The 142,939-nt window shown below is 53.6% G+C and overlaps 1 protein-coding gene across 1 annotated transcript; it reads right to left on the bottom strand.

Moving 5' to 3' along the window:
* Nucleotides 1-23,782: 23,782 nt before the first annotated feature.
* LOC139266706 (heme-binding protein 2-like) lies at nt 23,783-110,959 on the bottom strand. The gene is made up of 4 exons (XM_070884293.1): nt 110,828-110,959; nt 109,744-109,873; nt 108,598-108,772; nt 23,783-23,948 (listed from the first exon to the last, which is right to left on the bottom strand). Exons 1-4 carry the CDS (start codon nt 110,957-110,959, stop codon nt 23,783-23,785), a joined length of 603 nt encoding a protein of 200 aa, XP_070740394.1.
* Between the last annotated feature and the right edge of the window lie 31,980 nt (nt 110,960-142,939).

Genomic DNA, 142,939 nt, shown 5'->3' on the forward strand with positions numbered 1-142,939 from the left:
TAACACCTTCTAATGGTTCTGATCGTATGGTGAGATTTGGTGGGTTTGTTTACCCCGAAAGTCAGGCTATCTTTTGTTCCTTAAGTCACAGGAGCAGTGAACTTGATGTCTTTTCTCTGTTCAGAGCCATTTTGTATCCATTTTGTGTTTGTAAGGTCATAGATACACACCATATTCATCTCGATTACATCAATAGTCTCGAGTCCATCACACATCATAATTCTATCACTAACATACACTTTTATTCTGACACATTGGAACAGCTCCTTGCTGGCCTATGTATAACAGACTCGTGTACCTGACGACCTTGGTATGTCAATGCCTTTCTGAATGCTGGTCCCTCAATGGTGGTCCCAGAATAAAATGATTATATCAGTGGAACCCAAAGGAAGACAGGAAGGTGCCTCACCAGCTTTCTGCAGTGTAAGTAAATACAGCTATCTGATGGGGTTTTCAGGCTGCCTGGGAAAACTAACGTCAGGTTGGGAGGCGGAGGAGGAAGAAGCACCCGAGCCCCACTGGAATTTGCTGTTCCTGCTTCCATGGGGCGGAAACAGATTTTGCCCCAACTTCTGGAACCTCTTTATTGATCTTTTTGTCTAATGTCATGTCCACCAGAGCCTGGTCATGTGACCCTGTAATACCTAGAGTGGGAGGGGCTTGGGCTGCTTTGTGACATGGGTCCTGGATCCTTTGTGATGTCACCTGGAGACAGGTTTCCGCCCCTGGTTACACAGCATCAGTGGGAGTCACTGTGGGAGGAGCTGCACTTGGCAGCTGACACTGCGAGTGAGTTTAGTCCATATAAATAGGGGAAAGGAAAGAACAATTTAATATTAAGGTAAGGTCAACCAAATATCATTAATTACCAATATATTCACGTTAAATATAATCATTGTCACAAAAATAGTCCGACTGTATTCCAATTACAGATTCTAGCATGAATATTAATTTTTATATTAAAATGTTCATGGAGTGAACAGTATCTCAAGAAGGTGGAGAGAGAGAATTTGAATCATCATCACACTAACTGGGACTGGAGAAATGTTGCTGGATTCACAGAGCAGATCTGGTGGGACCAAGACCCTCAATGTCAAAGATGGGATGAAATAAGAAGCCTCAACAATGATTGTAAAGGTGAGGAACTTTATTGAGGATCCCATCAGTCCAGGATATTGCCAAGGTGAGAGTCTAACCATCTAGTGGGAACTTCTTCGATCGATGCCATAAGAGTCCGCCTTTGATGCAGCAAGTCCAACAGAGCTTAACTCATATGTAAAGCTGGCCCATACCTGGGACTGCATGACATTTATATGTTGATGGATTTTTATTCTCTATTCATCCCATGCTGTACCTGAGCTGGTGTGCTTCATTGGATAGCGTCAGAGGAGCTGTACGCTGAATTAACACATGCTGTGTATCTCAGTTGGCTGTGTTTGATGAAACAATTTAAGGAGAGCTTTACACTCCATCTAACTCGTGCTGTACCTACCCTCGGAGTGTTTGATAGGACAGTGCAGAAGGAACTTTACTCTATACCTAATCCTTGCTCTACCGGGCCTGGGAGTGTTTGATGAGACAGTTTAGAGGGAGTTTTTCTCTGCATTTAACTGAGACTGGCTGATACCTTCATTGACTATTTCATTCATATACCCAGTACTGGCCTGATACATTCCGTATACTCACAGAGATCAGCACGAGAGCAGAAAAGATCCCAGTCACAGGAGCTGACCCTGGGATGGTGTGACACTACCTCTGCAGATAAATCAGCAACCTCTAGAGAGGAACCCCTGTCCGTGCCCAGCCTAATTTATCATTTTCTTGTGGTTGGCTGGACAAATGACAAGAGAGTGTCACTGAAGAGGTAGGACATGTACAGTCACACTCAGCAACATCCACCTTGCCCAGACCTGGTGCTGTGCTGTGGCAGATCGAGAAATGCTGGAGATCCCCTGTGGAGAAAGGCATCGGCAGCTCTGCTGCAAAAGACATTCAGTCACTCGACACAAGAGATGGTGACAGAAAGAATCAGGAAATATAAAGCTTTGAGGAACGGGATTCTGAACAAAATGAGGTTCGCCAGATCATGGCGGAATATTCATTCCAGATACATGTGTCAAAAATGTTTGTTGTCCACAATTCCTCCTGAATGCTGCAGCTCAAGAGGAGTAACAGTCAATATGAGGCCTGTTACACAGGGATCGGAAACCAAACAGGACAAAGATAAATAGCACTGAAGTATTGATCAATGGGACGATCTGAATTAGAGACAGATTAAATGTGACCCTGCAGGAAGGCAGGGGAACAGAATGAAGGAAGGTGTTAATCTGTAATAACCGGGACATTGAAGCACTGACGTGCTGTGCCATGGACTGAATAGGAGGACCAACATTTCCCCTTTCATACACTTTCCCACTGCTGATTGTGGACTGGGTCGGCCCCATTAGATGGGCTTACAGTCAATCTCAACATTTGTTTCTAACATCCAATTTGTTTCAATTCAGTTTATTATTATGCTTCCTGTCCAGAGGCTGATGGTACAGAGCTGACCAATGTACAGACTCTGGCCAACGCTGAATCACAGGGGAAATTATAGAGATCATTTTCTCATCTTTTATCTCACCCATAACTCTTTGGGTGGGAACTTCTGGCTCCCTTAGTCACCATTCCTGTTCATGCTGGGCCAGATTGGGGACACAAGGCCCTGTCCCTCTGAAGAACTTATGACATCCCCATAGCCATGGAAAGCTTCATCTGACTGATGTAGAATCCAGTCTGTGCCCTTCATGAGTGGGAGGAGGATCCCCTCGAATGGCACCAACACTGTCCCTGGGTCTTTTTCTCCCATCAGCAGCACAACCTGCCTTTACCATCTCCTGCATCAAACACTCGGGTTGACCTTACTGGTCTTCCTCTGATTCCTTTCCTTATTTTACAGACTTTCCTGCCGTCTATTTTCTGTAATTGTGAACCCAGGTGTCAGTCCAGACCCAGTAGAAGCAGAGTGTGATTTGTTGGAAGAAATCTCTGGGACCTGGACATGGAATGACTGTGGAGGCTAAAAAATAAACAGGAAATGAGGACAAGAGAGCAGGAAAAAGTTGAAGCAAAATTAAATTATAATTAAGAAAAACAAGGAGCGCAACATATAAAAAAATACGTTTTTATTTTTCACTTATTCATTCTCGAGATGTGGGCATCACTCGCAAGGCCAGCATTTATTGCCCATCCCTAGTTGCCCTTGGGAAGGTGGTGAGCCACCTTCTTGAACCGCTGCAATCCTTGTCATGAAGGTACTCCCAACATGCTGTTAGGTGGGGAGTTCCAGAATTCTGTGAGACTTGGAGGGGAACTTGGTGGTGGCGGTGTTCCTATGCACCTGCTGCCCTTGTCCGTTTAGGTGGTAGAGGTCGCGGGTTTGGGAGGTGATGTCGAGGAAGCCTTGGCGAGTTGCTGCAGTGCATCTTGTAGATTGAACAAACTGCAGCCACAGTGCGCCGATGGTGGAGGGAGTGAATGTTTAAGGTGGTGTATGGGGTGGCAATCAGGTGGCCTGCTTTATTCTGGATGGTGTCGAGCTTCTTGAGTGGGGGTTGAGATGATTGCCCTCCAACAACCACAGCAATCTTCCTTTGTGCTCGATATAACACCATCCACTGGAGAGTTTCCCCCTGAGCCCCCATTCGCTTCAGTTTTAATAGGGCTCCTGGGTGCCACACTTGTTCAAAGGCTGCCTTTAATTTGAGCGCAGTCACTCTCACCTCACCTCTGGAATTCAGCTCTTTATCCATGTTTGGATCAAGGCTGTCATGAAGCTGTAATGAGGTCACTCACATGCTGTTCTCCACCATCATTGAGGATGGGATATTCAAGGAGCCACCCCCTCTCATTTGTTGTTTTATTGTCCATCACCATTCATGGGTTAGAGTGAGAGACTGGGTAAGAATGGGTTAGAGTGAGAGACTGGATAAGAATGGGTTAGAGTGAGAGACTGGGTAAGAATGGGTTAGAGTGAGAGACTGGGTAAGAATGGGTAAGATGTGGCAGACTGCAGAGCTTTGAACTGATCCATTGGGTGTGGGATCACTTAGCTCTGTCTGCAGCATGCTGCCTCTGCTGGTTAACATGCCTAGAGTCCTGTATTGTAGCTTCACCAAGTTGGTATCTGATTTTCAGGTACACATGGTGTGGTTCCTGGCATGCTCTTCAACACTCCTCAGTGAACCAGGTTTGCTTTGATGGAAACGGAAGAGTGAGGGATATGCCAGGTTACAGATTGTGCTGGAATACAATTCTGCTGCTGCTGATAGCGAACAGCACCTCATGGATGCCCAGTTTTGTGCTACTAGATGTGTTCTAATCTATCCCATTTAGCACGGTGCTAGTGTACATAACACGTTGAGGCATGTTCTCAGTCGCTCGGGAGTAGCACCATTGACTGATCTGGCCGAGTCCTGAAGGACAGATCTGCCAGACTGGGTTCATGTCAGATGGTGAGAAAACAAACACAAACCATTACTGAGCCACTTTTGATGATGGACATTGAAGTCCCCCACCCAGAGTACATCCTGTGCCTTAGCAGCCACAGTGTGCTGGTGGTGGAGGGAGAAAATGTTTAAGATGGAGGATGGGGAGCTGATCATGCGGACTGCATTCATCTGGATTGTGTCAAGCTTCTTGAGTATTGTTCGAGCTACAACCATACAGGCAAGGGAGAATATTCCATCACACTCCTATCTAGTGCCTTGTAGATGGTGCCAAGATTTTAGGGAGTCAGGAGATGAGTCACTTGCTGCAGAATACTCAGTGTCTGACTAGCCCTGATAGCCATAGTATTTATTTGCCCAGTCTTGTTAGATTTCTAGTCAATGGTGACCCTCAGGATGTTGACAGTGGGGATGGGGAGGGGGTGTTCAATGATGGTAATGTCATTGAATGTCAGGGGAGGTGGTTAGACTCTTGTTGGAGATTGTGATTGGCTGGCACATGTGTGGTACAAATGTTTCGTATCATCCCCCAACCTGAATGTTGTCCAGGTCTTAGAAACATAGAAACATAGAAAATAGATGCAGGAGTAGGCCATTCAGCCCTTCGAGCCTGCACCACCATTCAATAAGATCATGGCTGATCATTCACCTCAGTACCCCTTTCCTGCTTTCTCTCCATACCCCGCTCGATCCCTTTAGCCGTAAGGGCCATATCTAACTCCCTCTTGAATATATCCAATGAACTGGCATCAACAACTCTCTGCGGCAGGGAATTCCACAGGTTAACAACTCTCTGAGTGAAGAAGTTTCTCCTCAACTCAGTCATAAATGGCCTACCCCTTATTCGTAAGATTGTGTCCCCTGGTTCTGGACTTCCCCAACATCGGGAACATTCTTCTCGTATCTAACCTGTCCCATCCCGTCAGAATCTTACATGTTTCTATGAGATCCCCTCTCATCCTTCTAAACTCCAGTGTATATAGGCCCAGTTGATCCAGTCTCTCCTCATACGTCAGTCCAGCCATCCCTGGAATCAGTCTGGTGAACCTTCGCTGCACTCCCTCAATAGCAAGAATGTCCTTCCTCAGATTAGGAGACCAAAACTGAACACAATATTCCAGATGAGGCCTCACCAAGGCTCTGTACAATTGCAGTAAGACCTCCCTGCTCCTATATTCAAATCCCCTAGCTATGAAGGCCAACATGCCATTTGCCTTCTTCACCACTTGCTGTATCTGTATGCCAACTTTTAATGACTGATGAACCATGATACCCAGGTCTCGTTGCACCTCCCCTTTTCCTAATCTGCCGCCATTCAGAAAATATTCTGCGTTCGTGTTATTGCCTCCAAAGTGGATAACCTCACATTTATCCACATTATACTGCACGTGCCATGCATTTGCCCACTCACCTAACCATTCCAAATCACCCTTCAGCCTCTTAGCATCCTCCTCACAGCTCAAAACCACCACCCAGTTTAGTGTCATCTGCAAACTTGGAGATATTACATTCAATTCCTTCATCCAAATCATTAATGTATATTGTAAAGAGCTGGGGTCCCAGCACTGAGCCCTGCGGCACTCCACTTGTCACTGCCTCCCATTCCGAAAAGGACCCGTTTAGCCCAACTCTCTGCTTCCTGTCTGCCAACCAATTCTCTATCCACGCCAGTACATGACCCCCAATACAATGTGCTTAGATTTTGCACACCAGTCTCTTATGTGCGACCTGGTCAAAGGCCGTTAGAAAGTCCAAATACACTACATCCACTGGTTCTCCCTTGTCCACTCTACTAGTTACATCCTCAAAAAGTTCCAGAAGATTTGTCAAGCATGATTTCCCCTTCATAAATCCATGCTGACTTGGACCGATCCTGTCACTGCTTTCCAAATGTGCTGCTATTTCATCCTTAATAATTGATTCCAACATTTTCCCCACTACTGATGTCAGGCTAACCAGTCTATAATTACCCGTTTTTTCTCTCCCTCCTTTTTTAAAAAGTGGTGTTACATTAGTTACCCTCCAGTCCATAGAAACTGATCCCGAGTTGATAGACTGTTGGAAAATGATCACCAATGCATCCACTATTTCTAGGGCCACTTCCTTAAATACTCTGGGATGCAGACAATCAGGCTCCAGGGATTTATCGGCCTTCAATCCGATCAATTTCCCCAACAGAATTTCCCGCCGAATAAGGATATTCTTCAGTTCCTCCTTCTCACTTGACCCTCGGTCCCCTAGTGCATCCGGAAGGTTATTTGTATCTTCCTTCGTGAAGACAGAACCAAAGTATTTGTTCAATTGGTCTGCCATTTCTTTGTTCCCCATTATAAATTCACCTGAGTCCGACTGCAAGGGACCTACATTTGTCTTCACTAATCTTTTTGTCTTCACGTATCTATCGAAGCTTTTGCAGGCAGTGTTTATGTTCCCGGCAAGCTTCCTCTCGTACTCAACTTTCCACCTCCTAATCAAACCCTTTGTCCTCCTCTGCTGAATTCTAAATTTCTTCCAGTCCTCAGGTTTGCTGCTTTTTTTAGCCAATTTATCTGCCTCTTCCTTGGATCTAACACTATCCTTAATTTCCCTTGTTAGCCACGATTGAGCCACCTTCCCCATTTTATTTTTACTTCAGACAGGGATGTACAATTGCTGAAGTTCATCCATGTGATCAATAAATGTGTTGCTGTATGCCATCACAGACTACCTCATTATCTGAAGAAATGTGAATGTAACTTAACACTGTGCAATCAGCAGCAAACTTGCACAATTCTGAAGGTCTTTAATGAAACAATTGAAAGTGTTGTCCCGAGGACACTGTCCTGACTAACTGCTGCAGCAATGACCTAGGGCTGAAATAATTGGCCTCCAAAAACCACAACTGTCTTCTTTGTCCTATATATGACACCATTCAATAGAGAGTTTTCCCCTGATCCCCACTGAGTTCAGTTTTACTAGCGCTCCTTGGTGCCACACTCGGTTAAATGCTGCCTTGACTTTGAGGACAGTCACTCTTTCCTCACCGCTGGAATTCAGCTCCTTTGTCCAAGGTTTGGACCAAGACTGTAATGAGGTCAGGAGTTGAATGGTCCTGACGGAAACCAAACTGGGCATCGATGAGCATGTTGTGCTGCTTGAGAGCATTGTCGATGAAATATTCCATCCTATTGCTGATGTTTGAGAGATGGCTGATCAGGCGGTAATTTGTTTTTGGATTAGTCCAGCTTTTTGTAGGCAAGGCATACCTGGGCAACTTTCCATTTTTTCGGGTAGATGCCGGTATTGTAGCTACAAGAGAATAGCTTGGATAAAGGTACAGCTTGATATGTTGCACAAGTCTTCAGGGAACATAAAAACTGACTGCAAAAGCGTCTATAGATATGTGAAGCGAAAAAGATTGATGAAGACTAATGTAGATCCCTTGCAGTCAGCATCAGGTGAATTCATAATGGGGAACAAGGAAATGGCAGACCAATTGAACAAATACATTGGTTCTGCCTTCACTAAGGCAGACAGAAATAACCATCCGAAAATACTAGGGGACCGAGGATCTATTGAGAAGGAGGAACTGAGGGAACTGAGGGAAATACTTATGAGTCAGGAATGGTGTTCGAAAAATTGATGAAATTGAAGGCCGATAAATCCCGAAGGCCTGATAGTCTGCATCCCAGAGTAATCAAGGGAGTGGCCTGAGCAATAGTAGATGCATTGGTGGTCATTTTCTAACATTCCATGGACTCTGGATCATTACCTATGGATTGGAGGGTAGCTAAAGTAAAACCACTTTTTAAAAAAGGAGGGAGAGAGAAAACAGGGAATTATAGACTGGTTAGCCTGATATCGGTCGTGGGGAAAATGATGGAATCAATTAATGAAGATGTAATAGCAGCGCATATGGAAAGCAGTGACAGGATCGGTCCAAGTCAGCATGGATTTATGAAAGGGAAATCATGCTTGACAAATCTTCTTACATTTTTTGAGGATGTGACTAGTAGAGTAGATAAGGGAGCACCAGTGGATGTGGTGTATTGGATTTCTAAAGGCTTTTGACAAGGTCCCACACAAGAGGTTAGTGTGCAAAATTAATGCACATGGGATTGGGGGTAATGTATTGATGTGGACAGAGAACTGCTTGGCAGACAGGAAGCCAAGAGTGGGAATAAACAGGTCCTTTTCAGAATGGCAGGCAGTGACTAGTGGGGTACCGCAAGGTTCAGTGCTGGGATACCAGCTATTTACAATATATATTAATGATTTAGACGAAGGAATTGAATGCAATATCTCCAAGTTTACAGATGACACTAAGCTGGGTGGCGGTGTGAGCTGTGAGGAGGAAGCTAAGAGGCTGAAGGGTGACTTGGGCAGGTTAGGTGAGTGGGCAAATGCATGGCAGATGCAGTATAATGTGGATAAGTGTGAGCTTATCCACTGTGGTGGCAAAAACAGGAAGGCAGATAATTATCTGAAAGGTGACAGATTAGTAAAAGGGGAGGTGCAACGAGACCTGGGTCTCATGGTACATCAGTCATTGAAAGTAGGCATGCAGGTGCAGCAGGCCGTTAAGAAAGCAAATGGCATGTTGGCCTTCAAGGCGAGAGGATTTGAGTATAGGAGCAGGGAGGTCTTGCTGCAATTATACAGGGCCTTGGTGAGACCACACCTTGAGTATTGTGTGCAGTTTTGGTCTCCTAATCTGAGGAAGGACATTCTTGCTATTGAGTGAGTGCAGCGAAGGTTCACCAGACTGATTCCCGGGATGGCAGGACTGACGTATGAAGAAAGACTGGATCAATTAGGCTTATATTCACTGGAATTTAGAAAAATGAGAGTGGATCTCATAGAAGCATGTAAAATACTGACGGGATTGGACAGGTTAGATGCAGGAAAAATGTTCCTGATGTTGGGGAAGTCCAGAACCAGGGGTCCCAGTCTAAGGATAAGGGGTAAGCCATATAGGACCGAGATGAGGAGAAACTTTTTCACCCAGAGAGTTGGGAACCAATGGTATTCTCTGCCACAGAAAGTTGTTGAGTCCGGTTCGTTGGATATATTCAAAAGGGAGTTAGATGTGGCCCTTACAGCTAAAGGAATCAGGGGGTATGGAGAGAAGGCAGGAGTGGGGTACTGAGGGAATGATCAGCCATGATCATATTGAATGGTGGTGCAGGCTCGAAGGGCCGAATGGCCTACTCCTGCACCTATTTTCTATGTTTCTATGTTTCTATGATCCATTGGGTTGGGATCACTTAGCTCTGTCTGCAGCATGCTGCTTTCACTGTTTTACATGTCTAGAGTTCTGTGTTGTCACCAAGTTGGTATCTGATCTTCATGATGCAGCTCCTGGCATGCTCTTCAAACCTGCTCTTTGAACCAGGTTTGGTTTGATGGATCAGAAGAGTGAGGGATATACCAGCCCATGAGGTTACAGATTGTGGTGGAATACAATTCTGTTTCTGCTGATGGCCCAAGCGCCTCATGGATGCTCAGTTTTGAGCTTCTAGATGAGTTATTAATCTATCCCATTTAGCACGGTGGTAGTGCTATACAACACGATGAAGGGGTGTTCTCAGTGTGAAGACAGGGCTTTGTCTCCATAAGTTCTGTGTGGTGATCACTGCTACCAGTACTGTCATGGACAGATGCATCTGCATCGGGTAGATTGGTGAGGACGAGATCAAGAAGGTTTTTCCCTTGTGTTTGTTCTCTCACCAGCTGCCGTGAGCCCAGTCTGGCAGCTATGTCCTTCAGGAATCGTTGGTCAGTTAATGTTGGTACTACCGAGATACTCTTGGTGATGGAAATTGAACACCCCAACCAGAGTAGATTGTGTGTCCTAGCAGCCACGGTGTGCCGGTGGTGGAGGGAATCAATGTTTAAGATGGTGGATCGTGTGCCAATCAGGTGGGCTGCTTTGTCGTGGATGGTGTCGAGCTTCTTGAGTGGGGGCTGAGATGAATGCCCTCCAACAACCACAACAATCTTCCTTTGTGCTAGATATGACACCATCCAGTGGAGAGTTTTCACCCTGATCCCCAATGACTTCAGTTTTACTGGCGCTCCTTGATGCCACATTCGGTCAAATGCTGCCTTGATGTCAAGGGCAGTCACTCTCACCTCACCTCTGGAATTCAGCTCTTTTATCCATGTTTGGACCACAGCTGTAATGAGGTCAGGAATCAAGTGGTCCTGTCAGAAACCAAACTGAGCATCGGTGAGCAGGTTATTTGTGTGTAATTGTCGCTTGATAGCACTGCCGCTGACAACTAACATCACTTTACTAACGATTGAGAGAAGGCTGATTGGATGATAGTTGGCTGTTGGATCAGTTTGGCATTTTGTGGATAGGAAATGCCTGGCAAATTTTCCATTTGTGGGGTAACTGCCAGTAGAGGAACAGGTTGGCTAGAGATGTGGCTAGTTCTGGAACTCAGGTCTTGAGGTCTACAGCTGGCATGTTGTCGGGGTCCATTGCCTTTGCTGTATCCAGTTCACTCTACCATTCTTTATATCACATGGAGTGAACTGATTTGACTGAAGACTGCCAACTTCGATGGTGTGGACCTCAGGAGGAGGCAGAGATCGGTCATCCACTCGGTACTTCTGGCTGAAGACAGTAGCGAAGGCTTCAGCCTTGTCTTTTACACTCACGTGCTGTTCTCCGTAATCGTTGAGGATGGGAATATTCTTGGAGCCTCTTCCTCCTGTTATTGTTTCAGTGTCCATCACTATTCATGACTGGATGTGGCAGGACTGCAGAGCTTTGATCTGATCCATTGGGTATGGGATCACTTAGCTCTGTCTGTAGCATGCTGCCTCCACTGGTTAACATGCCTCGAGTCCTGTGTTGTAGCTTCTCCGAGTTGGTATCTTGATTTTCAGGTACACATGGTGCAGCTTCTGGCATGCTCTTCAACACTCCTCATTGAACAAGGGTCGGTTTAATCGAAACAAAAGGTGAGGGATATGCCAGCCCAGGAGGTTACAGATTATGGTGGAATACAATTCTGTTTCTGCTGATTGCCAACAGTGCCTCATGGTGCCCAGTTGTGAGCTTCTAGTTATGTTCTTAATCTATCCCATTTAGCACGGTGGTAATGCACACAACACGTTGAAGGGGTGTCCTCAGTGACTCGGTAGTATCACCATTTGGCACGGTGTTAGTGCCACACAACACAATGATGGGGTGTCGTCAGTGTGAAGATAGGGCTTCTTCTGCACAAGGTCTGTGCAGTGATCACTGCTACCAACACTGTCATGGACAGATTTTTTTTTAAATTTCAAAATATATACTTTATTCATATAAAAATTTGCACGATACACTGGAAGGCAGTTCAATATATTTGGATACGCTCAGAAATTCCATACAATACATTTGGATGCTGACGGCAGTTCCGTTCAATACATTTGCTTGCTTTACATTTCAAAGTACAATTCAGTACAATCCAGGATACATTGTAATATAGTCATCAAATTACGTTACATGTGGCACTATATGGTACACGGAATGGGTGAGGGTACAGTTACAATTCTTTGCAACATACATTACTAAACAGAACTTGCATTATACTTGGCACTACATAGGTGTTTTCAGATCATGTGCTCTATGTATACAAAGGTTTACAAGTACAGCCCGAGGGGAGTTTTATACTGATTCCAGCCCCTGGGTTTACCGTGGCAGAAGGGCTTTAAACTGTGGCTCTTCACCACCGTGCCTTTGCGGCGAATGCACCAATTTTTAGTGCATCCCTCAGCACATACTCCTGGATCTTGGATTGCACCAGTCTACAACACGCAGACGTGGACATGTCCTTGCTCTGGAAGACCAGCAAGTTTCGGCAAGACCAAAGTGCGTCTTTCACCGAGTTGATGGCCCTCCAGCAGCAGATGATGTCTGTCTCGGTGTGTGTCCCTGGGAACAGCCCATAGAACACAGAGTCCTGTGTTACGGAGCTGCTTGGGATGAACCTCGACAGCAACCACTGCATCTCCTTCCAGACCTGCCTTGCAAAGGGGCAGTCCCAAAGGAGATGGATGACAGTCTTATCATGGACAGATACATCTGCAACAGGTAGATTGGTGAGGACGAGATCAAGTAAGTTTTCCCTCGTGTTTGTTCTCTCACCACCTGCTGTGAGCCCAGTCTGGCAGCTATGTCCTTCAGGAATCGGCTGCTCATTCAATGTGGTACTACCGAGTCACTCTTGTTGATGGACATTGAACACCCCAACCAGAGTAGATTGTGTGCCCTAGCAGCCACAGTGCACCGGTGGTGGAGGGAGTGAATACTTAAGATGATGAATGGTGTGCCAAACAAGTGGGCTGCATTGTCCTGGATGGTGTCGAGCTTCTTGAGTGGGGGCTGAGATGATTTCTCCAACAACCACAACAATCTTCCTTTGTGCCAGATATGACACCATCCAGTGGAGAATTTCTCCCCTTAGCCTCATTAACATCAGTTTTGCTCGGGCTCCTTGGTGCCACACTCGGTCAAATGCTGCCTTGATGTCAAGGGCAGTCACTTTCACCTCACCTCTGGAATTCAGCTCCTTTGGCCATGTTTGGACCACGGCTGTAATCAGGTCAGGAGCAATGTGGTCCTGGCAGAAACCAAATTGAGCATCGGTACGCATGTTATTTGTGCATAAGTACGTGGGTGGTCATTGGCTGTTAGATTAGTCCGGCTTTTTTCCAGCAGGAAATACCTGTCAAATTTTCCATTTGTCGGGTAAATTCCAGTACAGGAACAACTTGGCTAGAGATACGGATAGTTCTGGAACCGGCATGTTGTTGGGGCTTTGCTGTATCCAGTTTGCTCCACCGTTCTTTATATCACGTGGAGTGAAGTGAATTTATTGGACACTGGCATCTTCGATGGTGGGTGGAAGAATACAGCTTTTTTTTGTGTTATTTTCAGCTAATATCTGTGCTTGAAAACTGCTCCAAGATGGCTGAACCTGGCTTTGCCATGTTTTAGTGACCCACAAGACTTTGCGAATTCAAAGACTTTCTCATGAGTTTTAAACACCTCACAGCTGCAAAACACTTATCTGAGAACTGTGGAAAAACACTGTCCAGGATAAAAGAGAATGAAAGACCTATTCATTGTGAGAGAGTGTCCCTTTGTTTTGAACCTAGACAATTGCGTACACAGTAGACAGACATCCAGGAAAACAACATAAAATTGCTGTAACACATGAGGTCAGGGGTGGCAGTCAAGAGAATTGGTAACCTGGTCAGTTACAAAGGGAATCAGGGAGTTAATTTCTGATCGTTGACCACGTCTGGAATGAACCCTGTGTGAGTGACTTTGCTTTCTATTCATCACTTAGTGGACAGTCAATTTTAACCATTATGGGATAGATTGGTGCGGGCTAATGATTATAAATTCTTGTGCATTTGATTCTGTCGTAAATTGATTGTACTTCTTTTGATTATTCTAAGTAAAGATAACCCCTGGATAGGGGTGAGAAAAGAAACATCCTGAATCTGTGTGTGTTGGTTTTTTTATCTCACAAATCTGAACTCTGTAAAGTGTAGATAAATCTTACAGGCTAAAATAAGTCTTAATTAAAATAAGTCTTACAGTTTTGGTACCTGATCAGGGACTTGTGATAGACAAACAAAAAATGTCAAGGACCATAGAAGAGTCAGTTACAAAGAATGTGATGAAGAAGTTGCCCCACCAGAGAGGGGTGGGTGTTGATCATTATAGATGGTGATCGGTGGTGGAGGCTGATTTATGGACCCAAGGGTCCACTTGTCGGCTGAGGTTGAAGATAGCCATCTGGTTGTTGGCCAATCGAAGCCAGGTTAAGTTCATGGAATGTGCAAACATTAAGTTACGAAAGAAGATAGAAGATAGAGAAACGGAAGTAAACCAACTTCTAAAGGAGTTGGAGGGAGAAATTTGCATTTGCCCACTCACCTAACCTGTCCAAATCACCCTGCAGCCTTTTAGCATCCTCCTCACAGCTCACACCGCCACCCAGCTTAGTGTCGTCTGCAAACTTGGAGATATTACACTCAATTCTTTCATCTAAATCATGAATGTATATTGTAAAGAGCTGGGGTCCCAGCACTGAGCCTTGCGGTACTACACTAATCACTGCCTGCCATTCTGAAAAGGACCCATTTATCCCGACTCTCTGCTTCCTGTCTGCCAACCAGTTCTCTATCCACGTCAGCACATTACCCCCAATACCATGTGCTTTAATTTTGCACACCAATCTCTTGTGTGGGACATTGTCAAAAGCCTTTTGAAAGTCGAAATACACCACATCCACTGGTTTGCCCTTGTCATACTCTGCGAGTTTCATCCTCAAAAAATTCTATAAGATCTGTCAAGCATGATTTCCCTTGCATAAATCCATGCTGACTTGGACCGATCCTGTCACTGCTTTCCAAATACGCTGCTATTTCATCGTTAATGATTGATTCCAACATTTTCCACACTACTGATGTCAGGCTAACCGGTCTATAATTACCCGTTTTCTCTCTCCCTCCTTTTTTAAACAGTGGTGTTACATTAGCTGCCCTCCAGTGCACAGACTGTTGGAAAATGATCACCAATGCATCCACTATTTCTATGGCCACTTCCTTACGTACTCTGGGATGCAGCCTATCAGGCCCCAGCGATTTATCGGCCTTCAATCTCATCAATTTCCCGAACACAATTTCCCACTTTATAAGGATATCCTTCAGTTCCTCCTTCTCACTACAGCCTCGGTTCCCTAATATTTCCAGAAGGTTATTTGTGTCTTCCTTCGTGAAAACAGCACAAAAGTATTTGTTTAACTGGTCCGCCATTTCTTTGTTTCCCATTATAAATTCACCTGAATCTGCCTGCAAGGAACCTATGTTTGTTTTCCCTAATCTTTTTCTCTTCTTATAAATATAGAAGCTTTTGCAGTCAGTTTTTATGTTCTCAGCAAGCTTCCTCTCATACTCTATATTCCCCCTCCTAATTAAACCCTTTGTCCTCCTCTGCTATATTACAAATTTCTCCCAGTCCTCAGGTTTGCTGCTTTTTCTCAATTTATATGCCTCTTCCTTGGATTTAACACTATTCCCGTTTTAGCCATGGTTGAGCCACCTTCCCCGTTTTATTTTTACTCCAGACAGTGATGTACAATTGTTGAAGTTCATCCATGTGATCTTTAAATGTTTGCCACTGCCTATCCACCATCAACCCTTTAAGTATCACTCGCCAGTCTATTCTAGCCAATTCACGTCTCATACCATCGAAGTTACCTTTCCACAAGTTCAGGACTCGAGTCTCTGAATTAACTGTGTCACTCTCCATCTTAATAAAGAATTCTACCATATTATGGTCACTCTTCCCCAAGGGGCCTCGCACAACAAGATTGCTAATTAGTCCTTTCTTATTACACATCACCCAGTCGAGGATGGCCAGCCCTCTAGTTGGTTCCTTGACATATTGGTCTCGAAAACCATTCCTAATACACTCCAGGAAATCCTCCTCCACTGCATTGCTACCAGTTTGGTTAGCCCAGTCAATATGTAGATTAAAGTCACCCATGATAACAGCTGTACCTTTATTACACGCATCCCTAATTTCTTGTTTGATGCTGTCCCCAACCTCATTACTACTGTTTGGTGGTCTGTACACAACTCCCACTAGCGTTTTCTGCCCTTTGGTATTCCGTAGCTCCATCCATACAGATTCCACATCATCTAAGATAATGTCCTTCCTTACTATTGCATTAATTTCCTCTTTAACCAGCAACGCCACCCCACCTCCTTTTTCTTTCTGTCTCTCCTTCCTAAATGTTGAATACCCCTGGATGTTGAGTTCCCAGCCTTGGTCACCCTGGAGCCATGTCTCCGTGATGTCAATTACATCATATCCGTTAGAAACATAGAAACATGGAAAATAGGTGCAGGAGTAGGCCATTCGGCCCTTCTAGCCTGCACCACCATTCAATAAGATCATGATGGTCATTCCCTCAGTACCCATTTCCTGCTTTCTCTCCATACCCCTTGATCCCTTTAGCCATAAGGGCCATATCTAACTCCCTCTTGAATATATCCAATGAACTGGCATCAACAACTCTCTGTGGCAGGAAATTCCACAGGTTAACAACTCTCCGAGTGAAGAAGTTTCTCCTCATTTCAGTCCTAAATGGCCTACCCCTTATCCTAAGACTGTGTCCCCTGATTCTGGACTTTCCCAACATCAGGAACATTCTTTCCGCATCTAACCTGTCCAGTCCCGTCAGAATATTATATGTTTCTATGAGATCCCCTCTCATCCTTCTAAACTCCAGTGTATAAAGGCTCAGTTGATCCAGGCTCTCCTCATATGTCAGTCCAACCTTCCCTGGAATCAGTCTGGTGAACCTTCGCTGCACTCCCTCAATAGCAAGAAGGTCTTGCCTCAGATTAGGAGACCAAAACTGAACACAATAATCCAGGTGAGGTATCACCAAGGCCCTGTACAACTGCAATAAGACCTCCCTGCTCCTATACTCAAATCCCCTAGCTAGGAATGCCAACATACCATTTTCCTTCTTCAATGCCTGCTGTACCTGCATGCCAACTTTCACCTCCCCTTTTCCTAATCTGCCGCCATTCAGATAATATTCTGCCTTTGTGTTTTTGCCCACAAAGTAGATAACTTCACACATTTATCCACATTATACTGCATCTGCCATGCATTTGCCCTCTCACCTACCCTGTCCAAGTCACCCTGCAGCCTCTTCGCATCCTCCACATGGCTCACACCGTTTAGTGTCATCTGCAAACTTCGAGATGTTACACTCAATTCCTTCATCTAAATCATTAATGTATATTGTAAAGAGCTGGAGTCCTAGCACTGAGGCCTGCGGCACCCCACTAGTCACTGCCTGCCATTCTGAAAAGGACCCGTTTGTCCTGACTCTCTGCTTCCTGTCTGCCAACCAGTTCTCTATCCACGTCAATACATTACCCCCAATACCATGTGCTTTGATTTTGCACACTAACCTCTTATGTGGGACCTTGTCAAAAGCCTTTTGAAAGTCCAAATACACCACATCCACTGGTTCTCCCTTGTCTACTCTGCTAGTTACATCCTGAAAAAATTTCAGCAGATTTGTCAAGCATGAATTCCCTTTCATAAATCCACGCTGAATTGGACCGATCCTGTCACTGCTTTCAAAATGCGCTGCTATTTCATCCTTAATGATTGAGTCCAACATTTTCCCTACTACTGATGTCAGGCTAACCGGTCTATAATTACCCGTTTTCTCTCTCCCTCCTTTTTTAAACAGTGGTGTTACATTAGCTACCCTCCAGTCCATGGGAACTGATCCAGATTCGATAGACTGTTGGGAAATGATCACCAATGTATCCACTATTTCTAGGGCTACTTCCTTAAGTACTTTGCGATGCAGACTATTAGGCCCCGGGGATTTATTGGCCTTCAATCCCATCAATTTCCCGAACACAACTTCACGTCTAATAAGGACATCCTTCAGTTCCTCCTTCTCACTAGACCCTCGGTCCCCTAATACATCCGGAAGGGTATTTGTGTCTTCCTTCGTGAAGACAGAATCAAAGTATTTGTTCAATTGGTCTGCCATTTCATTGTTCCCCATTAAAAATTCACCTGAATCCAACTGCAAGGGATCTACGTTTGTCTTCACTAATCTTTTTCTCTTCACATATCTATAGAAGCTTTTGCAGTCAGTTTTTATGTTCCCTGCAAGCTTCCTCTCATGCTCTATTTTCCCTCTCTTAATTAAACCCTTTGTCCCCCTCTGCTGAATTCTAAATTTCTCCCAGTCCTCAGGTTTGCTGCTTTTTCTAACCAATTTATATGCCTCTTCCTTGGATTTAACACAATCCTTAATTTCCCTTGTTAGCCACGGTTGAGCCACCTTCTCAGTTTTATTTTTACTCCAGACAGGGATGTACAATTGTTGAAGTTCATCCATGTGATCCTTAAATGTTTGCCTATCCACCTATCTGCGCAGTTAATTCGTCCACCTTATTCCGAATACTCCTCGCATTGAGGCACAGAGCCTTCAGGCTTGTCTTTTTAACAGTCTTTGACCCTTTAAGATATTTGCTGCAATGTGGCCCTTTTTGCTTTTTGCCTTGGGTTTCTCTGCCCTCCACTTTTACTTTTCATCTTTCTATCTTTTGCTTCTGCCCCCATTCTACTTCTCTCTGTCTCCCTGCATAGGTTCCCATCCCCCTGCCATTTTAGTTTAACCCTTCCCCAACAGCAAGAGCAAACACTCCCCCTCGGACATTGGTTCCAGTCCTGCACAGGTGCAGACCATCTGGTTAGTACTGGTCCCTCCTCCCCCAGAACCGGTTCCAATGTCCCAGGAATTTGAGTCCCTCCCTTCTGCACAACTCCTCAAGCCACATAGTCATCTGAGCTATCCTGCGATTCCTAGTCTGACTAGCACATGGCACTGGTAGCAATCCTGAGATTACTACTTTTGAGGTCCTACTTTTTAATTTAGCTCCTAGCTCCCTAAATTCGTCTTGTAGGACCTGATCCCATTTTTTACCTATGTCGTTGGTACCTATATGCACCATGACAACTGGCTGTTTACCCACCCCCTTCAAAATGTCCTGCACCCGCTCCGAAACATCCTTGACCCTTGCACCAGGGAGGCAACATACCATCCTGGAGTCTCGGTTGCGGCCGCAGAAACGTCTATATTCCCCTTACAATAGAATCCACTATCACTATTGCTCTCCCACACTTTTTCCTGCCCTACTGTGCAGCAGAGCCACCCATGGTGCCATGGATTAGGCTTCTGCTGCTCTCCCCTGATGAGTCATCCCCCTCAACAGTACCCAAAGCGGTATATCTGTTTTGCAGGGGGATGACCCCCCTATCTGGCCGTGTACCCTTTACCTGCGGTTATTGTTATTGGTTGGGTGAAACGCACCACCAAACTTCTCAGGCATGTTCTCTTAGCTGATTCATGGTTAACACACGAATAGACTTGCTGTGTATCGGGGTTTCTAGTTTCTGAGTATGATTAATACATGCTGTGGTCAATGGCTGGTTGTTGGATTGATTTTTATATTCAACAGTCCAACACTAGAGGGAGCCGTTGCCTTGGAAACTGTTGGAGTGCAGGTTAAATCTTGGGAATGAACTGCAGCTCCTCAATCCCTGTAAAATGGGAGACTCCCTGAACTTATCTTAGACGTGAAGCAATGACACCATCCTATCCGATGTCTTCACCACTGATGTGTTGATGATATTGCTGGGACGGTATATAGTGGGGGTGGACCATATGTGGGAGGGTATCGTGGGGGTGGGGGTGGTGTGGGAGGGTATAGTGGCGGTGGGGGGTGTGTGGGAGGGTATAGTGGGGGTGGGAGGTGTGTGGGAGGATATTGTTGGGGTGGGGGGTGTGTGGGAGGGTATAGTGGGGGTGCGGGGTGTGTGGGAGGGTATAGCGGGGGTGGGGGGTGTGTGGGTGGGTATAGTGGGGGTGGGGGGTGTGTGGGAGGGTATAGTGGGGGTGGGGGGTGTGTGGGAGGGTATAGTGAGGGTGGGGGGTGTGTGGAGTGTATAGTGAGGGTGAGGGGTGTGTGGGAGGGGATAGTGGGGGTGGGGTGTGTGTGGGAGGGTATAGTGAGGGTGGGGGGTGTGTGGAGTGTATAGTGAGGGTGAGGGGTGTGTGGGAGGGGATAGTGGGGGTGGGGGGTGTGTGGGAGGGTATAGTGGGGGTGGGGGGTGTGTGGGAGGGTATAGTGGGGGTGGGGGGGTGTGTGAGACGGTTTGAGGTCTGTAAACTTATTGCCCTTCCTTTCACAGGTGCCTCCATTTAAAAAATGAGTCCTACACGGCCCAATCTCCAGTCCTCCGGCCCTCATCCACCCTCAATGGAGCCCTGAAATATATTATCTGGGGCCTGGGCAATTTCCTCCCGTTTCCCGCTGACCTCTGGCTCGGCCCACCCATGGGGCCACTGGATTTTTGGCCCTCCCAGTTCGGTGAGCGACCCGTTAGCACACATTGAGCACAGGGCAGCTTGCTGACTGTATGTTAATGAGGCCCGAACCCAACACTGGTTTGGGGCCTCTCACTCAATCTATTGAGGGGACACACCGCCGACTTCACTCCCGTTTGAGTGAAAACCGTGCCCCTAGTTTTATCCCACACTCCGGCTATTTCCCCACACTTTAATATTCCTCTTTATTCCAGAGAGTAACTCTGTAATAAAAGCATTCATGGACTTTGCTTCAACACCGTGTTGTGGCAGAGAATTCCACATTCTGACCACACTCTGTATTGGAGGAGAAATTCAACTCACAGCCTTCTGTTTTGACCAGGAGGGAGGGGGTGGCCTGGAGAGGGGTAGGAACCGGTTGGGAGGGGGAACGACCAGGTGAGGGGGAAATGACCGTGAGGGAGGAGACCGAGTGGAAAGGAGGAGGGAGATGATTGGACGGGAGGGAGGGAGCTTATCGGAGACTGGTAACGGTCTTCGACACTGCAGTGGGGCTGGGAGGGGATCTCCTGCACCTTGTGGTTCCACATTCAGGTAAGTGTTTTTTAAATGAACCTTTTTGTTGGCAGCCTCCAGTGGTCCCTTTAAGGACCGCCAGCTAGGCCGCAGGTTCCAGAGAATTTAGCCGGCCCGACACCAGAGGCGTCCGGTACAATTTACTACAGGCATGAGGCCTCCTATTGGCATATGGAACATCCACTGATGGGACTGCAGCAAGGGTTTATTGTGTGAAAATTCTGCTGTTCCTCCTCCTCCATAGGACAGCACAGAGAGGTGTGTCCAAGGTGAACCCCATACCTTCTCCAGTTGTTCTGAGTATGAGGGGAGTCCGGGAGGACTAATATGAAACTAGTGATGTGATCAGTAACCAGTTCTGTTTCTGAGTAAGAATCTAACATGAGACCAAGTGTTTGATGCATCACCCTCTTTATTTCACAGTGAGAATACATTCCCAGCAGTTTGAAAAACAAAAGACAATCAAAGGCTAGAAGACAACGGCTTATTTTCTGAACAAGAGAAGCCTGTGAATGGGCCGCCTGTTAACAGGAGCAATATCTGAATAGATCATTTTCTCAATCACAGATTCAGTCCGTGTATATTCCAAGTGTGAGTGCCCAGTATAGGTGTGAGGAGATCAGAATCTGAACTTTAGTCCATCTTCAGTCCCTGGATCCTAATTTTGGATTGGGATTCATTCTCTATTTTAAGGAGCAGTTTTAACCTTGGCTGTGAGGAAAGATTGGAGATCTTTGGAACAGAGGAGGCTGAGGGGAGACATGATTGAGGTGCATAAAGTTATGAGGGGCCTGGATAGAGTGGATAGGAAGGACCTGTTTCCCTTGGCAGAAGTGTCAACAACCAGGAGGCATAGATTTAAAGTAATTGGGGGGAGGTGTCGAGGAGATATGAGGGGAAATTTCTTCACCCAGAGGGTGGTGGGGGTCTGGAACTCACTGCCTGAAAGGATGGTCGAGACAGAAACCCTCACCACATTTAAAATATACTTGGATGTGCACTTAAAGTGCCGTAACCTACAGGGCTCCGGACCAAGATCTGGAAAGTGGGATTAGGCTGGATAGCTCTTGGTCGGCCGGTGCGGACACGATGGGCCGAAATGGCCTGTCCGTGCTGTAATTCCGATGATTCTATGAACACCTGTGCTCCCAAAACCTTCCGCTTCACTCTCCTCACCTGGGCCCATCTGTTTTCTGAACCTGTGCTGATCTGAGTGAGGCCAAACTGGATTGAGAAACAACCTTTCTGCTCATCCCCACCACAATGTCCAGTGTTTGATTATCAGGAATGGCAGGAAAAGGGAATACTTTACTTCCCACAGAGAGTGTCCCCATTAGCAGGTTTCTCCAGTGAATGTGTTGCTCTTCCTACAGTGCACAGCGTGCAGTCGACACAGTCTGTTATACAGTCCATTCCCAGTATATTTCAGGGTACAGGGGACAGAACAATTTAAACACAGAGGACATTCTTCAAGGTGATGTGATGAAAGGCTCAACATTTTACAAATGGTGAACACACTGGGTCTTACAGTTTAAACATTCCCTTGTAATGAAATGATTCAATGTGGAACTAACTCAGAGTGTGAGAGCCCAGGTACGATCCCACATCTGACCACTCCATGATTTCACATGTAACAACTTCAACGCTCTGTGCTCGGCAACACTTCCCATTTTCTATTGGCTCTTTTCACATCACCTTTCAATGTTCGGGTCAGCATGACTGGGATAAACATAAACATAATCCATCGCTGTGTGAAGATTGAACATCCTGGAACTATATCTGGTAACAGAACCATCTCAATCTCAGTCTGTGCACCATTCATTTAAAGAAAGTTTACAGAAAAGGGAAATTACTGCAGTGATTAATCCCTGTTGCCCCAAGGAGGGCCCACCACCCATGTACAACTGGGTTTACCCTGTGTCTGTGCAGTATGGGGACTTTAAACTAATATCTTTGTGACTTGATGGCTCTGTTTCTAAACCCCAGGTTTCTAACCAGAAATGTTTAAATGTGGATCTTCCTATTCCTGGCTGAGTAATTCTCCTTTATCTTTCAGTGCGGTTTCTCCGCACTTACACAACTGCTCGATCACCAAAGCTGCCCCTCAGAGGTGGTCAGTCAGCAATGAATCTGGGACATTGGCAAATAACTTGGAATTGAAGGGGGCACCTAATTATAAACAATATTAAAAGGAACAACAGCAGCCAGGACCCCTCTGCCAGGGACAGTCAGATCTGCCAGGGCCAGAGCCCAATGTCTGGTTAACGTGTGGGTGGAAGACCACGTGGCTCCCCAACATATTACATCTGGGAATGACAAGGAGGTCGGCCCCCTGGTGATAACCCGGGACTCTCTGCCACAGGACGATAAGTGGTGGTACATTGAACTGGGCACCTGGAAAGAGCTGTTGTTTAGACTCAGCGCACAAAACCAAATAATGTGAACACTGAATGTAAAATACAAACCAGGAACTGGCAAAGAAAAGCTCAGTGTTGGAGTTAATGTAGCTGAATAATTCTGAGTAAAGAAGCTCCACCTCACAATGCAGCATTGTGGGTGGGAGACAAACACTGGCAACTGCCAGTAGGGGGCAGTATTTATAAACAGGGTCACCATGCACAGGGCTCTGGAGATGGGGCATGGGGGGAATCGTTCAATATCCCAATACTGGCACATGCTCAGGGTTAAATCCAATGTGTACTAGGTGGGAGGTCAAAGGAGGTTATGAATAGAGTTAAGCACATCTCACTGTTTGATGTCTGTAAAGGTAACAGAACCTTCAGAAAAGTTTCATTCTCCTATCTTGTTAAAGGCTACTTCCATCAGCCCATTTGTGTTAAAGAAAACTAGGTGAAAGAAACTCCTATCGAAGGATTGCTTGTCTTTTTCCAAGTCATTGAGGAATTCAATGACACGTCCTTCGTATTGTTGGTCGTCAACTTTGGTGTCGAAAGTCCTGCAACAGAATTCAGAATGATTACTTTTTTCTTCCTGGCAGATCCAGTCTGGAAACCAATCAGATTGAAAGGAAGATAGGAACAGGAGTAGGCCATTCAGCCCCTCGAGCATCCTCTGCCATTCAGTTAGATCCTGGCTGATCTGCACCTCAGCTCCATTTACCCGCCTTAGCTCCATATCCCTTGATACCGTTACCCAACAACAATCTCTCGATCTCAGTCTTGAACCATCCAATTGACCCAGCATCCACAGCCTTTTAGGGGGGAGAGAGTTCCACATTTTGTGTGAAAAAGTGCTTCCTCATTTTGTTGCTGAATGGCCGAGCTCTAATTTTAACATGATGTCGCCTTGTTCTAGATTCTCCCATCAGAGGGAATAGTTTCTCTGTATCTACCTGATTGAATCCTTTTAACATTGCAAACACCTCATTCTGGTCACCCCTCAATCTCCTATACTCAGGAGAAGACAAGTTGAGGCAACCTGGCTTCAGAATTTAACCCTCTAACCCGCGGTATAATTCTGGTGAATCTGCCCTGAAGCCACTCCAATGCCAATTTATCCTTTGTGAGGTGCGGTGCCTATAAATGAACGCAGTACTCCAGATACAGTCTGACAAGTCTCTGTTCAACTGAATTATCACTTCTTCCCCTTTGTACTCCACTCCCCTCGAGATAAAGGCCGACATTCCATTGGTCATTTTCATTGCTTTTTCTGTTTGTTGGCTCACTTTAAATGATTGGTGCGCTTGGATTCCCAGATCTCTTTGCTCCTCGACAGTTTCCAGTTTCTCACCATTTAGAAAATACTCCGATTTATCTTTCTTTGGTCCAAATTGTTTTAGTCAGCTGTGGCTCAGTGGATAGCATGCTCACCTCTGAGTGAGAAGGTAATGGGTTCAAGTCTCACTCCAAGGATTTAGAGATATATAATCATAGAAATTTACAGCGTGGAAGGAGGCTATTTCGGCCCATCGTGTCTGCGCTGGCTGACAAATAACTATCCAGCCTAATCCCACTTTCCAGCTCTTTGTCCATAGTCCTGTCGGTTATGGCACTTTAAGTGCACATCCAAGTACTTTTTAAATGTGGTGAGGTTTTCTGCCTCTACCATCCTTTCAGGCAGTGAGTTCCAGACCCCCACCACCCTCTGGCTAAGTATGCACCCCTCAACTAACCTCTAAACCTCCAAGCAATAACTTTATATCTATGTCCCCTGGTTGTTGACCTCTCTGCTAAGGGAAATAGGTCCTTTCTATCCACTCTAGGTCCCTCATAATTTTATACAGCTCAATAAGGTCTTTCCTCAGGCTCCTCTGATCCAAAGAAAACAAACCCAGGCTATTCAATCTTTCCACATAGCTATAATCCTCCAGTCCAGGCAACATTCTCGTAAATCTCGTCTGTACCCTCTCTTATGCAATCACATCATTCCTGTAATGTGGTGATGAGTACTGCACGCAGTACTCTAGCTATTGCCTGACTTAATATAGTGTTTTATACAGTTGAAGCATAACCTCCCTGCTCTTCTATTCTATGCCTCAGCTAATAAAGGCAAGTATTCCTATTGCCTTCTTAATCACCTTATCTACCTGGGCTGCTACCTTCAGGGATCTGTGGATATGCACACCAAGGTCCCTCTGCACTTCTCAGTGTCCTACCATTTAATGAGTATTCCCTTGCCTTGTTAGCCTTCCCCAAACGCTTTACCTCACACTTCACCATGTGGAAATGTATTTTTATCTAAGCTGTATCACACTGTATTTTTGTGCCCTTTTTGATATAAAACAAAATGGAGTCCTGGTCCTTCCAGAAATTTCTGCAACAGACAGTCGGTTTGCATAAACAGCTAAACCTGGCTTGAAACGGCTGATAACTAATCAATGGTCACCAGACAGTTAGGAGACAAGTCCTGCTGAGACAAGTACCACCCATGGTGCTCTCCTATTGTCCATACAACACCAGTTCCACTCCGCCCCACCCTTTTTGAAATACTCAAACCACCAGCCATTATCTCTTGTACAGACCTCATCCATTTGATGCACAAAGATAACTGACCAGGAAACTGGACAATCCTGACACAATTCAATGCCGGTAATAGCTCATTACCACACTCTTATCGAGTAATGGCTGACTGGCCAACTAATAACCCTGACAAAAGGAAATATTTGGAGACCATGTCAGGACAAGGATGTCGTAATTAACTCTTTATCTGTATTCACTGACTGTAAGACGGAGCCAATACACAGGATGAGGCCATAACTTGGGTTTTTATTGTATAAATATCTCGTGAAGTTGTACCATTTCGAAGGTGTTCACTTAGCCATTGATGAGTGAGACCTTTCCCTTGCTAGCAAGTAAAATTAAAGGAACATCTGCCGGGCTGAAGGTGTCTGAGTTGTATATTGTGAGTCGAGATTTCGACAGTTACATCTTGGAGGTTCCACCGAGATTGCTTACTCTCTAATCTGTGAGTTAAATGGATGTGGGCATAGTGCCTCTTCCGTGAAGGGTTTCACTGGCCAGAATAAGGTGAGCCTTTTTCTCACAAGAGGTTTCTTCACTGTTGAATCGCATATGTAATCTGTTGACTACAGGGGACGTAATACGATCTACAAGACTCGACATTTGAAAGCTAAAGTTGTTTTTGTGATCATTTCTTTCTCAGCTTGCAAGCAGAAGGGATCTGGTCCTGGAAATATTTTGAAACAGCCCGGGGAGATTTTCATTAGGAGTTAGATGTAGTCCTTACTACTAGGGGGATCAAGGGGTATGGCGAGAAAGCAGGAATGGGGTACTGAAGTTGCATATTCAGCCATGAACTCATTGAATGGCAGTGCAGGCTCGAAGGGCCGAATGGCCTACTCCTGCACCTATTTTCTATGTTTTAATTTTTCTAAAATGGTTCTTATGTGATAAGATTAGGAAACGGTTCTTATGTGATAAGATTCGGGGGGAAAAAAGCGCTAATCGATCGACAGTTCTTATGTGATATGAGTTAAGGTAATGGGACCATAAGTTTTATAAGTTTTATTAGGATAAGTTATGGACTCGGTCTGTAGTGGTGTACAACGCAGACTGAGAATTGATTATTTATTTAGATAGAGTTTAAGGTTATGATTTGTATACTCGCGTGAATATTATTTGTCCTAGTTGTCCTTGTTATACTGTTGTGTTTAAAACCTTTGTGCGACATTGCAATTAGAAAAACGGGAAGAGTCACTCGGGAAAATTGTGATTCAGGAAAACAAGGATTGATTGAGAAAAGAAACAGTAACTGATTGATCAACTGCGGTTGGTTCGTGCCAACATCTCTCACAACCCAGACTGAGCCCGAATTAAGAGCCTTTTCAGGCCACGTAACAGCCAGGAGAAATGGGCGTAGAGAACTCGGTTGGCCAAGAGGATTGTGAGATCAGAAACTGTGGAAAATCTTAATCATTCAGAATGAATGCTGGAGCAAGTAAAACACCACAAAAGGGCACACCAGCCTATTTTATGCTCCAGAATTGTGGTCAGTCTTCAATTGAACACCTAAAAAAAAAAAATGGGTAAAGTGGACTAAGGATGAAAACAGGCCATTTCCACCTGATGGTTCATTTAATTTAGAGAGAACAACATGTCTCGAGGAGTGTCTTATAAACAGAGACCCAGAAGAGGTAAAGAAAAAAAAAAGGAAAGTAATAGAAAAGGCCTGGGTTCCGATTCTTCAAGCCCACGTAAAATTAACAGAGAAAGCAAATCAATATGTAAGAAAAAAAGAGAACGTGATAGTGACTTATGGATCCAAAATAGAGCTGGCCAACAAAAAGCTTTGTTGAATGAAGAGAGACTTTTGTGAATGTCTGTCTTTGAATGAGAGTGCTTGTGTGTGTTTTTTTTTGACTGCGGAATTTTTCATGTGTCTGGAAGCCTGTTTGGAAAGGTGGTGGAACTGCCTGTTTGTTTTAGCTCCACCCACTTTTTCAAACAGAGTGAAGGTTTTTTTTTAACCTTTCGTGGTGTTGTCCTGTATGTGGGAAGTTTAAGACATTTTAAGTTAGAAACGCAGGTGTGGATTTATTCGGATGAGGAGTTACAGAGCTAGGAAATGCACAAAGGATAGGTTTGTTGAGATATGGTCCCGGTGGTTAAAAAGAAAGAGAATTTATTTGACACGCCCACTTAATTGTCGAAAGAAGACACGCAATCATTGATTACATTGGGTTGAAAGACATAAATTTAGTCTAGGAGTGAGTTTAAGAACGGGGAAGGAAAGTTTCAATGCCTTTTTTAAAAAAAGCCTTTGTGGGTCTCTCGAGGTTGCAGGCTGGGGGAGTACGCTCCCATTGTCCTTTGTGTAAAACCTTGACGCGAAAGCTTCTAGCTCAGTAAGAAGATTTTTAAATAAAAGATTGGCAGTATAAAATTTGAAATGGGATTTTGAGATATTTCAGGTGATTCTCCTTGATCAACATTTTGGGTGTATTGAAAAAAGCTTGGGTTTGGAAGCCTTTTAATAAAATTATAAAACAAGTACTTTGCATTCTGTGATCTGTGAATCACTATAAGCATAAATGAGAAGTTCGTGTAACACTCCGATTCTTCCGGTTTAGAAGCCCAATAGTGACAAATGGAGGTTTGTTCAAGACCTACGAGCTGTGAATGAATCTACTATATTCTCACAATGCTAAAAGAATGATTTGGAATCAAGTATCCTGGAATGGTCGCTCACTTCAGCACCAGCCTTGGGATTACCAGATTACACTAAGACATTCAACTTATTTGTTCATCACAAGTCGGGTTTTGCACAATCTGTTTGGACTCAGTTACATGGGGACAGGCAGCCACCGGTAGCGTATTTCAGTGCCCAACTAGACCCAGTGGCACGCGACTACCAGGATGTCTTCCTTCATTGGCAGTAGCTTATTACCCTGTACAACAGGCTCAGACAATAATTCTAAATCAGCAAACCGTTTTATATATCCCACACTCTGTCGAGATTTTACTTGCTAAATGTGCCACCCAACACCTAACTTCTGCAAGAACCACTAAATATGAAGTTGAACTGTTATCAAATCCGAACCTTATCATTAAAAGATGTACTACCTTAAACCCAGCCACTCTATTCCCCACGGAAGAAGACGGCGAACCTCATTCATGTGAAATGGTAACCGAATTAGTGACTAAACCACGTATCAATTTAACAGAAGTACCAATGTGTAACCCTGATCTAGTGTACTATGTTGATGGATCAGCCTTACGAAATGATAGGGGCCAACCTAGAGCGGCTTATGCAATTGTGACCCAGTTTAATGTTGTCGAAACAGCCTCTCTTCCAGACTCCTTTTCAGCCCAACAAGCCGAATTGTTTGCGTTAACTCGAGCCTGTATTCTGGCTGAAGGACAAACAGTTAATATCTACACTGACTCCAGATATGCTTTTGGGGTATCCATGACTATGGACAAATTTGGAAAATTCGCAGGGACCTGACTTCAGGAAACACTATCAAAAATACAGAACAAGTGGAAAATCTCCTGCGAGCCATTCAATGCCCCTTGAAACTTGCCATTATCAAATGCCAAGCACATACAGACCAGTCGAATGAGGTGGCACTTGGGAACGCCAGAGCTGATAATGCAGCTAAATCAGCAACTCTGTCAAAAGGGGGGATGCAGGTGTCATTGTTCCCACTAAGGAAAAATAATTGCTCAGACCCGCCACCCACTATTAATGACGTGCTGGCCTTTCAGACACAGGCCAGTACGGAGGAGGTGGTGACCTGGACGAAGGATCAATGTTATAAAAATGCAGAAGGAATATGGGTTTACCATGACGGCCGCGTGGTGGCGCCCAAGTCCTTACTTCCATGGATTGCCCGATGTGTTCATACATTCACACATGCGGGAAAAGAGGGGGTGGCAGATTATATTTTGGCAACTTGGTATGCACCAGGTATTTCGGCAATTGCAAAACAAATCTGTGAAATTTTGTTACCTGTCAGACAATGAATCCGGGTAAGACGGAAAAAGTAGAATCTGCCTCCCACCCAAATCCAGTGGGGCCTTTTGTACATTTACAAATGGATTTTATTGAATTACCTATGTGTATGGGATTCAAGTATGTATTAGTTATTGTAGATGTGTTCTCTAGATGGATTGAAGCCTTTCCATGTAAAAAGGCCGATGCCACTACTGTTGCTAAATGTTTGTTAAAAGAAATCATACAGCACTTCGGAATCCCTGCTAAGCTTTCAAGTGATAACGGGTCACATTTCACAGGAACTGTTATAAGAGAAATGTGTAAAGCTTTACAGATTAACCAACATTTTCATTGCAGTTATCATCCACAGTCTGCTGGACTTGTTGAAAGATATAATGGAATGCTTAAAAATAAGCTGGCAAAATTATGTAATGACACTGGACTGAAATGGATAGAACTGCTGCCCTTAGCCTTGATGGTAATGCGATCTGCAACCAACAGAACAACAGGCCTGTCACCGCATGAGATAATTATGGGATGTCCCCAACAACTACCTTTTACAGCACCATTTACTGCAAAACAAATGGACATCCACAAAATGGAGGAAAATATGTTAAATTATTGTATTGCACTAACCAAATGTATTTCCAGCTTTCATTTGCAGGTAAAAGAAGCTCAACTCAAGCCAGCGGAAGGGAAGTGTCATAACCTGGAGCCCGGGGAATTCATTTACATCAAAATCTTTAAAAGAAAAAGCAGTCTACAACCAAGATTTGAAGGACCATACCAGGTCTTGCTGGTGACTAATACTGCAATCAAGGTAAAGGAAAGACCAACATGGATCCATGCGTCCCATTGCAAAAGGGCACCCGACCAGGGGGAAGGGAAGAAGGAACCAGAGGAACAGGAAAAGGAAGACTGAATAAGGAACTGTACGGACTATGGGGACTGATGGTGCTGGGCTTGACAGGGTTTTGCTTTGCATTATTGATTATACCAGGGGTACAGACACGCAAACGAAGGGAACTGCAGGTAAACATATTTATGGCGCTGAGTCATAAGTATGCTCAGGACAGAAACTTGTCTAGTTGTTGGATATTTTCCCATGTACCTGTCCACTCAGAAGGGGGTATTCCACTAAGAACCGTCCCCTTTAACGAATCAGAAATGGTAGAGTGGTTAATTGTGCAAAATAGAACAAACCTAACCAAGGTGTCAGAAACGAAGGATCTAACAGAATGGACGTCACCAGGGTATAAACTTACAACCTTCCAGAGATGGTACCAGCCAAATTATAATAATAACCATCAGCCACCCTTCCTAAGTACTACTCCCGGAATAGGAAATCCTGAAGGTATAATAAGTCTAGTGAGCAATGAGACTAAAGGACCAGAAATGGGACGCAGCAAGTGTTCCCAAATGACTAAATGGCAAGCCACAACAAATCCCACTGATGGAAGAAAGATAGCAACCGTTAGCTGGACAATGGTCCATAACAAAGCCTCAGGTGAGACCACTCGAGTATGGATGGCACGAAAGGACCAGAAGCTGACGTCCTATAATTGCACCTAATTTATTTGTGGCCATAAAGCCTACCCATGGTTACCAGCCAACTGGACAGAGTCCTGTTACTTAGGATATGTGGTACCCTTTATCAGATCAACAAAGACTCTAAGGGATGACTAAGGAAGTCATAGATTTAAACGGGATTTGACATGGCTAAATGGAATATTCAAGGTAATGGTGCCACCCTATGGAATAGCATCAACCGAATGGCAGTTACGGCAATGGGCTAATTTAGTCGAATCAGTAGCCAATGCAACTTCCCAAGCCTTCGAAGGGGTGAATGATGAAATGGTAGCCATTCGAACAGTGGCTCTCCAAAATCGTACGGCCTTAGATTATCTTCCAGCCAAAGAAGGAGGGACATGCGCATTAATAGGTGGAGAATGTTGTACGTATATCCCGGATAAGTCAGAAGAAATCGGCAGTCTAGCTGAATACATTAGGAACAAGGTAATGGAGTATAAACAGACAGTTGGCCAGGACGGTACCACCTTGTGGGATTGGGCATCGGGATGGTTGGGACCCCTAGGGAGAAATGTGGTACAGGGTTTGATCATATTCCTGCTGATAGTCTTTGCCCTATATCTTTTATTTGTCTTGGTTAAGTGTTGCTGTGCCAGGTTGGGAAAAACCGTGTTACCTACCGAGGCCACGACTAGAGTTTTGGGAGCAACAACAGCTGAAAGTTCCTGCGTGGAAATAGAAATAGAGAGACTATGCAAGATCAGAATGGATTAAGTTGTCCTTGTGAAGAACAAAATGGGGGAATGTGGAAATGTATTTTTATCTAAGCTGTATCACACTGTATTTTTGTGCCCTTTTTGATATAAAATAAAATGGAGTCCTGGTCCTTCCAGAAATTTCTGCAACAGACAGTCAGTTTGCATAAACAGCTAAACCTGGCTTGAAACGGCTGATAACTAATCAATGGCCACCAGACAGCTCGGAGACAAGACCTGCTGAGACAAGTACCACCCATGGTGCTCTCCTATTGTCCATACAACACCAGTTCCATTCTGCCCCACCCTTTTCAAAATACTCAAACCACCAGCCATTATCTCTTGTACAGACCTCATCTATTTGATGCAAAACGATAACTGACCAGGAAACTGGACAATCCTGACACAATGCAATGCCGGTAATAGCTCATTACCACACTCTCATCAAGTAATGGCTGAATGGCCAACTAATAACCCTGACAAAAGGAAATATTTGAAACCATGTCAGGACAAGGATGCAGTAATTACTCTTTATCTGTATTCACTGACTGCAAGATGCAGCCAATACACAGGATGAGGCCACAACTTGGGTTTTTACTGTATAAATATCCTGTGAAATTGTACCATTTCGAAAGTATTCACTTAGCCGTTGACTGAGTGAGACTTTTCCCTTGCTAGCAAGTAAAATTAAAGGAACATCTGCCAGGCTGAAGGTGTATGAGTTGAGATTTCGACAACCAGATTGGATTCCATCTGTCACTGTTCTGGCCACCTGACCAGTACATTGATATCTTCCTGGAGGCATAAGAACATAAGAACAAAAGAATTAGGAACAGGAGTAGGCCATCTAGCCCCTCGAGCCTGCTCCGCCACTCAAAAAGATCATGGCTGATCTGGCCGTGGACTCAGCTCCACTTACCCGCCCGCTCCCCGTAACCCTTAATTCCCTGATTATTTAAAAATCTATCTGTCTGTGATTTGAATACATTAAATGAGCTAGCCTCAACTGCTTCCCTGGGCAGAGAATTCCACAGATTCACAACCCTCTGGGAGAAGAAATTCCTTCTCAACTCGGTTTTAAATTGGCTCCCCCATATTTTGAGGCTGTGCCCCCTAGTTCTAGTCTCCCCGACCAGTGGAAACAACCGCTCTGCCTCTATCTTGTCGATCCCTTTCATTATTTTAAATGTTTCTATAAGATCACCCCTCATCCTTCTAAACTCCAACGAGTAAAGACCCAGTCTACTCAATCTATCATCATGAGGTAACCCCCTCATCTCCGGAATCAGCCTAGTGAATCATCTCTGTATGCCCTCCAAAGCTAGTATTTCCTTCCTTAAGTAAGGTGACCAAAACTGCACGCAGTACTCCAGGTGTGGCCTCACCAATACCCTGTACAGTTGCAGCAGGACCTCCCTGCTTTTGTACTCCATCCCTCTCGCAATGAAGGCCAACATTCCATTCGCCTTCCTGGTTACCTGCTTCACCTGCAAACTATCCTTCTGTCATTCATGCACAAGGGACCAATCGTGAAGCAGTAGAGGCGTGTCCTGCTCAGTTGGAGCTGTGAGCAGTGAGAGAAGCAGCTAGCAACTTGAGCTCCTGCCTGGGGAGCCCTGAGACCAGCCCAGGAACAGAAGGAAGGAAGGGGTTTCACCACCAACTTTACCCGGAGGGAGAGGAGGAGAACAGAAAACTTTGCAACAACTTCATCATTCTGCAAGGAGTTGGAGAGAGGGGGAAAAGACAAACAACATCCAGTGTGGAAGGAGGGAGACTCAACATTTCTACAGGTGGGTGTGGGTGCATTTCCCCAAACAGACTTTGTTGTATCGGTGGGGGGAGGAAAGAAGACCACTGAGGGCCGGAACATCGCGGGGGGTGTGTGTGTGTGTGGTAGTGTGCGTGGGGGCTGTGCTTACAACTAGGCCCCCCCCCACAATTGGAACCCCCCCCACCCCCCACATTTGCCTAGCCTGGGATAGCTGGAGCTACCAGGCTGAAGATTGTTTGTTTTTCTTAATCACCCTATTAAAGATCGTTAGGAGTGCCTGGTGGCTCCAGCTACCCCAGGTGAAGACATCTTCTCCCCCCACCTGAAGACCACCCCAAAGACTTTTGTGTTTTGCCATCTGGGGAGTGCACCCACCCACAGCTGCGAGGGGAGACCTGCCCTCGCAGCCCCCCCCCCTTCCCACCCCTCTCTCTCTTTCTCCGTTACCCTCTGTTTCTCCCCTCTCTCTCTGAGAACCCTTTCCTTCCAAATTAATAAAAAAAAACCCAATTAAGACAACTGAGCAGAGGGAGCAAGGCCTCTCCCCAATTGTCAACGAGGGGAGAGGTGCCTCGTTAAGGGCTCCTCTGCTCAGTTAACATAAGAGGCCATTAAAGACCATTAAGGCCTGTGACTTTGGGGTGGGTGTAGCCCTTAAAGGGACCCCGTGATGGCGACCCCATCCACGCCGGTGGCAGGGCCAGCAAGGACGTATGCGCAGGCGGTGTCCACATCCACGGCACCTCCTGCGCCACCCGCTGCCCTGCCACCGTTCAGACTTATAACCAGGAAACACGGGGTCAAGAGCTACACTCACCCCACAATGAGCATTGAGGAGTGCGTGCGGGCGATGGCTGGGGTAGTCGGCCCCTCGGCCATTGTCGCAGCCTCCAAGATGTCTGGGAAGGCCGTGTTCTTCCTGGGGTCGGAGCGGGCGGTGTCCCTGGCCCTTGAAAAGGGGCTCACGGTGGGCGGGACGTTCCTGCCGGTGGACCCTCTCGAGGCCACCGCGCAGAGGGTCATCATTTCAAACGTCCCGCCCTTTGTTTCCGCTGAGCTCCTCCTCCCTCACCTACAACAACTGGGGGAGGTAAGGTCAGGGATCAACCCCATACCGCTCGGCCTCAGGGAGAGCAGCCTGCGCCACGTGTTCTCCTTCCGCCGCCAGCTCTTTGTCCGGCTGGCGCGGGAGGACACGACGGAGGGAGATTTTAATGTGGTGCACGAGGGGACTGCCTACCGCGTCTTCTGGACGTCGGACGGCGTGCGGTGCCATGCCTGCAGGGAGGTGGGGCATGTTCGCAAGAACTGCCCCGCCTCCAAGGCCGCCAAACCACCGAAGGCGGCCAAGGCTGGCGCTGCCGCCACCCCTCCCCCTAGTTGCGTCCGCGTGCCGGGAGCCATGGGTGCGCGGGCATCGTCGGAGGCCTTTGTTTTCAGGGCCTCCGGCGGGGGGGAGGGAGAGCGTCCGAGCGGAAAGAAGGCGCGGAAGAAGGAGAAACATCTAGAGGCGGGTCCCCTCGGTGCGGCGGAAAGTCTGACCACCGCGCTCAGCCCAACCCAGTCACCGGCGAGCGCGGGGTGCCCCGAGCCCGTGCCCGGGCCCTTGAATACCACCACAGAGGGGCCCAGGCGCGGGCAAGAAAAGGAAAAGGGGGGGGCGGAGCGGGAGGCCTCGGCAGACATGGAGGTCTCCCTGACTCCGCGCGCCCCCAGGAACAAAAAGAGGCACCGCCCCAATGAGGCGGAGGGGGAACAACATCCCTCCGCGGAGGAGGCGGTGCCCGCCGCGTGTCCCGCGTCCCCCACCAGCGCCCCCAAATTGCGCTGCAGGCGCGAGGAGTCTTTCCCCGGGGAGGGTGAGACAGTTGAGGCTGCCCAGCCTCTGCCTCCCGGGGATGGAGTGGAAGATCTGCCTGTCGTGGGGGGCGTGGGGACCGCGGAGGAATGCGTAGCCGCCGGGCCGGGCGTCCCGGGGACTGAGGCGGGCGAGGCCGAAAAGGCCGAACCTGAGCCCGCCCAGCTATTATCCAACTTCCCCCGGGAGTCGCTCGACCCGGCAGAAAAACAATTAAATAATTATGACACTGTAGATGCTGGGCCGGGGGGTGGCAGCGGGGAGGGGGAGGAACACCCACCCTCGGCCCTTACTTTGGAGCTGGAGCACTTGGAGGGCCTGGGGATTTCCTATGGCCGGGTCTCTCCTTGTTCTCCGGTTCCTGGGGCGGAGGGGGAACCCCTTCCGCTGTCATTTCCCGACCCAGCACCATTTTTAAACGAGCCCAGTGGGGACTCCTCTGCCGACGATCCTGGGGGTGGGATCGGGGCAGTGCCAGGGCCGGTTGGAGCGGCCGGTTCATTTGCCGTACCTTGTGCGGTCGATGGGCCGGCTGCTGGCGGCCACCTCCCGGAGGAGGACGGGGACTCGGTGGGGGACGCGGGTGAAGACCTAGAGACCACCGCCAGGGAGGCGGTGGATCTGCTCGCGGCCGCCGCTGAGGCCCTCCTCGTTCCTGCAAAGGAACTCCGGGACTTTTTGGCCCAGAGCCGGGGTCGCCGCGACCAAGCCCGACTGGCCCTGGAAAAATGGTCCGAGCCGGAGCTGATCAAGGGGTCCGTCCGCGCCGCCGTTAAAACCTTGGCCGCGGGCGGGCCCTTGACAAAGGAGCAGCACCTTGAGCTGCGCGAGCTCGAGGGACTCCTCGCTGGGCTGCGGAGGGAGCGGAGTTCAACAAAAGACTCCGCTCCCTCCCCCACAATAGGTTAAGGTAGAGGTTGCACTATGCTTTTGCCATGAAGATAACCATAGCCAGCCTCAACATCAACGGCGGCAGAGGGGCACGCCGTAGATTTGACAATTTTTCGCTCCTGCGGGAGGGGAAATATGCGGTGTGCTTCCTGCAAGAAACCCACACCGTTCCGGGAGACGAAGCCACGTGGCTCCTGGAATGGCAAGGAGAGGTCCGCATGAGCCACCTCACCGCCATTTCTAGTGGGGTGGCCATCTTGCTGGGCCCGCATTTTCAGCCGGAGATCTTGAGGGTCGAGGAGCCCGTGCCAGGCCGCTTGCTGCACGTAACGGTTCGCCTGGGGGACGTGCCGCTCCATCTCGTGAACGTGTACGCCCCTCATCCCGGCCCGCAGCAAACGCGCTTCTTTGAAGAGGTGTCCGCTCTTCTTGGCTCCGTCGACGTCGGCGACTGCATTGTCCTCGGGGGGGATTTTAACTGCACCCTCGAGGCGAGGGACCGCTCCGGTGCCCCGCAGTGCATGACGGCGATGGAGAAGTTGAGGGACCTGGTCGGGTCCTTCGACTTGGTGGACGTCTGGCGAAATCTCCACCCCGACTCCAGCGCCTTTACTTGGGTGAGGCCTGGAGTTGGATGGTCTAGAGTCGACCGCCTTTACGTGTCTCGGGCGTACGTTTCCTGCGTCCCGGCGGCCTCCATGCGGCCGGTGCCGTGTTCGGACCACCACCTGGTGTGGGCGGAGCTCGCTTCGCTCCGCGCGAGGACGGGGTCCGCGTACTGGCACTTTAACAACCGGCTGCTGGAGGACGTGCGGTTCCAGGACTCGTTCCGTCGATTCTGGTCCGACTGGAGAAGGAAGCAGGGGGGCTTCCCCTCCTTGAGGCTATGGTGGGACGTGGGCAAGGCTCACGTCCGCGTCTTCTGTCAAGAGTACGCGAGGGGGTCGACCAAGAGGCGGGCGGCCAGAGTCGGGCGCCTAGAAAAAGAGGTGCTCGACCTGGAAGCCCGTCTCGGTCAAGTCGTCCAGGACCCGGCCCTGCGGACGGTGTACGAAGCGAAGAAGGCCGCGCTGAAGGACCTGCAGCTCGTCGGGTCCCGAGGCGCGTTCGTGAGGTCGCGGATCCGGTTCCTGCGGGATCTGGACCGCGGCTCCCCCTTCTTCTACTCGCTGGAAAAAAGGCAGAGTGTCCGTAAGCAGCTCTTGACGCTGCTGGCCGACGACGGCTCTCTCGTCTCGGATCCGGAGGGCGTCAACAACAGGGTCCGTGAATATTACGGGGCTCTGTTCTCTCCGGATCCGTCCAGCGAGGAAGCGCGTAGAGTTTTGTGGGAGGACCTGCCGAAGGTCAGCCCGGAGGGCGCCGAAAATCTGGAAGCTCCGCTAAGCCTGGCGGAGCTGACCGGTGCCCTCGCCCGGCTCTCGAGGGGAAAATCCCCGGGGCTGGACGGGCTGACCGTGGAGTTCCACAGGGCGTTCTGGGACGTCCTGGGGAGCGACTACGCGCGGGTCCTGGGGGAAAGTCTGGCGACCGGGGAGATGCCCCTCTCTTGGCGCAGGGCAGTCATCGTCCTGCTGCCTAAGAAGGGCGATCTCCGCCTCCTTAAGAACTGGCGCCCGGTCTCCCTCCTCAGCACGGACTACAAAATCTTCGCCAGGGCGATGTCTGCTCGCCTTGGTGCCGTGCTGGACCACATGATCCACCCCGACCAGTCCTACACGGTCCCGGGCCGGACAATCCACGACAACATCCATCTGGTCCGGGACCTCATCCATTGCTCCCAGGAGGCTGGTCTGTCGGTCGCCTTCCTATCCCTCGACCAGGAGAAGGCGTTCGACAGGGTGGATCACGACTATCTGCTCGGAACTCTGCGCGCTTTCGGGTTCGGGACGCATTTCGTCGCCCGGATCCGACTTTTGTACGCCGCCGCGGAGTGTCTGATTAAGGTTAACGGGTCCTTGACGGCGCCCCTTCGCTTTAGGAGAGGGGTGCGCCAGGGATGCCCCATGTCCGGCCAGTTATACGCCGTTTGCGTGGAGCCTTTCCTGCGCCTCTTGCGGACGAGGTTGACGGGACTGGCTCTGCAAGGGCCGGGCGTGGAGGTCGTCCTCTCGGCTTACGCCGATGACGTGCTCCTCGCGGTAGAGGATCCCGCTGACCTGCGGAGGATGCGTGAGTGCCAGGAGATTTACTCGGCCGCGTCCTCCGCCAGGATCAACTGGGAGAAATGTTCCGGACTCCTGGTGGGTCAGTGGCGGGTGGACTCCCTGCCGGAGGAGCTCAGGCCTTTTGCCTGGAGCACGACCCATCTCCTCTATCTGGGAGTCTACCTTAGCCCCGACGGGGAAGCCTGGCCGGCGAACTGGCAGGAGCTGGAGGCCAAGGTCACCGCTCGCCTAGGGCGCTGGACAGGACTGCTCCGAGTGCTGTCCTACAGGGGTCGAGCGCTAGTCATAAACCAGCTGGTGGCCGCAATGCTGTGGTACCGGCTGGTCACTTTGACCCCTCCCCCTGCGTTTGTCGCCAAGATACAGAAGAAGCTGGTGGACTTCTTCTGGAACAACAGGAAGCACTGGGTCTCTGCCGCGGTTTTGAGTCTCCCGCTTGAGGAGGGCGGTCAGTCGTTGGTGTGCGTCAGCGCCCAGCTCGCGACTTTCCGTCTTCAGACCCTGCAGAGATACCTTTACGTCGAGCCCCCTCCTAGGTGGTGCGCTCTGGCGAGGTATTTCTTCCGCCAGCAGCTCGACCTCAATTATGACACGCAGCTCCTGTTTGTGAACTTGGGGGGTGCCAGGACCGCCCTCCGGGAGCTGCCTGTCTTTTACAGGGAACTCATCAGGGTCTGGAACAAAGTCTCCACCAAGCGCAGCTCTCCACCGGCTGGAGTGGCGGCCGTCCTGCAGGAGCCGCTGCTCGGGAATCCGTACCTCCACGGCCGAGGCTTCATGTGGCGGTCGGAAGAGAGGGCTGTGGCTGGTGAGGTGACCAGGGTCAGGGACCTGCTCGATGGCGGAGGAGCGGGCTGGATGGCGCCAGTCACGCTGGCGCGGCGCCTAAATTCTGCCAACGTCCGCCACGCGGCCGATGCCATCGAGTCGCTAAAAACAGCTCTGGGCCCTGACTCGGTTAGGTGTATCGAGGAGGCTCAAGCACGTGGGGAGATCCCGTCCGAACTGACCCCCGTCCGGACGGAATTCCTCATCGGCGCCAAACCCCGGAACCTCCCTCGGGGGCCGGCGCCTCACAACTTGAGCCGCCTCGGGGAAATCCCCTCCGTGCCTTTCAGTTCCGCGCGGAGGGGTTTCCTGTACGGGCTGCTCCTGCACACCCTCAACTTTGCCATCCTCGCCGGCCGTCCGGACACGCCATGGCGTACCATCTTGCCGTCCGGAGGAGGCGGGGGTCCCCGATGGAGGGCACTCTACGCAGGGGTCCTCCCACTATTCATCGGGGACTTGGCCTGGAGGGTGGTGCACGGAGCAGTGCCGTGCAATAAATTTTTAAGCCGGTTCACGGACTCCCAGGCCGCCTGCAATTTCTGCGGTCTGGAGGAGTCCGTGTTCCATGTTTTTATTGAGTGTACGAGGTTGCAGCCCCTGTTCCATTATTTGAAGGGGCTGCTCCTGAAATTCTGGCTGCACTTCAGTCCCACACTCCTGATCTTTGGGCACCCTGAGCGGAGGGGAGCGGGTAGGTCCGAGGGCCTCCTCGTAGGACTGCTCCTGGGCACGGCCAAGGGTGCCATCAGCCGGTCCAGGCAGCGGGCGGTCGAGGGGGTCGTTCAACCTGACTGCCTGCCTCTCTTCCGCTCTTACATCCGGTCCAGGGTGTCCTTGGAGATGGAGCACGCGGTGTCCACCGGTACGCTCGCGGCCTTCCGCGAGAGGTGGGCACCGGAGGGACTGGAGTGCATCATCACGCCCGGCAACCAAATTTTAATTTGATTTTACGTTTTAAAGTTTAATTTGTTTTAATTGCCGGTGCTTTTAGTGTCCCCCTCTCCTTTTATAGGGGGCACTGGAAAAAGGAAAAATTTGATTTTAGTGCCCCAAAAAAAAAAAAACCACAAAAAAAAAAATAAATAAAAAAGGGGCCTTGTAAATGTCTTGTGTGTGTCATCCAGGTCGGGTGGCACGGATACATGTTTTATGTTTTTGCAGTTTAACTCAAAAGAGTTTCATGCACAAGGGACCAATCGTGAAGCAGTAGAGGCGTGTCCTGCTCAGTTGGAGCTGTGAGCAGTGAGAGAAGCAGCTAGCAACTTGAGCTCCTGCCTGGGGAGCCCTGAGACCAGCCCAGGAACAGAAGGAAGGAAGGGGTTTCACCACCAACTTTACCCGGAGGGAGAGGAGGAGAACAGAAAACTTTGCAACAACTTCATCATTCTGCAAGGAGTTGGAGAGAGGGGGAAAAGACAAACAACATCCAGTGTGGAAGGAGGGAGACTCAACATTTCTACAGGTGGGTGTGGGTGCATTTCCCCAAACAGACTTTGTTGTATCGGTGGGGGGAGGAAAGAAGACCACTGAGGGCCGGAACATCGCGGGGGGTGTGTGTGTGTGTGGTAGTGTGCGTGGGGGCTGTGCTTACAACTAGGCCCCCCCCCACAATTGGAACCCCCCCCACCCCCCACATTTGCCTAGCCTGGGATAGCTGGAGCTACCAGGCTGAAGATTGTTTGTTTTTCTTAATCACCCTATTAAAGATCGTTAGGAGTGCCTGGTGGCTCCAGCTACCCCAGGTGAAGACATCTTCTCCCCCCACCTGAAGACCACCCCAAAGACTTTTGTGTTTTGCCATCTGGGGAGTGCACCCACCCACAGCTGCGAGGGGAGACCTGCCCTCGCAGCCCCCCCCCCTTCCCACCCCTCTCTCTCTTTCTCCGTTACCCTCTGTTTCTCCCCTCTCTCTCTGAGAACCCTTTCCTTCCAAATTAATAAAAAAAAACCCAATTAAGACAACTGAGCAGAGGGAGCAAGGCCTCTCCCCAATTGTCAACGAGGGGAGAGGTGCCTCGTTAAGGGCTCCTCTGCTCAGTTAACATAAGAGGCCATTAAAGACCATTAAGGCCTGTGACTTTGGGGTGGGTGTAGCCCTTAAAGGGACCCCGTGATGGCGACCCCATCCACGCCGGTGGCAGGGCCAGCAAGGACGTATGCGCAGGCGGTGTCCACATCCACGGCACCTCCTGCGCCACCCGCTGCCCTGCCACCGTTCAGACTTATAACCAGGAAACACGGGGTCAAGAGCTACACTCACCCCACAATGAGCATTGAGGAGTGCGTGCGGGCGATGGCTGGGGTAGTCGGCCCCTCGGCCATTGTCGCAGCCTCCAAGATGTCTGGGAAGGCCGTGTTCTTCCTGGGGTCGGAGCGGGCGGTGTCCCTGGCCCTTGAAAAGGGGCTCACGGTGGGCGGGACGTTCCTGCCGGTGGACCCTCTCGAGGCCACCGCGCAGAGGGTCATCATTTCAAACGTCCCGCCCTTTGTTTCCGCTGAGCTCCTCCTCCCTCACCTACAACAACTGGGGGAGGTAAGGTCAGGGATCAACCCCATACCGCTCGGCCTCAGGGAGAGCAGCCTGCGCCACGTGTTCTCCTTCCGCCGCCAGCTCTTTGTCCGGCTGGCGCGGGAGGACACGACGGAGGGAGATTTTAATGTGGTGCACGAGGGGACTGCCTACCGCGTCTTCTGGACGTCGGACGGCGTGCGGTGCCATGCCTGCAGGGAGGTGGGGCATGTTCGCAAGAACTGCCCCGCCTCCAAGGCCGCCAAACCACCGAAGGCGGCCAAGGCTGGCGCTGCCGCCACCCCTCCCCCTAGTTGCGTCCGCGTGCCGGGAGCCATGGGTGCGCGGGCATCGTCGGAGGCCTTTGTTTTCAGGGCCTCCGGCGGGGGGGAGGGAGAGCGTCCGAGCGGAAAGAAGGCGCGGAAGAAGGAGAAACATCTAGAGGCGGGTCCCCTCGGTGCGGCGGAAAGTCTGACCACCGCGCTCAGCCCAACCCAGTCACCGGCGAGCGCGGGGTGCCCCGAGCCCGTGCCCGGGCCCTTGAATACCACCACAGAGGGGCCCAGGCGCGGGCAAGAAAAGGAAAAGGGGGGGGCGGAGCGGGAGGCCTCGGCAGACATGGAGGTCTCCCTGACTCCGCGCGCCCCCAGGAACAAAAAGAGGCACCGCCCCAATGAGGCGGAGGGGGAACAACATCCCTCCGCGGAGGAGGCGGTGCCCGCCGCGTGTCCCGCGTCCCCCACCAGCGCCCCCAAATTGCGCTGCAGGCGCGAGGAGTCTTTCCCCGGGGAGGGTGAGACAGTTGAGGCTGCCCAGCCTCTGCCTCCCGGGGATGGAGTGGAAGATCTGCCTGTCGTGGGGGGCGTGGGGACCGCGGAGGAATGCGTAGCCGCCGGGCCGGGCGTCCCGGGGACTGAGGCGGGCGAGGCCGAAAAGGCCGAACCTGAGCCCGCCCAGCTATTATCCAACTTCCCCCGGGAGTCGCTCGACCCGGCAGAAAAACAATTAAATAATTATGACACTGTAGATGCTGGGCCGGGGGGTGGCAGCGGGGAGGGGGAGGAACACCCACCCTCGGCCCTTACTTTGGAGCTGGAGCACTTGGAGGGCCTGGGGATTTCCTATGGCCGGGTCTCTCCTTGTTCTCCGGTTCCTGGGGCGGAGGGGGAACCCCTTCCGCTGTCATTTCCCGACCCAGCACCATTTTTAAAAGAGCCCAGTGGGGACTCCTCTGCCGACGATCCTGGGGGTGGGATCGGGGCAGTGCCAGGGCCGGTTGGAGCGGCCGGTTCATTTGCCGTACCTTGTGCGGTCGATGGGCCGGCTGCTGGCGGCCACCTCCCGGAGGAGGACGGGGACTCGGTGGGGGACGCGGGTGAAGACCTAGAGACCACCGCCAGGGAGGCGGTGGATCTGCTCGCGGCCGCCGCTGAGGCCCTCCTCGTTCCTGCAAAGGAACTCCGGGACTTTTTGGCCCAGAGCCGGGGTCGCCGCGACCAAGCCCGACTGGCCCTGGAAAAATGGTCCGAGCCGGAGCTGATCAAGGGGTCCGTCCGCGCCGCCGTTAAAACCTTGGCCGCGGGCGGGCCCTTGACAAAGGAGCAGCACCTTGAGCTGCGCGAGCTCGAGGGACTCCTCGCTGGGCTGCGGAGGGAGCGGAGTTCAACAAAAGACTCCGCTCCCTCCCCCACAATAGGTTAAGGTAGAGGTTGCACTATGCTTTTGCCATGAAGATAACCATAGCCAGCCTCAACATCAACGGCGGCAGAGGGGCACGCCGTAGATTTGACAATTTTTCGCTCCTGCGGGAGGGGAAATATGCGGTGTGCTTCCTGCAAGAAACCCACACCGTTCCGGGAGACGAAGCCACGTGGCTCCTGGAATGGCAAGGAGAGGTCCGCATGAGCCACCTCACCGCCATTTCTAGTGGGGTGGCCATCTTGCTGGGCCCGCATTTTCAGCCGGAGATCTTGGGGGTCGAGGAGCCCGTGCCAGGCCGCTTGCTGCACGTAACGGTTCGCCTGGGGGACGTGCCGCTCCATCTCGTGAACGTGTACGCCCCTCATCCCGGCCCGCAGCAAACGCGCTTCTTTGAAGAGGTGTCCGCTCTTCTTGGCTCCGTCGACGTCGGCGACTGCATTGTCCTCGGGGGGGATTTTAACTGCACCCTCGAGGCGAGGGACCGCTCCGGTGCCCCGCAGTGCATGACGGCGATGGAGAAGTTGAGGGACCTGGTCGGGTCCTTCGACTTGGTGGACGTCTGGCGAAATCTCCACCCCGACTCCAGCGCCTTTACTTGGGTGAGGCCTGGAGTTGGATGGTCTAGAGTCGACCGCCTTTACGTGTCTCGGGCGTACGTTTCCTGCGTCCCGGCGGCCTCCATGCGGCCGGTGCCGTGTTCGGACCACCACCTGGTGTGGGCGGAGCTCGCTTCGCTCCGCGCGAGGACGGGGTCCGCGTACTGGCACTTTAACAACCGGCTGCTGGAGGACGTGCGGTTCCAGGACTCGTTCCGTCGATTCTGGTCCGACTGGAGAAGGAAGCAGGGGGGCTTCCCCTCCTTGAGGCTATGGTGGGACGTGGGCAAGGCTCACGTCCGCGTCTTCTGTCAAGAGTACGCGAGGGGGTCGACCAAGAGGCGGGCGGCCAGAGTCGGGCGCCTAGAAAAAGAGGTGCTCGACCTGGAAGCCCGTCTCGGTCAAGTCGTCCAGGACCCGGCCCTGCGGACGGTGTACGAAGCGAAGAAGGCCGCGCTGAAGGACCTGCAGCTCGTCGGGTCCCGAGGCGCGTTCGTGAGGTCGCGGATCCGGTTCCTGCGGGATCTGGACCGCGGCTCCCCCTTCTTCTACTCGCTGGAAAAAAGGCAGAGTGTCCGTAAGCAGCTCTTGACGCTGCTGGCCGACGACGGCTCTCTCGTCTCGGATCCGGAGGGCGTCAACAACAGGGTCCGTGAATATTACGGGGCTCTGTTCTCTCCGGATCCGTCCAGCGAGGAAGCGCGTAGAGTTTTGTGGGAGGACCTGCCGAAGGTCGGCCCGGAGGGCGCCGAAAATCTGGAAGCTCCGCTAAGCCTGGCGGAGCTGACCGGTGCCCTCGCCCGGCTCTCGAGGGGAAAATCCCCGGGGCTGGACGGGCTGACCGTGGAGTTCCACAGGGCGTTCTGGGACGTCCTGGGGAGCGACTACGCGCGGGTCCTGGGGGAAAGTCTGGCGACCGGGGAGATGCCCCTCTCTTGGCGCAGGGCAGTCATCGTCCTGCTGCCTAAGAAGGGCGATCTCCGCCTCCTTAAGAACTGGCGCCCGGTCTCCCTCCTCAGCACGGACTACAAAATCTTCGCCAGGGCGATGTCTGCTCGCCTTGGTGCCGTGCTGGACCACATGATCCACCCCGACCAGTCATACACGGTCCCGGGCCGGACAATCCACGACAACATCCATCTGGTCCGGGACCTCATCCATTGCTCCCAGGAGGCTGGTCTGTCGGTCGCCTTCCTATCCCTCGACCAAGAGAAGGCGTTCGACAGGGTGGATCACGACTATCTGCTCGGAACTCTGCGCGCTTTCGGGTTCGGGACGCATTTCGTCGCCCGGATCCGACTTTTGTACGCCGCCGCGGAGTGTCTGATTAAGGTTAACGGGTCCTTGACGGCGCCCCTTCGCTTTAGGAGAGGGGTGCGCCAGGGATGCCCCATGTCCGGCCAGTTATACGCCGTTTGCGTGGAGCCTTTCCTGCGCCTCTTGCGGACGAGGTTGACGGGACTGGCTCTGCAAGGGCCGGGCGTGGAGGTCGTCCTCTCGGCTTACGCCGATGACGTGCTCCTCGCGGTAGAGGATCCCGCTGACCTGCGGAGGATGCGTGAGTGCCAGGAGATTTACTCGGCCGCGTCCTCCGCCAGGATCAACTGGGAGAAATGTTCCGGACTCCTGGTGGGTCAGTGGCGGGTGGACTCCCTGCCGGAGGAGCTCAGGCCTTTTGCCTGGAGCACGACCCATCTCCTCTATCTGGGAGTCTACCTTAGCCCCGACGAGGAAGCCTGGCCGGCGAACTGGCAGGAGCTGGAGGCCAAGGTCGCCGCTCGCCTAGGGCGCTGGACAGGACTGCTCCGAGTGCTGTCCTACAGGGGTCGAGCGCTAGTCATAAACCAGCTGGTGGCCGCAATGCTGTGGTACCGGCTGGTCACTTTGACCCCTCCCCCTGCGTTTGTCGCCAAGATACAGAAGAAGCTGGTGGACTTCTTCTGGAACAACAGGAAGCACTGGGTCTCTGTCGCGGTCTTGAGTCTCCCGCTTGAGGAGGGCGGTCAGTCGTTGGTGTGCGTCAGCGCCCAGCTCGCGACTTTCCGTCTTCAGACCCTGCAGAGATACCTTTACGTCGAGCCCCCTCCTAGGTGGTGTGCTCTGGCGAGGTATTTCTTCCGCCAGCAGCTCGACCTCAATTATGACACGCAGCTCCTGTTTGTGAACTTGGGGGGTGCCAGGACCGCCCTCCGGGAGCTGCCTGTCTTTTACAGGGAACTCATCAGGGTCTGGAACAAAGTCTCCACCAAGCGCAGCTCTCCGCCGGCTGGAGTGGCGGCCGTCCTGCAGGAGCCGCTGCTTGGGAATCCGTACCTCCACGGCCGAGGCTTCATGTGGCGGTCGGAAGAGAGGGCTGTGGCTGGTGAGGTGACCAGGGTCAGGGACCTGCTCGATGGCGGAGGAGCGGGCTGGATGGCGCCAGTCACGCTGGCGCGGCGCCTAAATTCTGCCAACGTCCGCCGCGCGGCCGATGCCATCGAGTCGCTAAAAACAGCTCTGGGCCCTGACTCCGTTAGGTGCATCGAGGAGGCTCAAGCACGTGGGGAGATCCCGTCCGAACTGACCCCCGTCCGGACGGAATTCCTCATCGGCGCCAAACCCCGGAACCTCCCTCGGGGGCCGGCGCCTCACAACTTGAGCCGCCTCGGGGAAATCCCCTCCGTGCCTTTCAGTTCCGCGCGGAGGGGTTTCCTGTACGGGCTGCTCCTGCACACCCTCAACTTTGCCATCCTCGCCGGCCGTCCGGACACGCCATGGCGTACCATCTTGCCGTCCGGAGGAGGCGGGGGTCCCCGATGGAGGGCACTCTACGCAGGGGTCCTCCCACTATTCATCGGGGACTTGGCCTGGAGGGTGGTGCACGGAGCAGTACCGTGCAACAAATTTTTAAGCCGGTTCACGGACTCCCAGGCCGCCTGCAATTTCTGCGGTCTGGAGGAGTCCGTGTTCCATGTTTTTATGGAATGCACAAGGTTGCAGCCCCTGTTCCATTATTTGAAGGGGCTGCTCCTGAAATTCTGGCTGCACTTCAGTCCCACTCTCCTGATCTTTGGGCACCCTGTGCGGAGGGGAGCGGGTAGGTCCGAAGGCCTCCTCGTAGGACTGCTCCTGGGCACGGCCAAGGGTGCCATCAGCCGGTCCAGGCAGCGGGCGGTCGAGGGGGTCGTTCAACCTGACTGCCTGCCTCTCTTCCGCTCTTACATCCGGTCCAGGGTGTCCTTGGAGATGGAGCACGCGGTGTCCACCGGTACGCTCGCGGCCTTCCGCGAGAGGTGGGCACCGGAGGGACTGGAGTGCATCATCACGCCCGGCAACCAAATTTTAATTTGATTTTACGTTTTAAAGTTAATTTGTTTTAATTGCCGGTGCTTTTAGTGTCCCCTTCCCTTTTATAGGGGGCACTGGGGAAAAATTGTGATTTTAGTGCCCAAAAAAAAAACCAAAAAAAGAAAAACACAAAAAAAAAACAAAAAAAAGGGGAAAAAAAGGGCCTTGTAAATGTCTGGAGTGTCACCCAGGTCGGGTGGCACTCTTTAATGTTTATGTTTTCGCAGGTAAACTCAAAAGAGTTTCATGCACAAGGGACCAATCGTGAAGCAGTAGAGGCGTGTCCTGCTCAGTTGGAGCTGTGAGCAGTGAGAGAAGCAGCTAGCAACTTGAGCTCCTGCCTGGGGAGCCCTGAGACCAGCCCAGGAACAGAAGGAAGGAAGGGGTTTCACCACCAACTTTACCCGGAGGGAGAGGAGGAGAACAGAAAACTTTGCAACAACTTCATCATTCTGCAAGGAGTTGGAGAGAGGGGGAAAAGACAAACAACATCCAGTGTGGAAGGAGGGAGACTCAACATTTCTACAGGTGGGTGTGGGTGCATTTCCCCAAACAGACTTTGTTGTATCGGTGGGGGGAGGAAAGAAGACCACTGAGGGCCGGAACATCGCGGGGGGTGTGTGTGTGTGTGGTAGTGTGCGTGGGGGCTGTGCTTACAACTAGGCCCCCCCCCACAATTGGAACCCCCCCCACCCCCCACATTTGCCTAGCCTGGGATAGCTGGAGCTACCAGGCTGAAGATTGTTTGTTTTTCTTAATCACCCTATTAAAGATCGTTAGGAGTGCCTGGTGGCTCCAGCTACCCCAGGTGAAGACATCTTCTCCCCCCACCTGAAGACCACCCCAAAGACTTTTGTGTTTTGCCATCTGGGGAGTGCACCCACCCACAGCTGCGAGGGGAGACCTGCCCTCGCAGCCCCCCCCCCTTCCCACCCCTCTCTCTCTTTCTCCGTTACCCTCTGTTTCTCCCCTCTCTCTCTGAGAACCCTTTCCTTCCAAATTAATAAAAAAAAACCCAATTAAGACAACTGAGCAGAGGGAGCAAGGCCTCTCCCCAATTGTCAACGAGGGGAGAGGTGCCTCGTTAAGGGCTCCTCTGCTCAGTTAACATAAGAGGCCATTAAAGACCATTAAGGCCTGTGACTTTGGGGTGGGTGTAGCCCTTAAAGGGACCCCGTGATGGCGACCCCATCCACGCCGGTGGCAGGGCCAGCAAGGACGTATGCGCAGGCGGTGTCCACATCCACGGCACCTCCTGCGCCACCCGCTGCCCTGCCACCGTTCAGACTTATAACCAGGAAACACGGGGTCAAGAGCTACACTCACCCCACAATGAGCATTGAGGAGTGCGTGCGGGCGATGGCTGGGGTAGTCGGCCCCTCGGCCATTGTCGCAGCCTCCAAGATGTCTGGGAAGGCCGTGTTCTTCCTGGGGTCGGAGCGGGCGGTGTCCCTGGCCCTTGAAAAGGGGCTCACGGTGGGCGGGACGTTCCTGCCGGTGGACCCTCTCGAGGCCACCGCGCAGAGGGTCATCATTTCAAACGTCCCGCCCTTTGTTTCCGCTGAGCTCCTCCTCCCTCACCTACAACAACTGGGGGAGGTAAGGTCAGGGATCAACCCCATACCGCTCGGCCTCAGGGAGAGCAGCCTGCGCCACGTGTTCTCCTTCCGCCGCCAGCTCTTTGTCCGGCTGGCGCGGGAGGACACGACGGAGGGAGATTTTAATGTGGTGCACGAGGGGACTGCCTACCGCGTCTTCTGGACGTCGGACGGCGTGCGGTGCCATGCCTGCAGGGAGGTGGGGCATGTTCGCAAGAACTGCCCCGCCTCCAAGGCCGCCAAACCACCGAAGGCGGCCAAGGCTGGCGCTGCCGCCACCCCTCCCCCTAGTTGCGTCCGCGTGCCGGGAGCCATGGGTGCGCGGGCATCGTCGGAGGCCTTTGTTTTCAGGGCCTCCGGCGGGGGGGAGGGAGAGCGTCCGAGCGGAAAGAAGGCGCGGAAGAAGGAGAAACATCTAGAGGCGGGTCCCCTCGGTGCGGCGGAAAGTCTGACCACCGCGCTCAGCCCAACCCAGTCACCGGCGAGCGCGGGGTGCCCCGAGCCCGTGCCCGGGCCCTTGAATACCACCACAGAGGGGCCCAGGCGCGGGCAAGAAAAGGAAAAGGGGGGGGCGGAGCGGGAGGCCTCGGCAGACATGGAGGTCTCCCTGACTCCGCGCGCCCCCAGGAACAAAAAGAGGCACCGCCCCAATGAGGCGGAGGGGGAACAACATCCCTCCGCGGAGGAGTCGGTGCCCGCCGCGTGTCCCGCGTCCCCCACCAGCGCCCCCAAATTGCGCTGCAGGCGCGAGGAGTCTTTCCCCGGGGAGGGTGAGACAGTTGAGGCTGCCCAGCCTCTGCCTCCCGGGGATGGAGTGGAAGATCTGCCTGTCGTGGGGGGCGTGGGGACCGCGGAGGAATGCGTAGCCGCCGGGCCGGGCGTCCCGGGGACTGAGGCGGGCGAGGCCGAAAAGGCCGAACCTGAGCCCGCCCAGCTATTATCCAACTTCCCCCGGGAGTCGCTCGACCCGGCAGAAAAACAATTAAATAATTATGACACTGTAGATGCTGGGCCGGGGGGTGGCAGCGGGGAGGGGGAGGAACACCCACCCTCGGCCCTTACTTTGGAGCTGGAGCACTTGGAGGGCCTGGGGATTTCCTATGGCCGGGTCTCTCCTTGTTCTCCGGTTCCTGGGGCGGAGGGGGAACCCCTTCCGCTGTCATTTCCCGACCCAGCACCATTTTTAAAAGAGCCCAGTGGGGACTCCTCTGCCGACGATCCTGGGGGTGGGATCGGGGCAGTGCCAGGGCCGGTTGGAGCGGCCGGTTCATTTGCCGTACCTTGTGCGGTCGATGGGCCGGCTGCTGGCGGCCACCTCCCGGAGGAGGACGGGGACTCGGTGGGGGACGCGGGTGAAGACCTAGAGACCACCGCCAGGGAGGCGGTGGATCTGCTCGCGGCCGCCGCTGAGGCCCTCCTCGTTCCTGCAAAGGAACTCCGGGACTTTTTGGCCCAGAGCCGGGGTCGCCGCGACCAAGCCCGACTGGCCCTGGAAAAATGGTCCGAGCCGGAGCTGATCAAGGGGTCCGTCCGCGCCGCCGTTAAAACCTTGGCCGCGGGCGGGCCCTTGACAAAGGAGCAGCACCTTGAGCTGCGCGAGCTCGAGGGACTCCTCGCTGGGCTGCGGAGGGAGCGGAGTTCAACAAAAGACTCCGCTCCCTCCCCCACAATAGGTTAAGGTAGAGGTTGCACTATGCTTTTGCCATGAAGATAACCATAGCCAGCCTCAACATCAACGGCGGCAGAGGGGCACGCCGTAGATTTGACAATTTTTCGCTCCTGCGGGAGGGGAAATATGCGGTGTGCTTCCTGCAAGAAACCCACACCGTTCCGGGAGACGAAGCCACGTGGCTCCTGGAATGGCAAGGAGAGGTCCGCATGAGCCACCTCACCGCCATTTCTAGTGGGGTGGCCATCTTGCTGGGCCCGCATTTTCAGCCGGAGATCTTGGGGGTCGAGGAGCCCGTGCCAGGCCGCTTGCTGCACGTAACGGTTCGCCTGGGGGACGTGCCGCTCCATCTCGTGAACGTGTACGCCCCTCATCCCGGCCCGCAGCAAACGCGCTTCTTTGAAGAGGTGTCCGCTCTTCTTGGCTCCGTCGACGTCGGCGACTGCATTGTCCTCGGGGGGGATTTTAACTGCACCCTCGAGGCGAGGGACCGCTCCGGTGCCCCGCAGTGCATGACGGCGATGGAGAAGTTGAGGGACCTGGTCGGGTCCTTCGACTTGGTGGACGTCTGGCGAAATCTCCACCCCGACTCCAGCGCCTTTACTTGGGTGAGGCCTGGAGTTGGATGGTCTAGAGTCGACCGCCTTTACGTGTCTCGGGCGTACGTTTCCTGCGTCCCGGCGGCCTCCATGCGGCCGGTGCCGTGTTCGGACCACCACCTGGTGTGGGCGGAGCTCGCTTCGCTCCGCGCGAGGACGGGGTCCGCGTACTGGCACTTTAACAACCGGCTGCTGGAGGACGTGCGGTTCCAGGACTCGTTCCGTCGATTCTGGTCCGACTGGAGAAGGAAGCAGGGGGGCTTCCCCTCCTTGAGGCTATGGTGGGACGTGGGCAAGGCTCACGTCCGCGTCTTCTGTCAAGAGTACGCGAGGGGGTCGACCAAGAGGCGGGCGGCCAGAGTCGGGCGCCTAGAAAAAGAGGTGCTCGACCTGGAAGCCCGTCTCGGTCAAGTCGTCCAGGACCCGGCCCTGCGGACGGTGTACGAAGCGAAGAAGGCCGCGCTGAAGGACCTGCAGCTCGTCGGGTCCCGAGGCGCGTTCGTGAGGTCGCGGATCCGGTTCCTGCGGGATCTGGACCGCGGCTCCCCCTTCTTCTACTCGCTGGAAAAAAGGCAGAGTGTCCGTAAGCAGCTCTTGACGCTGCTGGCCGACGACGGCTCTCTCGTCTCGGATCCGGAGGGCGTCAACAACAGGGTCCGTGAATATTACGGGGCTCTGTTCTCTCCGGATCCGTCCAGCGAGGAAGCGCGTAGAGTTTTGTGGGAGGACCTGCCGAAGGTCGGCCCGGAGGGCGCCGAAAATCTGGAAGCTCCGCTAAGCCTGGCGGAGCTGACCGGTGCCCTCGCCCGGCTCTCGAGGGGAAAATCCCCGGGGCTGGACGGGCTGACCGTGGAGTTCCACAGGGCGTTCTGGGACGTCCTGGGGAGCGACTACGCGCGGGTCCTGGGGGAAAGTCTGGCGACCGGGGAGATGCCCCTCTCTTGGCGCAGGGCAGTCATCGTCCTGCTGCCTAAGAAGGGCGATCTCCGCCTCCTTAAGAACTGGCGCCCGGTCTCCCTCCTCAGCACGGACTACAAAATCTTCGCCAGGGCGATGTCTGCTCGCCTTGGTGCCGTGCTGGACCACATGATCCACCCCGACCAGTCATACACGGTCCCGGGCCGGACAATCCACGACAACATCCATCTGGTCCGGGACCTCATCCATTGCTCCCAGGAGGCTGGTCTGTCGGTCGCCTTCCTATCCCTCGACCAAGAGAAGGCGTTCGACAGGGTGGATCACGACTATCTGCTCGGAACTCTGCGCGCTTTCGGGTTCGGGACGCATTTCGTCGCCCGGATCCGACTTTTGTACGCCGCCGCGGAGTGTCTGATTAAGGTTAACGGGTCCTTGACGGCGCCCCTTCGCTTTAGGAGAGGGGTGCGCCAGGGATGCCCCATGTCCGGCCAGTTATACGCCGTTTGCGTGGAGCCTTTCCTGCGCCTCTTGCGGACGAGGTTGACGGGACTGGCTCTGCAAGGGCCGGGCGTGGAGGTCGTCCTCTCGGCTTACGCCGATGACGTGCTCCTCGCGGTAGAGGATCCCGCTGACCTGCGGAGGATGCGTGAGTGCCAGGAGATTTACTCGGCCGCGTCCTCCGCCAGGATCAACTGGGAGAAATGTTCCGGACTCCTGGTGGGTCAGTGGCGGGTGGACTCCCTGCCGGAGGAGCTCAGGCCTTTTGCCTGGAGCACGACCCATCTCCTCTATCTGGGAGTCTACCTTAGCCCCGACGAGGGAGCCTGGCCGGCGAACTGGCAGGAGCTGGAGGCCAAGGTCGCCGCTCGCCTAGGGCGCTGGACAGGACTGCTCCGAGTGCTGTCCTACAGGGGTCGAGCGCTAGTCATAAACCAGCTGGTGGCCGCAATGCTGTGGTACCGGCTGGTCACTTTGACCCCTCCCCCTGCGTTTGTCGCCAAGATACAGAAGAAGCTGGTGGACTTCTTCTGGAACAACAGGAAGCACTGGGTCTCTGCCGCGGTCTTGAGTCTCCCGCTTGAGGAGGGCGGTCAGTCGTTGGTGTGCGTCAGCGCCCAGCTCGCGACTTTCCGTCTTCAGACCCTGCAGAGATACCTTTACGTCGAGCCCCCTCCTAGGTGGTGTGCTCTGGCGAGGTATTTCTTCCGCCAGCAGCTCGACCTCAATTATGACACGCAGCTCCTGTTTGTGAACTTGGGGGGTGCCAGGACCGCCCTCCGGGAGCTGCCTGTCTTTTACAGGGAACTCATCAGGGTCTGGAACAAAGTCTCCACCAAGCGCAGCTCTCCGCCGGCTGGAGTGGCGGCCGTCCTGCAGGAGCCGCTGCTCGGGAATCCGTACCTCCACGGCCGAGGCTTCATGTGGCGGTCGGAAGAGAGGGCTGTGGCTGGTGAGGTGACCAGGGTCAGGGACCTGCTCGATGGCGGAGGAGCGGGCTGGATGGCGCCAGACACGCTGGCGCGGCGCCTAAACTCTGCCAACGTCCGCCACGCGGCCGATGCCATCGAGTCGCTAAAAACAGCTCTGGGCCCTGACTCCGTTAGGTGTATCGAGGAGGCTCAAGCACGTGGGGAGATCCCGTCCGAACTGACCCCCGTCCGGACGGAATTCCTCATCGGCGCCAAACCCCGGAACCTCCCTCGGGGGCCGGCGCCTCACAACTTGAGCCGCCTCGGGGAAATCCCCTCCGTGCCTTTCAGTTCCGCGCGGAGGGGTTTCCTGTACGGGCTGCTCCTGCACACCCTCAACTTTGCCATCCTCGCCGGCCGTCCGGACACGCCATGGCGTACCATCTTGCCGTCCGGAGGAGGCGGGGGTCCCCGATGGAGGGCACTCTACGCGGGGGTCCTCCCACTATTCATCGGGGACTTGGCCTGGAGGGTGGTGCACGGAGCAGTGCCGTGCAACAAATTTTTAAGCCGGTTCACGGACTCCCAGGCCGCCTGCAATTTCTGCGGTCTGGAGGAGTCCGTGTTCCATGTTTTTATTGAGTGCACAAGGTTGCAGCCCCTGTTCCATTATTTGAAGGGGCTGCTCCTGAAATTCTGGCTGCACTTCAGTCCCACTCTCCTGATCTTTGGGCACCCTGTGCGGAGGGGAGCGGGTAGGTCCGAAGGCCTCCTCGTAGGACTGCTCCTGGGCACGGCCAAGGGTGCCATCAGCCGGTCCAGGCAGCGGGCGGTCGAGGGGGTCGTTCAACCTGACTGCCTGCCTCTCTTCCGCTCTTACATCCGGTCCAGGGTGTCCTTGGAGATGGAGCACGCGGTGTCCACCGGTACGCTCGCGGCCTTCCGCGAGAGGTGGGCACCGGAGGGACTGGAGTGCATCATCACGCCCGGCAACCAAATTTTAATTTGATTTTACGTTTTAAAGTTAATTTGTTTTAATTGCCGGTGCTTTTAGTGTCCCCTTCCCTTTTATAGGGGGCACTGGGGAAAAATTGTGATTTTAGTGCCCAAAAAAAAACAAAAAAAAAAGAAAAAACACAAAAAAAAAACACAAAAAAAGGGGAAAAAAAATGGGCCTTGTAAATGTCTGGAGTGTCACCCAGGTCGGGTGGCACCGTTTAATGTTTTATGTTTTCACAGATAAACTCAAAAGAGTTTCATGCACAAGGGACCAATCGTGAAGCAGTAGAGGCGTGTCCTGCTCAGTTGGAGCTGTGAGCAGTGAGTGGAGCTGCTAGCAACTTGAGCTCCTGCCTGGAGAGCCCTGAGACCAGCCCAGGAACAGAAGGAAGGAAGGGGCTTCAACACCAACTTTTATCCAGAGGGAGAGGAGGAGAACAGAAACATTTCAACTTTTTACCATTCTGCAAGGAGTTGGAGAGAGGGGGAAAAACCAACAACATCCAGTGTGGAAGGAGGGAGACTCTGCACTTTCTACAGGTGGGTGTGGGTGCATTTCCCAAAAAGACTTTGTTGTATCGGTGGGGGGAGGAAAGAAGACCACTGAGGGCCGGAACATCGCGGGGGGTGTGTGTGTGTGTGTGGTAGTGTGCGTGGGGGCCGTGCTTACAACTAGGCCCCCCCCCACAATTGGAACCCCCCCCCACAACCCCACATTTGCCTAGCCTGGGATAGCTGGAGCTACCAGGCTGAAGATTCTTTAATCACCCAATTAACATCGTTAAGAGTGTGTGCCTGGTGGCTCTAGCTATCCCAGGTGAAGACGTCTTCTCCCCTCACCTGAAGACCATCCCAAAGACTGTGTTTTTTGTGTGTTTTTGCCATCTGGGGAGTGCACCCACCCACAGCTGCGAGGGGAGACCTGCCCTCGCAGTCCCCCCCCCCCCCTTCCCACCCCCCTCTCTCTTTCTCTGCTACTCTGTTTCTCCCCTCTCTCTCTGAGGCCTCTTTCTTCCAAATTAATAAAAAAAAAACATTTAAGACAACTGAGCAGAGGGAGCAAGGCCCCTCCCAAATTACCAACTAGGGGAGAGGTGCCTCGTTAAGGGCTCCTCTGCTCAGTTTATATACGAGGCCTAATTAAGACCATTAAGGCCTGTGACTTTGGGGTGGGTGTAGCCCTTAAAGGGACCCCGTGATGGCGACCCCATCCACGCCGGTGGCAGGGCCAGCAAGGACGTATGCGCAGGCGGTGTCCACATCCACGGCACCTCCTGCGCCACCCGCTGCCCTGCCACCTTTTACACTTATAACCAGGAAACACGGGGTCAAGAGCTACACTCACACCACAATGAGCATCGAGGAGTGCGTGCGGGCGATGGCTGGGGTAGTCGGCCCCTCGGCCATTGTCGCAGCCTCCAAGATGTCTGGGAAGGCCGTGTTCTTCCTGGGGTCGGAGCGGGCGGTGTCCCTGGCCCTTGAAAAGGGGCTCACGGTGGGCGGGACGTTCCTGCCGGTGGATCCTCTCGAGGCCACCGCGCAGAGGGTCATCGTGTCAAACGTCCCGCCCTTTGTTTCCGCTGAGCTCCTCCTCCCTCACCTACAACAATTGGGGGAGGTAAGGTCAGGGATCAACCCCATACCGCTCGGCCTCAGGGAGAACAGCCTGCGCCACGTGTTCTCCTTCCGCCGCCAGCTCTTTGTCCGGCTGGTGCGGGAGGAGACGACGGAGGGATCATTTAATGTGGTGCATGAGGGGACTGCCTACCGCGTCTTCTGGACGTCGGACGGCGTGCGGTGCCATGCCTCCAAGGCCGCCAAACCACCGAAGGCGGCCAAGGCTGGCGCCGCCGCCACCCCTCCCCCTAGCTGCGTCCGCGTGCCGGGAGCCATGGGTGCGCGGGCATCGTCGGAGGCCTTTGTTTTCAGGGCCTCCGGCGGGGGGGAGGGAGAGCGTCCGAGCGGAAAGAAGGCGCGGAAGAAGGAGAAACATCTAGAGGCGGGTCCCCTCGGTGCGCCGGAAAGTTTGACCACCGCGCTCAGCCCAACCCAGTCACCGGCGAGCGCGGGGTGCCCCGAGCCCGTGCCCGGGCCCTTGAATAACACCACAGAGGGGTCCAGGCGCGGGCAAGAAAAGAAAAAGGGGGGGGCGGAGCGGGAGGCCTCGGCAGACATGGGGGTCTCCCTGCCTCCGCGCGCCCCCAGGAACAAAAGGAGGCGCGGCTCTGATGAGGCGGAGGGGGAACAACATCCCTCCGCGGAGGAGTCGGTGCCCGCCGCGTGTCCCGCGTCCCCCACCAGCGCTCCCAAATTGCGCTGCAGGCGCGAAGAGTCTGTCCCCGGGGAGGGTGAGGCAGTCGAGGCTGCCCAGCCGCTGCCTCCTGGGGATGGCATGGAAGATCTGCCTGTCGTGGGGGGCGTGGGGACCGCGGAGGAATGCGTAGCCGCCGGGCCGGGCGTCCCGGGGACTGAGGCGGGCGAGGCCGAAAAGGCCGAACCTGAGCCCGCCCAGCCAATACCCAACTTCCCCCGGGAGTCGCTCGACCCGGCGGAAACACAAACTGATTTTAATGAAACTGTAGATGCTGGGCCGGGGGGTGGCAGCGGGGAGGGGGAGGAACACCCACCCTCGCCTCTTACTTTGGAGCTGGAGCACTTGGGGAGCCTGGGGATCTCCTATGGCCGGGTCTCTCCTTGTTCTCCGGTTCCTGGGGCGGAGGGGGAACCCCTTCCGCTGTCATTTCCCGACCCAGCACCATTTTTAAAAGAGCCCAGTGGGGACTCCTCTGCCGACGATCCTGGGGGTGGGATCGGGGCAGTGCCAGGGCCGGTTGGAGCGGCCGGTCCATTTGCCGTACCTTGTGCGGTCGATGGGCTGGCTGCTGGCGGCCACCTCCCGGAGGAGGACGGGGACTCGGTGGGGGACGCGGGTGAAGACCTAGAGACCACCGCCAGTGAGGCGGTGGATCTGCTCGCGGCCGCTGCTGAGGCCCTCCTCATTCCTGCAAAGGAACTCCGGGACTTTTTGGCCCAGAGCCGGGGTCGCCGCGACCAAGCCCGACTGGCCCTGGAAAAATGGTCCGAGCCGGAGCTGATCAAGGGGTCCGTCCGCGCCGCCGTTAAAACCTTGGCCGCGGGCGGGCCCTTGACAAAGGAGCAGCACCTTGAGCTGCGCGAGCTCGAGGGACTCCTCGCTGGGCTGCGGAGGGAGCGGAGTTCAACAAAAGACTCCGCTCCCTCCCCCACAATAGGTTAAGGTAGAGGTTGCACTATGCTTTTGCCATGAAGATAACCATAGCCAGCCTCAACATCAACGGCGGCAGAGGGGCACGCCGTAGATTTGACAATTTTTCGCTCCTGCGGGAGGGGAAATATGCGGTGTGCTTCCTGCAAGAAACCCACACCGTTCCGGGAGACGAAGCCACGTGGCTCCTGGAATGGCAAGGAGAGGTCCGCATGAGCCACCTCACCGCCATTTCTAGTGGGGTGGCCATCTTGCTGGGCCCGCATTTTCAGCCGGAGATCTTGGGGGTCGAGGAGCCCGTGCCAGGCCGCTTGCTGCACGTAACGGTTCGCCTGGGGGACGTGCCGCTCCATCTCGTGAACGTGTACGCCCCTCATCCCGGCCCGCAGCAAACGCGCTTCTTTGAAGAGGTGTCCGCTCTTCTTGGCTCCGTCGACGTCGGCGACTGCATTGTCCTCGGGGGGGATTTTAACTGCACCCTCGAGGCGAGGGACCGCTCCGGTGCCCCGCAGTGCATGACGGCGATGGAGAAGTTGAGGGACCTGGTCGGGTCCTTCGACTTGGTGGACGTCTGGTGAAATCTCCACCCCGACTCCAGCGCCTTTACTTGGGTGAGGCCTGGAGTTGGATGGTCTAGAGTCGACCGCCTTTACGTGTCTCGGGCGTACGTTTCCTGCGTCCCGGCGGCCTCCATGCGGCCGGTGCCGTGTTCGGACCACCACCTGGTGTGGGCGGAGCTCGCTTCGCTCCGCGCGAGGACGGGGTCCGCGTACTGGCACTTTAACAACCGGCTGCTGGAGGACGTGCGGTTCCAGGACTCGTTCCGTCGATTCTGGTCCGACTGGAGAAGGAAGCAGGGGGGCTTCCCCTCCTTGAGGCTATGGTGGGACGTGGGCAAGGCTCACGTCCGCGTCTTCTGTCAAGAGTACGCGAGTGGGTCGACCAAGAGGCGGGCGGCCAGAGTCGGGCGCCTAGAAAAAGAGGTGCTCGACCTGGAAGCCCGTCTCGGTCAAGTCGTCCAGGACCCGGCCCTGCGGACGGTGTACGAAGCGAAGAAGGCCGCGCTGAAGGACCTGCAGCTCGTCGGGTCCCGAGGCGCGTTCGTGAGGTCGCGGATCCGGTTCCTGCGGGATCTGGACCGCGGCTCCCCCTTCTTCTACTCGCTGGAAAAAAGGCAGAGTGTCCGTAAGCAGCTCTTGACGCTGCTGGCCGACGACGGCTCTCTCGTCTCGGATCCGGAGGGCGTCAACAACAGGGTCCGTGAATATTACGGGGCTCTGTTCTCTCCGGATCCGTCCAGCGAGGAAGCGCGTAGAGTTTTGTGGGAGGACCTGCCGAAGGTCAGCCCGGAGGGCGCCGAAAATCTGGAAGCTCCGCTAAGCCTGGCGGAGCTGACCGGTGCCCTCGCCCGGCTCTCGAGGGGAAAATCCCCGGGGCTGGACGGGCTGACCGTGGAGTTCCACAGGGCGTTCTGGGACGTCCTGGGGAGCGACTACGCGCGGGTCCTGGGGGAAAGTCTGGCGACCGGGGAGATGCCCCTCTCTTGGCGCAGGGCAGTCATCGTCCTGCTGCCTAAGAAGGGCGATCTCCGCCTCCTTAAGAACTGGCGCCCGGTCTCCCTCCTCAGCACGGACTACAAAATCTTCGCCAGGGCGATGTCTGCTCGCCTTGGTGCCGTGCTGGACCACATGATCCACCCCGACCAGTCATACACGGTCCCGGGCCGGACAATCCACGATAACATCCATCTGGTCCGGGACCTCATCCATTGTTCCCAGGAGGCTGGTCTGTCGGTCGCCTTCCTATCCCTCGACCAAGAGAAGGCGTTCGACAGGGTGGATCACGACTATCTGCTCGGAACTCTGCGCGCTTTCGGGTTCGGGACGCATTTCGTCGCCCGGATCCGACTTTTGTACGCCGCCGCGGAGTGTCTGATTAAGGTTAACGGGTCCTTGACGGCGCCCCTTCGCTTTAGGAGAGGGGTGCGCCAGGGATGCCCCATGTCCGGCCAGTTATACGCCGTTTGCGTGGAGCCTTTCCTGCGCCTCTTGCGGACGAGGTTGACGGGACTGGCTCTGCAAGGGCCGGGCGTGGAGGTCGTCCTCTCGGCTTACGCCGATGACGTGCTCCTCGCGATAGAGGATCCCGCTGACCTGCGGAGGATGCGAGAGTGCCAGGAGATTTACTCGGCCGCGTCCTCCGCCAGGATCAACTGGGAAAAATGTTCCGGACTCCTGGTGGGTCAGTGGCGGGTGGACTCCCTGCCGGAGGAGCTCAGGCCTTTTGCCTGGAGCACGACCCATCTCCTCTATCTGGGAGTCTACCTTAGCCCCGACGAGGGAGCCTGGCCGGCGAACTGGCAGGAGCTGGAGGCCAAGGTCGCCGCTCGCCTAGGGCGCTGGACAGGACTGCTCCGAGTGCTGTCCTACAGGGGTCGAGCGCTAGTCATAAACCAGCTGGTGGCCGCAATGCTGTGGTACCGGCTGGTCACTTTGACCCCTCCCCCTGCGTTTGTCGCCAAGATACAGAAGAAGCTGGTGGACTTCTTCTGGAACAACAGGAAGCACTGGGTCTCTGCCGCGGTCTTGAGTCTCCCGCTTGAGGAGGGCGGTCAGTCGTTGGTGTGCGTCAGCGCCCAGCTCGCGACTTTCCGCCTTCAGACCCTGCAGAGATACCTTTACGTCGAGCCCCCTCCTAGGTGGTGCGCTCTGGCGAGGTATTTCTTCCGCCAGCAGCTCGACCTCAATTATGACACGCAGCTCCTGTTTGTGAACTTGGGGGGTGCCAGGACCGCCCTCCGGGAGCTGCCTGTCTTTTACAGGGAACTCATCAGGGTCTGGAACAAAGTCTCCACCAAGCGCAGCTCTCCGCCGGCTGGAGTGGCGGCCGTCCTGCAGGAGCCGCTGCTCGGGAATCCGTACCTCCACGGCCGAGGCTTTATGTGGCGGTCGGAAGAGAGGGCTGTGGCTGGTGAGGTGACCAGGGTCAGGGACCTGCTCGATGGCGGAGGAGCGGGCTGGATGGCGCCAGACACGCTGGCGCGGCGCCTAAATTCTGCCAACGTCCGCCACGCGGCCGATGCCATCGAGTCGCTAAAAACAGCTCTGGGCCCTGACTCCGTTAGGTGCATCGAGGAGGCTCAAGCACGTGGGGAGATCCCGTCCGAACTGACCCCCGTCCTGACGGAATTCCTCATCGGCGCCAAACCCCGGAACCTCCCTCGGGGGCCGGCGCCTCACAACTTGAGCCGCCTCCGGGAAATCCCCTCCGTGCCTTTCAGTTCCGCGTGGAGGGGTTTCCTGTACGGGCTGCTCCTGCACACCCTCAACTTTGCCATCCTCGCCGGCCGTCCGGACACGCCATGGCGTACCATCTTGCCGTCCGGAGGAGGCGGGGGTCCCCGATGGAGGGCACTCTACGCAGGGGTCCTCCCACTATTCATCGGGGACTTGGCCTGGAGGGTGGTGCATGGAGCAGTGCCGTGCAACAAATTTTTAAGCCGGTTCACGGACTCCCAGGTCGCCTGCAATTTCTGCGGTCTGGAGGAGTCCGTGTTCCATGTTTTTATTGAATGCACGAGGTTGCAGCCCCTGTTCCACTATTTGAAGGGGCTGCTCCTGAAATTCTGGCTGCACTTCAGTCCCACTCTCCTGATCTTTGGGCACCCTGTGCGGAGGGGAGCGGGTAGGTCCGAAGGCCTCCTCGTAGGACTGCTCCTGGGCACGGCCAAGGGTGCCATCAGCCGGTCCAGGCAGCGGGCGGTCGAGGGGGTCGTTCAACCTGACTGCCTGCCCCTCTTCCGCTCTTACATCCGGTCCAGGGTGTCCTTGGAGATGGAGCACGCGGTGTCCACCGGTACGCTCGCGGCCTTCCGCGAGAGGTGGGCACCGGAGGGACTGGAGTGCATCATCACGCCCGGCAACCAAATTTTAATTTGATTTTACGTTTTAAAGTTAATTTGTTTTAATTGCCGGTCCTTTTAGTGTCCCCTTCCCTTTTATAGGGGGCACTGGGGAAAAATTGTGATTTTAGTGCCCAAAAAAAACCAAAAAAAGAAAAACACAAAAAAAAAACAAAAAAAGGGGGGGAAAAAAAAGGGCCTTGTAAATGTCTGGAGTGTCACCCAGTCGGGTGGCACCGTTTAATGTTTTTATGTTTTGCAGGTAAACTCAAAAGAGTTTCATGCACAAGGGATCAATCGTGAAGCAGTAGAGGCGTGTCCTGCTCAGTTGGAGCTGTGAGCAGTGAGTGGAGCTGCTAGCAACTTGAGCTCCTGCCTGGAGAGCCCTGAGACCAGCCCAGGAACAGAAGGAAGGAAGGGGCTTCAACACCAACTTTTATCCAGAGGGAGAGGAGGAGAACAGAAACATTTCAACTTTTTACCATTCTGCAAGGAGTTGGAGAGAGGGGGAAAAACCAACAACATCCAGTGTGGAAGGAGGGAGACTCTGCACTTTCTACAGGTGGGTGTGGGTGCATTTCCCAAAAAGACTTTGTTGTATCGGTGGGGGGAGGAAAGAAGACCACTGAGGGCCGGAACATCGCGGGGGGTGTGTGTGTGTGTGTGGTAGTGTGCGTGGGGGCCGTGCTTACAACTAGGCCCCCCCCCACAATTGGAACCCCCCCCCACAACCCCACATTTGCCCAGCCTGGGATAGCTGGAGCTACCAGGCTGAAGATTCTTTAATCACCCAATTAACATCGTTAAGAGTGTGTGCCTGGTGGCTCTAGCTATCCCAGGTGAAGACGTCTTCTCCCCTCACCTGAAGACCATCCCAAAGACTGTGTTTTTTGTGTGTTTTTGCCATCTGGGGAGTGCACCCACCCACAGCTGCGAGGGGAGACTTGCCCTCGCAGTCCCCCCCCCCCCTTCCCACCCCCCTCTCTCTTTCTCTGCTACTCTGTTTCTCCCCTCTCTCTCTGAGGCCTCTTTCTTCCAAATTAATAAAAAAAAAACATTTAAGACAACTGAGCAGAGGGAGAAAGGCCTCTCCCAAATTACCAACTAGGGGAGAGGTGCCTCGTTAAGGGCTCCTCTGCTCAGTTTATATACGAGGCCTAATTAAGACCATTAAGGCCTGTGACTTTGGGGTGGGTGTAGCCCTTAAAGGGACCCCGTGATGGCGACCCCATCCACGCCGGTGGCAGGGCCAGCAAGGACGTATGCGCAGGCGGTGTCCACATCCACGGCACCTCCTGCGCCACCCGCTGCCCTGCCACCTTTTACACTTATAACCAGGAAACACGGGGTCAAGAGCTACACTCACACCACAATGAGCATCGAGGAGTGCGTGCGGGCGATGGCTGGGGTAGTCGGCCCCTCGGCCATTGTCGCAGCCTCCAAGATGTCTGGGAAGGCCGTGTTCTTCCTGGGGTCGGAGCGGGCGGTGTCCCTGGCCCTTGAAAAGGGGCTCACGGTGGGCGGGACGTTCCTGCCGGTGGATCCTCTCGAGGCCACCGCGCAGAGGGTCATCGTGTCAAACGTCCCGCCCTTTGTTTCCGCTGAGCTCCTCCTCCCTCACCTACAACAATTGGGGGAGGTAAGGTCAGGGATCAACCCCATACCGCTCGGCCTCAGGGAGAACAGCCTGCGCCACGTGTTCTCCTTCCGCCGCCAGCTCTTTGTCCGGCTGGTGCGGGAGGAGACGACGGAGGGATCATTTAATGTGGTGCATGAGGGGACTGCCTACCGCGTCTTCTGGACGTCGGACGGCGTGCGGTGCCATGCCTGCAAGGAGGTGGGGCACGTTCGCAAGAACTGCCCCGCCTCCAAGGCCGCCAAACCACCGAAGGCGGCCAAGGCTGGCGCCGCCGCCACCCCTCCCCCTAGCTGCGTCCGCGTGCCGGGAGCCATGGGTGCGCGGGCATCGTCGGAGGCCTTTGTTTTCAGGGCCTCCGGCGGGGGGGAGGGAGAGCGTCCGAGCGGAAAGAAGGCGCGGAAGAAGGAGAAACATCTAGAGGCGGGTCCCCTCGGTGCGCCGGAAAGTTTGACCACCGCGCTCAGCCCAACCCAGTCACCGGCGAGCGCGGGGTGCCCCGAGCCCGGGCCCGGGCCCTTGAATAACACCACAGAGGGGTCCAGGCGCGGGCAAGAAAAGAAAAAGGGGGGGGCGGAGCGGGAGGCCTCGGCAGACATGGGGGTCTCCCTGCCTCCGCGCGACCCCAGGAACAAAAGGAGGCGCGGCTCCGATGAGGCGGAGGGGGAACAACATCCCTCCGCGGAGGAGTCGGTGCCCGCCGCGTGTCCCGCGTCCCCCACCAGCGCTCCCAAATTGCGCTGCAGGCGCGAAGAGTCTGTCCCCGGGGAGGGTGAGGCAGTCGAGGCTGCCCAGCCGCTGCCTCCTGGGGATGGCATGGAAGATCTGCCTGTCGTGGGGGGCGTGGGGACCGCGGAGGAATGCGTAGCCGCCGGGCCGGGCGTCCCGGGGACTGAGGCGGGCGAGGCCGAAAAGGCCGAACCTGAGCCCGCCCAGCCAATACCCAACTTCCCCCGGGAGTCGCTCGACCCGGCGGAAACACAAACTGATTTTAATGAAACTGTAGATGCTGGGCCGGGGGGTGGCAGCGGGGAGGGGGAGGAACACCCACCCTCGCCTCTTACTTTGGAGCTGGAGCACTTGGGGAGCCTGGGGATCTCCTATGGCCGGGTCTCTCCTTGTTCTCCGGTTCCTGGGGCGGAGGGGGAACCCCTTCCGCTGTCATTTCCCGACCCAGCACCATTTTTAAAAGAGCCCAGTGGGGACTCCTCTGCCGACGATCCTGGGGGTGGGATCGGGGCAGTGCCAGGGCCGGTTGGAGCGGCCGGTCCATTTGCCGTACCTTGTGCGGTCGATGGGCTGGCTGCTGGCGGCCACCTCCCGGAGGAGGACGGGGACTCGGTGGGGGACGCGGGTGAAGACCTAGAGACCACCGCCAGTGAGGCGGTGGATCTGCTCGCGGCCGCTGCTGAGGCCCTCCTCATTCCTGCAAAGGAACTCCGGGACTTTTTGGCCCAGAGCCGGGGTCGCCGCGACCAAGCCCGACTGGCCCTGGAAAAATGGTCCGAGCCGGAGCTGATCAAGGGGTCCGTCCGCGCCGCCGTTAAAACCTTGGCCGCGGGCGGGCCCTTGACAAAGGAGCAGCACCTTGAGCTGCGCGAGCTCGAGGGACTCCTCGCTGGGCTGCGGAGGGAGCGGAGTTCAACAAAAGACTCCGCTCCCTCCCCCACAATAGGTTAAGGTAGAGGTTGCACTATGCTTTTGCCATGAAGATAACCATAGCCAGCCTCAACATCAACGGCGGCAGAGGGGCACGCCGTAGATTTGACAATTTTTCGCTCCTGCGGGAGGGGAAATATGCGGTGTGCTTCCTGCAAGAAACCCACACCGTTCCGGGAGACGAAGCCACGTGGCTCCTGGAATGGCAAGGAGAGGTCCGCATGAGCCACCTCACCGCCATTTCTAGTGGGGTGGCCATCTTGCTGGGCCCGCATTTTCAGCCGGAGATCTTGGGGGTCGAGGAGCCCGTGCCAGGCCGCTTGCTGCACGTAACGGTTCGCCTGGGGGATGTGCCGCTCCATCTCGTGAACGTGTACGCCCCTCATCCCGGCCCGCAGCAAACGCGCTTCTTTGAAGAGGTGTCCGCTCTTCTTGGCTCCGTCGACGTCGGCGACTGCATTGTCCTCGGGGGGGATTTTAACTGCACCCTCGAGGCGAGGGACCGCTCCGGTGCCCCGCAGTGCATGACGGCGATGGAGAAGTTGAGGGACCTGGTCGGGTCCTTCGACTTGGTGGACGTCTGGCGAAATCTCCACCCCGACTCCAGCGCCTTTACTTGGGTGAGGCCTGGAGTTGGATGGTCTAGAGTCGACCGCCTTTACGTGTCTCGGGCGTACGTTTCCTGCGTCCCGGCGGCCTCCATGCGGCCGGTGCCGTGTTCGGACCACCACCTGGTGTGGGCGGAGCTCGCTTCGCTCCGCGCGAGGACGGGGTCCGCGTACTGGCACTTTAACAACCGGCTGCTGGAGGACGTGCGGTTCCAGGACTCGTTCCGTCGATTCTGGTCCGACTGGAGAAGGAAGCAGGGGGGCTTCCCCTCCTTGAGGCTATGGTGGGACGTGGGCAAGGCTCACGTCCGCGTCTTCTGTCAAGAGTACGCGAGGGGGTCGACCAAGAGGCGGGCGGCCAGAGTCGGGCGCCTAGAAAAAGAGGTGCTCGACCTGGAAGCCCGTCTCGGTCAAGTCGTCCAGGACCCGGCCCTGCGGACGGTGTACGAAGCGAAGAAGGCCGCGCTGAAGGACCTGCAGCTCGTCGGGTCCCGAGGCGCGTTCGTGAGGTCGCGGATCCGGTTCCTGCGGGATCTGGACCGCGGCTCCCCCTTCTTCTACTCGCTGGAAAAAAGGCAGAGTGTCCGTAAGCAGCTCTTGACGCTGCTGGCCGACGACGGCTCTCTCGTCTCGGATCCGGAGGGCGTCAACAACAGGGTCCGTGAATATTACGGGGCTCTGTTCTCTCCGGATCCGTCCAGCGAGGAAGCGCGTAGAGTTTTGTGGGAGGACCTGCCGAAGGTCGGCCCGGAGGGCGCCGAAAATCTGGAAGCTCCGCTAAGCCTGGCGGAGCTGACCGGTGCCCTCGCCCGGCTCTCGAGGGGAAAATCCCCGGGGCTGGACGGGCTGACCGTGGAGTTCCACAGGGCGTTCTGGGACGTCCTGGGGAGCGACTACGCGCGGGTCCTGGGGGAAAGTCTGGCGACCGGGGAGATGCCCCTCTCTTGGCGCAGGGCAGTCATCGTCCTGCTGCCTAAGAAGGGCGATCTCCGCCTCCTTAAGAACTGGCGCCCGGTCTCCCTCCTCAGCACGGACTACAAAATCTTCGCCAGGGCGATGTCTGCTCGCCTTGGTGCCGTGCTGGACCACATGATCCACCCCGACCAGTCATACACGGTCCCGGGCCGGACAATCCACGATAACATCCATCTGGTCCGGGACCTCATCCATTGTTCCCAGGAGGCTGGTCTGTCGGTCGCCTTCCTATCCCTCGACCAAGAGAAGGCGTTCGACAGGGTGGATCACGACTATCTGCTCGGAACTCTGCGCGCTTTCGGGTTCGGGACGCATTTCGTCGCCCGGATCCGACTTTTGTACGCCGCCGCGGAGTGTCTGATTAAGGTTAACGGGTCCTTGACGGCGCCCCTTCGCTTTAGGAGAGGGGTGCGCCAGGGATGCCCCATGTCCGGCCAGTTATACGCCGTTTGCGTGGAGCCTTTCCTGCGTCTCTTGCGGACGAGGTTGACGGGACTGGCTCTGCAAGGGCCGGGCGTGGAGGTCGTCCTCTCGGCTTACGCCGATGACGTGCTCCTCGCGATAGAGGATCCCGCTGACCTGCGGAGGATGCGTGAGTGCCAGGAGATTTACTCGGCCGCGTCCTCCGCCAGGATCAACTGGGAGAAATGTTCCGGACTCCTGGTGGGTCAGTGGCGGGTGGACTCCCTGCCGGAGGAGCTCAGGCCTTTTGCCTGGAGCACGACCCATCTCCTCTATCTGGGAGTCTACCTTAGCCCCGACGAGGGAGCCTGGCCGGCGAACTGGCAGGAGCTGGAGGCCAAGGTCGCCGCTCGCCTAGGGCGCTGGACAGGACTGCTCCGAGTGCTGTCCTACAGGGGTCGAGCGCTAGTCATAAACCAGCTGGTGGCCGCAATGCTGTGGTACCGGCTGGTCACTTTGACCCCTCCCCCTGCGTTTGTCGCCAAGATACAGAAGAAGCTGGTGGACTTCTTCTGGAACAACAGGAAGCACTGGGTCTCTGCCGCGGTCTTGAGTCTCCCGCTTGAGGAGGGCGGTCAGTCGTTGGTGTGCGTCAGCGCCCAGCTCGCGACTTTCCGCCTTCAGACCCTGCAGAGATACCTTTACGTCGAGCCCCCTCCTAGGTGGTGCGCTCTGGCGAGGTATTTCTTCCGCCAGCAGCTCGACCTCAATTATGACACGCAGCTCCTGTTTGTGAACTTGGGGGGTGCCAGGACCGCCCTCCGGGAGCTGCCTGTCTTTTACAGGGAACTCATCAGGGTCTGGAACAAAGTCTCCACCAAGCGCAGCTCTCCGCCGGCTGGAGTGGCGGCCGTCCTGCAGGAGCCGCTGCTCGGGAATCCGTACCTCCACGGCCGAGGCTTCATGTGGCGGTCGGAAGAGAGGGCTGTGGCTGGTGAGGTGACCAGGGTCAGGGACCTGCTCGATGGCGGAGGAGCGGGCTGGATGGCGCCAGACACGCTGGCGCGGCGCCTAAACTCTGCCAACGTCCGCCACGCGGCCGATGCCATCGAGTCGCTAAAAACAGCTCTGGGCCCTGACTCCGTTAGGTGCATCGAGGAGGCTCAAGCACGTGGGGAGATCCCGTCCGAACTGACCCCCGTCCGGACGGAATTCCTCATCGGCGCCAAACCCCGGAACCTCCCTCGGGGGCCGGCGCCTCACAACTTGAGCCGCCTCCGGGAAATCCCCTCCGTGCCTTTCAGTTCCGCGCGGAGGGGTTTCCTGTACGGGCTGCTCCTGCACACCCTCAACTTTGCCATCCTCGCCGGCCGTCCGGACACGCCATGGCGTACCATCTTGCCGTCCGGAGGAGGCGGGGGTCCCCGATGGAGGGCACTCTACGCAGGGGTCCTCCCACTATTCATCGGGGACTTGGCCTGGAGGGTGGTGCACGGAGCAGTGCCGTGCAACAAATTTTTAAGCCGGTTCACGGACTCCCAGGCCACCTGCAATTTCTGCGGTCTGGAGGAGTCCGTGTTCCATGTTTTTATTGAATGCACGAGGTTGCAGCCCCTGTTCCACTATTTGAAGGGGCTGCTCCTGAAATTCTGGCTGCACTTCAGTCCCACTCTCCTGATCTTTGGGCACCCTGTGCGGAGGGGAGCGGGTAGGTCCGAAGGCCTCCTCGTAGGACTGCTCCTGGGCACGGCCAAGGGTGCCATCAGCCGGTCCAGGCAGCGGGCGGTCGAGGGGGTCGTTTAACCTGACTGCCTGCCTCTCTTCCGCTCTTACATCCGGTCCAGGGTGTCCTTGGAGATGGAGCACGCGGTGTCCACCGGTACGCTCGCGGCCTTCCGCGAGAGGTGGGCACCGGAGGGACTGGAGTGCATCATCACGCCCGGCAACCAAATTTTAATTTGATTTTACGTTTTAAAGTTAATTTGTTTTAATTGCCGGTGCTTTTAGTGTCCCCTTCCCTTTTATAGGGGGCACTGGGGAAAAATTGTGATTTTAGTGCCCAAAAAAAAACAAAAAAAAAAAGAAAAAACACAAAAAAAACAAAAAAGGGGGGAAAAAAAGGGCCTTGTAAATGTCTGGAGTGTCACCCAGGTCGGGTGGCACCGTTTAATGTCTTTATGTTTTGCAGGTAAACTCAAAAGAGTTTCGTGCACAAGGGACCAATCGTGGAGCAGTAGAGGCGTGTCCTGCTCAGTTGGAGCTGTGAGCAGTGAGGAGAGCAGCTAGCAACTTGAGCTCCTGCCTGGAGAGCCCTGAGACCAGCCCAGGAAGAGAAGGAAGGAAGGGGCTTCACCACAACTTTAACCCAGAGGGAGAGGAGGAGAAAAGAAAACTTTGCAACAACTTTACCATTCTGCAAAGAGTTGGAGAGAGGGGGAAAAGACAAACAACATCCAGTGTGGAAGGAGGGAGACTCAACATTCTACAGGTGGGTGTGGGTGCATTTCCCCAAACAGACTTTGTTGTATCGGTGGGGGGAGGAAAGAAGACCACTGAGGGCCGGAACATCGCGGGGGGTGTGTGTGTGTGTGGTAGTGTGTGTGGGGGCCTTGCTTACAACTAGGCCCCCCCCACAATTGGAACCCCCCCCACCCCCCACACATGCCTAGCCTGGGATAGCTGGAGCTACCAGGCTGAAGATTGTCATTAATCTCCCTATTAAAGATCGTTTAGGAGTGTGTGCCTGGTGGCTCCAGCTACCCCAGGTGAAGACGTCTTCTCCCCCCACCTGAAGACCATCCCAAAGACTGTGTTTGTGTTTTTGCCATCTGGGGAGTGCACCCACCCACAGCTGCGAGGGGAGACCTGCCCTCGCAGCCCCCCCCCCTTCCCACCCCCCTCTCTCTTTCTCCGTTACCCTCTGTTTCTCCCCTCTCTCTCTGAGGCCCCTTTTCTTCCTAATTTTAAAAAACAAAACCCAATTAAGACAACTGAGCAGAGGGAGCAAGGCCTCTCCCCAATTGTCAACGAGGGGAGAGGTGCCTCGTTAAGGGCTCCTCTGCTCAGTTAAATATACGAGGCCATTAAAGACCATTAAGGCCTGTGACTTTGGGGTGGGTGTAGCCCTTAAAGGGACCCCGTGATGGCGACCCCATCCACGCCGGTGGCAGGGCCAGCGAAGACATATGCGCAGGTGGCAACCGCTTCCACGGCACCTCCTGCGCCACCCGCTGCCCTGCCACCATTCAGACTCATTACGAAGAAACACGGGGTCAAGAGCTACACTCACCCCACAATGAGCATCGAAGAGTGCGTGCGGGCGATGGCTGGGGTAGTCGGCCCCTCGGCCATTGTCGCAGCCTCCAAGATGTCTGGGAAGGCCGTGTTCTTCCTGGGGTCGGAGCGGGCGGTGTCTCTGGCCCTTGAAAAGGGGCTCACGGTGGGCGGGACGTTCCTGCCGGTGGACCCTCTCGAGGCCACCGCGCAGAGGGTCATCGTGTCAAACGTCCCGCCCTTTGTTTCCGCTGAGCTCCTCCTCCCTCACCTACACCAACTGGGGGAGGTAAGGTCGGGGATCAACCCCATACCGCTCGGCCTCAGGGAGAACAGCCTGCGCCACGTGTTCTCCTTCCGCCGCCAGCTCTTTGTCCGGCTGGCGCGGGAGGACACGACGGAGGGGAATTTTAATGTGGTGCACGAGGGGACTGCCTACCGCGTCTTCTGGACGTCGGACGGCGTGCGGTGCCATGCCTGCAGGGAGGTGGGGCATGTTCGTAAGAACTGCCCCGCCTCCAAGGCCGCCAAACCACCGAAGGCGGCCAAGGCTGGCGCCGCCGCCACCCCTCCCCCAAGTTGCGTCCGCGTGCCGGGAGCCATGGGTGCGCGGGCATCGTCGGAGGCCTTTGTTTTCAGGGCCTCCGGCGGGGGGGAGGGAGAGCGTCCGACCGGAAAGAAGGCGCGGAAGAAGGCAAAACATCTAGAGGCGGGTCCCCTCGGTGCGCCAGATAATTTGACCACCGCGCTCAGCCCAACCCAGTCACCGGCGAGCGCGTGGTGCCCCGAGCCCGTGCCCGAGCCCTTGAATAACACCACAGAGGGGCCCGGGCGCGGGAAAGGAAAGGAAAAGGGGGGGACGGAGCGGGAGGCCTCGGCAGACATGGGGGTCTCCCTGCCTCCACGCACCCCCAGGAACAAAAGGAGGCGCGGCTCCGATGAGGCGGATGGGGAACAACATCCCTCCGCGGAGGAGTCGGTGCCCGCCGCGTGTCCCGCGTCCCCCACCAGCGCTCCCAAATTGCGCTGCAGGCGCGAAGAGTCTGTCCCCGGGGAGGGTGAGGTAGTCGAGGCTGCCCAGCCGCTGCCTCCTGGGGATGGAGTGGAAGATCTGCCTGTCGTGGGGGGCGTGGGGACCGCGGAGGAATGCGTAGCCGCCGGGCACTGCGTCCCGGGGACTGAGGCGGGCGAGGCCGAAAAGGCCGAACCTGAGCCCGCCCAGCCAATACCCAACTTCCCCCGGGAGACGCTCGACCCGGCAGAAACACAATTTACTGTTTTTAATGAAACTATAGATGCTGGGCCGGGGGGTGGCAGCGGGGAGGGGGAGGAACACCCACCCTCGCCTCTTACTTTGGAGCTGGAGCACTTGGGGAGCCTGGGGATCTCCTATGGCCGGGTCTCTCCTTGTTCTCCGGTTCCTGGGGCGGAGGGGGAACCCCTTCCGCTGTCATTTCCCGACCCAGCACCATTTTTAAAAGAGCCCAGTGGGGACTCCTCTGCCGACGATCCTGGGGGTGGGATCGGGGCAGTGCCAGGGCCGGTTGGAGCGGCCGGTTCATTTGCCGTACCTTGTGCGGTCGATGGGCCGGCTGCTGGCGGCCACCTCCCGGAGGAGGACGGGGACTCGGTGGGGGACGCGGATGAAGACCTAGAGACCACCGCCAGTGAGGCGGTGGATCTGCTCGCGGCCGCCGCTGAGGCCCTCCTCATTCCTGCAAAGGAACTCCGGGACTTTTTGGCCCAGAGCCGGGGTCGCCGCAACCAAGCCCGACTGGCCCTGGAAAAATGGTCCGAGCCGGAGCTGATCAAGGGGTCCGTCCGCGCCGCCGTTAAAACCTTGGCCGCGGGCGGGCCCTTGACAAAGGAGCAGCACCTTGAGCTGCGCGAGCTCGAGGGACTCCTCGCTGGGCTGCGGAGGGAGCGGAGTTCAACAAAAGACTCCGCTCCCTCCCCCACAATAGGTTAAGGTAGAGGTTGCACTATGCTTTTGCCATGAAGATAACCATAGCCAGCCTCAACATCAACGGCGGCAGAGGGGCACGCCGTAGATTTGACAATTTTTCGCTCCTGCGGGAGGGGAAATATGCGGTGTGCTTCCTGCAAGAAACCCACACCGTTCCGGGAGACGAGGCCACGTGGCTCCTGGAATGGCAAGGAGAGGTCCGCATGAGCCACCTCACCGCCATTTCTAGTGGGGTGGCCATCTTGCTGGGCCCGCATTTTCAGCCGGAGATCTTGGGGGTCGAGGAGCCCGTGCCAGGCCGCTTGCTGCACGTAACGGTTCGCCTGGGGGACGTGCCGCTCCATCTCGTGAACGTGTACGCCCCTCATCCCGGCCCGCAGCAGACGCGCTTCTTTGAAGAGGTGTCCGCTCTTCTTGGCTCCGTCGACGTCGGCGACTGCATTGTCCTCGGGGGGGATTTTAACTGCACCCTCGAGGCGAGGGACCGCTCCGGTGCCCCGCAGTGCATGACGGCGATGGAGAAGTTGAGGGACCTGGTCGGGTCCTTCGACTTGGTGGACGTCTGGTGAAATCTCCACCCCGACTCCAGAGCCTTTACTTGGGTGAGGCCTGGAGTTGGATGGTCTAGAGTCGACCGCCTTTACGTGTCTCGGGCGTACGTTTCCTGCGTCCCGGCGGCCTCCATGCGGCCGGTGCCGTGTTCGGACCACCACCTGGTGTGGGCGGAGCTCGCTTCGCTCCGCGCGAGGACGGGGTCCGCGTACTGGCACTTTAACAACCGGCTGCTGGAGGACGTGCGGTTCCAGGACTCGTTCCGTCGATTCTGGTCCGACTGGAGAAGGAAGCAGGGGGGCTTCCCCTCCTTGAGGCTATGGTGGGACGTGGGCAAGGCTCACGTCCGCGTCTTCTGTCAAGAGTACGCGAGGGGGTCGACCAAGAGGCGGGCGGCCAGAGTCGGGCGCCTAGAAAAAGAGGTGCTCGACCTGGAAGCCCGTCTCGGTCAAGTCGTCCAGGACCCGGCCCTGCGGACGGTGTACGAAGCGAAGAAGGCCGCGCTGAAGGACCTGCAGCTCGTCGGGTCCCGAGGCGCGTTCGTGAGGTCGCGGATCCGGTTCCTGCGGGATCTGGACCGCGGCTCCCCCTTCTTCTACTCGCTGGAAAAAAGGCAGAGTGTCCGTAAGCAGCTCTTGACGCTGCTGGCCGACGACGGCTCTCTCGTCTCGGATCCGGAGGGCGTCAACAACAGGGTCCGTGAATATTACGGGGCTCTGTTCTCTCCGGATCCGTCCAGCGAGGAAGCGCGTAGAGTTTTGTGGGAGGACCTGCCGAAGGTCGGCCCGGAGGGCGCCGAAAATCTGGAAGCTCCGCTAAGCCTGGCGGAGCTGACCGGTGCCCTCGCCCGGCTCTCGAGGGGAAAATCCCCGGGGCTGGACGGGCTGACCGTGGAGTTCCACAGGGCGTTCTGGGACGTCCTGGGGGGCGACTACGCGCGGGTCCTGGGGGAAAGTCTGGCGACCGGGGAGATGCCCCTCTCTTGGCGCAGGGCAGTCATCGTCCTGCTGCCTAAGAAGGGTGATCTCCGCCTCCTTAAGAACTGGCGCCCGGTCTCCCTCCTCAGCACGGACTACAAAATCTTCGCCAGGGCGATGTCTGCTCGCCTTGGTGCCGTGCTGCACCACATGATCCACCCCGACCAGTCATACACGGTCCCGGGCCGGACAATCCACGACAACATCCATCTGGTCCGGGACCTCATCCATTGCTCCCAGGAGGCTGGTCTGTCGGTCGCCTTCCTATCCCTCGACCAAGAGAAGGCGTTCGACAGGGTGGATCACGACTATCTGCTCGGAACTCTGCGCGCTTTCGGGTTCGGGACGCATTTCGTCGCCCGGATCCGACTTTTGTACGCCGCCGCGGAGTGTCTGATTAAGGTTAACGGGTCCTTGACGGCGCCCCTTCGCTTTAGGAGAGGGGTGCGCCAGGGATGCCCCATGTCCGGCCAGTTATACGCCGTTTGCGTGGAGCCTTTCCTGCGCCTCTTGCGGACGAGGTTGACGGGACTGGCTCTGCAAGGGCCGGGCGTGGAGGTCGTCCTCTCGGCTTACGCCGATGACGTGCTCCTCGCGATAGAGGATCCCGCTGACCTGCGGAGGATGCGTGAGTGCCAGGAGATTTACTCGGCCGCGTCCTCTGCCAGGATCAACTGGGAGAAATGTTCCGGACTCCTGGTGGGTCAGTGGCGGGTGGACTCCCTGCCGGAGGAGCTCAGGCCTTTTGCCTGGAGCACGACCCATCTCCTCTATCTGGGAGTCTACCCTAGCCCCGACGAGGGAGCCTGGCCGGCGAACTGGCAGGAGCTGGAGGCCAAGGTCGCCGCTCGCCTAGGGCGCTGGACAGGACTGCTCCGAGTGCTGTCCTACAGGGGTCGAGCGCTAGTCATAAACCAGCTGGTGGCCGCAATGCTGTGGTACCGGCTGGTCACTTTGACCCCTCCCCCTGCGTTTGTCGCCAAGATACAGAAGAAGCTGGTGGACTTCTTCTGGAACAACAGGAAGCACTGGGTCTCTGCTGCGGTCTTGAGTCTCCCGCTTGAGGAGGGCGGTCAGTCGTTGGTGTGCGTCAGCGCCCAGCTCGCGACTTTCCGTCTTCAGACCCTGCAGAGATACCTCTACGTCGAGCCCCCTCCTAGGTGGTGCGCTCTGGCGAGGTATTTCTTCCGCCAGCAGCTCGACCTCAATTATGACACGCAGCTCCTGTTTGTGAACTTGGGGGGTGCCAGGACCGCCCTCCGGGAGCTGCCTGTCTTTTACAGGGAACTCATCAGGGTCTGGAACAAAGTCTCCACCAAGCGCAGCTCTCCGCCGGCTGGAGTGGCGGCCGTCCTGCAGGAGCCGCTGCTCGGGAATCCGTACCTCCACGGCCGAGGCTTTATGTGGCGGTCGGAAGAGAGGGCTGTGGCTGGTGAGGTGACCAGGGTCAGGGACCTGCTCGATGGCGGAGGAGTGGGCTGGATGGCGCCAGACACGCTGGCGCGGCGCCTAAATTCTGCCAACGTCCGCCACGCGGCCGATGCCATCGAGTCGCTAAAAACAGCTCTGGGCCCTGACTCCGTTAGGTGCATCGAGGAGGCTCAAGCACGTGGGGAGATCCCGTCCGAACTGACCCCCGTCCGGACGGAATTCCTCATCGGCGCCAAACCCCGGAATCTCCCTCGGGGACCGGCGCCTCACAATTTGAGCCGCCTCGGGGAAATCCCCTCAGTGCCTTTCAGTTCCGCGCGGAGGGGTTTCCTGTACGGGCTGCTCCTGCACACCCTCAACTTTGCCATCCTCGCCGGCCGTCCGGACACGCCATGGCGTACCATCTTGCCGTCCGGAGGAGGCGGGGGTCCCCGATGGAGGGCACTCTACGCAGGGGTCCTCCCACTATTCATCGGGGACTTGGCCTGGAGGGTGGTGCACGGAGCAGTGCCGTGCAACAAATTTTTAAGCCGGTTCACGGACTCCCAGGCCGCCTGCAATTTCTGCGGTCTGGAGGAGTCCGTGTTCCATGTTTTTATGGAGTGCACAAGGTTGCAGCCCCTGTTCCATTATTTGAAGGGGCTGCTCCTGAAATTCTGGCTGCACTTCAGTCCCACTCTCCTGATCTTTGGGCACCCTGTGCGGAGGGGAGCGGGTAGGTCCGAAGGCCTCCTCGTAGGACTGCTCCTGGGCACGGCCAAGGGTGCCATCAGCCGGTCCAGGCAGCGGGCGGTCGAGGGGGTCGTTCAACCTGACTGCCTGCCTCTCTTCCGCTCTTACATCCGGTCCAGGGTGTCCTTGGAGATGGAGCACGCGGTGTCCACCGGTACGCTCGCGGCCTTCCGCGAGAGGTGGGCACCGGAGGGACTGGAGTGCATCATCACGCCCGGCAACCAAATTTTAATTTGATTTTACGTTTTAAAGTTAATTTGTTTTAATTGCCGGTGCTTTTAGTGTCCCCTTCCCTTTTATAGGGGGCACTGGGGAAAAATTGTGATTTTAGTGCCCAAAAAAAAACCAAAAAAAGAAAAACACAAAAAAAACAAAAAAAAGGGGGGAAAAAAAAGGGCCTTGTAAATGTCTGGAGTGTCACCCAGGTCGGGTGGCACTCTTTAATGTTTTATGTTTTCGCAGGTAAACTCAAAAGAGTTTCATGCACAAGGGACCAATCGTGGAGCAGTAGAGGCGTGTCCTGCTCAGTTGGAGCTGTGAGCAGTGAGGAGAGCAGCTAGCAACTTGAGCTCCTGCCTGGAGAGCCCTGAGACCAGCCCAGGAAGAGAAGGAAGGAAGGGGCTTCACCACAACTTTAACCCAGAGGGAGAGGAGGAGAAAAGAAAACTTTGCAACAACTTTACCATTCTGCAAAGAGTTGGAGAGAGGGGGAAAAGACAAACAACATCCAGTGTGGAAGGAGGGAGACTCAACATTCTACAGGTGGGTGTGGGTGCATTTCCCCAAACAGACTTTGTTGTATCGGTGGGGGGAGGAAAGAAGACCACTGAGGGCCGGAACATCGCGGGGGGTGTGTGTGTGTGTGGTAGTGTGTGTGGGGGCCTTGCTTACAACTAGGCCCCCCCCACAATTGGAACCCCCCCCACCCCCCACATTTGCCTAGCCTGGGATAGCTGGAGCTACCAGGCTGAAGATTGTCATTAATCTCCCTATTAAAGATCGTTTAGGAGTGTCTGCCTGGTGGCTCCAGCTACCCCAGGTGAAGACGTCTTCTCCCCCCACCTGAAGACCATCCCAAAGACTGTGTTTGTGTTTTTGCCATCTGGGGAGTGCACCCACCCACAGCTGCGAGGGGAGACCTGCCCTCGCAGCCCCCCCCCCTTCCCACCACCCTCTCTCTTTCTCCGTTACCCTCTGTTTCTCCCCTCTCTCTCTGAGGCCCCTTTTCTTCCTAATTTTAAAAAACAAAACCCAATTAAGACAACTGAGCAGAGGGAGCAAGGCCTCTCCCCAATTGTCAACGAGGGGAGAGGTGCCTCGTTAAGGGCTCCTCTGCTCAGTTAAATATACGAGGCCAATAAAGACCATTAAGGCCTGTGACTTTAGGGTGGGTGTAGCCCTTAAAGGGACCCCGTGATGGCGACCCCATCCACGCCGGTGGCAGGGCCAGCGAAGACATATGCGCAGGTGGCAACCGCTTCCACGGCACCTCCTGCGCCACCCGCTGCCCTGCCACCATTCAGACTCATTACGAAGAAACACGGGGTCAAGAGCTACACTCACCCCACAATGAGCATCGAAGAGTGCGTGCGGGCGATGGCTGGGGTAGTCGGCCCCTCGGCCATTGTCGCAGCCTCCAAGATGTCTGGGAAGGCCGTGTTCTTCCTGGGGTCGGAGCGGGCGGTGTCCCTGGCCCTTGAAAAGGGGCTCACGGTGGGCGGGACGTTCCTGCCGGTGGACCCTCTCGAGGCCACCGCGCAGAGGGTCATCGTGTCAAACGTCCCGCCCTTTGTTTCCGCTGAGCTCCTCCTCCCTCACCTACACCAACTGGGGGAGGTAAGGTCGGGGATCAACCCCATACCGCTCGGCCTCAGGGAGAACAGCCTGCGCCACGTGTTCTCCTTCCGCCGCCAGCTCTTTGTCCGGCTGGCGCGGGAGGACATGACAGAAGGGCACTTTAATGTGGTGCACGAGGGGACTGCCTACCGCGTCTTCTGGACGTCGGACGGCATGCGGTGCCATGCCTGCAGGGAGGTGGGGCACGTTCGTAAGAACTGCCCCGCCTCCAAGGCCGCCAAATCACCGAAGGCGGCCATGGCTGGCGCCACCGCCACCCCTCCCCGTAGTTGCGTCCGCGTGCCGGGAGCCATGGGTGCGCGGGCATCGTCGGAGGCCTTTGTTTTCAGGGCCTCCGGCGGGGGGGAGGGAGAGCGTCCGAGCGGAAAGAAGGCGCGGAAGAAGGAGAAACATCTAGAGGCGGGTCCCCTCGGTGCGCCGGAAAGTTTGACCACCGCGCTCAGCCCAACCCAGTCACCGGCGAGCGCGGGGTGCCCCGAGCCCGTGCCCGGGCCCTTGAATACCACCACAGAGGGGCCCAGGCGCGGGCAAGAAAAGAAAAAGGGGGGGGCGGAGCGGGAGGCCTCGGCAGACATGGGGGTCTCCCTGCCTCCGCGCGCCCCCAGGAACAAAAGGAGGCGCGGCTCCGATGAGACGGAGGGGGAACAACATCCCTCCATGGAGGAGTCGGTGCCCGCCGCGTGTCCCGCGTCCCCCACCAGCGCTCCCAAATTGCGCTGCAGGCGCGAGGAGTCTGTCCCCGGGGAGGGTGAGGCAGTCGAGGCTGCCCAGCCGCTGCCTCCTGGGGAGGGCATGGAAGATCTGCCTGTCGTGGGGGGCGTGGGGCCAGTGGAAGAATGCGTAGCCGCCGGGTCGAGCGTCCCGGGGACCGAGGCGGGCGGGGCCGAAAAGGCCGAACCTGAGCCCGCCCAGCTATTATCCAACTTCCCCCGGGAGTCGCTCGACCCGGCAGAAAAACAATTTATTGGTTTTAATGACATTGTAGATGCTGGGCCGGGGGGTGGCAGCGGGGAGGGGGAGGAACACCCACCCTCGCCCCTTACTTTGGAGCTGGAGCACTTGGAGGGCCTGGGGATTTCCTATGGCCGGGTCTCTCCTTGTTCTCCGGTTCCTGGGGCGGAGGGGGAACCCCTTCCGCTGTCATTTCCCGACCCAGCACCATTTTTAAAAGAGCCCAGTGGGGACTCCTCTGCCGACGATCCTGGGGGTGGGATCGGGGCAGTGCCAGGGCCGGTTGGAGCGACCGGTTCATTTGCCGTACCTTGTGCGGTCGATGGGCTGGCTGCTGGCGGCCACCTCCCGGAGGAGGACGGGGACTCGGTGGGCTGAGGCCCTCCTCATTCCTGCAAAGGAACTCCGGGACTTTTTGGCCCAGAGCCGGGGTCGCCGCGACCAAGCCCGACTGGCCCTGGAAAAATGGTCCGAGCCGGAGCTGATCAAGGGGTCCGTCCGCGCCGCCGTTAAAACCTTGGCCGCGGGCGGGCCCTTGACAAAGGAGCAGCACCTTGAGCTGCGCGAGCTCGAGGGACTCCTCGCTGGGCTGCGGAGGGAGCGGAGTTCAACAAAAGACTCCGCTCCCTCCCCCACAATAGGTTAAGGTAGAGGTTGCACTATGCTTTTGCCATGAAGATAACCATAGCCAGCCTCAACATCAACGGCGGCAGAGGGGCACGCCGTAGATTTGACAATTTTTCGCTCCTGCGGGAGGGGAAATATGCGGTGTGCTTCCTGCAAGAAACCCACACCGTTCCGGGAGACGAGGCCACGTGGCTCCTGGAATGGCAAGGAGAGGTCCGCATGAGCCACCTCACCGCCATTTCTAGTGGGGTGGCCATCTTGCTGGGCCCGCATTTTCAGCCGGAGATCTTGGGGGTCGAGGAGCCCGTACCAGGCCGCTTGCTGCACGTAACGGTTCGCCTGGGGGACGTGCCGCTCCATCTCGTGAACGTGTACGCCCCTCATCCCGGCCCGCAGCAGACGCGCTTCTTTGAAGAGGTGTCCGCTCTTCTTGGCTCCGTCGACGTCGGCGACTGCATTGTCCTCGGGGGGGATTTTAACTGCACCCTCGAGGCGAGGGACCGCTCCGGTGCCCCGCAGTGCATGACGGCGATGGAGAAGTTGAGGGACCTGGTCGGGTCCTTCGACTTGGTGGACGTCTGGCGAAATCTCCACCCCGACTCCAGCGCCTTTACTTGGGTGAGGCCTGGAGTTGGATGGTCTAGAGTCGACCGCTTTTACGTGTCTCGGGCGTACGTTTCCTGCGTCCCGGCGGCCTCCATGCGGCCGGTGCCGTGTTCGGACCACCACCTGGTGTGGGCGGAGCTCGCTTCGCTCCGCGCGGGGACGGGGTCCGCGTACTGGCACTTTAACAACCGGCTGCTGGAGGACGTGCGGTTCCAGGACTCGTTCCGTCGATTCTGGTCCGACTGGAGAAGGAAGCAGGGGGGCTTCCCCTCCTTGAGGCTATGGTGGGACGTGGGCAAGGCTCACGTCCGCGTCTTCTGTCAAGAGTACGCGAGGGGGTCGACCAAGAGGCGGGCGGCCAGAGTCGGGCGCCTAGAAAAAGAGGTGCTCGACCTGGAAGCCCGTCTCGGTCAAGTCGTCCAGGACCCGGCCCTGCGGACGGTGTACGAAGCGAAGAAGGCCGCGCTGAAGGACCTGCAGCTCGTCGGGTCCCGAGGCGCGTTCGTGAGGTCGCGGATCCGGTTCCTGCGGGATCTGGACCGCGGCTCCCCCTTCTTCTACTCGCTGGAAAAAAGGCAGAGCGTCCGTAAGCAGCTCTTGACGCTGCTGGCCGACGACGGCTCTCTCGTCTCGGATCCGGAGGGCGTCAACAACAGGGTCCGTGAATATTACGGGGCTCTGTTCTCTCCGGATCCGTCCAGCGAGGAAGCGCGTAGAGTTTTGTGGGAGGACCTGCCGAAGGTCGGCCCGGAAGGCGCCGAAAATCTGGAAGCTCCGCTAAGCCTGGGGGAGCTGACCGGTGCCCTCGCCCGGCTCTCGAGGGGAAAATCCCCGGGGCTGGACGGGCTGACCGTGGAGTTCCACAGGGCGTTCTGGGACGTCCTGGGGAGCGACTACGCGCGGGTCCTGGGGGAAAGTCTGGCGACCGGGGAGATGCCCCTCTCTTGGCGCAGGGCAGTCATCGTCCTGCTGCCTAAGAAGGGCGATCTCCGCCTCCTTAAGAACTGGCGCCCGGTCTCCCTCCTCAGCACGGACTACAAAATCTTCGCCAGGGCGATGTCTGCTCGCCTTGGTGCCGTGCTGGACCACATGATCCACCCCGACCAGTCATACACGGTCCCGGGCCGGACAATCCACGATAACATCCATCTGGTCCGGGACCTCATCCATTGTTCCCAGGAGGCTGGTCTGTCGGTCGCCTTCCTATCCCTCGACCAAGAGAAGGCGTTCGACAGGGTGGATCACGACTATCTGCTCGGAACTCTGCGCGCTTTCGGGTTCGGGACGCATTTCGTCGCCCGGATCCGACTTTTGTACGCCGCCGCGGAGTGTCTGATTAAGGTTAACGGGTCCTTGACGGCGCCCCTTCGCTTTAGGAGAGGGGTGCGCCAGGGATGCCCCATGTCCGGCCAGTTATACGCCGTTTGCGTGGAGCCTTTCCTGCGCCTCTTGCGGACGAGGTTGACGGGACTGGCTCTGCAAGGGCCGGGCGTGGAGGTCGTCCTCTCGGCTTACGCCGCTGACGTGCTCCTCGCGATAGAGGATCCCGCTGACCTGCGGAGGATGCGTGAGTGCCAGGAGATTTACTCGGCCGCGTCCTCCGCCAGGATCAACTGGGAGAAATGTTCCGGACTCCTGGTGGGTCAGTGGCGGGTGGACTCCCTGCCGGAGGAGCTCAGGCCTTTTGCCTGGAGCACGACCCATCTCCTCTATCTGGGAGTCTACCTTAGCCCCGACGAGGGAGCCTGGCCGGCGAACTGGCAGGAGCTGGAGGCCAAGGTCGCCGCTCGCCTAGGGCGCTGGACAGGACTGCTCCGAGTGCTGTCCTACAGGGGTCGAGCGCTAGTCATAAACCAGCTGGTGGCCGCAATGCTGTGGTACCGGCTGGTCACTTTGACCCCTCCCCCTGCGTTTGTCGCCAAGATACAGAAGAAGCTGGTGGACTTCTTCTGGAACAACAGGAAGCACTGGGTCTCTGCCGCGGTCTTGAGTCTCCCGCTTGAGGAGGGCGGTCAGTCGTTGGTGTGCGTCAGCACCCAGCTCGCGACTTTCCGTCTTCAGACCCTGCAGAGATACCTTTACGTCGAGCCCCCTCCTAGGTGGTGCGCTGTGGCGAGGTATTTCTTCCGCCAGCAGCTCGACCTCAATTATGACACGCAGCTCCTGTTTGTGAACTTCGGGGGTGCCAGGACCGCCCTCCGGGAGCTGCCTGTCTTTTACAGGGAACTCATCAGGGTCTGGAACAAAGTCTCCACCAAGCGCAGCTCTCCGCCGGCTGGAGTGGCGGCCGTCCTGCAGGAGCCGCTGCTCGGGAATCCGTACCTCCACGGCCGAGGCTTCATGTGGCGGTCGGAAGAGAGGGCTGTGGCTGGTGAGGTGACCAGGGTCAGGGACCTGCTCGATGGCGGAGGAGCGGGCTGGATGGCGCCAGACACGCTGGCGCGGCGCCTAAACTCTGCCAACGTCCGCCACGCGGCCGTTGCCATCGAGTCGCTAAAAACAGCTCTGGGCCCTGACTCCGTTAGGTGCATCGAGGAGGCTCAAGCACGTGGGGAGATCCCGTCCGAACTGACCCCCGTCCGGACGGACCCCCGTCCGGACGGAATTCCTCATCGGCGCCAAACCCCGGAACCTCCCTCGGGGGCCGGCGCCTCACAACTTGAGCCGCCTCGGGGAAATCCCCTCCGTGCCTTTCAGTTCCGCGCGGAGGGGTTTCCTGTACGGGCTGCTCCTGCACACCCTCAACTTTGCCATCCTCGCCGGCCGTCCGGACACGCCATGGCGTACCATCTTGCCGTCCGGAGGAGGCGGGGGTCCCCGATGGAGGGCACTCTACGCAGGGGTCCTCCCACTATTCATCGGGGACTTGGCCTGGAGGGTGGTGCACGGAGCAGTGCCGTGCAACAAATTTTTAAGCCGGTTCACGGACTCCCAGGCCGCCTGCAATTTCTGCGGTCTGGAGGAGTCCGTGTTCCATGTTTTTATGGAGTGCACAAGGTTGCAGCCCCTGTTCCATTATTTGAAGGGGCTGCTCCTGAAATTCTGGCTGCACTTCAGTCCCACTCTCCTGATCTTTGGGCACCCTGTGCGGAGGGGAGCGGGTAGGTCCGAAGGCCTCCTCGTAGGACTGCTCCTGGGCACGGCCAAGGGTGCCATCAGCCGGTCCAGGCAGCGGGCGGTCGAGGGGGTCGTTCAACCTGACTGCCTGCCTCTCTTCCGCTCTTACATCCGGTCCAGGGTGTCCTTGGAGATGGAGCACGCGGTGTCCACCGGTACGCTCGCGGCCTTCCGCGAGAGGTGGGCACCGGAGGGACTGGAGTGCATCATCACGCCCGGCAACCAAATTTTAATTTGATTTTACGTTTTAAAGTTAATTTGTTTTAATTGCCGGTGCTTTTAGTGTCCCCTTCCCTTTTATAGGGGGCACTGGGGAAAAATTGTGATTTTAGTGCCCAAAAAAAAAAGAAAAAAAAAAAGAAAAAACACAAAAAAAAACAAAAAAGGGGGGAAAAAAAAGGGCCTTGTAAATGTCTGGAGTGTCACCCAGGTCGGGTGGCACCGTTTAATGTTTTATGTTTTGCAGGTGAACTCCAAAAAGAGTTTCATGCACAAGGGACCAATCGTGGAGCAGTAGAGGCGTGTCCTGCTCAGTTGGAGCTGTGAGCAGTGAGGAGAGCAGCTAGCAACTTGAGCTCCTGCCTGGAGAGCCCTGAGACCAGCCCAGGAAGAGAAGGAAGGAAGGGGCTTCACCACAACTTTAACCCAGAGGGAGAGGAGGAGAAAAGAAAACTTTGCAACAACTTTACCATTCTGCAAGGAGTTGGAGAGAGGGGGAAAAACCAACAACATCCAGTGTGGAAGGAGGGAGACTCTACAATTCTACAGGTGGGTGTGGGTGCATTTCCCCAAACAGACTTTGCTGTATCGGTGGGGGGAGGAAAGAAGACCACTGAGGGCCGGAACATCGCGGGGGGTGTGTGTGTGTGTGGTAGTGTGTGTGGGGGCCTTGCTTACAACTAGGCCCCCCCCACAATTGGAACCCCCCCCCACCCCCCACATTTGCCTAGCCTGGGATAGCTGGAGCTACCAGGCTGAAGATTGTCATTAATCATCCTATTAAAGATCGTTTAGGATTGTGTGCCTGGTGGCTCCAGCTACCCCAGGTGAAGACATCTTCTCCCCCCACCTGAAGACCAACCCAAAGACTGTGCTTTGTGTGTGTTTTGCCATCTGGGGAGTGCACCCACCCACAGCTGCGAGGGGAGACCTGCCCTCGCAGCCCCCCCCCTTCCCACCCCCCTCTCTCTTTCTCCGTTACCCTCTGTTTCTCCCCTCTCTCTCTGAGAACCCTTTCCTTCCTAATTTAAAAAAAAAAACAATTAAGACAACTGAGCAGAGGGAGCAAGGCCTCTCCCCAATTGCCAACGAGGGGAGAGGTGCCTCGTTAAAGGCTCCTCTGCTCAGTTAAATATACGAGGCCATTAAAGACCATTAAGGCCTGTGACTTTGGGGTGGGTGTAGCCCTTAAAGGGACCCCGTGATGGCGACCCCATCCACGCCGGTGGCAGGGCCAGCGAGGACGTATGCGCAGGTGGCAACCGCTTCCACGGCCCCTCCTGCGCCACCCGCTGCCCTGCCACCTTTCAGACTCATTACTAAAAAACACGGGGTCAAGAGCTACACTCACCCCACAATGACCATCGAGGAGTGCGTGCGGGCGATGGCTGGGGTAGTCGGCCCCTCGGCCATTGTCGCAGCCTCCAAGATGTCTGGGAAGGCCGTGTTCTTCCTGGGGTCGGAGCGGGCGGTGTCCCTGGCCCTTGAAAAGGGGCTCACGGTGGGCGGGACGTTCCTGCCGGTGGACCCTCTCGAGGCCACCGCGCAGAGGGTCATCATTTCAAACGTCCCGCCCTTTGTTCCCGCTGAGCTCCTCCTCCCTCACCTACAACAACTGGGGGAGGTAAGGTCAGGGATCAACCCCATACCGCTCGGCCTCAGGGAGAACAGTCTGCGCCACGTGTTCTCCTTCCGCCGCCAGCTCTTTGTCCGGCTGGCGCGGGAGGACACGACGGAGGGGAATTTTAATGTGGTGCACGAGGGGACTGCCTACCGCGTCTTCTGGACGTCGGACGGCGTGCGGTGCCATGCCTGCAGGGAGGTGGGGCATGTTCGTAAGAACTGCCCCGCCTCCAAGGCCGCCAAACCACCGAAGGCGGCCAAGGCTGGCGCCGCCGCCACCCCTCCCCCTAGTTGCGTCCGCGTGCCGGGAGCCATGGGTGCGCGGGCATCGTCGGAGGCCTTTGTTTTCAGGGCCTCCGGCGGGGGGGAGGGAGAGCGTCCGAGCGGAAAGAAGGCGCGGAACAAGAAGAAACATCTAGAGGCGGGTCCCCTCAGTGCGCCAGATAATTTGACCACTGCGCTCAGCCCAACCCAGTCACCGGCGAGCGCGTGGTGCCCCGAGCCCGTGCCCGGGCCCTTGAATAACACCACAGAGGGGCCCAGGCGCGGGCAAGAAAAGGAAAAGGGGGGGGCGGAGCGGGAGGCCTCGGCAGACATGGGGGTCTCCCTGCCTCCGCGCGCCCCCAGGAACAAAAGGAGGCGCGGCTCCGATGAGACGGAGGGGGAACAACATCCCTCCTTGGAGGAGTCGGTGCCCGCCGCGTGTCCCACGTCCCCCACCAGCGCTCCCAAATTGCGCTGCAGGCGCGAGGAGTCTGTCCCCGGGGAGGGTGAGGCAGTCGAGGCTGCCCAGCCGCTGCCTCCTGGGGAGGGCATAGAAGATCTGCCTGTCGTGGGGGGCGTGGGGCCAGTGGAAGAATGCGTAGCCGCCGGGTCGAGCGTCCCGGGGACCGAGGCGGGCGGGGCCGAAAAGGCCGAACCTGAGCCCGCCCAGCTATTATCCAACTTCCCCCGGGAGTCGCTCGACCCGGCAGAAAAACAATTTATTGGTTTTAATGACACTGTAGATGCTGGGCCGGGGGGTGGCAGCGGGGAGGGGGAGGAACACCCACCCTCGCCCCTTACTTTGGAGCTGGAGCACTTGGAGGGCCTGGGGATTTCCTATGGCCGGGTCTCTCCTTGTTCTCCGGTTCCTGGGGCGGAGGGGGAACCCCTTCCGCTGTCATTTCCCGACCCAGCACCATTTTTAAAAGAGCCCAGTGGGGACTCCTCTGCCGACGATCCTGGGGGTGGGATCGGGGCAGTGCCAGGGCCGGTTGGAGCGGCCGGTTCATTTGCCGTACCTTGTGCGGTCGATGGGCTGGCTGCTGGCGGCCACCTCCCGGAGGAGGACGGGGACTCGGTGGGGGACGCGGGTGAAGACCTAGAGACCACCGCCAGTGAGGCGGTGGATCTGCTCGCGGCCGCCGCTGAGGCCCTCCTCATTCCTGCAAAGGAACTCCGGGACTTTTTGGCCCAGAGCCGGGGTCGCCGCGACCAAGCCCGACTGGCCCTGGAAAAATGGTCCGAGCCAGAGCTGATCAAGGGGTCCGTCCGCGCCGCCGTTAAAACCTTGGCCGCGGGCGGGCCCTTGACAAAGGAGCAGCACCTTGAGCTGCGCGAGCTCGAGGGACTCCTCGCTGGGCTGCGGAGGGAGCGGAGTTCAACAAAAGACTCCGCTCCCTCCCCCACAATAGGTTAAGGTAGAGGTTGCACTATGCTTTTGCCATGAAGATAACCATAGCCAGCCTCAACATCAACGGCGGCAGAGGGGCACGCCGTAGATTTGACAATTTTTCGCTCCTGCGGGAGGGGAAATATGCGGTGTGCTTCCTGCAAGAAACCCACACCGTTCCGGGAGACGAGGCCACGTGGCTCCTGGAATGGCAAGGAGAGGTCCGCATGAGCCACCTCACCGCCATTTCTAGTGGGGTGGCCATCTTGCTGGGCCCGCATTTTCAGCCGGAGATCTTGGGGGTCGAGGAGCCCGTGCCAGGCCGCTTGCTGCACGTAACGGTTCGCCTGGGGGACGTGCCGCTCCATCTCGTGAACGTGTACGCCCCTCATCCCGGCCCGCAGCAGACGCGCTTCTTTGAAGAGGTGTCCGCTCTTCTTGGCTCCGTCGACGTCGGCGACTGCATTGTCCTCGGGGGGGATTTTAACTGCACCCTCGAGGCGAGGGACCGCTCCGGTGCCCCGCAGTGCATGACGGCGATGGAGAAGTTGAGGGACCTGGTCGGGTCCTTCGACTTGGTGGACGTCTGGCGAAATCTCCACCCCGACTCCAGCGCCTTTACTTGGGTGAGGCCTGGAGTTGGATGGTCTAGAGTCGACCGCTTTTACGTGTCTCGGGCGTACGTTTCCTGCGTCCCGGCGGCCTCCATGCGGCCGGTGCCGTGTTCGGACCACCACCTGGTGTGGGCGGAGCTCGCTTCGCTCCGCGCGAGGACGGGGTCCGCGTACTGGCACTTTAACAACCGGCTGCTGGAGGACGTGCGGTTCCAGGACTCGTTCCGTCGATTCTGGTCCGACTGGAGAAGGAAGCAGGGGGGCTTCCCCTCCTTGAGGCTATGGTGGGATGTGGGCAAGGCTCACGTCCGCGTCTTCTGTCAAGAGTACGCGAGGGGGTCGACCAAGAGGCGGGCGGCCAGAGTCGGGCGCCTAGAAAAAGAGGTGCTCGACCTGGAAGCCCGTCTCGGTCAAGTCGTCCAGGACCCGGCCCTGCGGACGGTGTACGAAGCGAAGAAGGCCGCGCTGAAGGACCTGCAGCTCGTCGGGTCCCGAGGCGCGTTCATGAGGTCGCGGATCCGGTTCCTGCGGGATCTGGACCGCGGCTCCCCCTTCTTCTACTCGCTGGAAAAAAGGCAGAGCGTCCGTAAGCAGCTCTTGACGCTGCTGGCCGACGACGGCTCTCTCGTCTCGGATCCGGAGGGCGTCAACAACAGGGTCCGTGAATATTACGGGGCTCTGTTCTCTCCGGATCCGTCCAGCGAGGAAGCGCGTAGAGTTTTGTGGGAGGACCTGCCGAAGGTCGGCCCGGAGGGCGCCGAAAATCTGGAAGCTCCGCTAAGCCTGGCGGAGCTGACCGGTGCCCTCGCCCGGCTCTCGAGGGGAAAATCCCCGGGGCTGGACGGGCTGACCGTGGAGTTCCACAGGGCGTTCTGGGACGTCCTGGGGAGCGACTACGCGCGGGTCCTGGGGGAAAGTCTGGCGACCGGGGAGATGCCCCTCTCTTGGCGCAGGGCAGTCATCGTCCTGCTGCCTAAGAAGGGCGATCTCCGTCTCCTTAAGAACTGGCGCCCGGTCTCCCTCCTCAGCACGGACTACAAAATTTTCGCCAGGGCGATGTCTGCTCGCCTTGGTGCCGTGCTGGACCACATGATCCACCCCGACCAGTCATACACGGTCCCGGGCCGGACAATCCACGACAACATCCATCTGGTCCGGGACCTCATCCATTGTTCCCAAGAGGCTGGTCTGTCGGTCGCCTTCCTATCCCTCGACCAAGAGAAGGCGTTCGACAGGGTGGATCACGACTATCTGCTCGGAACTCTGCGCGCTTTCGGGTTCGGGACGCATTTCGTCGCCCGGATCCGACTTTTGTACGCCGCCGCAGAGTGTCTGATTAAGGTTAACGGGTCCTTGACGGCGCCCCTTCGCTTTAGGAGAGGGGTGCGCCAGGGATGCCCCATGTCCGGCCAGTTATATGCTGTTTGCGTGGAGCCTTTCCTGCGCCTCTTGCGGACGAGGTTGACGGGACTGGCTCTGCAAGGGCCGGGCGTGGAGGTCGTCCTCTCGGCTTACGCCGATGACGTGCTCCTCGCGGTAGAGGATCCCGCTGACCTGCGGAGGATGCGTGAGTGCCAGGAGATTTACTCGGCCGCGTCCTCCGCCAGGATCAACTGGGAGAAATGTTCCGGACTCCTGGTGGGTCAGTGGCGGGTGGACTCCCTGCCGGAGGAGCTCAGGCCTTTTGCCTGGAGCACGACCCATCTCCTCTATCTGGGAGTCTACCTTAGCCCCGACGAGGGAGCCTGGCCGGCGAACTGGCAGGAGCTGGAGGCCAAGGTCGCCGCTCGCCTAGGGCGCTGGACAGGACTGCTCCGAGTGCTGTCCTACAGGGGTCGAGCGCTAGTCATAAACCAGCTGGTGGCCGCAATGCTGTGGTACCGGCTGGTCACTTTGACCCCTCCCCCTGCGTTTGTCGCCAAGATACAGAAGAAGCTGGTGGACTTCTTCTGGAACAACAGGAAGCACTGGGTCTCTGCCGCGGTCTTGAGTCTCCCGCTTGAGGAGGGCGGTCAGTCGTTGGTGTGCATCAGCGCCCAGCTCGCGACTTTCCGTCTTCAGACCCTGCAGAGATACCTTTACGTCGAGCCCCCTCCTAGGTGGTGTGCTCTGGCGAGGTATTTCTTCCGCCAGCAGCTCGACCTCAATTATGACACGCAGCTCCTGTTTGTGAACTTGGGGGGTGCCAGGACCGCCCTCTGGGAGCTGCCTGTCTTTTACAGGGAACTCATCAGGGTCTGGAACAAAGTCTCCACCAAGCGCAGCTCTCCGCCGGCTGGAGTGGCGGCCGTCCTGCAGGAACCGCTGCTCGGGAATCCGTACCTCCACGGCCGAGGCTTTATGTGGCGGTCGGAAGAGAGGGCTGTGGCTGGTGAGGTGACCAGGGTCAGGGACCTGCTCGATGGCGGAGGAGCGGGCTGGATGGCGCCAGACACGCTGGCGCGGCGCCTAAATTCTGCCAACGTCCGCCACGCGGCCGATGCCATCGAGTCGCTAAAAACAGCTCTGGGCCCTGACTCCGTTAGGTGCATCGAGGAGGCTCAAGCACGTGGGGAGATCCCGTCCGAACTGACCCCCGTCCGGACGGAATTCCTCATCGGCGCCAAACCCCGGAACCTCCCTCGGGGGCCGGCGCCTCACAACTTGAGCCGCCTCCGGGAAATCCCCTCCGTGCCTTTCAGTTCCGCGCGGAGGGGTTTCCTGTACGGGCTGCTCCTGCACACCCTCAACTTTGCCATCCTCGCCGGCCGTCCGGACACGCCATGGCGTACCATCTTGCCGTCCGGAGGAGGCGGGGGTCCCCGATGGAGGGCACTCTACGCAGGGGTCCTCCCACTATTCATCGGGGACTTGGCCTGGAGGGTGGTGCACGGAGCAGTGCCGTGCAACAAATTTTTAAGCCGGTTCACGGACTCCCAGGTCGCCTGCAATTTCTGCGGTCTGGAGGAGTCCGTGTTCCATGTTTTTATTGAATGCACGAGGTTGCAGCCCCTGTTCCACTATTTGAAGGGGCTGCTCCTGAAATTCTGGCTGCACTTCAGTCCCACTCTCCTGATCTTTGGGCACCCTGTGCGGAGGGGAGCGGGTAGGTCCGAAGGCCTCCTCGTAGGACTGCTCCTGGGCACGGCCAAGGGTGCCATCAGCCGGTCCAGGCAGCGGGCGGTCGAGGGGGTCGTTCAACCTGACTGCCTGCCTCTCTTCCGCTCTTACATCCGGTCCAGGGTGTCCTTGGAGATGGAGCACGCGGTGTCCACCGGTACGCTCGCGGCCTTCCGCGAGAGGTGGGCACCGGAGGGACTGGAGTGCATCATCACGCCCGGCAACCAAATTTTAATTTGATTTTACGTTTTAAAGTTAATTTGTTTTAATTGCCGGTGCTTTTAGTGTCCCCTTCCCTTTTATAGGGGGCACTGGGGAAAAATTGTGATTTTAGTGCCCAAAAAAAAACCAAAAAAAGAAAAACACAAAAAAAAACAAAAAAAAAGGGGGGAAAAAAAGGGCCTTGTAAATGTCTGGAGTGTCACCCAGGTCGGGTGGCACCGTTTAATGTCTTTATGTTTTGCAGGTAAACTCAAAAGAGTTTCATGCACAAGGGACCAATCGTGGAGCTGTGGAGGCGTGTCCTGCTCAGTTGGAGCTGTGAGCAGTGAGTGGAGCTGCTAGCAACTTGAGCTCCTGCCTGGAGAGCCCTGAGACCAGCCCAGGAAAAGAAGGAAGGAAGGGGCTTCAACACCAACTTCTATCCAGAGGGAGAGGAGGAGAACAGAAAACTTTAACATCTTTATTACCATTCTGCAAAGAGTTGGAGAGAGGGGGAAAAGAACAACAACATCCAGTGTGGAAGGAGGGAGACTCTACATTCTACAGGTGGGTGTGGGTGCATTTCCCCAAACAGACTTTGTTGTATCGGTGGGGGGAGGAAAGAAGACCACTGAGGGCCGGAACATCGCGGGGGGTGTGTGTGTGTGTGGTAGTGTGCGTGGGGGCCGTGCTTACAACTGGGCCCCCCCCCACAATTGGAACCCCCCTCACCCCCCCCCCAATTGCCTAGCCTGGGATAGCTGGAGCTACCAGGCTGAAGATTGTTGTTTTTCTTAATCACCCAATTAAAGATCGTTGGGAGTGACTGGTGGCTCCAGCTACCCCAGGTGAAGACATCTTCTCCCCCCACCTGAAGACCACCCCAAAGACTTTTTGTTTTGCCATCTGGGGAGTGCACCCACCCACAGCTGCGAGGGGAGACCTGCCCTCGCAGCCCCCCCCCCCTTCCCACCCCCCTCTCTCTTTCTCCGTTACCCTCTGTTTCTCCCCTCTCTCTCTGAGGCCCCTTTTCTTCCTAATTTTTAAAAAACAAAACCCAATTAAGACAACTGAGCAGAGGGAGCAAGGCCTCTCCCCAATTGTCAACGAGGGGAGAGGTGCCTCGTTAAGGGCTCCTCTGCTCAGTTAATATACGAGGCCATTAAAGACCATTAAGGCCTGTGACTTTGGGGTGGGTGTAGCCCTTAAAGGGACCCCGTGATGGCGACCCCATCCACGCCGGTGGCAGGGCCAGCAAGGACGTATGCGCAGGTGGCAACCGCTTCCACGGCCCCTCCTGCGCCACCCGCTGCCCTGCCACCTTTCAGACTCATTACTAAAAAACACGGGGTCAAGAGCTACACTCACCCCACAATGACCATCGAGGAGTGCGTGCGGGCGATGGCTGGGGTAGTCGGCCCCTCGGCCATTGTCGCAGCCTCCAAGATGTCTGGGAAGGCCGTGTTCTTCCTGGGGTCGGAGCGGGCGGTGTCCCTGGCCCTTGAAAAGGGGCTCACGGTGGGCGGGACGTTCCTGCCGGTGGACCCTCTCGAGGCCACCGCGCAGAGGGTCATCATTTCAAACGTCCCGCCCTTTGTTCCCGCTGAGCTCCTCCTCCCTCACCTACAACAACTGGGGGAGGTAAGGTCAGGGATCAACCCCATACCGCTCGGCCTCAGGGAGAACAGCCTGCGCCACGTGTTCTCCTTCCGCCGCCAGCTCTTTGTCCGGCTGGCGCGGGAGGAGACGACGGAGGGAAATTTTAATGTGGTGCACGAGGGGACTGCCTACCGCGTCTTCTGGACGTCGGACGGCGTGCGGTGCCATGCCTGCAGGGAGGTGGGGCATGTTCGTAAGAACTGCCCCGCCTCCAAGGCCGCCAAACCACCGAAGGCGGCCAAGGCTGGCGCCGCCGCCACCCCTCCCCCAAGTTGCGTCCGCGTGCCGGGAGCCATGGGTGCGCGGGCATCGTCGGAGGCCTTTGTTTTCAGGGCCTCCGGCGGGGGGGAGGGAGAGCGTCCGACCGGAAAGAAGGCGCGGAAGAAGGCGAAACATCTAGAGGCGGGTCCCCTCGGTGCGCCAGATAATTTGACCACCGCGCTCAGCCCAACCCAGTCACCGGCGAGCGCGTGGTGCCCAGAGCCCGTGCCCGAGCCCATGAATAACACCACAGAGGGGCCCGGGCGCGGGAAAGGAAAGGAAAAGGGGGGGGCGGAGCGGGAGGCCTCGGCAGACATGGGGGTCTCCCTGCCTCCCCGCACCCCCAGGAACAAAAGGAGGCGCGGCTCCGATGAGGCGGAGGGGGAACAACATCCCTCCGCGGAGGAGTCGGTGCCCGCCGCGTGTCCCGCGTCCCCCATCAGCGCTCCCAAATTGCGCTGCAGGCGCGAAGAGTCTGTCCCCGGGGAGGGTGAGGCAGTCGAGGCTGCCCAGCCGCTGCCTCCTGGGGATGGCATGGAAGATCTGCCTGTCGTGGGGGGCGTGGGGACCGTGGAGGAATGCGTAGCCGCCGGGCCGGGCGTCCCGGGGACTGAGGCGGGCGAGGCCGAAAAGGCCGAACCTGAGCCCGCCCAGCCAATACCCAACTTCCCCCGGGAGTCGCTCGACCCGGCAGAAAAACAATTTATTGGTTTTAATGACACTGTAGATGCTGGGCCGGGGGGTGGCAGCGGGGAGGGGGAGGAACACCCATCCTCGCCCCTTACTTTGGAGCTGGAGCACTTGGAGGGCCTGGGGATTTCCTATGGCCGGGTCTCTCCTTGTTCTCCGGTTCCTGGGGCGGAGGGGGAACCCCTTCCGCTGTCATTTCCCGACCCAGCACCATTTTTAAAAGAGCCCAGTGGGGACTCCTCTGCCGACGATCCTGGGGGTGGGATCGGGGCAGTGCCAGGGCCGGTTGGAGCGGCCGGTTCATTTGCCGTACCTTGTGCGGTCGATGGGCTGGCTGCTGGCGGCCACCTCCCGGAGGAGGACGGGGACTCGGTGGGGGACGCGGGTGAAGACCTAGAGACCACCGCCAGTGAGGCGGTGGATCTGCTCGCGGCCGCCGCTGAGGCCCTCCTCATTCCTGCAAAGGAACTCCGGGACTTTTTGGCCCAGAGCCGGGGTCGCCGCGACCAAGCCCGACTGGCCCTGGAAAAATGGTCCGAGCCAGAGCTGATCAAGGGGTCCGTCCGCGCCGCCGTTAAAACCTTGGCCGCGGGCGGGCCCTTGACAAAGGAGCAGCACCTTGAGCTGCGCGAGCTCGAGGGACTCCTCGCTGGGCTGCGGAGGGAGCGGAGTTCAACAAAAGACTCCGCTCCCTCCCCCACAATAGGTTAAGGTAGAGGTTGCACTATGCTTTTGCCATGAAGATAACCATAGCCAGCCTCAACATCAACGGCGGCAGAGGGGCACGCCGTAGATTTGACAATTTTTCGCTCCTGCGGGAGGGGAAATATGCGGTGTGCTTCCTGCAAGAAACCCACACCGTTCCGGGAGACGAAGCCACGTGGCTCCTGGAATGGCAAGGAGAGGTCCGCATGAGCCACCTCACCGCCATTTCTAGTGGGGTGGCCATCTTGCTGGGCCCGCATTTTCAGCCGGAGATCTTGGGGGTCGAGGAGCCCGTGCCAGGCCGCTTGCTGCACGTAACGGTTCGCCTGGGGGATGTGCCGCTCCATCTCGTGAACGTGTACGCCCCTCATCCCGGCCCGCAGCAAACGCGCTTCTTTGAAGAGGTGTCCGCTCTTCTTGGCTCCGTCGACGTCGGCGACTGCATTGTCCTCGGGGGGGATTTTAACTGCACCCTCGAGGCGAGGGACCGCTCCGGTGCCCCGCAGTGCATGACGGCGATGGAGAAGTTGAGGGACCTGGTCGGGTCCTTCGACTTGGTGGACGTCTGGCGAAATCTCCACCCCGACTCCAGCGCCTTTACTTGGGTGAGGCCTGGAGTTGGATGGTCTAGAGTCGACCGCCTTTACGTGTCTCGGGCGTACGTTTCCTGCGTCCCGGCGGCCTCCATGCGGCCGGTGCCGTGTTCGGACCACCACCTGGTGTGGGCGGAGCTCGCTTCGCTCCGCGCGAGGACGGGGTCCGCGTACTGGCACTTTAACAACCGGCTGCTGGAGGACGTGCGGTTCCAGGACTCGTTCCGTCGATTCTGGTCCGACTGGAGAAGGAAGCAGGGGGGCTTCCCCTCCTTGAGGCTATGGTGGGACGTGGGCAAGGCTCACGTCCGCGTCTTCTGTCAAGAGTACGCGAGGGGGTCGACCAAGAGGCGGGCGGCCAGAGTCGGGCGCCTAGAAAAAGAGGTGCTCGACCTGGAAGCCCGTCTCGGTCAAGTCGTCCAGGACCCGGCCCTGCGGACGGTGTACGAAGCGAAGAAGGCCGCGCTGAAGGACCTGCAGCTCGTCGGGTCCCGAGGCGCGTTCGTGAGGTCGCGGATCCGGTTCCTGCGGGATCTGGACCGCGGCTCCCCCTTCTTCTACTCGCTGGAAAAAAGGCAGAGTGTCCGTAAGCAGCTCTTGACGCTGCTGGCCGACGACGGCTCTCTCGTCTCGGATCCGGAGGGCGTCAACAACAGGGTCCGTGAATATTACGGGGCTCTGTTCTCTCCGGATCCGTCCAGCGAGGAAGCGCGTAGAGTTTTGTGGGAGGACCTGCCGAAGGTCGGCCCGGAGGGCGCCGAAAATCTGGAAGCTCCGCTAAGCCTGGCGGAGCTGACCGGTGCCCTCGCCCGGCTCTCGAGGGGAAAATCCCCGGGGCTGGACGGGCTGACCGTGGAGTTCCACAGGGCGTTCTGGGACGTCCTGGGGAGCGACTACGCGCGGGTCCTGGGGGAAAGTCTGGCGACCGGGGAGATGCCCCTCTCTTGGCGCAGGGCAGTCATCGTCCTGCTGCCTAAGAAGGGCGATCTCCGCCTCCTTAAGAACTGGCGCCCGGTCTCCCTCCTCAGCACGGACTACAAAATCTTCGCCAGGGCGATGTCTGCTCGCCTTGGTGCCGTGCTGGACCACATGATCCACCCCGACCAGTCATACACGGTCCCGGGCCGGACAATCCACGATAACATCCATCTGGTCCGGGACCTCATCCATTGTTCCCAGGAGGCTGGTCTGTCGGTCGCCTTCCTATCCCTCGACCAAGAGAAGGCGTTCGACAGGGTGGATCACGACTATCTGCTCGGAACTCTGCGCGCTTTCGGGTTCGGGACGCATTTCGTCGCCCGGATCCGACTTTTGTACGCCGCCGCGGAGTGTCTGATTAAGGTTAACGGGTCCTTGACGGCGCCCCTTCGCTTTAGGAGAGGGGTGCGCCAGGGATGCCCCATGTCCGGCCAGTTATACGCCGTTTGCGTGGAGCCTTTCCTGCGCCTCTTGCGGACGAGGTTGACGGGACTGGCTCTGCAAGGGCCGGGCGTGGAGGTCGTCCTCTCGGCTTACGCCGATGACGTGCTCCTCGCGATAGAGGATCCCGCTGACCTGCGGAGGATGCGTGAGTGCCAGGAGATTTACTCGGCCGAGTCCTCCGCCAGGATCAACTGGGAGAAATGTTCCGGACTCCTGGTGGGTCAGTGGCGGGTGGACTCCCTGCCGGAGGAGCTCAGGCCTTTTGCCTGGAGCACGACCCATCTCCTCTATCTGGGAGTCTACCTTAGCCCCGACGAGGGAGCCTGGCCGGCGAACTGGCAGGAGCTGGAGGCCAAGGTCGCCGCTCGCCTAGGGCGCTGGACAGGACTGCTCCGAGTGTTGTCCTACAGGGGTCGAGCGCTAGTCATAAACCAGCTGGTGGCCGCAATGCTGTGGTACCGGCTGGTCACTTTGACCCCTCCCCCTGCGTTTGTCGCCAAGATACAGAAGAAGCTGGTGGACTTCTTCTGGAACAACAGGAAGCACTGGGTCTCTGCCGCGGTCTTGAGTCTCCCGCTTGAGGAGGGCGGTCAGTCGTTGGTGTGCGTCAGCGCCCAGCTCGCGACTTTCCGTCTTCAGACCCTGCAGAGATACCTTTAAGTCGAGCCCCCTCCTAGGTGGTGTGCTCTGGCGAGGTATTTCTTCCGCCAGCAGCTCGACCTCAATTATGACACGCAGCTCCTGTTTGTGAACTTGGGGGGTGCCAGGACCGCCCTCCGGGAGCTGCCTGTCTTTTACAGGGAACTCATCAGGGTCTGGAACAAAGTCTCCACCAAGCGCAGCTCTCCGCCGGCTGGAGTGGCGGCCGTCCTGCAGGAGCCGCTGCTCGGGAATCCGTACCTCCACGGCCGAGGCTTTATGTGGCGGTTGGAAGAGAGGGCTGTGGCTGGTGAGGTGACCAGGGTCAGGGACCTGCTCGATGGCGGAGGAGCGGGCTGGATGGCGCCAGACACGCTGGCGCGGCGCCTAAATTCTGCCAACGTCCGCCACGCGGCCGATGCCATCGAGTCGCTAAAAACAGCTCTGGGCCCTGACTCCATTAGGTGCATCGAGGAGGCTCAAGCACGTGGGGAGATCCCGTCCGAACTGACCCCCGTCCGGACGGAATTCCTCATCGGCGCCAAACCCCGGAACCTCCCTCGGGGGCCGGCGCCTCACAACTTGAGCCGCCTCGGGGAAATCCCCTCCGTGCCTTTCAGTTCCGCGCGGAGGGGTTTCCTGTACGGGCTGCTCCTGCACACCCTCAACTTTGCCATCCTCGCCGGCCGTCCGGACACGCCATGGCGTACCATCTTGCCGTCCGGAGGAGGCGGGGGTCCCCGATGGAGGGCACTCTACGCAGGGGTCCTCCCACTATTCATCGGGGACTTGGCCTGGAGGGTGGTGCACGGAGCAGTGCCGTGCAACAAATTTTTAAGCCGGTTCACGGACTCCCAGGCCGCCTGCAATTTCTGCGGTCTGGAGGAGTCCGTGTTCCATGTTTTTATTGAATGCACGAGGTTGCAGCCCCTGTTCCACTATTTGAAGGGGCTGCTCCTGAAATTCTGGCTGCACTTCAGTCCCACTCTCCTGATCTTTGGGCACCCTGTGCGGAGGGGAGCGGGTAGGTCCGAAGGCCTCCTCGTAGGACTGCTCCTGGGCACGGCCAAGGGTGCCATCAGCCGGTCCAGGCAGCGGGCGGTCGAGGGGGTCGTTCAACCTGACTGCCTGCCTCTCTTCCGCTCTTACATCCGGTCCAGGGTGTCCTTGGAGATGGAGCACGCGGTGTCCACCGGTACGCTCGCGGCCTTCCGCGAGAGGTGGGCACCGGAGGGACTGGAGTGCATCATCACGCCCGGCAACCAAATTTTAATTTGATTTTACGTTTTAAAGTTAATTTGTTTTTAATTGCCGGTGCTTTTAGTGTCCCCTTCCCTTTTATAGGGGGCACTGGGGAAAAATTGTGATTTTAGTGCCCAAAAAAAAAACAAAAAAAAAAAGGAAAAACACAAAAAATAACAAAAAAGGGGGGAAAAAAAGGGCCTTGTAAATGTCTGGAGTGTCACCCAGGTCGGGTGGCACCGTTTAATGTTTTATGTTTTGCAGGTGAACTCCAAAAAGAGTTTCATGCACAAGGGACCAATCGTGGAGCTGTGGAGGCGTGTCCTGCTCAGTTGGAGCTGTGAGCAGTGAGTGGAGCTGCTAGCAACTTGAGCTCCTGCCTGGAGAGCCCTGAGACCAGCCCAGGAAAAGAAGGAAGGAAGGGGCTTCAACACCAACTTCTATCCAGAGGGAGAGGAGGAGAACAGAAAACTTTAACATCTTTATTACCATTCTGCAAAGAGTTGGAGAGAGGGGGAAAAGAACAACAACATCCAGTGTGGAAGGAGGGAGACTCTACATTCTACAGGTGGGTGTGGGTGCATTTCCCCAAACAGACTTTGTTGTATCGGTGGGGGGAGGAAAGAAGACCACTGAGGGCCGGAACATCGCGGGGGGTGTGTGTGTGTGTGGTAGTGTGCGTGGGGGCCGTGCTTACAACTGGGCCCCCCCCACAATTGGAACCCCCCCCCACCCCCCCCCCCAATTGCCTAGCCTGGGATAGCTGGAGCTACCAGGCTGAAGATTGTTGTTTTTCTTAATCACCCAATTAAAGATCGTTGGGAGTGCCTGGTGGCTCCAGCTACCCCAGGTGAAGACATCTTCTCCCCCCACCTGAAGACCACCCCAAAGACTTTTGTGTTTTGCGATCTGGGGAGTGCACCCACCCACAGCTGCGAGGGGAGACCTGCCCTCGCAGTCCCCCCCCCTTCCCACCCCCCTCTCTCTTTCTCTGCTACTCTGTTTCTCCCCTCTCTCTCTGAGGCCTCTTCCCTTCCAAATTTACAAAAAAAAAACCCAATTAAGACAACTGAGCAGAGGGAGCAAGGCCTCTCCCCAATTGTCAACGAGGGGAGAGGTGCCTCGTTAAGGGCTCCTCTGCTCAGTTAATATACGAGGCCATTAAAGACCATTAAGGCCTGTGACTTTGGGGTGGGTGTAGCCCTTAAAGGGACCCCGTGATGGCGACCCCATCCACGCCGGTGGCAGGGCCAGCGAAGACATATGCGCAGGTGGCAACCGCTTCCACGGCCCCTCCTGCGCCACCCGCTGCCCTGCCACCTTTCAGACTCATTACTAAAAAACACGGGGTCAAGAGCTACACTCACCCCACAATGACCATCGAGGAGTGCGTGCGGGCGATGGCTGGGGTAGTCGGCCCCTCGGCCATTGTCGCAGCCTCCAAGATGTCTGGGAAGGCCGTGTTCTTCCTGGGGTCGGAGCGGGCGGTGTCCCTGGCCCTCGAAAAGGGGCTCACGGTGGGCGGGACGTTCCTGCCGGTGGACCCTCTCGAGGCCACCGCGCAGAGGGTCATCATTTCGAACGTCCCGCCCTTTGTTCCCGCTGAGCTCCTCCTCCCTCACCTACAACAACTGGGGGAGGTAAGGTCAGGGATCAACCCCATACCGCTCGGCCTCAGGGAGAACAGCCTGCGCCACGTGTTCTCCTTCCGCCGCCAGCTCTTTGTCCGGCTGGCGCGGGAGGACACGACGGAGGGGAATTTTAATGTGGTGCACGAGGGGACTGCCTACCGCGTCTTCTGGACGTCGGACGGCGTGCGGTGCCATGCCTGCAGGGAGGTGGGGCATGTTCGTAAGAACTGCCCCGCCTCCAAGGCCGCCAAAGCACCGAAGGCGGCCAAGGCTGGCGCCGCCGCCACCCCTCCCCCTAGTTGCGTCCGCGTGCCGGGAGCCATGGGTGCGCGGGCATCGTCGGAGGCCTTTGTTTTCAGGGCCTCCGGCGGGGGGGAGGGAGAGCGTCCGACCGGAAAGAAGGCGCGGAAGAAGGCAAAACATCTAGAGGCGGGTCCCCTCGGTGCGCCAGATAATTTGACCACCGCGCTCAGCCCAACCCAGTCACCGGCGAGCGCGTGGTTCCCCCGAGCCCGTGCCCGAGCCCTTGAATAACACCACAGAGGGGCCCGGGCGCGGGAAAGGAAAGGAAAAGGGGGGGGCGGAGCGGGAGGCCTCGGCAGACATGGGGGTCTCCCTGCCTCCGCGCACCCCCAGGAACAAAAGGAGGCACGGCTCCGATGAGGCGGAGGGGGAACAACATCCCTCCGCGGAGGAGTCGGTGCCCGCCGCGTGTCCCGCGTCCCCCACCAGCGCTCCCAAATTGCGCTGCAGGCGCGAAGAGTCTGTCCCCGGGGAGGGTGAGGCAGTCGAGGCTGCCCAGCCGCTGCCTCCTGGGGATGGAGTGGAAGATCTGCCTGTCGTGGGGGGCGTGGGGACCGCGGAGGAATGCGTAGCCGCCGGGCCGGGCGTCCCGGGGACTGAGGCGGGCGGGGCCGAAAAGGCCGAACCTGAGCCCACCCAGCCAATACCCAACTTCCCCCGGGAGTCGCTCGACCCGGCAGAAACACAAACTGTTTTTAATGAAACTGTAGATGCTGGGCCGGGGGGTGGCAGCGGGGAGGGGGAGGAACACCCACCCTCGCCCCTTACTTTGGAGCTGGTGCACTTGGGGAGCCTGGGGATCTCCTATGGCCGGGTCTCTCCTTGTTCTCCGGTTCCTGGGGCGGAGGGGGAACCCCTTCCGCTGTCATTTCCCGACCCAGCACCATTTTTAAAAGAGCCCAGTGGGGACTCCTCTGCCGACGATCCTGGGGGTGGGATCGGGGCAGTGCCAGGGCCGGTTGGAGCGGCCGGTTCATTTGCCGTACCTTGTGCGGTCGATGGGCTGGCTGCTGGCGGCCACCTCCCGGAGGACGGGGACTCGGTGGGGGACGCGGGTGAAGACCTAGAGACCACCGCCAGTGAGGCGGTGGATCTGCTCGCGGCCGCCGCTGAGGCCCTCCTCATTCCTGCAAAGGAACTCCGGGACTTTTTGGCCCAGAGCCGGGGTCGCCGCGACCAAGCCCGACTGGCCCTGGAAAAATGGTCCGAGCCGGAGCTGATCAAGGGGTCCGTCCGCGCCGCCGTTAAAACCTTGGCCGCGGGCGGGCCCTTGACAAAGGAGCAGCACCTTGAGCTGCGCGAGCTCGAGGGACTCCTCGCTGGGCTGCGGAGGGAGCGGAGTTCAACAAAAGACTCCGCTCCCTCCCCCACAATAGGTTAAGGTAGAGGTTGCACTATGCTTTTGCCATGAAGATAACCATAGCCAGCCTCAACATCAACGGCGGCAGAGGGGCACGCCGTAGATTTGACAATTTTTCGCTCCTGCGGGAGGGGAAATATGCGGTGTGCTTCCTGCAAGAAACCCACACCGTTCCGGGAGACGAAGCCACGTGGCTCCTGGAATGGCAAGGAGAGGTCCGCATGAGCCACCTCACCGCCATTTCTAGTGGGGTGGCCATCTTGCTGGGCCCGCATTTTCAGCCGGAGATCTTGGGGGTCGAGGAGCCCGTGCCAGGCCGCTTGCTGCACGTAACGGTTCGCCTGGGGGACGTGCCGCTCCATCTCGTGAACGTGTACGCCCCTCATCCCGGCCCGCAGCAGACGCGCTTCTTTGAAGAGGTGTCCGCTCTTCTTGGCTCCGTCGACGTCGGCGACTGCATTGTCCTCGGGGGGGATTTTAACTGCACCCTCGAGGCGAGGGACCGCTCCGGTGCCCCGCAGTGCATGACGGCGATGGAGAAGTTGAGGGACCTGGTCGGGTCCTTCGACTTGGTGGACGTCTGGCGAAATCTCCACCCCGACTCCAGCGCCTTTACTTGGGTGAGGCCTGGAGTTGGATGGTCCAGAGTCGACCGCCTTTACGTGTCTCGGGCGTACGTTTCCTGCGTCCCGGCGGCCTCCATGCGGCCGGTGCCGTGTTCGGACCACCACCTGGTGTGGGCGGAGCTCGCTTCGCTCCGCGCGAGGACGGGGTCCGCGTACTGGCACTTTAACAACCGGCTGCTGGAGGACGTGCGGTTCCAGGACTCGTTCCGTTGATTCTGGTCCGACTGGAGAAGGAAGCAGGGGGGCTTCCCCTCCTTGAGGCTATGGTGGGACGTGGGCAAGGCTCACGTCCGCGTCTTCTGTCAAGAGTACGCGAGGGGGTCGACCAAGAGGCGGGCGGCCAGAGTCGGGCGCCTAGAAAAAGAGGTGCTCGACCTGGAAGCCCGTCTCGGTCAAGTCGTCCAGGACCCGGCCCTGCGGACGGTGTACGAAGCGAAGAAGGCCGCGCTGAAGGACCTGCAGCTCGTCGGGTCCCGAGGCGCGTTTGTGAGGTCGCGGATCCGGTTCCTGCGGGATCTGGACCGCGGCTCCCCCTTCTTCTACTCGCTGGAAAAAAGGCAGAGTGTCCGTAAGCAGCTCTTGACGCTGCTGGCCGACGACGGCTCTCTCGTCTCGGATCCGGAGGGCGTCAACAACAGGGTCCGTGAATATTACGGGGCTCTGTTCTCTCCGGATCCGTCCAGCGAGGAAGCGCGTAGAGTTTTGTGGGAGGACCTGCCGAAGGTCGGCCCGGAGGGCGCCGAAAATCTGGAAGCTCCGCTAAGCCTGGCGGAGCTGACCGGTGCCCTCGCCCGGCTCTCGAGGGGAAAATCCCCGGGGCTGGACGGGCTGACCGTGGAGTTCCACAGGGCGTTCTGGGACGTCCTGGGGAGCGACTACGCGCGGGTCCTGGGGGAAAGTCTGGCGACCGGGGAGATGCCCCTCTCTTGGCGCAGGGCAGTCATCGTCCTGCTGCCTAAGAAGGGCGATCTCCGCCTCCTTAAGAACTGGCGCCCGGTCTCCCTCCTCAGCACGGACTACAAAATCTTCGCCAGGGCGATGTCTGCTCGCCTTGGTGCCGTGCTGGACCACATGATCCACCCCGACCAGTCATACACGGTCCCGGGCCGGACAATGCACGATAACATCCATCTGGTCCGGGACCTCATCCATTGTTCCCAGGAGGCTGGTCTGTCGGTCGCCTTCCTATCCCTCGACCAAGAGAAGGCGTTCGACAGGGTGGATCACGACTATCTGCTCGGAACTCTGCGCGCTTTCGGGTTCGGGACGCATTTCGTCGCCCGGATCCGACTTTTGTACGCCGCCGCGGAGTGTCTGATTAAGGTTAACGGGTCCTTGACGGCGCCCCTTCGCTTTAGGAGAGGGGTGCGCCAGGGATGCCCCATGTCCGGCCAGTTATACGCCGTTTGCGTGGAGCCTTTCCTGCGCCTCTTGCGGACGAGGTTGACGGGACTGGCTCTGCAAGGGCCGGGCGTGGAGGTCGTCCTCTCGGCTTACGCCGATGACGTGCTCCTCGTGATAGAGGATCCCGCTGACCTGCGGAGGATGCGTGAGTGCCAGGAGATTTACTCGGCCGCGTCCTCCGCCAGGATCAACTGGGAGAAATGTTCCGGACTCCTGGTGGGTCAGTGGCGGGTGGACTCCCTGCCGGAGGAGCTCAGGCCTTTTGCCTGGAGCACGACCCATCTCCTCTATCTGGGAGTCTACCTTAGCCCCGACGAGGGAGCCTGGCCGGCGAACTGGCAGGAGCTGGAGGCCAAGGTCGCCGCTCGCCTAGGGCGCTGGACAGGACTGCTCCGAGTGCTGTCCTACAGGGGTCGAGCGCTAGTCATAAACCAGCTGGTGGCCGCAATGTTGTGGTACCGGCTGGTCACTTTGACCCCTCCCCCTGCGTTTGTCACCAAGATACAGAAGAAGCTGGTGGACTTCTTCTGGAACAACAGGAAGCACTGGGTCTCTGCTGCGGTCTTGAGTCTCCCGCTTGAGGAGGGCGGTCAGTCGTTGGTGTGCGTCAGCGCCCAGCTCGCGACTTTCCGTCTTCAGACCCTGCAGAGATACCTTTACGTCGAGCCCCCTCCTAGGTGGTGCGCTCTGGCGAGGTATTTCTTCCGCCAGCAGCTCGACCTCAATTATGACATGCAGCTCCTGTTTGTGAACTTGGGGGGTGCCAGGACCGCCCTCCGGGAGCTGCCTGTCTTTTACAGGGAACTCATCAGGGTCTGGAACAAAGTCTCCACCAAGCGCAGCTCTCCGCCGGCTGGAGTGGCGGCCGTCCTGCAGGAACCGCTGCTCGGGAATCCGTACCTCCACGGCCGAGGCTTTATGTGGCGGTCGGAAGAGAGGGCTGTGGCTGGTGAGGTGACCAGGGTCAGGGACCTGCTCGATGGCGGAGGTGCGGGCTGGATGGCGCCAGACACGCTGGCGCGGCGCCTAAATTCTGCCAACGTCCGCCACGCGGCCGATGCCATCGAGTCGCTAAAAACAGCTCTGGGCCCTGACTCCGTTAGGTGCATCGAGTAGGCTCAAGCACGTGGGGAGATCCCGTCCGAACTGACCCCCGTCCGGACGGAATTCCTCATCGGCGCCAAACCCCGGAACCTCCCTCGGGGGCCGGCGCCTCACAACTTGAGCCGCATCGGGGAAATCCCCTCCGTGCCTTTCAGTTCCGCGCGGAGGGGTTTCCTGTACGGGCTGCTCCTGCACACCCTCAACTTTGCCATCCTCGCCGGCCGTCCGGACACGCCATGGCGTACCATCTTGCCGTCCGGAGGAGGCGGGGGTCCCCGATGGAGGGCACTCTACGCAGGGGTCCTCCCACTATTCATCGGGGACTTGGCCTGGAGGGTGGTGCACGGAGCAGTGCCGTGCAACAAATTTTTAAGCCGGTTCACGGACTCCCAGGCCGCCTGCAATTTCTGCGGTCTGGAGGAGTCCGTGTTCCATGTTTTTATTGAGTGCACAAGGTTGCAGCCCCTGTTCCACTATTTGAAGGGGCTGCTCCTGAAATTCTGGCTGCACTTCAGTCCCACTCTCCTGATCTTTGGGCACCCTGTGCGGAGGGGAGCGGGTAGGTCCGAAGGCCTCCTCGTAGGACTGCTCCTGGGCACGGCCAAGGGTGCCATCAGCCGGTCCAGGCAGCGGGCGGTCGAGGGGGGCGTTCAACCTGACTGCCTGCCTCTCTTCCGCTCTTACATCCGGTCCAGGGTGTCCTTGGAGATGGAGCACGCGGTGTCCACCGGTACGCTCGCGGCCTTCCGCGAGAGGTGGGCACCGGAGGGACTGGAGTGCATCATCACGCCCGGCAACCAAATTTTAATTTGATTTTACGTTTTTTAAGTTTAATTTGTTTTAATTGCCGGTGCTTTTAGTGTCCCCCTTCCCTTTTATAGGGGGCACTGGGGAAAATTGTGAATTTAGTGCCCAAAAAAAAAAACCAAAAAAGAAAAACACAAAAAAAAACAAAAAAAAAGTGGGGGGAAAAAAAAGGGCCTTGTAAATGTCTGGAGTGTCACCCAGGTCGGGTGGCACCGTTTAATGTTTTTATGTTTTGCAGGTAAACTCAAAAGAGTTTCATGCACAAGGACCCCCAGGTCCCTCTGCACCGCAGCATGTTGTAATTTCTCCCCATTCAAATAATATTGCCTTTTACTGTTTTTTTCCCAAGGTGGATGACCTCACATTTTCCGACATTGTATTCCCTCTGCCAAACCTTAGCCCATTCACTTAACCGATCTAAATCTCTTTGCAACCTCTCTGTGTCTACTACACAACCCGCTTTCCCACTAATCTTTGTGTCAGCTGCAAATTTTGTTACACGACACTCTGTCCCCTCTTCCAGGTCATCTATGTATATTGTAAACAGTTGTGGTCCCAGCACCGATCCCTGTGGCACACCACTAACCACCGATTTCCAACCCGAAAAGGACCCATTTATCCCAACTCTCTGCTTTCTGTTAGCCAGCCAATTCTCGATCCATGCTAATACATTTCCTCTGACTCCGCGTACCTTTATCTTCTGCAGTAAACTTTTGTGTGGCACCTTATCGAATGCCTTTTGGAAATCTAACTACACCACATCCATCGGTACACCTCTATCCACCATGCTCGTTATATCCTCAAAGAATTCCAGTAAATTAGTTGAACATGATTTCCCCTTCATGAATCCATGTTGCGTCTGCTTGATTGCACTATTCCTATCCAGATGTCCCGCTATTTCTTCCTTAATGATAGCTTCAAGCATTTCCCCCCTACAGATGTTAAACTAACTGGCCTATAGTTACCTGCCTTTTGTCTTCCCCCTTTTTTAAACAGAGGCGTTACATTAGCTGCTTTCCAATCCGCTGGTACCTCCCCAGACTCCAGAGAATTTTGGTAGATTATAACAAATGCAACTGTTATAACTTCCGCCATCTCTTTTAATACCCTGGGATGCATTTCATCAGGACCAGGGGACTTGTCTACCTTGAGTCCCATTAGCCTGTCCAGCACCACCCCCTAGTGATAGTGATTGTCTCAAGGTCCTCCTTTCCCACATTCCCGTGACCAGCAATTTTTGGCATGGTTTTTGTGTCTTCCACTGTGAAGACCGAAGCAAAATAATTGTTTCAGGTCTCAGCCATTTCCACATTTCCCATTATTAAATCCCCCTTCTCATCTTCTAAGGGACCAACATTTACTTCAGTCACTTTTTTCCGTTTTATATATCGGTAAAAGCTTTTACTACCTGTTTTTATGTTTTGCGGAAGTTTACTTTCGTAATCTGTCTTTCCTTTCTTTATTGCTTTATTATTCATTCTTTGCTGTCGTTTAAAATGTTCCCAATCTTTTAGTTTCCCACTAATCTTGGCCACCTTATATGCATTGGATTTTAATTTAATACTCTCCTTTATTTCCTTGTTTATCCACGGCTGGTTATATCTTCTCTTACCACCCTTCTTTTTCACTGGAATATATTTTTGTTGAGCTCTATGAAAGAGCTCCTTAAAAGTCCTCCACTGTTCCACCGTTTAGTCTACAGATTTCTTCTTCATTATCAACCACACAGCCAATTTTAGTATAATTTGCAAACTTCTTAATCGTACCCCCTACATTCATGTGTAAATCATTGTTATATAATCACAAAAAGCATGAGACCTGGTACTGAGCCCTGCGGAACCCCACTGGAAACAGCCTTCCAGTCACAAAAACACCCATCAACCATTACATTTTGCTTCCTGCCTCTCAGCCAATTTTGGATACAACTTGCCACTTTGCCCTGGATCCCATGTGCTTTCACTTTCCTGACCAGTCTGCCATGTGGCACATTATCAAAAGCCTTGCTATAATTGATATGCACTACATCAAATGCACTACCCTCATCGACTCTCCTGGTTACCTCATCAAAAATTCATTGCTGCTGCAGTTGTGAAGAGAACTTTTGAGGCACATCAGCAGACTTTCTGGGATACTTTGTCAAGACCTCACCAACACTTGAGTAACATTTATTCCATAATTTTTCTGAGGACTTCACCTAAAATGAGTAAGTGCTGAGCTACTCCACCTTATTGGACACCTTATGGGAGTCACCAGGAGAAAGGGAGTGCTTGGTCATGGTCACCTGCGAGGGCACCCTCTTGGGTTGGACGAGGAATGGGAGGAGGACATGAGGCCTGGCAGAGCAGCACCAGATGCTGTAGAAGAGATGGACAGGAGGGCGAGGTGATGTCCTTCCCCCCCTGAGGGTACAAGACGTCCCTCCTCCTCTGGAACTCCTCCACCCCAGTCTCCAGTACCACATCCGAGAACCTTTGCACCCTCTCCCTCGGTCCCTGAGCCATCCTGCAATGTGCCGCTGTGTACCAGCCAGAGCACTCCACACCTTCAGTGGAAGTGGGTGCGAGAAGGCCACATATACTGCTCCATGAAAATGGTGTCTAATCAGCACTTGAGTGTTAAACCTGCAGGTTTGTGTTGTACCATCTCCAGCAAGTTCAAATTTTGGCATTCAGCAATTAGGACCCAAATTGTGTGCTAAATCCAGACTTTCAAATAGGTTAGTCTTATTAGCACTGCAGCCATTTAGCGCCTGTTTTCACCCTTTGGTCAAAATAACCCCCAGAATGTGGTGTGTGTGAGAATGTCTGAAAACAGGAGCCAGCCCCATTATTGTTACAATAGGGAAGTCTATGCTCTTGGGACATTCCAGCAGAGAAAAGCCCAACTACTTTAGTTACAAAGTGTAGAATTCACATCCTGGGATCGCGTCCCGAGGAATTGTGGCTCGGCTATGTCCAGTGCTCGATATGAACCTGAGTGATGTGAGTGTGGAGGTCTAGCCGTGTCCTCAGAGGAAGGAACTGAAGGTTATGAGACACGAACCAACTTATTACACGATTAATGTTGGCCAACGACCCACCTGACTGGACCAGCCCATTAATCACAGGCTTGCTACAGGTTAAATAATGTTGGCTAAGTATCTGATGTAAAGAAATATCAATCACAATATATCACCAACTAAACTCACCTGACATAGAACCAGCCGATATGTGACATTCCTATTTTAATGGTTGGATCCGTTGGTTCAGGTGGGCTGGTGAGTTCAGGAACTAGTACAACAAATACCCCGAATTTCTGTTGTATTGTGCCATTTACCAAGTATCCCTGAAGTCCCCAAGGTGCAGAGACAGGAACAATTGTATCTGCAGACAGAGAAAACACTGTTACAGCATTCTACTGGAAGGTCACCTGCGGCATTGCTCATGGTGAGTCTGAAGTTACAGGTTGGGGCAGGGGGACAGTGCTGGGGTGTGGAAGACACTCATGTGATACACTGAATCACAGAATGATAGAATGGTACAGCACAGAAAGTGGCTCGCTCTTTGTAGAGCTTTCTAACTAATCCACTCCCATGTTCGTAACCACAGCCCTGCATTTTTTCCCTTCAGCTATTTATCCAATTTTCTTTTGAATATTACTATTGAATCTGCTTTCACTCTGCTTTCAGGCAACAACTCTCTGTACAACACAATGTTTCCTCGTGTCGCCTCTGGTTCTGTTGCCAATCACCTGAAATCTGCCTCCTCTGGTTACCGACCCTTCTGCCACTGAAAACTGTTTCTCCTTATTTGTTCTATCAAAACCATTCATGATTTTGAACATCTTTATCAAATCTGCTCTTAACCTTCTCTAAACAGAACTGAGCCTCAGTCAGGACCCGGCATTCCAGTAGCAGCCAGTGAGCTGAGAGAAATGAAGAGTATGGGCTTCCACAAGGGTGTATGTGGACTCTGGTTCAGGTCTGGCAAAGAACCTTTATTATCCAGAGACAATTCAAGGGCCATGGCTGGAGTCGGAACATGAGCTTGGTATCCCAAACCCCCATGTGTGGGCAGCCTCGTCAGATTCTGGGCACACATGGCCTGCAAGCACCAAAGAAGTAGCCCATGTGGCACTTCTGCCCACCAGCAACATGTCAATGATCTCACAAACTGAGGCTGGGTCAGTTATGGAGGGCACAATGGGCACAATCCTAGCACAACCCTTGGGATTGAAAATGGTGGCATTATTTGGTCAGTGTGTCTCTCTATACAGGAAGTTTCAAAGAAAACATTTCAAACAGCGAAGGGTTGTTTTATATTCTATTGTTACATTGAAGGAATATCTCATGTACCTGCAGCATTCAAAAACCATGAATAATTCTGTAGTTTGTCCAGGCCAGTCGCGAGTGCACTCTTGATATCCATTCCATTAACCTCTATTTCAATCCATTGAACGGGTAAATATTCCATCTCGTCATAATTCTAAGAGAAAAGATATTAACACATGGCACAACTGTACAGTTACTGAAACAAATCTGTGTTGAGAGGACTGTCCGAGGTGCCCAGGTGTGGCAGCAGTATTCATGTCCTGGATGGACTGGGCTAGAAAGAGAGTTAGGATTTTATGATGGGCTCTTGGCCTCAGCTTCCTGTCTCTCTCACTCTTTCACCCTTGGTGATGTCCTGCACTATGGGCCTTGGTCCTTATGGGTTTTCAATAAGCAAACATGGAGAACATTATTAAAAGCCTCCCACACTGAATCAGTGCTAATGACCCATTGTCCAGGTACCGTGTTTCCCTGTGAGTCTTTTCCCACTTTATATATACAGGGAAATTCCACTGGGTTAGAAATTGGTCCGCATTTCTGTGAAGAAGACTGGGACAAAAAGGCATAATTTCAGAGTGCAAAGCCTCAGGCCCAATCTGTGCCTGCATTAAAGGCGTCACAATATTGATATGGCTTCGCCAGCATCCTGGGGGGCTGCCCAAAAAATGCGTTGGGTCTCTTACATATGTAAAGTAGGTGCCTTATGCTTGTTACAAGCTTCCTTTCAGAAACCGACTTGGATTGAGTGGAGCCAGGAGAAGCAGGAGTGCTCCCCGACTCCACAGTCCCTGCCATCGCCCCAATGCCCCCTCTCTGTGGCCACACCAACCCCCCACTCCCAGGGTTTAGCTTACAGCCGCTGCTGGAGAGACAAGTGGCCCGATATTCTTCTTAGTAAAATGAACAAGCTGCCCGTGGAGACACAGCAGGGGGTTACAGAAACCCATAAAATGTTAATGTGGCCCGAGGACCAATTTCGGGTCGACCTCAGGCCTCTCGGTTGGGACACGTGCTGTCGGCGCATCGCTCGTTATGGACTAAAAAACGGGCCATAAACCATTCCCACAGGTACAAACATAGAACGCAGTGAACTGCTAACTATACTCACGTTGAACTGAATCACTTCTATGGGCTGAGGGCAGCCATAGTCACCACAGAAATCGTACAAATCTTGATCTTGTTCCTTTGCAGCGATCTGACGTCCGAAGAGGACAGACACAGTTAAGCAGAGTCTCAGCATCTTGGTGTCCGCTCCGATCACTGTCGAACACACTGAATGACTCTCAGTCCCTTCTGGTGTTTGAGCAGCGAGTTCACATCTTTTTATAGTGTTTTATGAAGACGGTTTTGAATACAGTTTAGCTGCAGGTAGGAGCGTTGTGTTGAAGAAATACCGTCGCTGACTGATTATGGAAATGTTACTCTGTTCCATCCATGTGATGGATTTAGAAATATTAACTCTCTGAGAGTCGGTTCCCGGGAAGTCTGAACATTTGGGGCAACCATTTTGCAATTATTCCAGCTCACACCCTTCGGGTTGCCAACCCTCTCTGTTTGGGATCTACGGGAATGGATGATTGATTTCCCAGGAGCTGGCCAATGGCTTAGCCATGCTGCTACCAAGAATGGCCTGCACTGTCTCTTCCCAGATGGTGAGGTGAGGCTAGGAATGGGAGATGTGCCTTGTGATTGGTGCAGATTGCTGCAGGTGAGTGATCAGCATGGCCGGAGTCGTGCATTGAGCAGTGTGTGAGGCTGGTGAATCAGTTGGTAGGAAATGGCTTTTGAAGATGGAGTCACTGACTTTGACCCCTGGTCTGAGGCCATGAAGCTTCTTTGGGCACTGGAGCCAGGTGGTGGGGGCGACACTGCTGGCAGTGACGGCCTCGGTGATGTGGTTCCACATCGTTCTTTCTGGAGGGCCTCCTGGCCCCTGTGGGCGGAGGACCTCTCCTGCAGTGTTGGCCCCCTGTACAAAGCTGGAGTGCTGCGTGCGAGACCCTGGGTGCCCTTCCCTGGCTTGCTCACCCATTTGTATTCGTGCTGAAGCACTTTTCCCATTTTTTGAGGTGTGGAAGGGAATTCAGCTTTAGGAGCTAAATACTTCCATTTGGGATTTCTTTTTAATGCTAATTTTTTTTTAAAGGCAGTCAGGGCTGAAAACTGCATTTTCTTCCTTCATTTTTATTTTGATCAGTTCAGAAGACATTGGCCTTTTAATATCCGACAATTCCTAGTGAATTTATTGCCTTGCTTCCAGAGATGGTTGGAAGATGGAACGCCGCTTCTGGACACCAACTTTGCCTCAAATGCCTGCACTAACTCCACCAGGAGGGTGTTACACAGTGAGTTAGTGCTGGGCTAAAAATCTTTCATCCCCAGCACGAATCTTTCTCTCTGACCGCCATGACCATTTTCAGTGGCCGTTAACCCGAGCCACCCCATTACTAAGGCAACTCTCGTGGCGGACTCAAATTTCTGGGCCCTGGAGTTTTATGAATGGAAATCTTCGAAGGTGGAAGACAAGTTTTTAAGAATGTTAAAAAAGCATACAGGATCCTTGGCTTTATAAACAGAGGAATTGATTAAAATACCAAGGAAGTTAGTGTAAAGTATTTACCAGGGAGACTAACAATGTGGACATGAAATTAGAAGAATGGATCAAAAAAGATACAAAGATATTTAAGACAGAAGGAGGGGAGATGATTGATAAACTAATCAAACTTTGGGAGTATAAACCCCTGGTCCAGATGGATTGTATCTGTGAATATTAAAACAAGCAAAGGGAGAGAAAGCAGAGGCACTATTATATATTGATAAATGTATAAAAGGGAATAGTGCCAGAGGACTGGCACACAACTAATGTGATTCCTATATTTAAAGTGGGAGATAGAACAAGTCCAAGGAGCGAAAGACTATTTAGCTTAAAGTCAGTGATGGGAAGGTTCATGGGGTCTTTACTGATTTACTCGATAAGGGTGGTATAATTGTGGATTATGATCTACTATGGTTCAGAAAAGAAAACATAGAAACATATAAACATAGAAAATAGCAGGAGTAGGCCATTCGGTCCTTTGAGCCTGCACCACCATTCAATAAGATCATAGCTGATCATTCACCTCAGTACCCCTTTCCTGCTTTCTCTCCATACCCCTTGATCCCTTTAGCCGTAATGGCCATATCTAACTTCCTCTTGAATATATCCAATGAACTGGCATCAATACTCTCAGCGGTAGGGAATTCCACAGGTTAACAACTCTCTGAGTGAAGAAGTTTCTCCTCATTTCAGTCCTAAATGGCTTACCCCTTATCCTTAGACTGTGTCCCCTGGTTCTGGATTTCTCCAACATTGGGAACATTAGAAGCATAGAAAATAGGTGCAGGAGTAGGCCATTCGGCCCTTCGAGCCTGCACCGCCATTCAATGAGTTCATGGCTGAACATGCAACTTCAGTACCCCATTCTTGCTTTCTCGCCATACCCCTTGATCCCCCTAGTAGTAAGGACTACATCTAACTCCTTTTTGAACATATTTAGTGAATTAGCCTCAACAACTTCCTGTGGTAGAGAATTCCACAGGTTCACTACTCTCTGGGTGAAGAAGTTTCTCCTCATGTCGGTCGTAAATGGCTTACCCCTTATCCTTAGACTGTGGCCCCTGGTTCTGGACTTCCCCAACATTGGGAACATTTTTCCTGCATCTAACCTGTCTAACCCCGTCAGAATTTTAACGTTTCTATGAGATCCTCTCTCATTCTTCTAAACTCCAGTGAATACAAGCCCAGTTGATCCAGTCTTTCTTGATATGCCAGTCCTGCCATCCTGGGAATCAGTTTGATGATCCTTCACTGCAGTCCCTCAGTAGCAAGAACTTCCTCAGTTTAGGAGACCAAAATTCTCATGGCAGAGGGGTCCCGACTATTTCTGTGATTGAGGAGCCTGAGACATACGAGATAACTACACACACACACAGACCCGAACACACAAGCTCTGTTAACTCAGTATCGGGCCGTGTTTGCTATTCACAAGCACAATTGTGGGCACTCAATACAGGAGGAGGTGGTTAACGGGCCGGCCCATGTTAAAGTAAAACAGTGCCCCATTCCAGCTGAGAGTCAGTTAGCGCTACAAACCACACTGGACACATTGCTACAGCAGGGCATTATACGGCAGGACATTTTTGCAAATAATTCACCAATTTTGTCAGTTAAAAAAGCAGATGGGAGCTGGCGGCTCACGATCGATTACCGAACCTTGAACACGGTAACACCGGCATATTCCCCATGCAGGGGGCACTGCAACAAGTCCCTAGGATTTCTTCGGCAGCTCCTCCCAAACCCACGACCTCCACCACCGAGAAGGAAAAGAGCAGCAGGTGCACGTGAACACCAGCACCTCCAAGTTCCTCACCAAGACATATCTCACTGTTCTTCATCGTCACTGGGTCAAGATCCTGCAACTTCCTACCTAACAACAATGTGGACATACCTTCACCACCGGACTGCAGCGGTTCAAGAAGAATGCTCACTAATGTTCCCTGGAAGCCCCGTGGCCGCACAGCCGCATGTCTGCACAGTGCTCCAGGGGTCCCACGCAGTCGGCTTTTCAATAGATAAACACACATGCACGGTATTTTAAATGGGCCGCGGAGCCCCTTAAAGGAGACGCAGGGCCCGAAAAAATATTACAGGAACTTTGATGCTCACCGTCATCTTCTCAAGAGCACCTGGGGATGGGCAATAAATGCCGGCCTTGCCAGCGACACCCATAACCCAAGGAGGAATAAACAATACAGTGAGCTCAATGTGCAATGATCCGGCTAAATATGTCCCAGGTTAAAGTTTATACAGCTTTATTTTTACTGCGTGACCGAAGAGCACTTTAACAATTTACAAATGTCAAAATCAGCTCCACGTATTGCTCTGAAATGCCGACCCTGTAAATATCGGGATGAAGAATTGGGATTTGGCTTCAGATCTGCCTTTGGAGGTCGGCTTTACTTCAGTGAACTTTGGGTGGTCTAGATCTCTCCGACATTTACAATGACCCTGTTTTTGAGCGAAGTTTCGAGCTGATTTTACTACTTTGCAATAAGAGACACGCAAGTCCTCTCTTGGCTCCTGTTCTCAGTAACATTTACATGGGGTTTTACATCTTTTTATGTTGAACGAATGAGAGATGAAGAAAAACATTGTTACAGTTCGTAAAGTGACCTCATCTGCACCTGTTCCTTTGGACAAACCAAAAACCTGAATTTTACTAATTGGAGCTTTTATAACATGGGACACAAAATATTCCTGCAATTCTTTGACTCTTTATTCTTGTCGGTCCTGGGAATTTACCCACATAACAACAGGGGCCCCACATGAATTAGATTGGGTGACCCTGCAGGATACATTTGGCCCTCACCGAGTGGTCAATGAATGTCCCTCAAATGGGACTGCGTCACCTCCACCCACCGACTGGGTGGAGCAAACAGAGGTGATGGGGACAGAGCAGCCTCTGCTGTTCCACCGAGTACAGCAAGATTCCAAAATTCGTGGAAACCGCTCAGTGTTTGGACTCATTGGAAAGGAAATTCGATTTGGAACTATCAAACAGAAAGTTTGGGATCCAAAAATGCTTATGGAAGAAATCTATGAGTTTTTAACCAAGTTTGGGATTTTTAAAAGGTGAATGTTGGGTCTGCAAGAAAAGGGGTGGGGTCAATCTCTAAAAGGCCAGTTTGGACATTAGAGCTAATCAAATTGCCTGGGAACTGTTTACCCTAGAAACCTGCCCCAAGAAAACATTAGCATTTAAACAGTCAAACACGGAAGAAACATTATCCACCCCACCCAGAGGACCCAAATGTCACACACATATTCCAACACCTTTTCAACAGACATAGAAATATCTGGCTCAGGCCAGACTTCTGGAAGCAAAAAAAGCGGTGCTATCACAATGGACAAGAGCTCATCAACTCAAAAAAATCTATCAATGCCAGATTAAAACTTAATCAAGTTTCAGTTAGCTGGGCAGCAAAACTTAAACAAAAGAAACGTTAGATTTGGCGCGAAGATTAAACAGACTCTTAGAGTATAATTAAGGGCCTATCGTACCAAGAGATCTATTTCTATTCTGACCATCACAGAAAGAACTTTTCTGACCAAGCCCTTCGGAACAACAAGATCGAGAGCACACGGCAAGAAAACGCAGGAAGAAACATCGCGACATCGGAGAAAAGAACTCGCCCCAACTGGCTTCAATACGCAGCAGGGGTCTTCTGCCACGTCCGGGGTATGGCAGGGCAAACCGGCTATAAACAAAGAACCCCGAAACATCGAAACAGCCCTAACTGTCAAAGGAAGGATTGGTGAGCATTATCTCTGTTGCCCTCGAGTCTAACTTAGCTAGAGAGTAAGTGGGAGGTGGGAGGTATTTCTGTTGTGTTTATTACCGAAACAAAGTATTCCCCATTGTTTAGAACCTTTTGTAAGATGTTACAGTTTTACTGGAGTATATTTGTGTTCTTTGCTTTGTTGAATAAAATCCATACCTTCTTTGTACAAAACAGTTGTCTGCTGTAATTTATCACACCCTGTTTAATAAATCCAGGCTTGAGAACCAGGGAGTGGGAGCGACTCGCAACTGCTCTGGGTCAGGGGAGGCAAACTGACCCCGCACACCACCCCCTACAGAATGGCGAGCCAGTTAGGAGCGTGGTCAAAAGGGTGTGATGCAGTAGACACTGTTTTTGAGAAAAGAAGCAAAATGGAAGAGAGGATTTCCTCTTACATGTTCAAGAAAGTCAATATAACAAAGAAATGGTACTGAACCTATTGCGCGCTGAGCATCCTGTGGACGCTGCAGCCAAATGGACTGAGAGTAAGGACCATAAGCGCTCTGTGGAGAAAGCAATATGGTTAGTCTGCCTACACCGACAAGTCTAGCAATTGGACAAGAAAGTCGAGTCTCTGGAGGCAGACCTCAGGGAGTCCGAGGAACACTCGAGTGCCAGAGCTATCATGGGGGAGTGATCATTTGAGGAGTTAGGCAAGCAAAAGCAAGGAAAAGTACAGTTAGTGGAAACACATAGAAACGGCCAGGATTACCTTCAGTACCAGGTCACCGAAGCGAAGGGATAAGAACTGGTGTTGCAGGAGGTAAACACCCGCCTCACCAGAATAATTAAAGCGCAGGAGGAGAAGTTAAGGGACGTTCAGGCCACTTATAAGGTAGCAAGCAGCTGAGGGTTCGAGACTGGAGACCACGGTCCCTGCCAAAAGCAAATTGAGAGTCTGAGCCTTGCTCTTTCCAAGGCCAAAGACATGTTCTGCCTAATAAACCCGAGTACGGCAGGAAGAGCAGGGGGAACCGTTCGACCAGTATCTGTGGCACCGGGGCTTAGCCCGGTTTGGCAGCAGGAGGGGCGAACGGAGAGGACCATTCACCCAGTATCTGTGGCACCAGGGCTTAGCCCGGTCTGGCAGCAGGAGGGGCGAACGGAGAGGGACATTCACCCAGTATCTGTGGCACTGGGGCTTAGCCCGGTCTGGCAGCAGGAGGGGCGAACGGAGAGGGACATTCACCCAGTATCTGTGGCACTGGGGCTTAGCCCGGTCTGGCAGCAGGAGGGGCGAACGGAGAGGGACATTCACCCAGTATCTGTGGCACTGGGGCTTAGCCCGGTCTGGCAGCAGGAGGGGCGAACGGAGAGGGACATTCACCCAGTATCTGTGGCACTGGGGTTTAGCCCGGTCTGGCAGCAGGAGGGGCGAACAGTTTGCGGGGCAGATGGGGACGGTGCACCGCCACCTGTGACATCGGGTTGTAACGCGACTTGGCAGCAGGGGGAGGTGGGAGTGACACCAGTACGACAAGGGCCGGGACTGGTGCCGATGTGCCCGGTCCGGCAGCAGAAGTACGGTACGCCCATTCTCGGTGAGGCAGCAGGGCCCCTCGAAAGTAACTTCGTGGTCCCCCACAGCACCCAGCAGCCTGGAACCATGGTAACCCACCCATAAAGGACAAGCTCACCCATAAAGGGGACCCTTCGGTTCACTTTATGGAAATAGACCAAGCGACAGGCATCAATGGGTGCGACGACTCCGAAACGGCAAAAATGCTCCTATTCTCCTGAGAAAGTAGATTGTACCAGCCTCTCTCCACAAACACCAAGTGCGGGCAAAGTATATCTGCGGCCATCCAGGAAGAAATCCTGGAGGCTATGGGCCTCAACAATGGGAGCCCGTTTTCCCGAGTGGAGAGGACACTGCAACAGGCAGGGGAAACCCCACAAGCTTTCACAGACAGGCTGTGGCTCGTCTACAAGAGTGCCTGCAGTGGGACCCTCAACCGGGATCACTTGACCCGGGATGAGAAGGCTCACTGGTTCCGGAGCCTGGTGGCAAAGAGTTTGCCATGGGTGAAGGCCAAAGCTGAGCTGTGGTTCGATCCTAGGGATCCCAACGCCACCGAGGAGTCAGTGATTAGGCAACTAACCCTGGCTTTTAGGAGCGGCCGAGGGACAGAGGAGAACCCACCCAAGGGGAGGGTAGATGAGTTAAGGCCCCACCAAGCAAAGAGGGAATGGCACCAGGAAGGGGGTATCACTTCCGACACCAAGCATAACTGCTTTGGATGCGAGAAAAGTGGGCATTGGAGAAAGGGATGGAGGAACCATTGGAAGGATAATGTAGCTAAGTAACTCCCAGCACCTGCCCAAAAGGCCGGACCCGGACCTGGAGCGCAGAACTCTCCCTCTTCCTTCGAGGAGTTCGTGGCCGCGCTCTGGTCCGTATTGGACGGCCCAGGGAAGGTAGCTACAGCCATCGGAAGGGGAACCCCATCCGCCCCGCCAAATCCTGACCTGTGATATATTCACAGAGCACAGCACACACAGCTTCTTAACATGGAGGAGGCTCTCTCGGAAGATTCCAGAAACTGCCTGGTTCTGTTTAATGATTAACTATGCACTTGCAGTACACAATACGTCCACATCCACAGTGTGGAGCTACAAACATTACAAGCTTACAGACATTACACTTCTCCCTCCTAAATGAAGAAGCCATCACAACAAACATCATACATAACTTTCATGTTTCTACATAACACAGGATATAAACTTATTTTTTTTTATATTTACAAATTTAACTTCACCACTTGTTTTCTGTTTCGAAGAGGATACCTTCGCTCTCGAACAGTACCTTCCAAACATGGTGTCGAATCTAAACTCATTCGAGGCTCATCCTGAGGAACGTTTTCCTCCACGGAATTTCCTTGATTTTCATTTGAACTCACTCTAACTTCAGGCTCTTTGTTTTCCTGACTCGGACTCAGACTTTCATTCTGATTCTCTCCTGGATTTGTTTCCAGTACATTGGATTTATTATTTGCAACTGGTATATCAAAACTGTCTGATGAGTCAGAAATAATTAAAATCATTCCCACCTTCAACTCCTTCCATGTCTGTAGGTAAAATATGATCAATATGAACAAACCTAACACTGTCCATTGTCAAACATCTTTGACAAATATGTGCGAGGACCACATATCTTCACCACTCTTCCTGGTAACAACTTTAACCATTTATGGTGATGGTTTTTCACACTCACCTTCTGGTTTAATTTCACACTTCTCTCTTTTACTCTACCTTTATCATGATTCTCTTTCTGTCTTAATTGTGACTCTTCTACGGACTGTGCCAAATTTGGCTTTAACAACGAGAATCTGGTTTGTGGCTGTCATTTGAGAAACAACTCTGCTGGTGTTCTACCAGTAGTTGTATGAGGAGTATTTCGATATGTAATCTTACATTCCAACACAGCCTGGTTCTGGACTGCATTGTCTGGAACTTCGATTATATTATTTTGCAGTGAAATACATTTCTAGCCGATCCACATACGCTTTAAAATGTTCCCGGTCTTGTCTATATTCTCCCAAATATCCGATTACACCTGCCATTTTAATCTCTAGCTGTTCTCACCATGTGCTGTATTTTACCTCGGATTTTGTAGCTTTTTTCCAAAGACAGAAACTTCCAATGTCTCTCTGTCAGCTGGCTGAATCCTTCACCAACAAAATTTTAGCTTTAAATCATCCGAAAAATCCAATCTCAGTCGTCAACTGTGATATTTTCACAGAGCACAGCACACACAGCTTCTTTACATGGAGGCAGCTCTCTCGGAAGACTCCGGAAACTGCCTGGTTCTGTTTAATGATTAACTATGCACTTGCAGTACATAATACATGCAGATCCACAGTGTGGAGCTACAAACATTACAAGCTAACAGACATTACATGACCCATGACGAGAACCGGCACCCCTGTGTACCTGTGTCCCCGAGAATACAATGCACACAAGAGACATAGAAACATAGAAACATAGAAAATAGGTGCAGGAGTAGGCCACTCGGCCCTTCTAGCCTGCACCGCCATTCAATGAGTTCATGGCTGAACATTCAACTTCAGTACCCCATTCCTGCTTTCTCGCCATACCCCTTGATCCCCCTAGTAGTAAGGACCTCATCTAACTCCTTTTTGAATATATTTAGTGAATTGGCCTCAACAACTTTCTGTGGTAGAGAATTCCACAGGTTCACCACTCTCTGGGTGAAGAAGTTCCTCCGCATCTCGGTCCTAAATGGCTTGCCCCTTATCCTTAGACTGTGACCTCTGGTTCTGGACTTCCCCAACATTGGGAACATTCTTCCTGCATCTAACCAGTCTAACCCCGTCAGAATTTTAAATGTTTCTATGAGGTCCCCTCTCATTCTTCTGAACTCCAGTGAATACAAGCCCAGTTGATCCAGTCTTTCTTGATAGGTCAGTCCCGCCATCCCGGGAATCAGTCTGGTGAACCTTCGCTGCACTCCCTCAATAGCAAGAATGTCCTTCCTCAGGTTAGGAGACCAAAACTGTACACAATACTCCAGGTGTGGCCTCACCAATGCCCTGTACAACTGTAGCAACACCTCCCTGCCCCTGTACTCAAATCCCCTCGCTATGAAGGCCAACATGCCATTTGCTTTCTTTACCGCCTGCTGCACCTGCATGCCAACCTTCAATGACTGATGTACCATGACACCCAGGTCTCGTTGCACCTCCCCTTTTCCATGCATTAAGATGGAGGTGGAGGAGGTGACAGGGACCTATCTGCTAGATACTGGAACTTCAAGCACCATTGTATACACAGATAACCCAGCCGCCTCACCTCTATCTAATGGGATCCAGTACAGTCGAGAAGGTTTCACAGGGAACGAACAGGCTGGGTTGTTCTCCATCCCACTATCATTGGGAACAGTGAACCGTTCTAGGGACAGGGATCCTCAGCCACCAGCCTCTGACTGTGGAAAGCCCACAGGGGACGTTGCAGACTCACAGATTGCACCGATAGGGGCGGTGAACTGTATTACTGGAGGAGCTATCCCCCCAATCATTTGGGACTCGGACACACCCCCAGTAGCCAGAGCCTTAAGAAGGACTCCCCGCACACCACGGCCTAAGATACCGTGATCACCAGTGCCCCAGTTTCAGTGGTTCAGCCCCGGGAGGTTTGCCATCCATAAAAGAATATCCAAAATCAGGGATCAGTCTACGGACAGGGACTCCCCAGCCAGCAGCCTTCAGCGGTGAGGGATTGACGGGAGAGGTAGTGGTGGACCAGCCACCAACTGAGAGTCCGCAGCCTGCAGCCTCAGGCTGCACAGAACACACAGGGAAGGACATGGACCCAGCAGTTACACAGAAGGGGGTAGTGTACTGTAGTACCGGAGGGGCCATTCCCCCGATCATCTGGGACTCAGGGAAACCCCCAGTTCTCGGGGTCCTGTGGTATAGACCACCTTACATCCAGCCATGCAAGCTGCCCAGAGGCCGCAAAAGGAAGGAGCAGAACAGGATTTAGCCTGGCCACCCGGAGACGGGTGGCGAATGTACGTAGTGTTACTGTACGATTTTAAGGGTGTTTTAAATATTTTTGGGAGTTAAGTTTAGATTTTAGAAATTTTAAAATTTTAAAGTTTAAGTTGAATTGTAGAACTGGATCACCTTTGCCAAGCCAGAGAACTGTTTTTCTCAAGGACAGGGCTATCTATTTTGTCCCTACACAGAAAGAACCGAATGAGGAGAGGGGCCTTGCTCCTGCTTGCCCTAATGGGGGCGAGTATGGGTCACAGAGGTGACATCGAGGAATACCAGGGGGTACACTATACAGTAGCTTCATTTATCTTAAACCTTACAGAAGTACACTTACCTGCATGGTGCCCGAAGGAAACGGAGCAGCTATACCAGGCCCTACTCAGAGAAATGTTCAAGAAATTTTACGAGTTCGATTTTGGCAACGTAGACAAAGCAGATTTATACACCCTACAGGCTGGGAACACGATGGGCACAGGGAGACAAGGGGGAGGTAATGTGGGTCAATCCCAAGAGTGTTATAACTGTGGAATTTTGGGACACTGGAGCTGGAATTGTAGGCTCCCGAAAGGAGGGAAGCCAGTGTGGAAATGTATTTTTATCTAAGCTGATACCATACGGTATTTGTGTGCCTTTTGATTAAAATGGAGTCCTGGCCCTTCCAGAACTTTCTGCATTTTAGCAGCCAGCTTATTATGAACTTCCAAACCTGCTGTTAGATGGCTGATGGTTATCAGACAGCTAGGAGACAAGTCATGCTGAGACAAGTAACCCCCCATGGTGCTCTCCTATTGTCTACACTACAGGAGTTCCATGTCACCCCACCCTTATCTTCTAGCCATTATCTCTTTCCTTTACCTCATCCATTTGAAGCAAACAGGTAAACTGACCAGGAAATTGGATAATCCTGATACAATACAAGACAGGTGATAGCCCATTACCTATGACTCATGGAGTAATGGCCGTTTGGCTTTCTGATAACCCTGACAAAAGGAAATATCTCGACACCATGTCAGGACCAGGATATAGTAATTAACTCTTTATCTGTATTCACTGACTGTGAGACAGAGCAATACACAGGGAGAGGCCAGAACTTGGGTTTTACTGTATAAATATCTTGTGAAGCTGTACCATTGCGGAGGTGTTCATTTGGCCCTTGACTGAGTGAAACCTACCCCTTGCGAGCAAGTAAATTAAAAGGGAAACTTCCATCGGAGCTGTAAGTGTCGGAGTCATTCTTTTCTGAGGTCGAGATTTCGACACCAGGTTACGAGGGTGCTGAGGCAAAACAGAGCCACAGGAAGGCAGCCGACGACCCGGTACAAATGTTAGTGGCCACATTACAGCAGCTTATGGGCTCAGGTGGAGAAATACTGGACTAAAAATCTCTGATGTTTCAGTGTGAATAATTATTAAAAGCATGTGGATGGTCTGTAACTTGTCTTTAAGTGTGTGTGTGTCTATAGTTTTTTTTCAACTGGCACTGGTTAGTTTGAAATTGGTTTGAATTAATTTGGAATTGAGATTAATTAACCTGGGAAAACCAAACTTTCATTATGGCCATGGTGGAATCACATATATTTGGTATTTTAAAATAATAATTTTCTGACCAATTGAAGAATGTAACCAGTGGAGAAAAGGCTGTGTGCTGCTATTAGACATGAAAGAGAGAACCATTGTAATGTGTAAGCTATTGGTATGTGTGGTACCATGCATTAGTCGGTGAGTTTGTCGAAAAAAAAGGTAACCCTCTGCACAAGCAGAAAGCAACACCTTGTCAAGAGTGTATTATTATTCTGAGCATTTGTAAAATGTTGAAGTTATATTTTAAGTTATATTTTGAGTGGATGTTTTCCCTCAGTAACAGTAAGGGGAAAATAGCTGGATGAATTAACCCATTGGGCGGGCAGAAAAGCCACAATGGATGTTCTTTAGTTTCTTTCAAATAGGCAATTACCGGAGAGGTATAATTCATTTATAGGGAAATGACCTCAAGGTGCAGCTGAACTTGAACCTGGATGGGACATTGCTGTGTGAACTCCAGTAATTAGATCATAAAGGCTGGACATTTGACTTAGCTAAATTGATTTAAAGATGAAAAAATTGAATAACTGGAGAAGGACCTGTGAGGGGGCAGCCCCAACAGAGCGAAAGATTTTTCTTTTCTTTTTGTCTTAATGGGAACGAATCGAGCCAAAGATACGAGATTGTGTTGGGAATAGTGGTGGAAGGAGAAACAAGGGATCCATGTCTGACTTGTCTGTGTGGGTTCGAGGCCCAATGTCTTGTCTGCATGGGTTTGAGGCCCAGAATACATTGTTTGTCGGTGTGGGTTTGAGGCCCAATGTCTGTGATCCCAAATCCCCCGAACACCATCAACGCCACAGAGCTCATCTCATACACCAGGAAGCCCCCGCCCAGGGCCCTGATGGTACAGACGACTGTAGATAGGTGTCCCACCACCACCAGGGGTCCAGGGAACGAGTTAGTGTTAATCCCTACTGACAAAGTGATGTTAAAAGTGATGTTTCAGGAATTTTATGAACTGGACTATGGAAATGTAGATAAAGAACAGTTTTATGGTCTGAATGTTGGGAATAGTGTGGGGTCCGGGAGGCAGAGAAGAGAAACCTGGAACGATGTAGCCCCAGTGTTCAGTACAGGAACGGGTATTGTTAATAGCATGGATAATGTGCAACTCCAGATACAGATCACTGGGTTAAAAAACCAACTGCATAAGATTTTAGGGGAAGAGAATACAGTAGTGGGTTCAGAGCTTCATGAGTTCATTTAAAGGAGGTAATTGCGGAGCTGGAGAGGCACACTAATAACTGTTAATAATTTGATACAGGAGGACAGGAGCACCTCGGAGCAGGCCGCATGGAATGAGGTGTGCTTGCTGTATGGAGCATGGTTGCTGGACGAGGGCCGCAGCAACCTGGAGGACCTGAGGCAAGGTTGCGTCCCTTCATGGATAAGCAACAAGCATCTCGCTGTGCTGCACCCATATAGCAATTTATTGAGCCCGTGCCAGCTTCGTTTAGCCTCTGAAGCCTACCCTGTCCCTGTAGATTGCGGGCGGTCCAACCATACAATGATGGGAATTGTAGTAAGGATGCCGGTAATGGGCAGGTCACCCCAGCCAGCACCGGTATACAGGGTTGAGAATATCGGGGTCATTCGCAGAGGAGTGCATGTTTTAAAGCGGTCCCGCCGTATGTCATAAAGTGGGAGCATGCTATGACAGGCATTGATCTCTCCGGATGCCAGAGCCGGGGTGCACAAGTAATACTGTGTCCCCAGCACTTGAATGGTTTTGCTCGATCAGAATGTAAGTTTGCTTCTGCAGGCGCGGAACCTATCAATTGCGCCATGGAAGTGATGGCACAAGACCATGTTCCTCCACAGGTAGCATTCATAGGGGGTAGGACATATTGTGTCACCGCAAGTGCGCCCAGCATGGACAGCACATCTGGTGTCCGGTAAGTGACAGCAATTTCTGTTTTAAACCCGAGGCAGAAGTTCAAGTGGCCCAGGAACGGATTGTCCCCATTCCTGAACCCTCCACTGTTCATCTCACTGTAAGTGACAACATAACAAACCTGCAAGACTATGTTTCACATTTTGGTTACAAAATTCCCCCTCTCCCCGAACATCTTACCGCTCTACTCAAAGCTGTAGAAATATCGCAGAAACATTTCTATACTCTATAACAAAAAACAATTGAGATAGGGGGCGAGATTTCGGAGATCACAGTTCCACCCTGGTGGGATATTTTCAGAAATATAGAGGTCCCAGCCGGGATCAGAATAGCTCGCGATTACTCTTTATCTATGGTGTACTACCTGCAGGGTGAGAGGCAGAGGTCATCGGTCCCGCCACCAGAGGGTGCTGGACGAGCCCTAGCAACTTGAGAGTTGCATCAGGGAGGGAAACACAAAATATGAGAGGACACTGCAGGAAAATCGCAGTCACCCGGTGGGGTCGGGTTCAGATTCCACCTGCTGTAAAACGCAGAGGTCAAGTGTTAAAAAGTTTGTACTAGGTGTGTTTTACTGTGTACTTTTGTGAAACTGGAGTCATGGAGGGGTGTTGGACACCCTCTATGCTGTAATGTAACTTATGACTGAATTGCCCTGTAAACAGTAATACATACGTCTGGGTTTAGCTAGGTAAACCACAGGGTAAGGTTGGCTCTCGGGAATCAGGAATTTTGATCATTGAGGATGATACTCTGTGGCGAAGAGTGTCAAATGGGGAACTGTAAGATTCCAAAATTCGTGGAAACCCCTCCCTCAGTGTTTGGACTCATTGGAAAGGAAATTCGATTTGGGACTATCAAACAGAAAGTTTGGGATCCTAAAATGCTTATGGAAGAAATCTATGAGTTTTTAACCAAGTTTGGGATTTTTAAAAGGTGAATGTTGGGTCTGCAAGAAAAGGGGTGGGATCAATCTCTAAAAGGCCAGTTTGGACATTGGAGCTAATGAACTGTTTATCCTCAAAATCTGCCCCTAGCAAACATTAGCATTTAAACAGTCGACCACGGAAGAAACATTATTCACCCCACCCAGAGGACCCAAATATCACATACATATTCCAACACCTTTTCAACAGACATAGAAATATCTGGCTCAGGCCACACTTCTGGAAGCAAAAAAAGCAGTGCTATCACAATGGACAAGAGCTCATCAACTCAAAAAAATCTATCAACGCCAGATTAAAACTTAATCAAGTTTCAGTTAGCTGGGCAGCAAAACTTAAACAAAAGAAACGTTAGATTTGGCGCGAAGATTAAACAGTCTCTCCGAGTATAATTCAGGGCCTATCGTACCAAGAGAGCTATCTCTATGCTGACCATCACAGAAAGAACTTTTCTGACCAAGCACTTTGGAACAACAAGATTGAGAGCACACGGCAAGAAAATGCAGGAAGAAACATCGGAGAAAATAACTCGCCCCAACTGGCTTCAATACGCAGCAGGGGTCTTCTGCCACGTCCAGGGTATGACAAGGCAAACCGGCTATAACCAAAGAACCCCGAAACCGCGAAACAGCCCTAACTGTCAAAGGCAGGATTGGTGAGCATTATCCCTGTTGCCCTAGAGTCTAACTTAGCTAGAGAGTAAGTGGGAGGTGGGAGGTATTTCTGTCGTGTTTATTACCGAAACAAAGTATTCCCCATTGTTTAGAACCTTTTGTAAGATTTTACAGTTTTACTGGAGTATATTTGTGTTCTTTGCTTTCTTGAATAAAATCCATACCTTCTTTGTACAAAACAGTTGTCTTCTGCACTTTATCACACCCTGATTAATAAATCCAGGCTTGAGAACCAGGGAGTGGGAGCGACTCGCAACTGCTCTGGGTCAGGGGAGGCAAACTGACCCCACACACCACACCCTGCAGTACTGGGGGAGTCTGTACCAATCGTGTGTGTCCCACCACAGCTGGCGGAGGATTCCTTCCACATGTTTCATTCCCATCCAACAGAGGTCACTATTCAGCCGAGGTTACGTCTCAAAACGTGTGTAATGTGTTTGGTGGCCCAGTATAAAAGCTGAAATTACAAAACGCGTCAACGATGTTTAGTTTGTTTACAACATAACCTTTCTCTGCTCACTAATCGCACTTTTCTCCAGTCTGCCCCACCCTCTAAGGTGCCGTGGACACACCTTCAAATCGATTTGATTGGACCCCTGCAATGGTCCAATGCAGGGCATCAATACTGCCTGGTGATTATCAACAAATTCACCAAGTGGATTGGGACCTTCCCATGTAAAACTGACGGGGCAATTACTGCAGGGCGCTTGGTGCTGAGTGAGGTGATCAGCAGGTGGGGATTGTCCATACAGGTAGATAGTGACCAACTACATACTTCACCGCACAAGATTTCACACAATTGCAAAAATCGATTCTCCTCCAATATTTCTGAGCATCAACCATTGGGGAACAGAGATGAATCTTTGACTTGCCAGAACACATTCACATATCGTAACACATTGATATGCTTCACAATACATATTCCTCGAATAGATTCATATATTTCTGAGAGCAGATTCATATACATCCCATTCCACATTAAAATATATCCCATAACATATTCATATAATTCCCACAACATATTTATATACATCGCAGAACATATTCATGTACGTCGCAGAATGTATTTATATACCGAGAACACATTCATATATTTCCCATAACACATCAATACACATCCCAGTATACATTCCTAAAACAGATTCCAATACCCACCCTGAACACATCACACTCCCCCACAATACAAAGACCCCCGGGTCAGGGGTTGGACGACCCCAGTACCGGACCCATGCCCGGGGTCAGGTTTCGGATCGGACCCCTCAGGGTCAAACTCCGCCAGAGTAATGGATCGGATCTACCTGGTCCTGCCACCTGGTCTGGAGTGCTCCCCACCCGACTGGAAGCCAAGCCTGTCAATCAGGCAAACCTCCGGGGGGGGGAACCTGTCAGGGCCAATAGACACCGCTGTGAGTTAAATCTCCACAGCATGCTGGGAAACCCAGACTTCAGGTTACCTGTCCGAAACTCTGCTTCCCCCGCCTACATAACCGTCCCAGTAAATATCCAGGCCAATGTATTCCCTGAAAACCATTCATGTACCCAGAGCATATTAAAATACTACAACTCATTCATATACCATAATACATACATATACTGCCCAATATACATTCCGAGAACAGATTCATATACTTCCCTGGATACACCAATGTATTTAGTTAAGAGTCAGCTGTGGCTCAATTGGTAGTACCCTCACCTCTGAGTCGGAAGGTTGTGGGTTCAAGTCTCACTCCAGAAACTTGAGCACAAAAATCTAGGCTGACACTCCAGTATGGTGCTGAGGGAGTGCTGCACTGTCGGAGGTGCCGTCTTTCAGATGAAACCTTAAACCGAGGCTCCCTGAGGTGGACCTAAAAGGTCCCATTGCACTATTTCAAAGGGACTGAAGGCAGATAAGTCCCCTGGAACTGATGGCTTGCATCCTAGGGTCTTAAGAGAAGTAGTGGCAGGGATTGTGGATGCATTGGTTGTAACTTACCAAAATTCCCTGGATTCTGGGGAAATTGGAAAACTGCAAATGTAACGTCCCTATTTAAAAAAGGAGGCAGACAAAAAGCAGGAAACTATAGACCAATTAGCCAAACATCTGTGATTAGGAAAATGTTGGAGTCCATTATTAAAGAAGCAGTAGCAGGACATTTGGAAAAGCAAAATTCGGTCAGGCAGAATCAGCAGGGATTTATGAAGGGGAAGTCATGTTTGACAAATTTGCTGGAATACTTTGTGGATGTAACGAGCAGGGTGGATAAAGGGGAACCAGTGGATGTAGTCTATTTGGACTTCCAGAAGGTATTTGACAAGATGTCACATAAAAGGTTATTGCACAAGATAAAAGTTCACGGGGTTGGTGGTAATATATTAGCATGGTTAGAGGATTGGCTAACTAACAGAGTCGGGATAAATGGTTCATTCTCGGGTTGGCAATCAGTAACTCGTGGGGTGCCGCAGGGATCAGTGCTGGGACCCCAACTATTTACAATCAATATTAACGGCTAGGAAGAAGGGACTGAGTGTAATGTAGCCAAATTTTCTGACGACACAAAGATGGGAGGAAAAGCAACGTGTGAGGAGGACACAAAAAATCTGCAAAAAGACATAGATAGGCTAAGTGAATGGGCAAAAGTTTGGCAGATGGAGTATAATATTGGAAAGTGTGAGATCATGCAGTTTGGCAGCAAAAAAATCAAAGAGCAAGTTATTATTTAAATGGAGAAAAATTGCAAAGTGCTGCAGTACAGCAGGACTTGGGGGTACTTGTGCATGAAACACAAAAGGATAGTATGCAGGTACAGCAAGTGACCAGGAAGGCCAATGGGATATTGTTCTTTATTGCAAAGGGGATGGAGTATAAAAGCAGGGAAGTTGTCCTACAGTTAATCAGGGTATTGGTGAGGCCACACCTGGAATACTGCGTGCAGTTTTGGTTTCCATATTTACGAAAGGATATACTTGCTTTGGAGACAGTTCAGAGAAGGTTCACTCGGTTGATTTCAGAAATGAGGGTGTTGACTTATGAGGAAAGTTGAGTAGGTTGGGCCTCTACTCATTGGAATTCAGAAGAATGAGAGGTGATCTTATCGAAACGTATAAGATTCTGAGGGGGCTTGACAAGTTGGATGTAGAGAGGATGTTTCCGCTGATTGTAGGAGACTATAACTAAAGGGCATAATCTTAGAATAAGGGGCCGCCCATTTAAAGCTGAGATGAAGAGAAATTTCTTCTCTCAGAGGGTTGTAAATCTGTGGAATTTGCTTCCTCAGAGAGCTGTGGAAGCTGGGACATTGAATAAAATTATGACAGAAATAGATAGTTTCTTAAATGATAAGGGGATAAGGGGTTATGGGGAGTGGGCGGGGAAGTGGACCTGAGTCCATGATCAGATCAGCCATGAACGTATTGTTGTAGAGAGTCGAAAGATATATATAGACTTAGGCATTAGGCACCTGCTGGATATTTAGAACTCACATAAGCTTAAATGGACACACACATAAAATGGCTGCCCAGGCATTATGGGAAATCAGGTAGTCAAACTGTGAACTGTTGAACGTTCACTGACCGAGCAATAACCCTGTGAGGCCCACTGTAGGAATGCCTGGGAAGACAGAGATAAGAAGGAAACCATCTCCTGTGAACAAGGCCATGAAACCAATTATTTCAGGAAGAAAGATAAGAGGGAAACCATTTGCTGTAAACAAGGCTATATACCAATTATTTCTCCCAGATGAAAGAACTAGGGAGAGAACCTATAAAGCCATCAATCAGCCCAAGCTGACAAAAGACGAACACATGGTTCCTGAGACATAAGGGGAATTCTATTGGGTTAAAATAACCTATATGTAATCTATAATCATTGTGATTGGCTTGTGTCCAGCCGTGATGGGCTGTGTAGCTGTAGTAAACTGTTTTGTAACTGTTGTGAAACATATAAAGGTGCATGTAATCCTTTGTTCTGTGAAGAGAAACCTGGATACGGTCCTGAGTTTTTCCTTCCCGCTGAGCGTAATAAAAGCTGCTTCAGCATTGGAACCGACTCTGAGTGTTGAGTGATTCTTCTAAGAAAACACTAACGCTAACAATGGCGTAGTCGACGGGATTTCCCGGAGTCGCTGGACGCCCTTGGAAAAAACCCGGGTGAGTATAAAAAACAATTTTTAAGTATAAAGGGTGCGGAAGGTGGAAGCTGGTTGATCGACATGAGGAGACGGTCTAATATCTCAAACGCCTAGCCTGAGCCTGAATTAAGAGGACTTTTGTCCCACGTGACGGCCAGGAACCAAGTAGGCGTAGGGAACACACTTAGACCGTGGGATCGTGATACCGAGAGACATCTTCCGGACCCAGTAGTGAAATTTGAAATACCCCGGGGTAGAACCAAGCGGTGTACAGCGGCTAACGGAATCCAAACCTGTGAACAGGGTCGGACCAACGGGCTGAGCGGTGGTAGGTAGTCGTTAAGGATACGTAGAGCACTGCGGGAATTGCTTAAACGCGTTTTTAAGAATTGTATAAGTTTGTGTAACAGCAGAACTTGTGACCTGACAGTAGCCAAGAGACAGTATACTACAAGTCGCGCTAGAAAGAAAGCGGACCTCTGAGAGTAGATTCCTAACGATACCAGTCCTACCCAGGAATGGCCATGAAAACAAGTAAACTCGAGTGGGGACCAGAAGGGTCGCTTACCCGCCACCTGGCGGAAAAACAAAAGAAGCTTATTGAAAATATGATTAAAGCAGGGTGGAATCCTCAGGAATTAGTTATGTGAGGAATTATTTAGATAAAACTACGAATTCCCTGAAAGGTCATGGATCCAAAAATAGAGCCGGCCAAAACAAGAAGAGAGACTGTTGTAAATCGTTGAGTGAGAAGTGTCTGTGTGATTTTTGACTGCAGAATGAATTTTTTAATGTTTTCATGTTCCGAAAGCCTGGTTGGAAGAGGAATGCAAGTGTCTGTTTATTTTAGAAACAGAGTGAAAGTCTTTTTTTAAACCCTTTGTAATGTTGTCCTGTATGTGGGAAGTTTTAAGACATTTAAGTTAGAAACGCAGGTGTGGATTTATTCGGATGATAAGTTACGGAGCTAGGAAAATAAACAAATAAAGAATAGGTTTGTTGAGCAAAATATTTATTTGACATGCTCACTTACTTGCCGAAAGAAAACATGCAATGATTGATTGGGTTGAAAGACATAAATTTGGTCTCGGAATGAGATAAAGAATGCTTAAAAAAAAAGAGAGCTTCTAAAAAAAAAAAGTTTTAAATAAAGATTGAAATTACAAAGTTTGAATTGGGATTTTGAGATATTCAGAGAAGGCACAGGAAATACTGAGGTGGATTTAAAAAAAAAAGATTAAATTAAATCTGATCAGGTCAAACTCCTGGGCAAGTGGCGAGCTATCTGCGAAGGTGTAAAAGGAACTTTTGGAAAATGTTAAAAAACAGCAAGCTTTAGTAACGACTTTGAAACTGGAGCATTTTGAGATAACGAAAGGCAGCACTCAAAAGCTGGACTCCATTCCAGTTATGGAGAAAAAGAAAAAGATAAAGACGCCACTTTGAAAGTAAACAAATGATTTTAAATTAACAACTTTATGGAGTTACGAACCCTCCGTGTAAAATACAAAACCTAATTTGAAGAAAGAAAAAAAAAGATGTAACAGACTAAATGGAAAAAGACATAACTTACTAAATACTAGTTGATGTTTGCTGTGAAAAAGATATTGGTTTAATTAGAAGAAAAAAAAAATTGGAATAAGTAAAAAAACACTCTACATGGATTCGAATTTTCAATTATGAAAAAGTTTCAATGCAGTTTGAAAAGATTTCCAAAATGTCCCGAACAGTCTAAACAAGCAGGAGGGTTTTGAAGATAACGAGGAGAAAGAGAGAAATAAAAAAAAAACAGAATTGAATTTCAGTAAACAAAATTGCTATTGTATGTGTGGTCTTGTTTTAAAACAATTTAAAAAAAAAAATTCTTTGGCAAGTACTTGAATTAGAAGTTAAGAAAACATTGGAGTTTACTCTAATGATTTATGCTGTTTAACGGATTCCTAATTTCGAAGCCAGTTTTGAAGGCACAAAGACTTTTTTTTTTCCAGATGATTACGTGAAGTCACGTAATGACATCAGGTCTTCTTACAAACCTGGAAAGGAGTTAACCCTTTCCATTGACAGCCCTTTTTTTCTGAACATTATTAATTTGGATTTCTTAATAGGGAAAAAAAAAGACTCACCTAACAGAGGAAACAAAAATAAAAACAGAACTAGCTTATGTAATAATACTTGCCTGATACAATAAAGAAATAGATATTCAATAAAACAAATTGAAGAGTTAAAAGCTAAGATAAACAGGCTGGAAGAGATAACGGGACTAGACGGATAGTGCAGTGCGCAGCCATAGCACCATCACCTCTGGCAATAGAGCCAATGTACCCCACGGTGGGTAGGTGTAGTCCACAAACCCAACCTAACGGTAAAGCAGACAGCGATGTTTGGAGGAATAGCTTTGGCCTTGGTCATAGGAGTTTGGGTAATATTTAAGTGGGTAAAGACACGGGCGCACGCCCTACAGATTCAGCTCGAAATGGTTCGATTATAACCTTGTGCTTCTGATTTTGCAGGGTGACAGGGACTCTCGTAGAGCAAAAAACTTAACCCCTGGTGACGACCAGGCCGTCTGTTTAAAATTACAGATAATACTTACCGGAATGGGAATACGAACGGCGCTACTCGTAATCTGGATAGCCCTGCGACATGCACGTACCCTGGGCAACACCGACGGACAGCAGAGCACGCTGGAAATAAACAACTATATGAACTATGGAGTCTTGTTTAATTTAACGGACGGAATGTGCATCCCAGCAGCCAAGGACTGGAGCAAGGACAGGACTTATTTTAATGCATGGTTACAAGTGAATCCTAATAAGAATCCTAATAAGAATAAGAGTATGTGTACAGTGCTCCACGGGTATAAGGAGCAGATGCATTAAACGGAGGGATGTCAAAGGGCCTGATGAATGTACTTTCGGCATAATTTGCGCGCCTCCGGGACAATCCCAGCAATCAGTCATCCGCAAGAAGGGAATGGGGCTGTGTGGGTATTACGAGGAGGCGGGGGCGGCTGCAATATAATTGTATGTATGTTTCTCACCCCCTCCGACACCGCGCCCCATTAGAATCACTACATTGCCCGAAGAACTGCCTTGTCCCATAACTACTAAGGGACCAGAAAATGGGATTGCAATGTACAACGAAGGGGAATTATTGTATGATAATGTTAAACATGAAATTGTGCCTGTTCTGATCAATATTTCAGGCATCCAGATGCCGGAATATTGTACCGAACAGTCAAGGAAGATGTACAATGTATTAAGTAAAGTCGTAATGCAGCAGGCTGCCGATGCCATGGGTGCCAGTAAGTTCCGGGGACAGGGGTTAGCACCCAGGGTGAAGAGGGAAATAGTAAATGATGTTGCTACCGTTTTCAATACAGGAACCTCCGTAGTGAACTCGATAGACATACAAGGGCTAAATGAGAGGGTAGAACAGCTTAAAGGGGTGATGAAGGGGTTATTGGAGAGGGTGGAGCAAAACCAGGAAGACCAGGCCAACCTAGGAAAGGAGGGTGCCGAAATCCAGTTGGATGGCATCTCAGTCCTGGAAGCTCACGCTAAAACCATCAATCACCTCATTGATAGAGAACAAGAAGATACAATAAAGCAAAGACAGGGGCAACTCTGTCATGCTTATGGTCTGTGGATGGTGGGACAGATCCGCCACAACCTCGACCAGATCCAACGCGGGGAAGTACCCGATTGGATAGACAGTTCACATTTAGCTCAGTTGGCGAACCAAAGGGGGACACTGGATAATTGTACTCTGAAGGGACTGACCCGAGTATACCCCGCAATTCCAGATTGCCAGATGGGTAGGACGACCGGGATAGGGATAGTCCTGTTGATCCCTATAGCAACGCCGGACTCAGGGCCGTTCCCCTTATACCAACTAGAGAATATCGGAGTAATACGGGAAAATGTCTCCATACGCTACTACCTGACCACCACCTCTGCCGTTCGTCGAAACAACATACTTACTGGGATTTCCCTAGCAGATTGCAAGCAAAGGGGGGGAAATCACAGTATGCCCTCACCCGGTGGGCCGAGGTGAACTAGACGAGTGCGGGTTTAACCGAACCAACGGGTGTGTACTAGAAATAGTGCCCGCACACATGCACTTCGCGAGGGCAGGCTACGGAGGGAGGGGAAGATACTGCGTCTCTACTACTGAGAGTTCATACCAGTATAATGACCTGCAGTGCCCTATACCGCAGCCAAACTTTTGCTTTACACCACTACAACCTGTCGCGATCGGGCAAGCGCATATCACCCAGGTTAGGCGCCGGAAGTCCGAAGTTATTGAAGTAACTGATCAGCTCCATGATCATTTGCAGGATTATGACGAGCCAGAGCAGGTCCCTATCCCACATCTAACCGAAGTATTACGGGAGTTGAGGCTCAGAGTGGGTCAATCTGTAAAACTCTATCACCAGCTACAAACTAAAATCAAACAAGATACCGAGGTAGACTTACAAAGTCAGAGTTGGTGGAGAAAGGTCTGGGACTGGGGAATAAATGTGAACATCCACCCATGGATTCGAATTATTTCACACACACTGGTCGGAATACAATTAATCTTAGCAATAACATGGGGCGTGATGGCCTGCCAGGTATGCAGGCGCCACAAACGGCAGAAACGGACCAATCACCGTTCCCTGGATATTAAACAAGTCTGTTTGATAAGGGGACGGGAGGAGCTAGCCTTTGTTAATTTGATTTGAGCAACCGGAACTCCTGAAACCGCGTGACTGGCCAGCACGTTGAGGCAAGGAATACCGGGCCGTGCACAAATATCAGATAAAGGCAGTATTTCGGTTAAAAGGGGACTAGGGCTAGTCCCTTTACCGAAAGGGGGAATTGTTGTAGAGAGTCGAAAGATATATATAGACTTAGGCATTAGGCACCTGCTGGATATTTAGAACTCACATAAGCTTAAATGGACACACACATAAAATGGCTGCCCAGGCATTATGGGAAATCAGGTAGTCAAACTGTGAACTGTTGAACGTTCACTGACCGAGCAATAACCCTGTGAGGCCCACTGTAGGAATGCCTGGGAAGACAGAGATAAGAAGGAAACCATCTCCTGTGAACAAGGCCATGAAACCAATTATTTCAGGAAGAAAGATAAGAGGGAAACCATTTGCTGTAAACAAGGCTATATACCAATTATTTCTCCCAGATGAAAGAACTAGGGAGAGAACCTATAAAGCCATCAATCAGCCCAAGCTGACAAAAGACGAACACATGGTTCCTGAGACATAAGGGGAATTCTATTGGGTTAAAATAACCTATATGTAATCTATAATCATTGTGATTGGCTTGTGTCCAGCCGTGATGGGCTGTGTAGCTGTAGTAAACTGTTTTGTAACTGTTGTGAAACATATAAAGGTGCATGTAATCCTTTGTTCTGTGAAGAGAAACCTGGATACGGTCCTGAGTTTTTCCTTCCCGCTGAGCGTAATAAAAGCTGCTTCAGCATTGGAACCGACCCTGAGTGTTGAGTGATTCTTCTAAGAAAACACTAACGCTAACAGTATTGAATGGCAGAGCAGGTGCGAGGGGCTATATGGCCTACTCCTACTCCTATTTCCTATGTTCTTATGTTCTTGTGTAAGATTAGGGGAGTTATCCCCGGTGTCCTGGCCAATATTTATTCCTCAATCAACATCACGAAAACTGATTATCAGATCATTATCACAAATTGCAGTTGGAGGCTTCATAGAAACATTGAAAATAGGTGCAGGAGTAGGCCATTCGGTCCTTCGAGCCTGCACCACCATTCAATATGATCATGGCTGATTATTTTTGCAACCTTAGGACCCCATTCCTGCTTTCTCTCCATACGCCTTGATCCCTTTAGCAGTCAGGGCCACATCTAACTCCCTTTTGAATATATCCCGCGGTTCTGACCTGAAAATTTTTTATGAATCTACCTGGTGGTTGCGGAGGTTTGGAGACTTCTGGTCCTGGCCCTCTACACTAAGACCTTCGTAGACGCACATGTATCTCAGGATCGTAAGGGTTTTGTACGATTCAATGATATCGCGTGGGCCGGAACAACCGATCAGAGTAGGGGCATCTCCCATCCATACTGATGGTATCTATGGAATCACCATAAGTATGAATGGGAATATCCCCAAAACACAGAAAACTTGGAAGAGCGTATTGCCAAAGTGAAGCAAAAACTGGGATGGTGGAAGCTGGTGAAAGAACCTGGTCATCAGGAGTGAGGTGCTCTCGGGGTTGCTGTACGTGGCATAGGTCTGGCCCATCCCTCGCTCCTGTGCCACAGCAGTCACCCGGGCCGTCTTCCACTTTGTCTGGAGGTCCAAAATGGACCGTGTCCGCAGAGACACAATGTACAAATCTCTGGACAGTGGAGGAAACGATGTTCCGAACGTGACCCTCATCCTGATGGCCACCTTTGTGTGCAGCTGCATCAAGCTGTGCACAGACCCCCAGTATGCAAACACCAAGTGTCACTATGTGCTGAGGTTCTACCTGTTCCCATTGTTGCAAAGGATGGGCCTGTCCATGCTGCCGCGAAATGCCCCCACCAGTTGGACCATGCCTGTCCACCTGTCCTTTGTGGAAAAGTTTATAACAAAAAACCCCTTTGACCACAAGGCCATAAAGCAGTGGTCAGCACGTAAGGTCCTGGACGCCCTACGAAAGAAGGAGAGTGTGGACCCTGTCGGGTGGTTCCCTGAGCAGACTGTCGAACTCGTTTGGCAGAACGTCTCATCGCCAGAGCTGTCACACAAGCACCAATACATAGCTTGGTTGGTGGTGAGGAGGGCCTTACCCATCAGAGCATTCATGCACAGCAGACATCTCAGCAGAACGGCACGGTGCCCCCGAGTCGGCTGCGGGGCAGACAAGACTGTCACCCATCTCCTTCAGGATTGCGCCTTCGCAAGGCAGGTTTGGAAGGAGATGCAGTGGTTGCTGTCGAGGTTCATCCCAAGCAGCTCCGTAACACAGGACTCTGTGCTCTATGGACTGTTCCCAGGGACACACACCGAGACAGACATCACCTGCTGCTGGAGGGCCATCAACTCGGTCAAAGATGCTCTTTGGTCTTGCCGAAACTTGCTGGTCTTCCAGAGCAAGGAGATGTCCACGCCTGCGTGTTGCAGACTGGCGCAATCCAAGATCCAGGATTACATGCTGAGGGATGCACTTAAAATTGGTGCATTCGCCGCAAAGGCACGGTGGGGAAGGGCCACAGTTTAAAGCCCTTCTGCCACGGTAAACCCAGGGGCTGGAATCAGTACAAAACTCCCCTCGGCCTGTACTTATAACTTCTTTTTTGTGTACATGGAGCACCATGATCTGTAAACACCTATGTAGTGCCATGTACAATGCAAGGTCTGTTTCGTAATGCACGTTGAAAAGAAAAATGTAAATGTACGGTCACCCATTCCATGTACTGTATAGTGACACATGTAATGTATTTTGTTGAATGTACTACAATGTATCCCGTATTGTACCGAATTGTACTTGACTGAAAAGCAAGGAAATGTATCGAACGGAACTGCCGTCAGCAACTGCCAAATGTAATGTATGGGATTGCTGACCGCAGCTAAATGTACTGAACTGCTTTTGAATGTACTGTACAAATTTTTACATGAATAAAGTATATTTTGAAAATAAAAAAAATAATATATTTCAAATTAATAAAAATGGAATTTAATTAATTATTTAAAACAAAAATTTAACTCTTTGAAAAATAAATTTACATATTTTAAAGGGTCTAAAAATAAACTTACCTTAAATAAACAGGATTTTAAATGTTTAAATTATGTGTAAAAAATGTATTTTTTACATTTGTACTTTAATGTACTTTAAAATTTTTACATTGATAAAAGCAGGCCTTACGCTTGCTTTTTCCATTTGTAAGAATTTGAAGAACATTCGCTAGGCAGGATTTGGGCAAATCGCCCAACTCTCCAGCTGAGGAGGTCTTTTAGTTTCGCATGCGGCAATCTGTGAATAGAACTTTTGACAGATTGCAAGTGCCGGGTTTAGGTGCATACGCTTCACATGCGCAAACACGGAACTTGTGGGAACCTTCACAGGCGAGTATGCACCTCGTATGTGTTATATATGTAAGCTTGTATATACACTGTACAGCCAACAGGGGGCTCATCCCCTGGAGTCCCAAGGGATCCCATAATCCCTTGTGAGCACTGGTATTTAAGAGGCCTCACAGGTTGGAGAGGCACTCTGGAGACCTGCAATAAAAGAGGAAGGTCATACTTTACTTTGAGCTCACAGTATTGAGTCTGACTTTTTCTTCATACATAACAACTGTCGACGAGATACAGACAGCGAACCCAATGATGCAGAGAACAATGGGCATCCTGGAGAAATTCTCAGAGGGAGATGATTGGGAATCCTTTGTGGAGCGACTCGACCAATACTTCGTAGCCAACGAGCTGGATGGAGAAGCGAATGCTGCCAAAAGAAGGGCAATTCTCCTCACCGTCTGCGGGGTACCATCGCATGGCCTCATGAAAAATCTGCTTGCTCCAGCAAAACCCACAGAGAAATCATACGATGATGTGTGCACACTGGTCCGGGAGCATTTGAACCTGAAGGAAAGCGTTCTGGTGGCAAGGTATTGGTTCTACACCTACAAAAGGTCTGAAAGCCAGGAAGTGGAGAGTTATGTCGTCGAGCTAAGACGCCTTGCAGGACATTGCGAATTTAAAGGACATTTGGAGCACATGCTCAGAGACTTTTTCTTACTTGGCATTGGCCACGAAACAATACTTAGCAAACTTTTGACTGTAGAGACACCAACCTTGAGTAAGACTATAGCAATAGCCCAGGCATTCATTGCCACCAATGACAATACAAAGCAATTTTTCTCAGCACACAATTGTTGCTACAAGTACTGTGAACAAAGTGACGTTGTTTTCAAATTGCAACGTACAGGGCAGGTCACACATGTCTGTAGCTGCATGTCCACAGATGTCTCAGAGTCCACCATCAAATGTGATGAATGCAGGCCATTAACATCTTGTTGGCGCTGCTGGGGTGATCATAGTTTCCATTCATGCTGCTTCAAAGGGTACATTTGCAAGGGCTGTGGAACAATGGGACACCTCCAACGAGTGTGCAGGTGAGCTGCAAATCCTGTTAATCCGGCAAACCACCATGTTGCAGAGGAGGATAGATCCACGGCGGATCACGATGAACCAGAGCCTCAGACCGAGGAGGCAGAGGTACATGGGGTGCACACATTCACACAAAGTGTCCCCCGCTAATGCTGAATGTTGAACTAAATGGACTCCCGGTGTCAATGGAGCTGGACACGGGCGCAAGCCAATCCATCATGAATAAAAAGACTTTTGAAAAACTGTGGTGCAGCAAGGCTTCAAGATCAGTCTTAACACCAATTCGCACGAAACTAAGAACTCATTCAAAGGAACTGATTCCCGTAATTGGCAGTGCTACTGTAAAGGTCTCCTACGATGGAGCGGTGCATAAGCTACCACTCTGGGTGGTACCGGCCGATGGCCCCACGCTGCTCGGTAGGAGCTGGCTGGGAAAGTTACACTGGAGCTGGGATGACGTCCGAGCTCTATCATCGCTGACGATACTTCGTGTGCTCAGGTCTTAAACAAGTTCCCTTCGCTGTTCGAACCAAGTATCGGGAAATTCCAAGGAGCAAAAGTGCAGAGCCACCTAATTCCGGGGCGCGACCCATCCATCACAAGGTGAGAGCAGTACCGTACGTAATGAGAGAAAGGGTAGAGATTGAGCTAGACTGGCTGCAACGAGAGGACATCATTTCACCGGTCGAAGTCAATGAGTGGGCCAGCCCGATCATCCCAGTCCTCAAGGGAGATGACATATTCAGAATCTGTGGTGATTACAAAGTAACTATCAATTGTTTCTCCTTGCAGGATCAATACCCACTACCAAAGCCCGACAACCTCTTTGCAATGTTGGCGGGAGGAAAGACATTCATGAAGCTGGATCTAACTTCAGCCTACATGACGCAGGAGCTGGAGGAATCATCGAAGGGCCTCACCTGCATCAACATGCACAAGGGCCTCTTCATTTATTACAGATGCCCATTTGGAATTCGATCAGCTGCGGCGATATTCCAGAGAAACATGGAAAGCTTACTGAAGTCGGTCCCGCATACGGTGGTCTTCCAGGACGACATCTTGGTCACAGGTCGGGACACAGTCGAGCATCTGCAGAACCTGGAGGAGGTTCTGAGTCAACTCAACCGCGTGGGGCTCAGGCTAAAATGCTAGAAGTGCATTTTCCTGGCGCCTGAGGTGGAGTTCCTGGGGAGGAGGATCGCGGCAGACAGCATCAGGCCAACCAATTCGAATATGGAAGCAATCGAGAACGCACTGAGGCCACAGAACATGATGGAGCTGCAGTCATTTCTAGGACTCCTGAACTACTTTGGTAACTTCTTACCGGGTCTCAGCACACTATTAGAACCTCTGCATGCCTTACTGCATGAAGGGGATGAATGGGTATGGGGCAAAAGCCAAGAAAATGCCTTTGTAAAAGCGAGAAAATTGTGATGCTCAAACAAATTGCTTGTGTTGTATGATCCATGTAAGCGTTTGTTACTAGCATGTGATGCGTCGTCATTTGGCGTCGGGTGTGTATTGCAACAAGCTAATGATTTTGGGAAATTGCAACCGGTTGCTTATGCATCCAGGAGTCTGTCTAAGGCTGAGAGAGCCTACAGCATGACTGAAAAAGAAGTGTTAGCATGTGTCTTGGCAAAGAAAATACATCAATATCTGTTTGAGCTAAAATTCGAATTGGAAACTGACCATAAGCCACTTATATCACTGCTTTCTGAGAGTAAAGGGGTAAATACTAAAGCATCGGCCCATATCCAGAGATGGGCACTCATGTTGTCCGCATACAACTATGCCATCTGCCACAGGCCAGGCACAGAAAACTGCGCCGATGCTCTCAGTAGGCTGCCATTGCCCACCATGGAGGTGAAATGGCGCAGCTGGCAAATTTAATCATGGTTATGGAAGCATTTGAGAGTGAGTTTCACCAGTCACAGCTGGACAGATTAAAATCTGGACAAGCCAGGACCCCTTACTGTCCCTAGTTAAAACCTGAGTGCTTCACGGGAGCTGGTCCAGTGTCCCAGTGGAAATGCAAGAAGAGATAAAGCCGTTCCAGCGGCACAAAGATGAAATGTTTATACAAGCAGACTACCTTCTGTGGGGTAATCGAGTAGTGGTTCCCAAGAAGGGCAGAGACACCTTCATTCGTGACCTCCACAGTACCCACCCAGGCATCATAATGATGAAAGCGATAGACAGATCCCAAGTATGGTGGCCCGGTATTGATGCGGACTTAGACTCCTGTGTGCACAGATGTAACACATGCTCGCAGCCAGGCAATGTACCCAGGGAGGCACCACTAAGTTTATGGTCTTGGCCCTCCAAACCATGGTCTAGGCTCCATGTCGACTATGCAGGCCCATTCTTAGGCAAAATATTCCTTGTGGTTGTAGATGCGTGCTCCAAATGGATTGAATGTGAGATAATATCGGCAAGCACGTCCGCTGCCACCACTGAAAGCCTGCGGGCCATGTTTGCCACGCACGGTCTGCCCGACGTCCTTGTGAGCGACAACGGGCCATGTCTTACCAGTGCTGAGTTGAAAGAATTCATGATCCGCAACAGGATCAAACATGTTACATTTGCCCCGTTTAAACCAGCATCCAATGATCAGGCAGAGAGAGCAGTGCAAACCATCAAGCAGGGCTTGAAGAGGGTAACAGAAGGCTCACTGCAGACTCGCCTGTCCCGAGTCCTGCTTAGCTACCACACGAGACCCCACTCACTCACTGGGATCCCACCTGCTGAACTGCTCATGAAAAGAGCAGTTAAGGCAAGGCTCTCGTTAGTTCACCCCGATCTACATGAACAGGTAGAGAGCAGGCGGCTTCAAAAAAGTCAATAACATGATAGCACAAATGTGTCACGCGAGATTGAAATCAATGATCCTGTATTTGCATTGAATTATGGACAAGGTCCCAAGTGGCTTCCCGATACTATTGTGGCCAAAGGGGGGAGCAGGGTGTTTCGGGTCAAACT

This window comes from Pristiophorus japonicus, chromosome 7 (genome assembly GCF_044704955.1).
Source record: "Pristiophorus japonicus isolate sPriJap1 chromosome 7, sPriJap1.hap1, whole genome shotgun sequence".
Classification (NCBI taxonomy): domain Eukaryota; kingdom Metazoa; phylum Chordata; class Chondrichthyes; family Pristiophoridae; genus Pristiophorus; species Pristiophorus japonicus.

Bases quoted from the DNA above. Each gene is read 5' to 3' on its own strand.
- LOC139266706 (XM_070884293.1), bottom strand. From the start codon at position 110,959: ATGCTGAGACTCTGCTTAACTGTGTCTGTCCTCTTCGGACGTCAGATC. The intron at 109,874-110,827 runs GTGAGTATAGTT...CTTTTCTCTTAG, and splicing joins TAGAAGTGATTCAGTTCAAC to AATTATGACGAGATGGAATA. The intron at 23,949-108,597 runs GTGAGTTTAGTT...ATTCTGTTGCAG, and splicing joins ATCGGCTGGTTCTATGTCAG to GACTTTCGACACCAAAGTTG.